At 44.1% G+C, this 144,179-nt stretch overlaps 2 protein-coding genes across 4 annotated transcripts in view; one reads left to right on the top strand and one right to left on the bottom strand.

The window, feature by feature from the left end:
* Positions 1-38,258: 38,258 nt before the first annotated feature.
* On the top strand, positions 38,259-129,948 carry FBXL7 (F-box and leucine rich repeat protein 7). 2 transcript variants are annotated; one of them, XM_064161199.1, is made up of 5 exons: positions 38,259-38,310; positions 38,473-38,994; positions 67,851-67,940; positions 126,038-126,649; positions 128,973-129,948. In XM_064161199.1, the coding sequence occupies exons 2-5, from the start codon at positions 38,958-38,960 to the stop codon at positions 129,707-129,709; spliced, it is 1,476 nt and encodes a 491-aa protein (XP_064017269.1). In that variant the 5' UTR covers positions 38,259-38,310; positions 38,473-38,957; the 3' UTR covers positions 129,710-129,948. The 2 variants fall into 2 exon arrangements, with proteins under 2 accessions (XP_064017269.1, XP_064017270.1); XM_064161200.1 differs by lacking the exons at positions 38,259-38,310; positions 38,473-38,994 and adding an exon at positions 65,257-65,327.
* Positions 129,949-138,224: 8,276 nt separating this feature from the next.
* The window catches only part of MARCHF11 (membrane associated ring-CH-type finger 11), a 17,010-nt gene continuing 11,055 nt past the window's right edge, over positions 138,225-144,179 (bottom strand). For both annotated transcript variants that reach the window (XM_064161197.1, XM_064161198.1), the window contains exon 4: positions 138,225-138,982. In XM_064161197.1, coding sequence (XP_064017267.1) covers positions 138,660-138,982 — 323 coding nt within the window. In that variant the 3' untranslated portion in view covers positions 138,225-138,659. The remainder of the gene's footprint in view (positions 138,983-144,179) is intronic.

Raw genomic sequence — 144,179 nt, 5'->3', positions numbered from 1 at the left:
ACAATAATGTGGATATTGCATATTAGTTCCTGGTTTAGTCTAATAATGTGAAAAACAGAACAAGATGTGGTTTGCCAGCAGTGCAAAACTATAAGCTGCTCTTGGGCAACACTGGCAAATCCCTCCTGTAAGGACAGCAAGTAAAGTGTGAACAAACCATTACCTGTGGGCTAATGATGTTTGCCATTTTTATTTAGATGTCTCAGTCTTGGGCTGAAATGCAACAAATGAAACCAAAAGCCATAGTTACATTGACCTTTGTTAAAGGAAGTAGCTTGTCCCAGGCCAAATTTTATGTTATTTCTTTTTTTTCAGCTCTGTTTTTCACCTGTATGGCTTAGGTAGCACTTGAACACTTGAACTTTAACAAGAGGACTTGAACTTTAACAAAGGGACTTGAACTTTAAGAAGGGGACACAGTCTCAAGTTGTGCTGGGGGAAGTCTAGGCTGGATGTTAGGAAGAAGTTCTTCCCAGAGAGAGTGACTGGCATTGGAATAGGCTGCCCAGGGAGGTGGTGGAGTTGCTGTCCCTGGAGGTGTTGAAGCAAAGCCTGGCTGAGGCACTTAGTGCCATGGTCTGGTTGACTGGCTAGGGCTGGGTGCTAGGTTGGACTGGCTGATCTTGGAGGTCTCTTCCAACATGGTTGATTCTATGAAGGGAGTTCTGTTGGTGTCTTGAAAGTTGTTGCAGGCAAAGCTGAGCATAATGTGGCAAAAGCCTATTTATTGTTGGCTCAAATGTAGTGGCCCTCTCGGCCACAGAGATTCACCAATTTGCCAAACCTGACCATAGTCCCTAATTTAGGAAGAACAATCCTGGGCAAGTCTTGGACCCTCAAAGTGGGTACGTCCAAGCCTTTTGTCTTCTCCCTGTGCTCTGCTTCACCACCTCCACAGAGAGAAGGGGACCAGGGGATCATGCCTGGGCAAGCCAGGACATGTGTTTTCCATGATAGAGTTTCTACCCACCACTCCTTCAATCCTGGTGTTTACCTGTGCTATTTTCCTCATACTTTGTGACTTGGGCTTTCACCTCTGCAAACACTCTGTGGAAATCCTGTCAGTGTCTTGTGCCACACAACATGGTGCTTTTTGGATGCATATTGGTTTGACCTCAGCTGGAGGGTACAAAGAGCACCGAAAAGACAGTGCTAGTCACCAGAACCATTGTAAGAGTCATTGCTGCATGGAGTGAGAAAAACAAAGAAGTAAAGCTAAAAAAGCCTAAAAGCACAAATCAAACCCTTAGGGGTTCGAAAGACTGGAAATGTGTGAGTGTACCATGTACACAAAATGTGTAACTTAATGAAATGATTTTCACAGTATCACCAAGGTTGGAAGAGACCTCACAGATCATCAAGTCCAACCCTTTACCACAGAGCTCAAGGCTGGACCATGGCACCAAGTGCCACGTCCAGTCCTGCCTTGAACAGCTCCAGGGACAGCGACTCCACCACCTCCCCGGGAGCTTATTGGTAGGTAGCTTCCACCATCACAGAATGGCATTAACAGGCAGTTCTGGGGAACCAAATCATCCCACTGCGTTTGCTTTCGGATTGCAGAGCTGTCTTTTCACACCACCTATAAAGACAAGTCACCTCTGCAGAATGCAGCCGCTCAGAATTCACTCGAATGGCCACTGGATGCCACTCGTGCTCTGCAGAAACTTCTAGTGGAAAGCTTGCTTCTGTGATTAACATTGCAAGGGCTGTGCTGGCGTTTAGGCTTCCCCTGAGCCCGCAGACCAAACGGAACAGAGCTTAGGATGCTTCTCCTCTCTCCCTTCTCCCCATATGGAAAAAAGCCAGGCAGGAGAGTAAAAAGGGTAAAACAAGCAAAAGAACAGCCTTGTACTCATCTGGAAGTTTAAAAGAAGTAAATTTAAACAAATTGTAGATAGATAGGAAGATGGATAGATAGATAGATAGATAGATAGATAGATAGATAGATAGATAGATAGATAGATAGACAGACAGATAGACAGATGGACAGACAGACAGACACAAAACCAGGTTGGATGGCAGTGGATTATCTGGATTGAAATGGATTCTTTTTGGATGCAGGCCCCAGCACAAGGTAGCAGGTCTGGCCATGTGGAGCAGGTCCAAGCCACATGGTTAACAGCAGCAGCAGCAGGAGCTGTTGCAGACACAAAGGCAGGAGCAAGGGAGCAAGCAGGAGCCTGACTGCCTCTTAAGTGGGGTTGTGGACAGCAAGTGGGAGTGGAATAAACTTTGACCCGGGGGGGGTAGGCCTCCCTGGTCATGTAGGGTCAGGTTTCTAGTCCACTTCTGTAGCTCAGGATGGGTTTAACCCAACATGAGCTGCTCTAATGTCGGATGTATTGCATCACTTATTTTCTAAACTGGAATAAAGAGTCATTGAAGTGCTAGAATGAAACAAACTTTATTTCACTTTCTTGTGAGGCTGAACACAGAGGAATTCAGTTTGGGGCTCCCCAGTTTAAGAGGGACAGGGATCTGCTGGAGAGGGTCCAGTGGAGGGCTACGAGGATGATGAGGGGACTGGAGCACTGCCTGATGAGAAGAGGCTGAGGGGCTTGGGGCTTTTTAGTCTGGAAAAGAGAAGACTGAGGGAGGATTTAATAAATGTTTATAAATATCTGAGGGCTGGGGGTCAGGAGCAAGGGACAGGCTCTGCTAACTTGCTCCCTGTGATAGGAGAAGGAGCAATGGATGTGAGTTGCAGCACAGGAGAGAACTTTATTCATTGTCCTAATTGTGTTAAGATATTTGTCAAGGAGATGCTTCTAGTCTTCTAAGCTTCTATTGGAAACTGAAATGAGGGTTTGCATTGCTTGTTGGTTTTGTTTTGGTTTGGGTTTGGTGTTTTTTTTTTTTTAAGAGATCACAGAATCACAGAGGGTTAGGGGCTGGAAGGGACCTCAAAAGATGATCTAGTCCAACCTCCTTGCCAGAGCAGGACCACCTATATCAGATCACACAGCAACGCATCCAAGTGAGTCTTGAATATTTCCAGAGAGGCAGACTGCACAACCTCCCTGGGCAGCCTGTTCCAGTGTTCTGCCACCCTCACAGGGGAAAAAAATCCTCACGTTTACATGGAACTTCTGTGCCTCAGCTTTCACCATTGCCCCTTGTCCTCTCATTGGGCATCGCTGAGAAGAGCCTGGCTCCAGCCTCCTGGCACTCATTCTTCACGTGTTTATAAACATGAGTGAGGTCACCTCTCAGTCTCCTCTTCTCCAAGCTGAAGACCCACCTTTTCTTCATAAGGAACATGTTCCAATCCCTTAATATTTTGGGGGCTCGGGCTCTGCACTGGACTTTTTCAAGCTGTTCCTTTTCTTTCTTGAACTGAGTGGCCCAGAACTGGGCACAAAAATCCAGATGTGGCCTCACCAGGGTAGAGTAGAGGGGCAGGAGAACCTCTCTTGACCTATTAGCTACACCTCTTCTAAGACACCCTGGAATGGCATTGGCCCTCCTGGCCACAAAAGTACATCACTCGCTCATGGTCAACCTCCCATCCACTAAGACCCCCAGATCCTTTTCCCCTTTGCTGCTTTCCAACAGGTCACTCCCCAGCCTATAATGATCCCTGGGGTTGTTCTTTCCCAGGTGTAAGACTCTATGCTTGCCCTTGTTGTATTTCATTAAGTTTCTCCCTGTTCAACTCTCCAGTCTGTCTGATGACTTTTTACTGGTGAAGGCTCAGAAATGCTGAGGTGGCCAACTTGGTCACTATTGCTACAAAGAACAGAATGCAGAATACTCAAAGGATCATACCACTGTTCACCCTCTCTCAGACTCTATCAGTGGTCAACTTCCTGGCTGCCTCTCAGACTGGGGGACCCTTGAAATTTTGGCTCTCCCCTGCTCTTGTGAGGACAGCATCATCCCATGACCATCCCATTCAGGAAGAAGTACTGGAGATACTTCCAAGTTTGGCAGCTCTGTGACACATCTCAGACTTCTGCAGCATGGATCTCTATTATTGGATGTTGCCAGCAACGTCGGAAGGCTGCTCCTGCAGAGGAATCCAGCAAGGGATCATTGCTGAATGTCTATCTCAGATCTGTGAGTAAGCTTTTCCCTTAATCTTCTGCTCAGCCTGATTGGTAGCGGGGTAAAGCTGTGTTTATAGCTCAGCCTTTTCCATGTCCTGACTTCCTCAATATCTAAATTTATCTATAATATCCTTTTTGGGGAGATATTCCTGATCAAACTGAGTCTGCTAATTAACTAAACTAATTTTGTATATAGTTTTGGGGGGCAGGGCTTCAGGAAAATAAAATAATTACATTTTTTATATTTCCTGACTTGGCCACATTAATTCCCTGCCTCCACAACACTCCTGCTGTTTATTCAACAAGGAGACACTGAATTTGGCAAATGTAACTGCCATATTGAAACATTTGAGTGAGAAAATACCCTTTTTCTGTTTCATGTCAGTCCAATGTCTGGAGATAGCATGAAAAATCATTGCATTCCCTGAATAAATAACCAATGGATGAAATGGAAATGGTGATGACTTCATCATTCATCCCCTAACCTCACCATGCTTTTATTTTACTTTGTTCCTAGGAAAAGCAACATTCCTTAGAGATAATGTTAATCTGTAAGCAGCTAGGTTTAGTTCTGTAGGAGAGGAAAACAACTTCACTGAAGTTTTGTTAGCTGCTATGGAGGAATGAAAAAGAGAAGTTTCTATAAAATCCTTCTGTTGTAGGGGAAGTGAGAGGCTGTTTAACTGCAGGGTCCATTTGTTGCATTTTAAAGGCATTGTTATAAAAAGAAACTTGTGAAGCAGAAGCCTGACTTTAATTAGGATTAGTGTATTGCTTAGCTGCCTATCTAGATCACAGAGTGCTGTCAGGGATTAAGAGGTTGAAGTAACTGGATGGCTTATAGTCAGAGGCCAAAAACATTGACCTGCTCAGTAGCTAAGTACTCTGACTTCTTTTCTTGGTAGTCTTGATGTGTAGTGTTGTAGTGGTTTGGGTGTTACCTGCCCCCCACCCTGCCACCTCACTTTGGAAATCACCCAGACTAGACTCAGCCAGCTCTGGAAATTGAATGAAGTTTATATTTACATCTGGCACAATATACAAGCAGAGATTTACAGTATATACAGATATATACAAGGTAAAAGGTAATACAGAAACACAGCAGCCCTCCCAGAAACCTGAGTCCCCAGGAGGGGCTCCCAACCACCCTTCTACCTTCTCCCACTCCCCTACTTTACCCCAGACATTGCCTTGTGCCCCAAGGAAGAATGGAGGTCAGCCAGAGGGGTTAGGAAACAAAGTGGATTATCAGAGAGAAGGAGGCTGAGGTTAGAGAGAAATGCAGCCCAGAGCCTGGACAGAGAGCAACTCAGGCTGGAAGAGGAGACCTCCAAGATCATCCAGTCCAACCTAGCACCCAGCCCTAGCCAGTCAACTAAACCATGGCACTAAGTGCCTCAGCCAGGCTTTGCTTGAACACCTCCAGGGATGGTGCCTCCACCACCTCCCTGGGCAGCCCATTCCAATGCCAATCACTCTCTCTGGCAACAACTTCCCCCTAACATCCAGCCTATACATCCTCCAGTACTTGAGACTGTGTCCTTTTGTTCTGTTGCTGGTTGCCCAGGAGAAAACATTGACCCCCACCTGGCTACAACCTCCCTTCAGGTAGCTGTGGAGAGCAATGAGGTCACCACTTTGCCTCCTTCAAGCTAAACAACCCCAGCCCTCTCAGTCTCTCCTCACAGGGCTGTGTTCCACCAGCTTCCTTGCCCTTCTCTGGACACCTTCCATTACCTCAACATCTCTCTTGAATTGCAGAGTTGTAATATTCTAAGCATTTACAACCCCTCAGCATTTCTTCCTTGAAAGGCAGAAAATTCAGTACAAACTTATGCTCATCTTTGTTTTGTTCTATTGTCTATTTACTAAGAGCTGCACCCATCAGCTCCTGCTTTTCAGATGCTAGAGTTGGTTTTTTTAGGAACAATAGACAATGAGGCTGCCTTTCTTCTTTCCTTGAGTCAATTTAATTGCACACTTCCCAGGCAGTACCACTGCTAATTCACCAAGGCACATGTGCATGTTGCTAGAACTCTTGTAAAAGAGTGATTGAGATTTCACATTCCTGCAGAAGGCAAACACAGTATGATCCTTGCAATTGGCCCATGTTTGCTCTGCTCTTCTAGAACTATAGATGTTTTATGGAAACACTGGGATTTTATGTACATTCATCCTTTAAAGAGAAGAACAGGTCTTAATGCACTGAGGGCTTGTCTTACTAGAATCATAGAATCATAGAATCAACCAGGTTGGAAGAGACCTCCAAGATCATCCAGTCCAACCTAGCACCCAGCCCTAACCAATCAACTAAACCATGGCACTAAGTGCCTCATCCAGGCTTTGCTTGAAGACCCCTAGGGACGGTGCCTCCACCACCTCCCTGGGCAGCCCATTCCAATGCCAATCACTCTCTCTGTGAAGAACTTCTTCCTAATATCCAGCCTATACCTACCCTGGCACAACTCACTAGAGTTGTGAATCCTCTGGCCTTTCTACTCCTGCTGTGTTTAGCTTTCTGGAATATGGGATGACACCCACAGCAGAGCTTCAATGCAGAGGGCACAGGATAGGTGATGACTTTGCCACAAATAGTGACATAGTTGCTGCAGTATGTTTCTGATTAAAAAAAATAAAAGCTCATTTTGCCTTCCTCATTCCCCAGGCACATTCAGCAGTGCCAAGAGAAGCAGTGAAGTGATCTTCCTTACTTAGTGAAAACACAAGAAAACCTGCTAGTGCTGAGAGGTTAGCGTCCAACTGTGACCCATAAACACTACGATCAGTCACCTCATTCCTGAAGCACCCTCTGATAAGGGGGAAATCTATGCCATTGTTTAAGTGGTCTAATCAGATTATGCCTTCTGGCTTGAAAAGATTACTGTGGTTTGGCTTTTGGGGGGAGAGATTTTTCCTTTTGCTTTTTTGTTTTTGTTGTTTGTTTGTTGCTCTCTGATGAAACTGATGCCCTCGAAATGCCTCATTGCTGTCTTCAACTACCTGAGGGGAGGTTGTGGCCAGGAGGAGGTTGCTCTCTTCTCTCAGGTGGCCAGCACCAGAACGAGAGGACACAGCCTCAGGCTGCACCAGGGGAGATTTAGGCTGGAGGTGAGGAGAAAGTTCTTCACTGAGAGAGTCATTGGACACTGGAATGGGCTGCCCGGGGAGGTGGTGGAGTCGCCGTCCCTGGGGCAGTTCAAGGCAGGATTGGATGTGGCACTTGGTGCCATGGTCTGGCCTTGAGCTCTGTGGTAAAGGGTTGGACTTGATGATCTGTGAGGTCTCTTCCAACCTTGGTGATACTGGGATACTGTGAAACAGCTATTAAATAAAAGCAAACATCCAACAGTCCTTTTCTTCCATGAAAGCATGGAAAAGTGAGTCTGCCTTTCTGTGAACTGTAAGGGAAGGAGGGGAAAATTATGCTGAATATCTGAGGAATGATGAAGTAAGGCAAGTTGTGCACTCTGATTTTCTGTATCAGCTGCATAACTCATTGATTACTGTTCCAGTTTGCACAGTTTGCAGCTGGGGATATTGCAGGGCTCTAATAAGAACTGCAGTGGGAGATGGAAACATCCTGGTGAGTTTTCTGGCCAGTGTAGTTATGAGGCCTCTGTTATTATTCATAAATGCTTGTAAATGCCTCTTTGTTGCTGTTAAGCAAACCAGTATAGTTTTAAACAAAAAGCTTGAGTGACTTCTGACTCCTGGAAAGGTCTAGACCTGCAGCTCCACTTTTGGTTGGGTTTGATTTTTAAAATACTTGGCAGTGGCATCAACACTGAAACCTTCCTTGTGTTTTCCTGACCATTTCCTTTGCTCCACAAACAGGAAAGCTGTAAGTAGAATCTGATTTTGAGAGGAAAGTAATTATGTGTTGTTGTCCTCTCACTAAACTGACAGCCAGTGGTTCAAATAATGAAACGTTTTTGTTTCTGCCTTGCTCTTCCCTTTTCTTTTGTCTGTACCCACTGCTTTGACTATTTTTCTCCCTACCTTCTTTTCTTCCTCTTTGCTTAGTTCTCTGTCCTGCCTGAACATTTAACTTTCAGTTTTGAATTCCAGCCTCTCCCAGTTTTAACAGTCCTTATGTCCTGGCAGTTCTCCCTGCTGTTAGCCTTCCAGATACTGTTAGAAGAAGAGCCCAAGCTCTGGGACCTTGGAAGTGGGATGACATTAGTAGAAGTAAATTAATATCTCCTGGGAAAAATAGAATGACTGAAATGTGGCAATGTCCTTCCAAGCTGCAAGTGCTCAGCAGTTGCATTGGAATGCAAGAGCAGCATTTAGAATATATGATGTATGGTTTTAGTAAAGAGAGATACCCTGAATCAAGAGAGGTTTTGGAAACCTTTCAAGCTAAGTTTTGAATTTCAGGGGTTTAGAAAAGTTCACAAATCCCTTCCCTGGATATTTAACATTTTAGTTACAGTTTGCATAGTATATATTAGGTTTCAGTAGCTGTGTCTTTCTGAGAAGTCTGCTGTTCTGCTTTTTAAGGGATTCTATTCCTGTTACTGTAAATAACTGCTGTCTGTACCAGATTTCTCTGCTGGCTTTTCTCATTACTTTCAAAAGATTCTGAGTAGGCTTCAATGCAGTAATATTATAGTCTATGGGAGAAGCTATTAGTGCTGTTTTCAGCACAACAGTATCCTACTTTAATTGAGGGACTGGCATAATTCTAACAGTCCTCTTGTATTTTTCATTTAACCTTTGAATACTCGAAAAGACAATTTATCTAGCTTCTGTTAATTTAAATATGGGAAGAGTTTAGTGGAACGACAGCTCTGTAATAGCTAGTGGAAAAGGAAGAGGATTTTCTTTCCTTCATGAACATGAGGTAGGTGCTGCACTAAATAACTTGTACATGTACTGAGTAGTTTCACAGAATCTTGCAGAAACAGGATCACCAAGCCCAATCAACAATCCTACTCTACAAGATTCACTCTAAACCATGTCCCCAAGCATCACACCCAAACAACCTCTAAACACATCCAGGATTGGTGACTCAACCACCTCCCTAGGCAGCCTGTTCCAATGCCTGACCAATCTTTCCCCAAGCTGCGACACTATAAAACACAACCTGATAGGGAAAGGGTTGAGCAGAGGGTTCAGTTAAGGCTTGAAGCTTGTTAAGAAAGCTTTGTGTAAGTTTTCTTTCCTTCTTTTCCCACTTTTCTGTGGAGTGTTGTATTTGCCCTCTGGGGGCTGCTGTGCTCGTGGTGGTGCAAGGAAAAAGAAGCAGTTTGTCCTGCAAATGATAAGGATGAACTAAGGAGCAAGAGAGAGCTGTTTGCTCACACAGCACATATCAGGCTTTGGAAAATGGCCAAGGTCTACAGATGGAACTAGCAAAGGCCTGAGGGAGCTGAGGAAAGTCTTTTCTTCCCTGTCCAGGTCTGTGTTTCAGCCATGAGGTGCAGGTGCTCCCTTTCTGAGGGAGAGAAGCTGGGAGGTACACACCATGGTGTACCCTGTGGCTTTACTTGCTTGACCATGGGGAGGACTTGAAGAAGTGGGATGGAAAACCCACTTCAGTCCTGGCTGCACAAGTACACAAATTACAGGGGAATTCACTCTCCAAGAATGCTGCCTCAATTTCCAGTTTAATGATTTAATGACTGTCAACATTATTATTACTGCTTTATAAAGTTTTCTGACAGATGGTTAATCCATGCCAGCATGTTGAAATGCCTACATCCTGATGCAGTCAGGTTAGAGGGCTCATTGTGGAGACAGTAACCTGGAAATTGGTAGCTAGTCTAGACTTGGGGTTACAAATTGCTTTTATTCATGAATATTCATTGTTTAGTGCTCCTGCCCTGGAATAGTAGTGTGCTTTAAAAAACAGTCTGACCTTGCTTGATGAATTGCACACTGATTATTCCAGTGAGAATAAGTGAGAAGAGTCTTTCAAGCCTGCAGTAGGTCTCTCTAGATCTACCTATGAAACAAAACTGAGATGATGAGCTGCATACTTATTTGTATCTGTGTTTCGAGAAGCTACTACTCAGCAGTATAAAGGTCAGAGCAATCAAGTTTCCATATGTCTCCTTTTGGCTGCTATTATTCCATTCCTGTTAGCATTCTCTTGTGATTCTGTGACACCTCCTTCTTGGCAACAGGCAGCGTGATGAGCCTGCGTTCCTTGGCAGACAGTTTCATATAGAGGGTGGTATGCAACAAAAGCCTTATCTAAGAGAAAGTGATGGGGTTTGTCTCAACATTTCAAACCACCTGCATCCCAGGAGAAGATAGAGTCTGGACAGTCATGAGAGGGTGTGTGGAGTTTTTTCTGTGGGGTTTGAGAGCATGAGTATTGAACTTGCCTTGTATTGAGGGAACTGAGTTCAAGCCTTCCATCTGCTGGTGGACACCCTATGCTGCATGTCATTTTGTTAAGAAATGTCTGCCTTTGGAGCAGTATTTCAAAGGCAGGGAGCAAACTTGTTGGAAGAGAGTTAACCTATTGCCACAACTCTGCAAGGAACTGCTTCTGTCTCTACTCGTTGCCACCACCGCCACTAAGCTAATGCTAATGGCAGCTAATGCTGCAACCACCAAGCTGATGTCAACCAATCCACAAAGAGAGGAGCCTTCCTGTTTCTGAAGGTGACCCAACTGCAAGACTGGTGGCTTCCCATTTTTTGACCGCGGAGTGACTTCCAAGAAACCAACCCTGGCAGGGGAGCTTGACCCCTGAAGTGACCACCAGCGACCCACAAGTGATGGTACTGAACATGCACACCACCACTGAGTGGTGGATGTAGTTAATAAAATCACTCTTGCAATATGCTCAGTGGTTCCCAGAAGAAAATGAATACATGATGAGGCAGTAAGATAAAAGAAGAGACACCACCGACTCTTGATGGAATGTATCCCCACTGACCTGGGCAACAACACAGACTTCAGGAGGTGCCCTAGGCCCACAGTGGTAGCTACCTCCCTTTTTCCTTGTCTTTCTTGCTTTTCCTTCTTTCTGATGTTGCTAATCCCTTTCCCTCACAAACAAGATTGAAGTGGCTTTCTGAACCAAGTACTTGGTGCTGTCTTGGTTGTATTTGGGAAATCTCTAAAAGAACTCTCTCCTGCCACACTGGGTTAAGCCCAGGTGTTGGGCACAGAAAACATTTTGGGCATGTGAACATAAGTGGTATATGTAAGCACAAGACTTGAGGCTCTGAGGAGTCTGGTCTAGTTGGGGATGCTCCTGCTTACTGCACAGGATTTGGATTAGATGGCCTCTAGAGGTGACTTCCAACCCAGCACATTCTATGATTACAAGAGATTTTGCATGTAGAGCAGCCAACTAAAAATGCAAATCAAGCTGAGCAATCCTCTGACTTCCTTTGCCACGTGAGTTGTGCTGTGAACTTCTTTCCAAGGCATGTGAGACATATTGCTGCTCTGGGTTTCAGTTACTTCAAAGGCACGATGATACTCAGTACAGCTTGTCACAGTATCACAGTATCACAGCATCACAGTATCACTAAGGTTGGAAGAGACCTCACAGATCATCAAGTCCAACCCTTCACCACAGAGCTCAAGGCCAGACCATGGCACCAAGTGCCACGTCCAGTCCTGCCTTGAACAGCTCCAGGGACGGCGACTCCACCACCTCCCCGGGCAGCCCATTCCAGTGTCCAATGACTCTCTCAGGGAAGAACTTTCTCCTCACCTCCAGCCTAAATCTCCCCTGGCACAGCCTGAGGCTGTGTCCTCTTGTTCTGGTGCTGGCCACCTGAGAGAAGAGAGCAACCTCCTCCTGGCCACAACCTCCCCTCAGGTAGTTGTAGACAGCAATAAGGTCACCCCTGAGCCTCCTCTTCTCCAGGCTAACCAATCCCAGCTCCCTCAGCCTCTCCTTGTAGGGCTGTGCTCAAGGCCTCTCACCAGCCTCGTTGCCCTTCTCTGGACATGCTCAAGCATCTCAATGTCCCTCCTAAACTGGGGGGCCCAGAACTGAACACAGTACTCAAGGTGAGGTCTAACCAGTGCAGAGTACAGGGGCAGAATGACCTCCCTGCTTCTGCTGACCACACCATTCCTGATGCAGGCCAGGATGCCACTGGCTGGTAATGCTAGGTCCCTTCTCTTTCTTTCTCTCCTGTCTTAGAACTGACAACAATCATAAAGTTGAACAGTTTTCAAGGCAAGATGTAGTAAGTTTCCTTTCAGTAAGTTTCCTTTTACTCAGCACACTGTAACTAATAATGTACTTATTTGCATCTGCTGACTGTACCTTGTACCTAATGCACTTTGCAAGGCATACTGGGATTCACAGAGGGTAGTCTCAGTAGATGGTGCTGTGGGGTCTTAAATTAATTCCTAGGATGAGATGCAAACCCTGCCCTAAGCAAAAGAGGCACTGTGATAGTTTGTGTGTTACCTGCCCCCCACTTAAGAAAATCACCCAGACTAGACTCAGCAGCTCTGGAAATGGAATGAAGCTTTATATTTACAGCTTAGCACAAGATACAAGCAGATATTTACAATAGATACAGCTACAGACAGGAATACATGAGTTAAAAAGTAATACAGAAACACAACAGCCCTCCCAGAAACCTGAGTCCCCAGGAGGGGCTCCCAACCACCCTTACACCTTCCTCTCACCTCTCTACCTTACCCATGATTTTGCCTTATGCTCAAGGTAGCTTTGAGGGTCAGCCAGGGGAGTTAGGAAGCAGATGGATTAGTCACACAAATAGCAAGTTAGGGTAGAGGGAGAGGTTCAGCCCCAGAGAGACAGACTCAGCAAGCCCATGAGTGAAGTAGACATCACCACTGTTTCCTTTTCACAGCCCATAATCTAGTTCTTCTCACCAAAACATTCTAGCTCGGCTCAAACTAGCACAGGCACAGTAAAGGTTCTTCCTCTGAGATGATTACAGACAGCCTTGATAAGGGAGTTTGTAAAACTGAGAATGGACAGGAATGATTTGGAGAGGGTTTATGTGTCTGCAGGTAGGGCACTGGCTTCTGCTGTTTCTTCTTCTTCATTATGCTGCACTTTTCTGCAAGCAGGCCAGGTAGTTTTGCATTGTATTATCTCATTTTCAGTAAAACTTCTACCTCAAAGTTGTTGGGTTTTTCTGTGTTACTTTCCTTCCTCTCTGTGTGGTGTTTGCAGATGGGAGGTTTTCTTCTGAGTGACTGAGGACAGTAAGAAATACAGAGTCTCTCAGCATAGTGGGAGGTAAGGCAACCTAAGACAGTGGAAAAGTAGGGCAACATTAGCTTATGGTCCAGGTCTGGGCCAGTCTTAGCCATTTAAGTAGCCTACATGGTGGATAAACTGAAAGGATTTGATCTGTTTAATGAGCAGCATTGCTTTCTTTAACCAAATAGATGTCACTAAGTTATCAGACTGCTGCCTGCCACAATGCTCCCAGATGGCAGCATCTTAAGGCCAAGGTTTCCTTCTGGGTTTTGTAGACAATCCCTGCATTAAAAAAAGTCAAGTTACTGTGGTGACTTTGTGAAGGACGAGTGGAGATCACAGACACAAAAGCATCCCTTTTGTCAAGTGCCTGCTGGACATATCTCTTCATCCTGAGCCTAGCTGAGCCAAACTGCTAAAAGCATAAAATAGCTATTTTTATACTACATGTGGCTCACCTGCCATGAAATCCTCACTTTGCTGTGTGCTATCAGGCATACTCAATGTCTTAAATACATGTTTTTTTAAGGCCAGAGAAGATGATTGTGATTCAGAGAACACTTCACTAAAAACCATGCTTGTAGCTGGTACTCTCAAACTGTAAGGAAAATTTTCTGCTATGAGGCATAAGAATTTGCACTGGGCAAGTGATGACATGAGATGATGCTTTGCTCTTATTACGTGTTTAGTACATCATTGACTCTTACAGAGCCATGAAGAAGTGTGCATATCAGGACAGGAGAGTATGTGGACATGTAGACAAAGTATTAACTTGAATGCTTTATTTTGTAAGTAGCTTATATTGTTATGGAGAAAAGCTGCTTTGCAATCCATTTAGATAAAGGTTAAGTTGTGTAATGTTTAGCTTCATTCCTAGCAGAGCAGTGATTAAAATCTATTTAGTCTGAGAGGAAAGCAAGAGAGCTGTGTTTTGACTTAATTTGAATATTGCTAATGATAAGGGGTGGGCTCTTTTAAATGAGTCCAAGCAGTCAGTTGTTTACATAAGATTTGAGTCCCTTGATTGGCCTGCCACCTCCTTGTCTTTGCATACATGAGACTATTCCAGCACTCTCAGAAGTGGCCTGGATCCCAGCCTCTCAGCTCTATAAAAAACTGACCAGGCTTAATTGATTGCTGAAATGAGACTAGCCACAAACATTACAGAACTTATAAATAGATGGTTCAATTGGAGTCTGAGTGTAGCAAATCCCAAAACCTCAGAGCAGACCCTGGGTTGGGTGACATCCACAGTCTGACATGAAACCTGGTGTCATCAAGCACAGTTTGCAAGTAAACCAAGTTTGCAGTCTTAGATGGCATTGGCTCTCTTGGCCACAAGGGTACATTGATGGCCCATGCAGAACTTGCTGTCCACCAGGACTCCAAGGTCTTTCTCCACGGAGCTGCTTTCCAGCAGGACAGCCTCCAGCCTGTACTGGTGCCTGTTGTTATTCCTTCCCAGATGGAGGACCCTGCACTTGTCCTTATTGAAATTCCTAAGATTGCCTTCACCCAGCTCTCCAGCCTGTACAGATCTCATTGGATGGCAGCACAGTCTGACAGGCTGTCACCCTCCCCCTCCCCAGGTTTGTACCATCAGCAAACTTGATGAGGGTACACTCAATGCCCTCATCCAGATCATTGATATACTGAACAAAACTGACCCAGTACTGATCCTCGGGGAACACCACTGGCTACAGGCCTCCAACTTGATTCTGTGCCATTGATGACAACTCTCTGAACTCCCCCACTTCCCTGAATTTTTTATGCTGACAGAGATTTCATGTTACAGTCTGAACTGCAAGCCCCATGGTGCTCCAGCCAGCACTTTCATTTTAGAGCTGGCATGACATTAGCATGGTAACAAATACTCAGCAGTGGATTCAACTGGCTAAATCCATGATATTCTCCACCCCTTATTCCACACCATGCCCAGCAGGAATTAGCATCAAACAGTAAGCATCATTCATCATTCACTGTCCTTTTTCACCCAAAATGAGATTGCTTTGGGGTACACAACAGACATCTCACTGCAGATGTTCCAGAGCTCCACTCTGTGCCAATACAGGTCTGCGCCAGTCCATGAGCAGTCCAAATGGTGGAGCTGTGTTTTGACCCCTAGGGCAGTTGATTACAGCTATTTCTTCCACCTCTGCAAATGAAAGCAAACTGTGGCTTGCATTCTTGTGATCTGCTTCCAACACATCCAGCTGTTGAGATCCCTCTGTCACACCAGCAACACAGATGGTTTCCACCTCTCATAGTTTTATAGCATGAGATTAAACTGTGCACCAGTATCTACTAAAGCTTTATCGTCTTAGGTGTTCAACTTGCCAAGTCATTGCATCTCAACAGTCCAGTAAACCCAGACATCCCTCTTCTCCATCTGGTTGGAGGCAGGGCCCCTCTAATTCTGACTGGAATTAATTGTGTCTTGTGAAGGTGCATTGCAAGTTGCTCCAGGAGGATCAGAAGCAGTATCAGTTCTGCTGCTATTTGCTATTTTTTGGGATGATTTTTCCACTGGAAACTGAGGCAGCAAGGAGAATTTCCTTGTAAGTCACAGACTTGCACAGCTAGAACTGAAGTGGGTTTTCTGTCCCACTCCCTTGTGTTCTCCCCATGCTCACATACGTAAAACCACAGGCTGCACTGTGGTGCGCACCTCCCAGATTCAGTCTGTTGGGCAAGGAAATGCCTGATCCTAATAGCTGAAACATGAGACCATACAGATGAGGAATAGGACATGTCCTTTTTGAGTCCATGGACCTCTTGGGACAGTTCCTTCACAGCTGAAACACAGGCTTGTATAGAAGAAGAAAGGCTTCCCTTGCCTTGCTGGAGCCTGCTACCTGTTTCATCCTCTCTTTGTCCTTGCCCATCTTCCAAGCCCAGGGATAACGACAGAGTGACCACCTCTGGCTCTTCCTTTTGTTCCCATGATGACCCTGATTCATTCTCTTCCTTTGCAGGAGGAGCTGCTGTCCTTGTATGTTTCCTTTTACATACAGGGGTGATTGATATGGGCACAGGCTGGCTCTCTAGTGCAGCTGCTATGCCTGCTGTTGGGGTCTGAGTAACTACAGTGCCTGGCAGTCTGCCTGTAGGTCCAGAGACCTTCTCTTGCCCCTGCACACTCTGAACAGTGATGAGAAGGGCTTGATAGGCACCAGCCAGCCCCAACAGCTTGCTGTGATTTCTGTCTCTTGGAAATTTCCAGGCTGACAACACACTTTTTCCAAACATATCACCAGCTTGTCAGGATTTTGCCCTTGTTCAGGGGTGAAATTCCAGGAAATCAAAGGTGAAAATCGACCACTTGCCCATACTCTCCCACATACCCTGCTGCTCATAACCATCCAGCCTTGGGAAAGATCTCCATAGGGTGTTCGTGGGAAAGCTTTGTATTACTATGGTCAAGAACAGACACTTATTTACAAAGCTCAACAAATCCTCTGTTCCACCTGTCAGTTAGGTGATAGAACAAGGGGACACAGTCTCAAGTTGTGCTAGGCGAAGTATAGGATGGATGTTAGGAGGAAGTTCTTCACAGGGAGAGTGATTGGCATTGTTATGGGCTGCCCAGGGAGGTGGTGGAGTCACCATCCCTGGGGGTGTTCAAGCAAAGCCTGGCTGAGGCACTTAGTGCCATGGTCTGGTTGACTGGCTAGGGCTGGGTGCTAGGTTGGACTGGATGATCTTGGAGGTCTCTTCCAACCTGGTTGATTCAATTTGATTTAATTTGATTTAATTCTATTCTATTCTATTCAGCCTTTTTTATAGCACCATGTGCTGCTTTCTTCTTTCTCCCATCTTGACAGCAAACCCTGCGATCTTTTTGCTGCCCCTGCCTTCCTCCCCTGCTGTCAGTTGAGAAAATGCCAGGGGAAAGTCTTAGATAACCAGCCAAGCAAAGCATATTAACTTGATCTCTCATCTCTAATGCTGATATTCAAGCCAGAGAGATTATTTTAATTGGAATGAAGTACTAGAGATAGGTTCTTTTTATTTTTTTTCCTGGAAAGCAATTGTGTTAAATTTGAGATTAACACTAAGATTGACTAAATTTAATCTGGACCCAGATTTAACTTTCTAGTACTTCACAGTGGCTTCCACAACACTGAAGGAAGAAAAAAAATGCAGCAGACAGAGCATGGGATGTGGCAACGTCAGCTACTAATTTTTAGGACATTACAAGAAGCCAATGTGTTTGAACTGTGAAAGGAGAACAGAACAGATTCAAAAGTGCTAATTCAGAGAATTCATAGAATTGTAGAATCAGCCAGGTTGGAAGAGACCTCCAAGATCATCCAGTCCAACCTAGCACCCAGCCCTATCCAATTGACTAGACCATAGCACTAATTGCCTCATCCAGTCTCTTCTTGAATATCTCCAGGGATGGCAACTCCACCACCTCCCTGGACAGCCCATTCCAATGCCAATCACTCTATCTGGGAAGAACTTCCTCCTAACATCCAGCCTAGACCTCCCCTGGCACAACTTGAGACTGTGTCCCCTTGTGCTATTGGTGGTTGCCTGGGAAAAGAGCCCAACCCCACCTGGCTACAACCTCCCTTCAGGTAGTTGTAGACAGCAATGAGCTCTGCCCTGAGCCTCCTCTTCTGCAGGCTGCACACCCCCAGCTTCCTCAGCCTCTCCTCACAGAGTTTGTGTTCCAGGCCCCTCACCAGCTTTGTTGCCCTTCTCTGGACACTCAGGTTATTAGTTTAGACTTTAGGGTTTCCTCCTGTTAAAGTCTCTGTATCTGCAGTAGTGCCAGAGTTTTATCCCATAAGCATCTGACGTACGGAGTTAGTTCTCAGCCTAGTGCATCAAGTTTGAGAATTCAAGCCTTTTTTTGATGGTTTGGGTGTTACTTACCCCCCCTACACTTAAGAAAAATCACTCAGACTAGACTCAGTGGCCCCGGAAAATTGAATGAAGCTTTGTATTTACAGCTTAGCACAAGATGCAAGCAGAGATTTACAATATATATGGAAATACATAAGGTAAAAGGCAACACAGAAACACAACAGCCCTCCCAGAAACCAGAGTCCCCAGGAGGGGCTCCCAACCACCCTTCCACCTTCTCCAACCCCTCTACCTTACCCCAGACTTTGCCTTATGTTTAAGGTAGTTTGGAGGCTCAGCCAGGGGGGTTAGGAAGCAGAAGGATTAGTCACACAGACAGCAGGTTAGGTCAGAGAGAAGTGCAGCCCCAAAGGCAGAGAGCAAACAACTGCATTATCTGTGTTTGTGTTCTTGTTCTTCCGCATCTCAGCAAGCCTATGAGTGAAGTAAACATCACCACTGTTTCCTTTTCACAGCCTGTAATCTAACTCTTCTCACCAAAATATCCCAGCTAGGCTCAAACCAGCACACTTTGTAAAGAAATTTCTACTGGAAGAAGAATGGCCTCTCTGATTTGTGAACACCATGAGAGCATTAAACATTGAAGAATTCAGCTACCTACAAAACCGGAGACCATTCTAAACCTCACCTCTCCCAGCCATTGCAAACTTCTGTTTCAAGATATCAAGTGATAATGGCTTTGCATACAAGGCAAGGCCATGCAGTTATTGTCAAAGACAGGTGCAAAGTTTTATGGCATGAGATGATGATTTTCACTTACACAGTGCTCTTGGTGCCAAAAATTCTCTACCAAAATAAAATTAAGACACTGCTGTTGGGCAGTTCCATCTGTTAAAAGATGTTCCCTCTACAGTGATGTTTTCAATGCCAAAAAGCAGTGACTGCATATGTCATTAACTTACACTAATCATGTACAGCCTAAGAAAGCCAGCACAAGGTGGTTGTTATGATCCATGACTTACTGCACTGATTTACATTTTGGTCTGTTGCACACAGTGCCTAACAAGAGATCCCTCGGGGAAATGATGTTCTGAATAATAATGAGTCAGGCTCTTTTGCTTCATAGGTCATAGCCTCTTGTGTTCTACTTTATACCCATTGCCCCTTGTCCTATCACTGGCCACCCAGTGAGCCCAGCCCCATCCTCATCACCTCTACCCTGTGAATATTTAGATGCATCTATAAGGTCCCCTCTCAGTCTTCTCTTATTGAGGCTAAACAGTCACAGATCTCTCAGCCTCTCCTCATAAGAGAAATGCTCCAATCCCCTGACGATCTTCATGGCCCTCTGTTGGACACTCTCCAGTAGTTCCCTGGAAGCATGACTGTTTGATTATCATCATTGTCCCTCTCTGGACTCCTCCATAAAAATCTGTAACTGCAGTTACTGTAACTGGGCACCTTTCTCAGGCTTTTTCCCTCTGAAGATGAAGAGCATTGTCCAAGGATGCCAAGGTGAACTGACAAAAAAGGAAAGATTGTGTGATTGTGTACTCTAAGACTTATTAAAGTCTTGATTAATGGATGCTCGTGTTAAATCTTTGGTTGCAAACTTTGCTGCCACTTCACCTGAGCCTTATTTGCCTGGCTTTGTTGTCATCTTAATGTGCAATTTATGCTTTTTTGGCAAACACATGCAAAGATTAGATTCATAAAACTCTTGGCTATTTCAGGATCTAAAGATCTTGTATTACCTTATCTTGTATAGAAATAGTCCAAGAGATGGACTACTTCATCTTGTACTGGCCTTCCATGTGACAGGAGTCTCCTGGACATGTAAAGGGAACAAACACCAGTGGAAATGCTAATCAAATGCAGTACCCATAGCATGCCTGGCTATTCCATATGCCCATGCATACTCCTTTCTTTTGAGTAGCATACCCATAGCATGCCTGGCTATTCCATATGCCCATGCATACTCCTTTCTTTTGAGTAGCATACCCACAGCATGCCTGGCTATTCCATATGCCCATGCATACTCCTTTCTTTTGAGTAGCATACCCACAGCATGCCTGGCTATTCCATATGCCCATGCATACTCCTTTCTTTTGAGTAGCATACCCATAGCATGCCTGGCTATTTCATATGCCCATGCATACTCCTTTCTTTTGAGTAGCATACCCACAGCATGCCTGGCTATTCCATATGCCCATGCATACTCCTTTCTTTTGAGTAGCATACCCACAGCATGCCTGGCTATTCCATATGCCCATTCATACTCCTTTCTTTTGAGTAGCATACCCATAGCATGCCTGGCTATTCCATATGCCCATGCATACTCCTTTCTTTTGAGTAGCATACCCATAGCATGCCTGGCTATTCCATATGCCCATGCATACTCCTTTCTTTTGAGTAGCATACCCATAGCATGCCTGGCTATTTCATATGCCCATGCATACTCCTTTCTTTTGAGTAGCATACCCACAGCATGCCTGGCTATTCCATATGCCCATGCATACTCCTTTCTTTTGAGTAGCATACCCACAGCATGCCTGGCTATTCCATATGCCCATGCATACTCCTTTCTTTTGAGTAGCATACCCATAGCATGCCTGGCTATTCCATATGCCCATGCATACTCCTTTCTTTTGAGTAGCATACCCATAGCATGCCTGGCTATTTCATATGCCCATGCATACTCCTTTCTTTTGAGTAGCATACCCATAGCATGCCTGGCTATTCCATATGCCCATGCATACTCCTTTCTTTTGAGTAGCATACCCATAGCATGCCTGGCTATTCCATATGCCCATGCATACTCCTTTCTTTTGAGTAGCATACCCATAGCATGCCTGGCTATTCCATATGCCCATGCATACTCCTTTCTTCAACATTTTGAGTAGCAGCATTCTTTTTTAAAGGTTATTAATAACTCTTTTTTTAACCAGATTGCTCTATCTCTTGTACCCCCTGTACCATATTGGTCTACAACAGACAAGGAGAAGACTGAGGTACTCACTAACTTTTTTTGCCTCAGTCTTCACTGGCAGTCTTGCCTTGTCCCTCTCTTGAGCTGATGGACCAGTAGGTACAGACCAGCAGGGTAAAGTCTCTCCCACCATAAGGGATTAGTAAGTTCAGGACCACTTATATATATCACTTTAGTAATACACTGTGGTGGTTTGGATGTTCCCCACCCTCCCACACTTTGGAAATCACCCAGACTAGACTCAGCAGCTCTGGAAATTGAATGAAGCTTTATATTTACAGCTTAGCAGAATAAACAAGCAGGTGTTTACAGTATATACAGTTATATACAGAAATATACAAGGGAAAAGGTAATACAGAAACACAACAGCCCTCCCAGAAACCTGAGTCCCCAAGAGGAGCTCCCAACCACCCTTCCACCTTCTCCCACTCCACTACCTTACCCCTGATGATGCCTTGTGCCCCAAGGAATAATGGAGGGTCAGCCAGGGGGGTTAGGAGGCAAAGTGGATTAGTCAAAGAGAGACGGAGGGTGAGGTTAGAGAGAAAAATGCAGCCCAGAGCCCAGATGAAGAGAGACTCCCTTATGTTTGGATTCTTGTTCTTATACATCTCAGCAAGCCTATGAGTGAAGTAGACATCACCATTGGCAAAGATCAAAACTAGCAATTTATTGCAGCGTTCTTACTTTTCCTACATTTATGTAAGAGATGTTCATGAAATGGAGGAACTTGCTTCATCAGCAACTGATATAGGCCAATACATCCACAGCTAGACAGGGTTAATGCTATGGTTCCCTCAATAGAGAGGCAATGTCAGTTCACAGAGAGCAGGGCAGGAAGACATCAGCATGGAACTACCCTAGCAGAAAATGGCTATGTTTCTGAGCACAAAGCCATTTGTAACTTTTAATATTGTGGTCACCAAATACAGTGGGAAGTTAGCTGCTTTTGATGCAGCAGTCAAAGGGTCAAATTCTTTCCCCTGCTGCTTGAGTGCAGCTCTGTGGCGGTCTGCTGGGTTCCGCCAGTGAAACTGAAGCAAAGGATTTGGCTTGCAGCCTAGTTTTAATCTGCATGTATGGTATCAATTTTGGAAGCATTTTCTGGTTGTCCTCACAGTTATAAAAAGGTGGAAAAATATACTTAGTCTCTTCTGTTAAAACCCAGACTTTTGTTAACTCACTTGTATTGATTCTTTACCTGAAAAGTGCAATCTTAGCTTCACCTTCATTTTTGCCACAGGATTGGCGTTGCTATTAATAAGTCTCTGCTGTTCATCCTAAAGGAAAGACTGCTCTGGAGAAATCATCTTGCCCTGTCAGATCTCCAATCTTTCCTACATGTGTTACAATGAGTCCATTGGGACAACAAGCTACAGGTCCCCCCTCCAATTTTAAGCACTGGATTTTCCTGCCCATCAGTCTTCTCCCTCCTCCTTCTCAGTATGTTCGTCCCATTGTTTGCTTGGAAATGAGGAGCATCATGGAGTATGGGATGCTGGCAATAATTGTCTGTGGCTGGATAGGGCTGGGTGCTAGGTTGGACTGGATGATTTTGGAGGTCTCTTCCAATCTGGTTGATTCTATGATTCTAAGTAGTATGGCTATCAGGAAGTGGCAGACAGTACTAATGCTCAGTTGCTTGCCTAAGCAAGGTTATTATTGTGATTAATGGTTCTAGTACCTCATTAAACATAACCAAAGGAGAATCTGGCATGTCAGTGTTAATTATCTGCAGGGGAAAAAATACAGTTTGAATAAAATAATAACAATTGCAACTGCAATGGCAGGGATAGGCCACAAAATGACAACAATAGATAAGCCAATATCATTCCCCTGGTGCATTGAAAACTTTGTCTCTTGCAGCACAGCTTGGAACTCCCTCTTGCTGCTGCCTCTGCGCTTGGCTCTTTGGCTTTGCTTCTGGGGTATGAGCTGTGCTGCCTCTTGCTGCTTCTTCTGACCTTGGTGGCTGCTTTGTCTTGACTCTCTCTAAGATACAGGAGGGCCCTTGTGCTGCTGCTACTGCCATATGCATACGCACACAGGCACACATATAGACTCTGTGACAGTTTATTGCTTTTGTTTCTACTGTCATGTTTAGGGTTTTTTGTAAATAAAATCTCACTCTCTCGTTTCCCAGATCCTAAGTTGTGGTGCATTTGCTCTCTGGGGCAGATTTACATAAAGTTATCTGTGGGGAGGGGGGATCCAATCCAACTCTGAACATGCATTCAAGTTATCTGGTTCCTATTTCAGTTTTCAAAAGCCAAGTTCAACAAAAGCTATCAATGAAGCATCGTGATGGGCCTAAGCTGGCCAAAATAGGCTTATCCATGTCCTGGCTTGCCCAAACATGTTTTTCTGCTCTCCTTCTATCTGTTTTGGGGAGAAGCGACTAGGGGAGAGAGGACAAAGAACCTGGAGCCATTGAGTCTAAGGACTCTGGCTTTCCCAGACGTGTTTACATCCTGTAGTAAACAAGGTACACAGGCTTAGCTAGTGCCTGCCTGGTGCAAGGCACCAAATTTGGGTAAAGCAAGCCTGTGGCTTCACCTAGTATGGTCAAGCTCAGTTGACTGCCGTTCTGATTGCCTATTCTGTGTCCAAAGGCCCATTGATAAAAGGAGTTGAGCAGGTACCACAATGTGCTCTGCTGTTGTATTTGTGCTTGCTTGCCTGCTGCCATTGTTTACTATATCCTAAACTGCCTGGCTCAAGTCTACCAGGAACAGGCTCTAAATGCCTTCATGCAGTCGGCCAACATCGTGCTAAGACTGCACATGGCAAGACACCCTGCCTACACCTGAGAGTCTCCTGCCAAGGCAGCAACTCCTGGAGATGCTCAGATCTTCCAGAGCTGAGGTGACTCTGTCACTTTACTCTGCTCTGGTGAGACCACACCTGGAGTACTGCATCCAGATTCTGGAGCCCTCAGTACTGGAAGGACACAAACTTGATGGAGCGGGTCTGGAGGAGGGCTAAGAAAATGATCAGGGGGTTGGAGCACCTTTGTTACAAAGACAGGCTGAGGGAGCTGGGGTTGTTCAGCCTGGAGAAAAGAAGGCTCTAGGGAGTACTGGAGGGGCCTGCAAGAAGGATGTAGAGAGACTGTAGTGATAGGACAAGGAGCAATGGCTTCAAACTAGAGAAGAGTAGATTTAGATTGGATGTTACAGGAACACTGTGGAACACTGGAACAGGTTGCCCAGGGAGGCGATTGCAGCCCCATCTCTGGAGACATTCAAAGGGAGGCTCAACAGGACTCTGGGCAGCCTGATCTAGTTGAGGACATCCCTGCTTACTGCAGGGGGTTGTTGGACTAGATGACCTTCAGAGGTCCCTTTCAATCCAAACCATTCTATGATTCTACATTCAGTTATCATAAAATACTCTACCACAGACTCAATTTGCTTAAAATTGGCATGGTAGTAATCAAACCATCCAGAGGGGCTGTCACAAGGGGCATTTTAAGATGTGTGAACTGTTAATGAATAGATAACTTAAATGATTGGCAAAATGTGATTTTGGAAATGTATCACTTTGAGCAATTTTTTTCCCCTTTCTTCTCTTTTTTTAAGCCCAGTTCTCTGGGTTTGTTCTGTAAGGCATAAAAGGCCCATCTGCAGCCTCTAAAGAATCACCTAATGTGAAAGAACAGCAACCCCTGCTCTGGGTGGGTTTTCTTTTTTGTGAGTGCTGTTTAAAGCCCTACATAAATCAAGAGGAGGCCCACAAAGGGAAGACTGTTTGGTTTCAGGGACTGGTCTTGATTTTCTGCTCAGAGTAATCACGATCAGGAATCCATCTCTAATTAAAGGCAAACAGAAAGTATGTAGGATTTTCACTTACATTCTTTTCATATTCATAGTTTAACATGTGATTTATGCAATATTCTTTTCCTTGAATTCAGCTTTCTCAGGTTATGTGCAGACAGCTTCAGCTGCAGGGAAAGGTGGGAGTGTTTAATATAGCTAGACTTTAACTGTTTCGTTCCTACTAGCTTCTTTATCAGAGGTATCCAACAGAAATGTGGTTTCTATTTTCAACCAAAGACCTCAGTGATTCTGCTGAATGGGGAATTTGGGTGGGTTTTTTTAACCTTTTTGTTATTCATAGAACCACAGAATCAGTCAGGGTCAGAAGGGACCACAAGGATCACCTAGTTCCAACCCCCTTGCCACGGGCAGGGGCACCCTACCCTAGAGCAGGGTTGTCATTGTTTGGTTGGGGCGAGGAGTAGGTTCATTTGGGGTTTTGTTAGGTTTTTTAATCAATGGATCTTCCTGAAGATGTTGATTTGGCTTGTTTAAAGAGAGACAAGCTTTCAGTTTTAACAAGCACAGTGCCTTTTCCTTGCCTGCTTCTGTTGTAGCTATGGGGGGGGGGTGGGGGGTTGCAGTGATTTTCTGTGTATCATTCAAGTGAGTGAAGCTTAATCAGGATGTAGGTTTTGTGACTTTGATGGTGATGTGGCTTCCCAGATGTAAGTGTTTTTTTGGTCAAGAAATTAATATTGGCAGATTGGGTATTGCAGTAAACCGAACAAATGAGTATGTATTAGGACCATATCATTTTGCATGGGGATGTTCAAATTCCTCTCTCCACAAAGTGAAGTCTGAGGTTGATTTACATAAATTCTGAGATTCCAACAGCAGCACTCTGCAAGCTGAACTATTCCTCATGCTTTTGGCTCCCCTTCTGAGGCATATTGCTGACACTTTCATCTCTGTGTCAGTATAGCCAAATGAATCAATGTCTGATATCTAATTTTTCATAGAGGGAACGTTTTCCAATGATATACTGTTGCAATTAATTCTGTGGCAATAAGATGGGTGAAGATTAAAGTATAGCTCTGACCATTCTATCTTGCTGTCCTCTTCACCTAATGTTCACACAACACTTACTCACACAACTTGACACTGCCCATTAAATGTGCTTTCCATACATAATGAAGCTATCTGTGTTGAACTGAATGCTGAGAGCCAGCACAGCCTTTCACTAGGCCACTTGTTCAGGGTGGTTTCAATTATAAGACCTCCAGAGAGGCAATACTGTGGTAACTTTCAATCAAGCCAAGTATCTCCAGAAAAAAACAACCCCAAAACATTTTCCAAGGGAAAAACAAACAAACATACAAACATCAATCCCAAAACTTAATAAGACCAAATGTACTCAAATAAAAGAGTGGATGTTCTTCTTTCCTAATGTAAGATTAGTACTGGCTGTGCAAGGAATACTGGAATAGGTTTTTTTGTAATGGCTATTTATTTCTGTGGGCTGATGTATAATAGTTAGAGGCCTCCAGTAAATAATGTATATTGAAGTGGGTATTTCTGAGATGTGTATTTTTAACAAGCTTGCTTAAAATCATAAAAGAAGACATGCATTGCTCAGTTGCCAGAACCAGTGCATCCTTGGTTCTGACTTTCCTTCTCTTCTGCTCATATAGACTCCACCATTTACTCCTCTAAAAAAAGGGGGAATTCTAAGAGAAGGCTGAAATTGCAAAGCAGGCAGGTAGATTTAAAATAGCCCATAAGAACACAAGTGCAGAGGGAAGCTTAGCTTCACCAAAATACAGCTGAACTCCCATTCTTCCTGCATTGCTATAGTATTGCATCCCCTCCAGAAGACCAAGTACCTTTTGCTTTCTGATTATTTTCAGCCCTGCAGCTGTTGCAGCACACACCTATTCTTGCTCAGATTTGGTGAGTTACTGTGACTTTCATGATCTGCTTTCTACTCTATTCTGATAGCCTGTGGGTCATCCTTGTGGCTATGACTTTACTGCAACTCTTTCTCTCATTCTGCTCTACCATAATCTGCTCTTTTTTTTGGGCATGATGGAGTCTTTGTAGCCTTTGGCTAGAGGCACCAACAAGGGATGACTTCAGCTGAAGTATAACTAGTGAACAAGAGAGAAAGTCCTCAAGCTGTACCAGAGAGATTCAGACTAGGACAAAAAGAGTTCACTGAAAGGATTGTCAGGCTTTGGAACAGGCTTCCCAGGGAGGTGGTTGAGTCACTATGTCTGGGTGGGTTTAAAAGCTGCATAGAGGCGGTGCCTGGGGATATGGCTTAGGGATGGACTTGTCAGAGTAGGGTTAATGGTTGGACTTGATGATATTCCCCTTCCCTCTCCCTTGTTTTTTCTTCATAATGTTTGACTCTGAGAGCATTTCCAAGATTCTTAAAAAGAGCTTCTTAAAACCATTTCTTCCATGCTCAGGGGGGACCTCATTGCTATCTACAACTACCTGAAGGGAGGCTGTAGCCAGGTGGGGGTTGGTCTCTTCCCTCAGGCAACCAGCAACAGAACAAGGGGACACAGTCTCAAGTTGTACTGGGGCAAGCCTAAGCTGGATGTTAGGAGGAAGTTCTTTCCAGAGAGAGTGATTGGCATTGGAATGGGCTGCCCAGGGAGGTGGTGGAGTCACCATCCCTGGAGGTGTTGAAGAAAAGCCTGGATGAGGCACTTGGTGCCATGGTCTGGTTGACTGGATAGGGCTGGGTGCTAGGTTGGGCTGGGTGATCTTGGAGGTCTCTTCCAACCTGGTTGATTCTAGGATTCTACGATTCATTCCTAACTGCCAAACAATTGTCAAAAGCTTCCTAGAAAGGCTGTGCTCCCATTGCCTTGGTTGTGCTAAGTGTTTGGCTGAGGAATTTAAGCTTTCTGCATGCTAATCTAACGTCATTTAATTTGATGGAGCAGCTTTTCTTTGCAGTCTGGAGTCTCCTTCTACTGCATGTTGCCTGATGCAGCCAATTTACTTATGCAACTGGTATTGTTTGGTCTTGAGTAGATGAACTCCTCATGAAATATAAGACTACTGAGTATTAAAAAAAAAAAAAACAGAAAGAAAAGAAAGAAAGAGGTAGTTAAGTATGAACTGTATACTCCCGAGGGCATGCTGGCTGTTGCTTTGAGTAAGAAAACACACTTAGGGTTAAGCATTGTCCTGTATAACGAACCCCCACTGCCTGACCTGCACTTTTACTAGTCCAAGAAAGAATGAAAACTTTGTGGAATTTACATGCCCTGTTGGCTTTAAGTCTGTCAATAAAGAAGAAGTAAAAGTGAAGTGCATGCAACTTTGAGTCATCTGCTGACTGACTATAAATCTGCAGCAGTCTATTTATCACTTCCACCAAGGCTATGGCAATTCAAACAGGAAAGGGAATACAGCTGCCTGGGCTTGCATGCAGAGCTTATCGATGGGTCAGCAGCAGAAAGTAAGTATCAAGCTGCTGCATAAAAGGCAAAGCCCAAAGTCCAAGGGAGAAATGGAGCTGTGGTTGCATGTGGAGTAGCCCTCGGTACTGCACAGGACAGTCAAGTTCTGATAAGGTTTTAATTTGAATGGTGAAGTGATATAGCTTAAGTTGTGCCTAGTTTTGGGTGCTGCACTTAGAGACTCTTACAGACTATGGAGAGAGAATCCAAGACCAATTGTGAGGATAATCAAAACTCTTAACAACTTTTCTCTTAAGGAAGGACAAGATGAAATAATTATTTTCATCTTAGAGATGAGAATACTCTGGGGAAGGATTGATAACTCTGTTTACATACATGAGTATGTCCAAGGTGAGGAGAGCAAAATCACAGTATCACACAGTATCACAGTATTATTAGGATTGGAAGAGACCTCACAGATCATCAAGTCCAACCCTTTACCACAGAGCTCAAGGCTAGACCATGGCACCAAGTGCCACGTCCAATCCTGCCTTGAACAGCCCCAGGGACGGCGACTCCACCACCTCCCCGGGCAGCCCATTCCAGTGTCCAATGACTCTCTCAAGTGAAGAACTTTCTCCTCACCTCCAGCCTAAATTTCCCCTGGCACAGCCTGAGGCTGTGTCCTCTTGTTCTGGTGCTGGCCACCTGAGAGAAGAGAGCAACCTCCTCCTGGCCACAACCACCCCTCAGGTAGTTGTAGACAGCAATAAGGTCACCCCTGAGCCTCCTCTTCTCCAGGCTAAACAATCTGGCGAGGTGCAGCAAGGAAGTTTCAGGTTTGATATTAGGAAACAGAAGTAGTGGAGAAGTTGTCTTCATCACCAGAAAGTCTTTGCAACTGGATTAGGCCAGGAACAGTTTGTGTGCCTTCTAGGTGACCTTTTGAGACTCATACCAGCCTTGTGATTTCTGCCAGAAGACAAGCTAGGTTTCTCCTTTCAATGTGCTTGAAAAATACACTGTTTTCCCCCAAAAAACTTCCAGTGACCAAGCCTAAAAGTAGTGGTATCTACTTAAGCACCCACTCCTAATGTTATTTGTTAACTGTTACAGGCTGGGGTTTGTGAGAGCTTCTGGATTTCACAAGTATTTTATAGATGTCTTAACTAAAGATATATACAATTATTAAGGTTTTAGCCACATCTTCAGAAATTCTTGAAACAGAGGTCACCATCCTGAATAAGAAGAAATGTGTCCCTAGGCATAGAATGGAATCACAGAATCATAGAATCAACCAGGTTGGAAGAGACCTCCAAGATCATCCAGTCCAACCTAGCACCCAGCCCTAGCCAGTCAACCAGACCATGGCACTAAGTGCCTCATCCAGGCTTTTTCTGAACACCTCCAGGGCTGGTGACTCCACCACCTCCCTGGGCAGCCCAGAGGAATGCATATCTTGAAACTCAAACAGAAAAATTATAAAGGGTGGGTTTGCATCTGCCAAATACATCCAGATATGCATGCAAACCACTTACATTTCATTTAAACTTCTTGTTATAGTTGCCAAAGGCCAAACCAGTAAAAGCTTGATTTCTTGCACCTCAGAAAACAACATCCTCCTTTCAGATGCCTTTGGCAGGAAGGAGCAGAGTTAGTGAAACAGAGCACTGCTGGCTGTCTTGAAAATGCTGTCAATGCAGGCAACAGCAGCACTGTGTCTCAGTGGAAATGCCTTGTAGCCTGAGTCGTGCCTAGTCCCTTTAGAGATCTTCAGTATAGCTCCTCCTGTTGTCCACTCACCTCAGGCAGCCTTCCTGAAATGCATTTCCCTCGACAGGGGGGATCTTATGTTGAGGGTAAACAGACAGATCCATCTATTTCCCTTTTTGTTTGCCTTAAGTTCAGGTTTTCAATGTTTTTTTGAGAGTGAAAAACAGCACATTGAAGAATGGAAATTCATCCAACACTCCCTAAAACCTGAAAATGTTCAGAGGCAAAGGTAATGCTTCCTTTCGCCCGTATTCCTACTGCACAAGTCTACACTGGATGCAGTTACTGGTAGCTGTTGGTATACCCAAGTATGTTAATAAGATAATTCCAGAGGATTCTTTCTCTCCATCGAATGCTTCAACTTATTAGGAGTATCAGAGAAAATTATGAGCTGTGTGGTATCAGTTACTGTGATGGTTTGGGTGTTACCTGCCCCCCCACGCTTGTGAAAGTCACCCAGACTATGCTCAGCTGAGCTGGAAATTGAATGAAGCTTTATATTTACAGCTCAGCACAGTAGACAAGCAGGTATTTGCAATATATACAGCTCTAGACAGAAATATCCAAGTTGAAAAGGTAACACAGAAACACAACAGCCCTCTCAAAAACCAGAGTCCCCAGGAGGACCTCCCAACCATCCCTCCACCCCATTTCCACCCCTCTACCCTATTCCAGACTTAGACTTATGTTCAAGGTGAGTTTGGAGAATCAGCCAGGGTGGTTAGGAGGCAGATGGATTAGTTACACAGACAGCAGGTTAGAGAGAAGGGAGGCAGCTCAAACCCAGAGAGCAACTCTGTTATCTATGTTTGTGTTTTTGTTTTTATCCATCTCAGCAAGCCTATGAGCAAAGCAGACATCACCACTGTTTCCTTTTCACAGCCTATCATCTAATTCCTCTCACTAAAATACCCCAGCTAGGCTCAAAGTAGCACAGTTACACTGCTTACTTATGGGCTCACCTGGGTTTGCTTTTAAAGTGTTTTCATTTTCACTTGCTCCCTTCTAACTCCTTGCTGAAACAGCAGAAACATCTTCCTCCTTTCATTGAAGGGCGTCATTTACGAGTTCCAGATTTACCAACAGTATCAGTTACAGCCAGCAAACCTCACTCTTGGTCTTATTAGTTACTTTCCATCTGCTTTTCCCTCAGGCATCTTGGTTAGCAGAAGAATGCTGGCAGTCAACAGCAGTGGCTTCTTAACTCAGTTATTTAAGTCAAGCCTTCTGCAGGCTGCAGTTTCAAGAAATACATTACTTTGTTGGTTGTTGCCTTTTTAGAGTCATCTTGACACTGGACCTGGTTGAAGAACAAAACCAGAACAATTCCAGGATCTGTGGACAGTGTGGAAGGGGAGAATGGTTTGGGGGTTAAAAAAATTATCTTAAGCTGACTATTGGTTTTAGCCTCTACGTTGAACTTTAAAGCTGGAAGAGGCAATATCTGCATTGTGTAGTTATATGCTCGACTCAGAGAAAAAGTAAATCTCCAGAAGCTGCTGTTAGAATCATTTACCATGGGCAGAAGGGAACAGTCAGACTAGGGTTTGGAGTTTTGCTTTTGCCTTTTTGGGGGTTTGTTTGGTTTTGCTTAAGTGGACTTTTTCTTCTTTTTTCCCCCATGATTTTTTCCTCTTTTCACTAGATTGCTCCCTCCCACTGGAAAAGCAGCATCCAACTTACAGTGCTGAAAAGATGATTAATGACAGACAGAACTGCATAGAACATGCAGTTTATTTGAGAGGAAGAGCACACAGTGAAATGCTGCATTGGAGTATTCTAGGCAAATGGTGTGTGAAATTGTTGACAAACTGCCCTTATTAAGCTTACTAAATGAATGCTTTCATGAGAACATTGGCTTGATATCACCACGTATAATGTAACTTCTACTTGAGATTGCTGTGCTGCTCTTCTTATCTTTTAAAATTGTAACAGCTTTAATGTCCTGATAAAGCCAACCACTGTAGCTGTCTTCACTGCTTATTGAAAGAAAATTGCTGAGGGTGATTTTCAGGAGTGGTTCTGAATTATTCATTAATTCATTCATTATAATGAACCATTTTAAGCCTGGTCACCAGAGTTCATAAATGCCAAGGAATTAATTTTTAAATGCCTTAAGTTCCTCAGGCTCTTTAACTTGATCCCTATCCATGTCCAGAGAAGGGCAACAAAGCTGGTGAGAGGCCTGGAGCACAGCCCTGTGAGGAGAGGCTGAGGGAGCTGGGGGTGTGCAGCTGGAGAAGAGGAGGCTCAGGGCAGAGGTCATTGCTGTCTACAACTACCTGAAGGGAGGCTGTAGCCAGGTGGTTGTTGGTCTCTTCTGCCAGGCAACCAGCAACAGAACAAGGGGACACAGTCTCAAGTTGTGCCAGGGGAGGTCTAGGCTGGATGTTAGGAGGAAGTTGTTGTCAGAGAGAGTGATTGGCATTGGAATGGGCTGCCCAGGGAGGTGGTGGAGTTATCATCCCTGGCGGTGTTGAAGCCAAGGCTGGATGAGGCACTTAGTGCCATGGTCTGGTTGATTGAATAAGGCTGGGTGCTAGGCTGGACTGGATGATCTTGGAGGTTTCTTCCAACCTGGTTGATTCTATGATTCTATGTCTCAAATATGAAAACTCAAATTTTCCTACACCAAATAGGACACTAGTCTTAGTTTTGTTGCTAGAGTTTGAAGAGATGAGTTCCAAGTGGCTTTTAAGCTGAAGCTTGACATAAAGCTAGTTAGAAGTGGTTTGAAGATTTTGATTTTTGGTGTTTTTTTTTGTTATCTCAAAGAGCAAAGTTTGGACTAGAACTGAAGGAAAGAATAAAAATCAAAACCAAACACATAAACAAAAAAAACCAACAACAACAACCAAAACAAACGACAACCAAAAAAAGAACACCAAAAAATCCCAAACCTCCAAAAAAAAACCCAAAACTGTGGCAAAAATTCCAGAGCCAGAATATGTAGTCTTGGAATTGCTGAGTATTGCCTTATGGAAACCATTAATTTACTTTGAGTTTTATTTCATTCTTACTCTCTATCCAGAACCCTTTGTTAGGACACTTCTTTCAAAATCACTGTGGTTTTGTTCATGGAATAGAAAAATGGTGCAGCATGGAACAAGTAATGCACCACACATGAACAGAGATGTAATACAAACACTCCCAGGAACAACTGTAGCAACACATCCAAGTAGAACTATTTTGGCCCATAGCTTTCTTGTTCTTCCTGAGCTCTAACATTCTGTGTGTTCCTCTCACTGGGACAGGAGATAAGCCTGAGAAAAGTGCACTGATGTCTCCCCATGAGGAAGGAAAATGGCAACACAGAAAGGCATGTCTCATAACAATACATCTTTCTCAGTCTTGCAAAAGCAGTAGTTGAGAATACTCCATCTCCTCTTAAGTGGGCTCATACTGCTTCTATTTAGAGAAACAAACCTGGGAGTTATCCTTGTCCATACAGAAAGCACTTCATCTCCTTTGGGTTGTTGAAAAGATGGCAAAATGGATGTGATGTGCTTTCAGATTCTTTGCATAATTTCAAAGGTAAGGTAACTTCAAGGCTCATCGTAAACAGCTTCACAAAGAGTTATATGCTGTGGTTCAGGCAGTTTAACTCTGTCCCAGCCAAGAGGCTCCTACCAATCCTTCATATTTATGTGTAAAGATAGCGTGGTTGTAGTTCAAGCTGACAAATCTCAATGTATGTGGCAATGATCAACTGGAAGACAAGGAGGGAAAAGGAAAAAGAAACAGAAAAATATCCCCAGAAGACTGATGCATAACTGACTGTGAAACTATCTTCTTAGATCTCATCCACATGCACCATAATGTTACCAAGTGCCAAACCATGCATCTAGTCATAATAGACCTCAACATTCATAGAATCATAGAATCAACCAGGTTGGAAGAGACCTCCAAGATCATCCAGTCCGACCTAGCACCCAGCCCTGTCCAGTCATCTAAACCATGGCTCTAAGTGCCTCAGCCAGGCTTTGCTTGAAGACCTCCAGGGACGGTGCCTCCACCACCTCCCTGGGCAGCCCATTCCAATGGCAAATCACTCTCTCTGGGAAGAACCTCCTGAACTCTCACAATGAGTCAAGTATTTGGTAAATACTGAAGGGCTCTAAGATGACTCAGTCCTAGTTGAAACTTGTAGGCCCTCTTTGAACTACCATTTCCCAAATCTTGCATTCATGCCAATGGTTTTGGGCTTAAGAAGCTCCAAGATTGCCTGTCCTAAATGCTTTGCACAGAACAGATGCCTATTGTGGTAGTATCAGCTGCAATGAATACACTTTGGCTGAGAGTTTTATGTCTTAATACCAAACTTAATTTGGTAATTTACTACTTCTTCATGTGCTCTCCTTCTCATCTGATCTGATCTCACCTCCTTCTCTTCTAGAAAGACTGTAAAAGGATATGTAGCAGAAATACTCAATCCTTCATCTGAAAGCTGAATTTGGATCTCCTAAACAGATGTTTTCCTCTGTAGGCATTTTTTGTGTTTGTTTTGTTCATATTTTAATTTTCTTGTTGTTGATTTGATTTCTTTTTTTTGGTAGGATTTTTTTCCCCCTCTTTTGATTCTGATCATGTCAGAATAGTTGTGTGATTTATGCCATAGAACTGATGGAGTGGCAGCTTGTTCATCCAACGTTGCCTTTGATGGCTGAACTTCTTGTCTCACAAAGAACCAGCCTATGCAAAAATGCTCCTTGACAAAGATTCATTTCAGTGGTGGTGCAGCACATTTTGAGTTTGGTGGGAAACTGCTACATGTTCACACAGGAGCTCTGTTCCTTCTGAGTCCCAGAAAATTATTTACTTGGGTCTATGTTATATTATCTTTCCAATTAGTCTAAAAAACGATAGACAAGAAAGGTTGCTACAACAAATGCACAGCTTTTGGGGTGCTAGAATTCTGATCAGAAGTGTGTCTTTTCCTGATCAAGACAGAAAAACTTTCAGGCAATTGGCCATCATGGACTACACAGAACACAACAACACATGAAGAGCTGAGAGGTTGCCTAGGGAGTTGTTTGCAGTGACTACTCCCATCGCTGTATTCAAGCTAAGACTAAGCCCAGCTGGGCTGCACATGGAGCAGGAACATATGTTGGTTTCAGGCTGCATGTGCTCTCTCACAGCTGGGGACTATCATTACCCAGCAATACCCACTGAGAGGGAGGATGGTATGGCTGGGCAAGCTAGCCACAGCTGCCCACCCCTAGGTTGGAGGTGGGGACTTGAGTGACAGAAGTTGTGCCATAGAAAGCACAGGGTTTCATTTAACATCATATGCTTTCTAAGTGAGTTCCTAGCAAGTGTTTGGGCTGGGGTTTTCAAACCCTACAAGCCACGTTACCGTTAAAAAACCACTTGGTTGTGTGTCTTTATTGGCATTCTGTGGGCCTGTATGTGAGGCAAACATTCAGCTCACACCACAGCTTTTTGCCCTTTTACAGAAGGCAGATTGCTTCTTCCCCACTCTCTGGACAGGCAAGTCTCAAAAATAATATAGATGTTAGAAGCAGATACTTGTGTCAAAGCTTACTTGCCTTGGTGCAATATAAAGTTTGTTTCATATTAGCAGCTCAAAACTAACCTTTGGTTGCAGAAAACTGAAATTTTAGACTAACTCACATTCTATTTTGAAAATGCAAACAATCATCCTAGGATGACTATTTGATGAGTCTGACCCCAGAAAGCAGCATTTTCTTAGGCTCACTGACTTTTGAGAGTTGAAGGATGTGTGGTAGTCATCCTCAATTTTCAGGAGAAACATTAATGACAAGTAAGTGACAGAATTAGAGCCTAATTACTGTTGTCATCTGTGTTGCTGATACTCACTTCAACTTCAGCTATTAGCCCAGCTCTTAATGAACAAGCTTTTTCCTTTTCTAAGTTATCTTTCCATCCCCAAAACTGCAGGTCTGTGCTGGTTTGAGCCCAGCTAGACTGTTTTGGTGAGAAGAATTAGATTACAGGCTGTGAAGAGGAGACAGTGGTGATGTCTGCTTCACTCATAGGCTTGCTGAGATGTATAAAAACAAGAACATAAACACAGATAACAGAGTAGCTCTCTGTCTGGGCTTTGGGCAGAACTTCTCTCTCTAACCTAACCTGCCATCTGTGTGACTAATCCATCTGCTTCCTAACCCCCCTGGCCAACCCTCTAAACTACCTTAAACATAAGGCAAGGTCTTGGGTGAGGTAGAGGGGTGGGAGGAAGGTGGAAGGGTGGTTGGGAGCCCCTCCTCAGGGGACTCAGGTTTCTGGATTACTTTTTAACGTGTATATTTCTGTATATATTGTAAATATCTGCTTGTCTATTGTGCTAAGCTGTAACTATGAAGCTTCATTCCACTTCCAGAGCTGCTGAGACTAGTCTGGGTGATATTCCAAAGTGGGGGGGTGGGAGGTTGGGGGGGGGAGGATGGGTAACACCCAAACCACCACAAGGTCTTAGAAGCTCTCTCTGTAATGCTGTCAGTATTGACGCTTTTGCCTCTGGAGTTTCATATGCCATTTGCATATGTTGACAAAGATGTAATTTGCTCAGAATTATCTGTACATGCTGTGAATGTCTTGTGTGTGTGGTAATACATTTCGAAAGACAGGCTTTCCATACATAAGATCATAGTGTGGCGCAGGGAAAACTGCTCAGCTCATGGTTTAAATCAAATCAGGATTGAAGCGGTTTTGTCTTTTCAATAAGGACATGTAATGACCTGGTAATAGTGAGCTGTATGCTGAGGACCAGTATCAGCAATGGAACAGATAAACCACAATAGTAGATACTTGCAAAATGTTAGTAAACAGCCATAAACTCCTAAAAACTCTTCTATAACTAATCCTAAAGTGTCCTAGTCTCACACAGGCAAGGCTGTGAGCATGTCACTCCCCAGGCTGTGTGGGTTGCAAGCACACACCCCTCTTCCAGATGTGTGGGCCTCCTGTTTGCACATATCTCCTGCAGGTATCTGTGTAATCCACATGTTAGGTGTAGTTACATGTACCTGTGCTTCTTCCTGTGCTAAAGTGCGTGCCACAAGCGTTCCCACGCTCCTGGGGTGTGCATCCCAGCTCATTGCACCCTGCCCTGTCATCAGAGAGCCAGCGCCACCAGGCTGAGGCAAACTTTCATCCCTCTGGTTTACTTCGCAATCCGACTCTTCCAAAAGTACTTTGGTAACCTCCGATTACTACTTAATCCTGCTAAGAGTCGTTTTAAGCAAGCTTTGTTACCTTGTGTGTGTGTGTTATTTTAATGTCAGCTCTTTGAGGGCAAGCATCCATTCAGGAGTGGCAGTTTCGGGTATTAACTTGATCTCACACAGAGTTTACCCTCACTCGCATTTGGCAGTGTCTTTGTTACTCAGCCCGGTTTGCTGGGCAGAGGAGAGTGGACTTCCTTACAGTAGCGAAAGCTTGAATACCCAATTCTGTCACTAAGAGAGGGCTGCCCTCGGGAAAGAGCTTTACCCCATCGTTGCTGTACCTTACACCACTTACACCACTGAGCATAGTCCACGATTTCAGGTACGCGTCTGTTCGAAAGATAGCAGTGATGGCAGATGAGTCTCTTGTCAGAGCTCGTAATAACAGCCCCGACGTTTGTGCTGAGCGGACGCATATTGCTTCCCTGTGGTCTTGAGTTACCGAGTCTGTCTTTTGGGGTGAAAGAAAAGGCTGAATTAAACAGAAACGTATTATCTTAAAGCACTATCCTCATAAGATACCTGAAGAACTAATCTGGGGATGTTAAAGACGTGACTGTTTCTCCTCGATGTGGTGACAAAGCCCAGGAGTGAGTCCCTGTAGCCGAGCGCTGGGGGAATGACTGTCGGCAGAGGAGAGAACAGATCGAAAACCGGAGAAGACAGAAACGACAGGGGAACACGGGGACCGCCTGTGCCTACAATCTGTGTACACACGGTGATTTCCTGACACCTCCTGAGAGCTGCACAGCGTTGGATGGTGCCACGAAGGTGCCCGATACGCAGTGTCGAACCCATCGGTGGAGCACACTGGCAAACGCGCTCCCTTGCCCCGCCGCAGACAGACGTTCCCCTGCGGGCTGTGCCGCTCAGCGCCGCTCCGCAGCGGGCTTCGTGCGGCCGAGCAGCCCAGGGAGGGCCCGGCAAGCCCCCCGCGGGGCGCGGCCGGGAGCAGCCGCGGACGGCCGGGGAGCGGCGGGGCTGGGGCGGGTCCCTGCTGGAAGGCGAGCGGGAACGCTGGGTCCGTGGTGGGTATTGTCGTCGTCGTCGTCGGCAGCAGCAGCAGCAGCAGCAGCAACAGCAGCGACCGGGAAAACACCAGGGGAGGCAGGACGGCAGGCGTAAGTGGAACCTCGGGTCCGGGAACTGCGGCTTTAAAGGCAGGGGCCGGCCCTAGTTTCCATCCCTTCCTCCCCTTGTCCCGGCGGTGCTGGGCGCCGGGAGGAGGCGCCTGCCGCCGACAAAAGTGTGAGGTGGCGGCTCTGCTTTTCCTCTCTCCCCAGGCAACAAGTGGCTGGCAGCAGTTTCCCGGGGCAGGCGGCGGAGCGGCGCTAAAGTGCAGCTGGAGCGCCAGTGCCGTCCGTGGGGCGGCAGAGCCTGCGCCCGGAGGCCGTCCCGCCCGTCCTGCTTGTGGATTACAACTGGAGCCGCCTCCCCCAACGCTGACACCCGGGCTGGAAACCGGGGCGGGGAAGAGGCGTCTCGATAAACCCCATTTTAAAAGTTCTTTCTTTGCTTTTTAAAACAATTTTTAAATTATTTTTGAAGAGGAGGGGAGGAGGGAGGGAGGGTGTCGACCCCCCGAGAAGAAAGAGGAGGAAGTCGCAAGGCTGCTTTGGGCATGTCGCCGTGAAAACTCCCTGGAATTCCCCCCTACCCCACGCCCACCCTCTCTGCTCCCCTCCATCATCTGCGGTCGCTCGGCACCCCGCGGTAGAGATGCTGCGCGGCAGCGTGGGGAGGAGGCGGCGAGCATGAAGTCGGCAGGATGGGCGCGAACAATGGCAAGCAGTACGGCAGCGAGGGTGAGTCGAGGGGGGGGAAAGGAATGCGGGGGCGCTGGCGGGGGTCGCCCCGGGCCGGAAGGAGGTGGGGGGTGCACGGGTAGAGGGTCCGTGCGTGGGTCCCCTGCCGAGGTGCCTCTCGCCTAGACACCCCTCCCTCGACTCGGGGCAGCCACCACTGGGAAGGACGCAGCACTCGGGCTCTTGCTGTGCTGAAATCCCTTGAAATAACCTGAGTTGCTCGGTGTGGTTTGTTTTGGGTTGGGTTTTTTTGCGATTATTTGTTTTGTTTTAAATGTTGTGTGCGTTGTGTTTAGTCGATGGGAAGTAACTGCCATCTTGATTCAGCCGTGTCTTAAAATGTGGAGGCAGCTCAAGGGCTGTGGCAGCCTTAACTTTGCTCTAAAAAAAACCCCCTAAAGCCAAACAATCAAAACTTTTCGAGCTCTCTTTGTAATCCTTTTCTACTCGTCTTTCTATCCCAGGATCCTTATATTATGCAGTATGGTATATGACTGCTTCCTGTCTGAACAGAAAAAAACCCCAACCCCAGGAAAGGGAGGGGGAAGAGTTAATGTTCTCCAGCTGTTATCCATAGATTGTAGTCCTGCAATTTCGCTTCGGTGGAACTTCAGTGAGTTTGGTTTTAGATACACAGGGCCTGATTCATTCTTGTGGAAACGTATTAGTCTCTCTGGAGTTGCATCAAAGGATGAGTTTCATCCGCTTTGCTGCTAGCGTGAAGGACTACTGGAGCAATCATCTGGTATGAGGCAAAGCAAGGGCGAGTGCAGAAAGTCTGTCTTCCTGCCGACTAGTTTTAAGCTTTCTTAAGCTTCTAGCTGTCTTATGTATGACCTGCCCTCATGGTGTTTAGGTAACTATACAGGATCACAACATATATCCCATCCCCTGCTGGTTGTTTTTGTTGTTGAGGTTTTGTGGGTGGAGGAAGAATGTCCTATGGTCTGTCCTTGGGAGTGCAGAAGAGCAATTGCCGAAGAATAGACTTCTCTCACACTCAGAATATGCACGAAAATTGTGCAGAGCAAAGGGGGTGACCCCTACTTCTCGGACAGACGCTGCAGTTCCTTCCATCTATTGCCAAATAAGCTATGCTTTCAGGAGAGTGGGAGTCAAGCTTTAAGCTATTCTCATGGTTGTGAGGTTTAACTCGCTTGATACCATCACTAGAACAACTTCTGCATGAATCGGGTGAACCCAGAAGTTGTGACCAAAGCCTCTTTGGATTCCCTCTGAAAAGGGAAATCCCAGTTTGTCGCCAGAGTTGAAAAGACTGGTGTTTAAAGTTCTGGTCACATGCAAAAAGTCCTGTTTCCAGGGGTGATAGAAAGGCGTGGCTGCATGTCTGAGCTTTCCTGTGAGTTCTCTTCAGTTCATCGACAGCTCTGGGGGAGAAATGTGATGACACTGTCTGCTGCAAACCTCAGTGAAGTGCAGGAGAGCTTTGCTGTTCCACAGCTACCTTGCAGGAGGTGTGAGGAAGACGAGGACTGGTGCAATTAGGATGCTCTCATTTTTCTCCTGTTCTTCACTGGGAGTGGCAGTTGGATCCTAGAAATGCAGACTACATGTGGCAAATTAATCTCTGCCGTGCAGATCATTACCAGGGTTGAAAATTAGGTAGAATATTTGTTTAAAAAACGAAAAGAATTTAAAAAAGTTCCCCACCCCTATGGTCCAGACTCTGATCTTTCATTTTAGGTAACTTGCCAATGTACCAGTAGTGTGCTTATAGATCTGGATTTCCTACCAACTTGTGTGCACTGCTGTGAACGTCTTCTTTGCTACTTGCTTTCTGGGTGATGCAGAGGACAAGAAGTAGAAATGTGTTAAATGGAGGCCTTGCTTTCCTGAACTGCTGGGGGCTTTGGTGCCCTTGGTAAATGACCTGCTGAACTGTCATAAAAAAGCTGTTTTGCGCTAGAGCGATTTGAATCGGTGGTGGAAGTAGGCAGCACTCTGAGGAAACAACTGCTGTGTGCTTTCAGTGTAACCTGAATATCCATGTTGAAGTCTACAGAGTGGCATTTGTGGTTAGGTGTGTGGCACATAGTTTTCAGCACAGTGGGTTTTGTGTTGTACTGCAGTATGCCACTTTATGGATAGAGAAAAGAGCTTTTGTTAGCTGAACTTCCTGAATGCTGTTTTCTGATTTGCTACTTCGTAACATCCTAGGTGAGATGTCAGAAAGAATACTGCAAGTGATGTTTAAAATGGCTGTTGTGGCCTTCCCATCTGCTGTAAAATTGCAGATCACTGGGGATTTGCCCAAATTGCTTCTCTTCAATTTTGAGATGCAGTGCATTAGGGAAAGGATCACTGTTCCTCAAAAGGGAGCTGAGGTTGTTTAGCCTGGAGAAGAGGAGGCTCAGGGGGGACCTCATTGCTGTCTACAACTACCTGAAGGGAGGCTGTAGCCAGGTGGGGTTGGGCTCTTCTGCCAGGCAAGCAGCAATAGAGCAAGGGGACACAGTCTCAAGTTGTGCAGGGGGAGGTCTAGGCTTGATGTTAGGAGGAAGTCGTCGTCAGAGAGAGTGATTGGCATTGGAATGGGCTGCCCAGGGAGGTGGTGGAGTCACCACCCCTGGAGGTGTTCAAGCAAAGCCTGGCTGAGGCACTTAGTGCCATGGTCTGGTTGACTGGCCAGGGCTGGGTGCTAGGTCAGACTGGCTGATCTTGGAGGTCTCTTCCAACCTGGCTGATTCTATGATATCACTTCTAAAACACCAGATAACCTTTGTTACAAGGATATTAGGTTTTACCTGGATTGCTACATTGTTACACTGATCAGTTGTAGAGAGTGCTTTGAAATTGACCTGTGTGTGCTCTCAGGCAGCTAAGTGTTTCTGAGTAATCACAAACTGCACTGTGCTGCCTTTATTTGCTTGATAAGGATTTATTGTGTATAATTTGTGGCACTTCAGAGTTTTGTTTGTTTTCCATAAATTTAACTTTTTAAGACAGGCTAAACCTTGCTCTGGTTGCAGCTTTGACGCAACTCTATCTGAAAAATCATCTCCTGCAGATGGTTTATGAGCACAGCACTAATTATTAATAGAATTATATCATACCAAAGTTTGTTTGTAGCAGTTTGCTTCTTTTTGAAAGCCAATTGTGAAATACAAGTTTATCATCTCAGTTTTCATTTGACTTTTAATGGCAGGGTAGTAGACGTGGGTTTTGAGAACTTGCCTACTCAGAAACGTTGGAGCATTGAGATTACAGACTTAGTGTGCTGTAGATTCTGACCTAAGTGTTAAAGCTTGAAGTTAGTCTTCCTGAATGTGTTCCAGCAGTTGTGTTTGAGTGGCATGACTGAAGCTAATAGATTACTGGAGCAATAAATCCATCTGATCGTGGATCCAGTGAGTACTGATTTTGTGTTCCTTGCTTTAGCTGTCAGTGGCTACCCAGAAGTACATGTACAGGGGGGGTTCAGTGAGCCATCAAAGGTGAATCCAGTGCGGCTAACTTCATGGGGATGGGCTTATGCTGACTTAACCCCATTGTGAGGGGATGTTAGCAGCAATTTTCTTTCCTCCAAATCTTTATCTCTGGTCTCTTCTACATCCTCATGAATAACTGCAAATTAGAAAGGGAAAGGCTGTCTATCACCTCTTGTGCTATCCCCTTTCCAATGCAGTCCCTCCAGAGATGGCCCCAGGCCAACGAATTTTTTAGGAGGTTTTCTAACCCTTCCTTCCATTTTTGCTCCCCTAATTGTAGCCTTAGTTTTCAAGTCTCCCATCGGGACCAGCACAGACAATTATTGTGGGTTAACTCTTGGGCAGCCCCCAGCCAGGTGAGAAAAGAATCAGAAATCATTGCTGCTGTAGAGGAACCTCTCAGCCTGAGGGCCAGACCTAAGGGTGCAGCCCTCAAGTGATCCTGGATTTGGGTGGTGTGCCCTTTCAGAGAGACAGGAGGGCCCCTTATCAGCAGTGTCATTCGATCTGGGCTAGCCTTTAGGAGCAGCAGGAGGGGCTGCTGTGGAATCAGCTGCTGTGTGTGCATTAGTTGAAGGCAAGCTACTTTCTGCACACTTTCAGTTAACCGATTTAAACCTGAAGTGGGCATGGCTGTCTGCACTCCCCTTTGCAAGGAGTCCAACCCTCCAGTATGTTGCTTGCTGAGTCATAGACCGTGGTGCATGCTAATCCTCCACTGTCAGAAACACACCTGGACCGCAACACCCCTGGCCTTCATCCTCCATCATCTTTATCCTGTCTTCCCTGGTAAGAGAGACTCTCCACACACTCACTCTCAGACTTCCAGAGGAGCCAGCTGTGTTTCTCTTGTAATCTTGCCAGTCCAGTTGCACTATAGGGTATCTCCTTAGTTGTGGCTTCTGGCCTGCCCTCATTGCTCTGATCATACTGGATCTCAGTTTTAAGAAACGGACAAAGCTGAGGAGTTAGGTTATCTCTCTGCTTTTGCTTTGCTTCTTCCATCCCAGACCAGGGATGATGACTGTTACATCCACAATCACTCCCAAGGCTCGCCTGTCACAACTCAGTTCTACCTGCAGCTCTTGTTCCCTAGCAAAAGCACTGCACAGCTGGCTCTGTAGGCCATCTGCAGTCATCTCAGCCTGCTGCCGTTTCTCTTGCTCAGCCCTCAATTCAGTTTCAGCTCCCAGACATTTTTCTCACTCAGTCCCCAATTCTGTTTCTGTTCATAGCCCTTGATCTCACTCAACTTCCCGTTTGGTTTCAGCCTGTAGATGTTTTTCCTGCTCAGCTTCCAGCATCATCTGAAAGACCTCAGCCAATGCCTGTAGCACTCTTGTCTTTTCTGTCCATTTGAAACATTTATGTCTCTGTGCTGCCATCAACACTTCTAACAGGAGGGGGAAATTGAAATCACTTTGGTCCAGTAGCTATACTCAACAGGCAGGGAAACTCAGATTTAGATCAAACTTCCTTTCTCAAGTCACCACAACAGAGCCACACGTAAAGCTGTCAAGCCCCACTCTGTTGGGCTTGGAAGCCAAAACTGCCAAACTCCAGTCTATGGGGCTGCAAATAAGACAAAAAGTGCAGGGGACTTTTCCCCCTCTCCCCCGGTGTCATTTTTCTTGTGAGAAACCTCAGAGGCACAGTCTGAACAGCTGCTTTACTCATCCTGGCTACAGCCTCCCTTCAGGTAGTTGTACACAACCCCTGAGCCTCCTCTTCTCCAGGCTGAACACCCCCAGCTCCTTCAGCCTCATAAGGTTTGTGTTCCAGGCCTTTCATCAGCTTCATCACCCATCTCTGGACACCTTCCATCACCTCAACATCTCTCTTGAATTGAGGAGCCCAGAACTGGACACAGCACTCAAGGTGTGGCCTGAGCAGTGCTGAGTACAGGGGCAGAATAACCTCCCTTGTCCTACTGGCCACACTGTTCCTGATGCAGGCCAGGATGCCATTGGCTCTCTTGGCCACCTGGGCACACTGCTGGCTCATCTTCAGCCTACTATATACCAGCACCCCCAGGTCCCTTTCCTCCTGTCTGCTCTCAGCCACTCAGTCCCCAGCCTGTAGTGCTGCTTGGGGTTATTGTGGCCAAAGTACAGAACCCTGCACTTGGCCTTGTTAAATCTCATCCCATTGGCCTCTGCCCACCCATTCTGCCTGTCTATGTCCCTCTGCAGGGCTTTGGCTTGTCTTCTCTTACACACCTCCTCACTGTGTAATAGTTGCAGTCAAACCATGACACCCTCCATAGGACTCCTGTAAATAATAATAGTGTTTCTTAATGCAACACTGCATGTTGCACTGCTTATGTGATGCTGTTCTGCTTTCTGGTGCTCCACCAGGGCTGGTTCTTGCATTTCATCTGTAGCTGGGTTTCACTCTGCTGTATGCAAGGGCTTGAGACTTGGCTCTTACAGCAGGACTGGAACAGGAAATAAAACAATATTCAAAATGTCAGCCCTTCAAGCAGTTTCGAAAGTGAATTTGGTTTTGAAAGTGAATTTGGCTTTGAACGTGAATTTGCACTCTGACAATGGCTAATTGCTGCTAACCAGAGTTACTGTTCATAAATGCTGTATAAATACTCCTTCTCCTTTTTTTTTTTGCTTTCTTTTTAATGTAACTTTAAACTGAGCATTGAAAAGGGATTGTGTGTGTTTACTCAGTTTGTCTCCAAAAAGTCAATTTACTTTAAGCTCAGCACTTATGTTGCTTGTTGTTGCCCAGATCACATGGTGAGGGCAGGAGGAGGATGGGACACAGCACTTAAGTGAGTTGCTGTGCTGCTTTCAGCTTCCCCTAATACAGTATTTTCTCTTATTAAAAATGAAGTGCCTCTCTGCATCAGCAATGGTGTGGTCAGCAGGAGCAGGGAGGTCATTCTGCCCCTGTACTCTGCACTGGTTAGACCACACCTTGAGTACTGTGTTCAGTTCTGGGCCCCCCAGTTTAGGAGGGACATTGAGATGCTTGAGCATGTCCAGAGAAGGGCAACGAGGCTGGGGAGAGGCCTTGAGCACAGCCCTACGAGGAGAGGCTGAGGGAGCTGGGATTGGTTAGCCTGGAGAAGAGGAGGCTCAGGGGAGACCTTATTGCTGTCTACAGCTACCTGAAGGGTGGTTGTGGCCAGGAGGAGGTTGCTCTCTTCTCTCAGGTGGCCAGCACCAGAACAAGAGCACACAGCCTCAGGCTGCACCAGGGGAGATTTAGGCTGGAGGTGAGGAGAAAGTTCTTCCCTGAGAGAGTCATTGGACACTGGAATGGGCTGCCCGGGGAGGTGGTGGAGTCGCCGTCCCTGGAGCTGTTCAAGGCAGGACTGGACGTGGCACTTGGTGCCATGGTCTGGCCTTGAGCTCTGTGGTAAAGGGTTGGACTTGATGATCTGTGAGGTCTCTTCCAGCCCTGATGATACTGTGTGTGTGTGTGTGATAACAGGGTGTGAAGTAACAGATAGGAGGTGGATTTAGGCTTTAAAAAGGTTGTTAATGTTCTCTGTAGCATACTGGACTTAGTGGCTCACATGCATGCTTCTTCATAAAATGTGACTTGGACTGGATGATCTTGGAGGTCTCTTTCAATCTGGTTGATTCTCTGAGTCTTTAAATGTTTCTGCAGGAAGGTAGGGCATTCTCTGTTTTAGTACTAACATATATAAGCTAGCAAACTGTACTCCAGGGAGTTATCTTTGACTTGATTTGCTGCTTCAGTCTGGTGCAAAATTAACTGGATGCTCTCTCTTTTGTACATTCAAAAAACCAAATAACTTGCATGCCAGCTGGAGGCCAGAATAAACTTTGGTGCTGGTGATGCATGGCATGGAAAGCTTCCAGGAGATCTTTCTCAGCTAAGGTAGTAGGACTCTAGTACTTGCATGCCCTAGACCTTCTTTTACCCACTCTTCTTAGACAGGGAAGGAAATGAGATTGCTCTGATAACTTTCCTAAATTGAAATGCTTTTTTTTATTTTCTTGAAAGGAAATCTTACCAATCTGGACTTCATAAAACTCTAGCTGAGGTTGATATTGTATCATTTCCCTGTGGAAAAACACTAACATGTATTCAGAATTGGGTCTGGAGCTTTAAGTCTGTTTTGCTAACTGCAAAAACCTCATCAAAGTTAATTTTCTGGCATTTTCAGTCCTTTGGCTACTTCTAGATTCCTCACGTCTGCAAACAATTCCTAACTAGGAATTGGTTTGCTTCTTTGTGGGTCTTGTTTGTGTTAGGAAAGTGATTGGCAGAAGGCAGTGGGTGATATTTGAAGGCTGAAAAACACAAGTGGTTTGTTTCTGCTCTTTGTTTTGTAGTTAGCTATGTCTGTATTGTTTAATACAGGACAAATGCTTTGCTAAATTAGGGCAGCCCTTTTCCTAAGGAGTAAAAAAACTTCAAAACTTGAAAAATGGGTGATGGGCTGCCAGGAGAAGCTGTTTGTACTTTCAAGTAGTTCCTTTAAGGAAAGGCTTGGGTTGGCTGTGTTTGAACAATTCATTAAGGAAAAGACTGCAGCTCTGTGCCAGTATTCAGACACAACCAGAGTCATTTCTTGGCGAAGTAGTTCTCTTCACTATACATATTCTGGTCACCTCTGCCATAAGTAAGGTTGATAAAATTGTTGGGGGATATTTGTGTATTTTTTTATCATTTACTATGTTTTCCAGAAAGTGTTTCCTACACAAGTTGAAATCCCTGTTGTAAAAATGCCTGTCCATGAAAACGGACGTTTAATACTGGTATCTGTATTTAACTGAACTGGTTAATTACCTTAGGGAGCTGTGCTCAACAGCATGTTCACTGGGCCACCTGGGCACACTGCTGGCTCATCTTCAGCCTACTATCTACCAGTACCCCCAGGGCCCTCTCTGCCTGGCTGCTCTCAGCCTGTAGTGCTGCTTGGGGTTGCTGTGGCCAAAGTGCAGAACCCTGCACTTGGCCTTGTTAAATCTCATCCCATTGGCCTCTGCCCACCCATCCAGCCTGTCAGGGTCCTTCTGCAGGGCTCTGCTACCCTCCAACAGATCCACACCTGCTCCTAGCTTGGTGTCGCCTGCAAACTTACTGATGCTGGACTCAGTCCCCTCATGCAGATCATCAATAAAGATATTGAACAGACAGGCTGTGCTATTAAACCCTTACTAAGATACTTAGAGCAAAGAGAGCAACAGGAAGTTCTTTCATGCCCATGCTTTGAATCAGGAAATTCCTATCTACCATGCATTAATTTGTCATATCAGTGTTTTAAATCACGTGGCACTTCTCTTTCTCAGGGACTAGTGTACAATGGTGTGTAGTAGCTGAAACAACACTAGACTGGAGTCTTCTCAAACAATATACTAACTTGGAGGGAGATGTTTTAATACTCTTTTCAGTGAATCTGTTTTAAAAATTATCTTCCTCAATTTCCTTCTTTGTTCCTGTGAGAAAACTAATGAAATTTTCAGGTGATATTGTTAGAAGAGGAGCAGTTATGAGATCAGATGTCTTTCCCCCTCCCCTTCATAAACAGAAGAATAAGGAGAAACCAGAAACACTGGCATAATATCACTGGTCCTTAACTGGGCAGAATGACTTTTGCTCATGTTACACAGTGTTTTTTGACAGTGAGAGGAGAATTTGGATCAAGTCTAGTTCTTACATGACAAGTGTAATCTTGCCAGCTTGTGGGGAACCCAGACTTTTATTGTGTGTATGACTGCATGCGTTGTTGAGAAGCATCTATCTAAGGCTCTACTTTGCTGCCAGATTGCACACAATTCTTTTTCTGTGTTAACTTTGACTGCATGGGATGGAGGACCTTAGAGGTATTTGTGTGCATGTTTTTTCCCTTTAAAATGTGTAATAACTACTTAACTAGTATTTAAATCCTACCTCTGGAGCTACTGAATCTGTTATGGGAACTAATGCCCTCAATTTAAATTACAGTGCAGAGGTAGGGCACTATTCCAGTTTTATCAGGAACAGCTCATTTTTCACAGGTGAAATAATGAAATATAATTGTCTTCATTTCTCTTCTGACAATGGAAAACAATCATTACTGGATGGCATGGTTGGTTTTGAGTGCTCTAAAGTGTTAGTAGATCCATCACAAGTTAGAATCTTCTGTTCAAAGGCATGGAAAATAACCACAGTGTGTTTCAGTTATTACTATGTGTTATGCTGCTTGGCAGTGCTTTTAGTACTGAAAAGCTAGTTTAATTCACCTGCTCTGTTCTCAGGATGTTTGTTCTGTGTGGGAGAGGGGTCACTTTCTAGCAAGATGGAAGGTTAAATGCCTTGTGACATGATCAGGTCTGTGAAAGTTCTGTGGGTCAGAACTCTCCTTGTGACATCATTAGGTCTATGAAAGCTATTTGGATCAGAACTCTCCTTGTGATGTCATCAGGTCTGTGAAAGTTCTGTGGATCAGAACTCTCCTTGTGACATCATTAGGTCTATGAAAGCTATTTGGATCAGAGCTCTCCTTGTGACATCATTAGGTCTATGAAAGCTATTTGGATCAGAGCTCTCCTTGTGATGTAATCAGGTCTGTGAAAGTTCTGTGGGTCAGAACTCTCCTTGTGATGTAATTAGGTCTATGAAAGCTATTTGGGTCAGAACTCTCCTTGTGATGTAATCAGGTCTGTGAAAGTTCTGTGGTCAGAGCTCTCCTTGTGATGTAATTAGGTCTGTGAAAGTTCTGTGGTCAGAGCTCTCCTTGTGATGTAATTAGGTCTATGAAAGCTATTTGGATCAGAACTCTCCTTGTGATGTAATCAGGTCTGTGAAAGTTCTGAGGGTCAGAACTCTCCTTGTGACACAATCAGGTCTGTGAAAGTTCTGTGGGTCAGAACTCTCCTTGTGACATAATCAGCTCTATGAAAGCTATTTGGATCAGAACTCTCCTTGTGATGTATTCAAGTCTGTGAAAGTTCTGTGGGTCAGAACTCCCCTTGTGACATAATCAGGACTATGAAAGCTATTTGGATCAGAACTCTCCTTGTGACATAATCAGGTCTATGAAAGCTATTTGGATCAGAGCTCTCTACAGCATGTGAATTAAAAAAGTTCAAACATAGAAGTTTTTTTTTTCACTCTATTTTTCTTTCCATTTGTGTGTATGAACCACACAGCATAGTCCAGAATTAAGTTTTCCTTGGCCCTTGCTAGGCATAAGCAGAGTATTTTGCTTGTGTCTTAATTTCTCTTGGGAAAGAATTGCTCTTTAATCCCTATGGGTGTAACTTTTCTTGCCCTGTGTGCTTGTCTTTATGGCAAAACAAATGCTTGTTATGGGCATTTATTTCTCTCGCCAAGAGCTGCTGGGACAAAGGTGAATGTGAGGCTTCCTCTCCCTCAACCAATTACAAACTTCCCTCATCTTGTCTCTGACTTCTAGAGGCAATATGAGAAGAGCTTTTCTCATATCTGAGAAATTACCAACTGTAAATGGGCTTACAGCTTCTCAAGAGGTAACGCAGGAATTGTAAGGGGAAGGGTTAGTTCAGTTCAGTTTTCCAGGCATTTATTTATTGAAGTATTGTATTTTTATTTAGGTCTTTGTTAATGAGGTGCTTTGCTTCTCACTGTAAAAGTACATAGTATGGCAAGCTGCATTTCTCTCTCTGAGAACTGGACTGGAATGACTGATGGGCATCTTAAAAGTTATATGTTTTCCCAGCTGTGGGTAAGGAAATAAAGTACAATTGAACCACCTTACCAATTAATATAGAGCATATATGTATATATAGAGAGAGCAGATATATATATATATATAGAGAGAGAGAGCAGATATATATATATAGAGAGAGAGAGAGCAGATATATATATATAGAGAGAGAGCAGATATATATATATATATAGAGAGAGAGAGCAGATATATATATAGAGAGCAGATATATATATATAGAGAGAGAGCAGATATATATCTATAGAGAGAGAGCAGATATATATAGAGAGAGAGCAGATATATATAGAGAGAGAGCAGATATATATATAGAGAGCAGATATATATATAGAGAGAGCAGATATATATATATAGAGAGAGAGCAGATATATATATATAGAGAGCAGATATATATATAGAGAGAGAGAGCAGATATATATATATAGAGAGAGAGCAGATATATATAGAGAGAGCAGATATATATATAGAGAGAGAGAGAGCAGATATATATATATAGAGAGAGAGAGAGCAGATATATATATATATAGAGAGAGAGAGCAGATATATATATAGAGAGAGAGAGAGCAGATATATATATATATATAGAGAGAGAGCAGATATATATATATATAGAGAGAGAGAGCAGATATATATATATATATAGAGAGAGAGCAGATATATATAGAGAGAGCAGATATATATATATAGAGAGAGAGAGCAGATATATATATATATAGAGAGAGAGAGCAGATATATATATATAGAGAGAGAGCAGATATATATATATAGAGAGAGAGAGCAGATATATATATATAGAGAGAGAGAGAGCAGATATATATATATAGAGAGAGAGAGAGAGCAGATATATATATATAGAGAGAGAGAGCAGATATATATAGAGAGAGAGAGAGAGCAGATATATATAGAGAGAGAGAGAGAGCAGATATATATATATATAGAGAGAGAGAGAGAGCAGATATATATATATATAGAGAGAGAGAGAGAGCAGATATATATATATAGAGAGAGAGCAGATATATATATATATATAGAGAGAGAGAGCAGATAGATAGATATATATAGAGAGAGCAGATAGATATATATATATATGGAGATACATGGAGGGAGAGAGAGAGAGAGCTTAATATAGCTGAAGTTGGACACAAGTGAATGCTACAGACTTATTCCTTTCTGTGTTTCCTGCTTTTATTTTGCCAGGCCTCATTTTCTATAGAAAATAAACTTATGCCTTCTGTGGATAAGAATTCCTCCTGCCCTTCCCTCTCCTGTGTCCCTCACTGAAGTGTAAGGTTTCTTCATTAAATCCCTACATGAGCAAAAACATTCCTAGAAAGTGAAGTTTGGCTTCCAGAGGATTAAAATCTAAACCAGAATAAGTCTAGTCAGACACAGGAGCCTTTCATGCAGTAGTGTTGGCTGTCAGTGAATGTGTGGTTTGTCTGTTTGTACGTTCTAAGCACCAATTAATCCTACCCCATGTTTTCCTCAATTTTCTTCCTAATTGAAGTTATCAGGGCTTGGTTGAAAGGAGGTAAGGCACAGAGCCTGGTCTTCTGGTAAAATGATTCATCCTGCTCAGTGCCTTGTTAATACTGCTGGCCATCCATGGTCTGGATGGTAAGGATTCTGAAGATTCAGGTGGCATTTTTGACCAAAGGCCAGGTATAAGAATCCTCTCACAGTCTTGCCCCCAGGTCCCTTTCTTCCTGGCTGCTTTAGATAAGTGACACAAGGGCTTTCAGAAGTTTTTTCAAGGAAAGCTTTCCAATTCAATTCCCTCCTATGCTATCATAGTGTCAACTGCTATAAAACTTTGCCACTGTGTTGGAACAGTAAAGATTAGGTGTGAAACTAATAAGTTGGACTGGATGATCTTGGAGGTCTCTTCCAACCTGGTTGATTCTATGATTCTATGAACCTGGTTGATTCTATGATAGGTGTCCTCATTTTTTCAGGTAGGGCTTTGAGTATTTTAATGACGTTGGAAATGGATCAGGTAAGGAATGTGTGTAGAAGCTGTCAAAAGAACTGAAGCTTGGAATTTTGGGTAAAATTTTGTGTTGCTGCTTCAAGAGCTGCCTTTCTCTCTGCATCTAAAAGCAAGCTTCCACCTCAGTTTTGTTTTAGGTGGGTAGGATTCTGGAAATTCAGTTTAGTCACAGGTATAGTACATCCCTAACCATGGCATTTATGCACCATAGGAAATAAAACTGCCTTTTCCTGAAGTTTTAATTTTTCCTGCACAAGCATTTTTATTGTTCATCTGTTTTCAATTGTTCTCAATGAGGGATGGGTCTTATAAAACATTTTTATGGTAAAAAGCTTTGAAGCATATTGTTGCTTGATTTCATCTTATCCTAAAACAGCTTTTCTGAAATCCTCTTCTTGTACCCCATGCAACTGCTGTAGATCCAAAGCCTGGCTTGAGCTTAATAGGTCTGACTAGGACAGCTTTCATTGCAAGTGCCTCTGCAAGTCTAAGCTTCTGTTTGCACACAGAGGATACATGCTTGTTCTTCTGGAAGGCTCTGTTTCAGAACAGTGAGACTACCTTTAAAACTGTGCTAGTTTGGAGCAAGCTGGAATGTTTTGGTGAGAAGAATTAGATGACAGGCTGTGAAAAGGAGACAATGGTGATGTCTGCTGCACTCATAGGCTTGCTGAGATGTATGAGAACAAGAGCATAAATATAGATAACAGAGTCTTTCTCTCTCTCTGGGATTTTTGAGCTGCACTTCTCTATGTCTAACCTGCCTGAGTAATCTGTCTGCTTCCTAACCCCTCTGGCCGACTCTCCAAACTACATTAAACATAAGGCAAAGTCTGGGGTAAGGTAAAGGGGGAGGGGGGAGTAGGGAGGGAAGAAGGTGGAAGGGTGATTGAGAGCCTCTCCTGGGGACTCAGGTTTCTGGGAGGGCTGTTGTGCTTCTATATTGCTTTTTAACTTGTATATTTCTGTCTATGGCTGTATATATTGTAAATATCTGCTTGTCTATTGTACTAAGCTGTATTTAAGCTAAGCTTCATTGTCCAGTTTCCAGATTGACTGAGTCTAGTCTGGGTGATTTTCCAAAGTAGGGGGGGGCAGGTAACACCCAAACTATCACAGGGTTCACAGAGTGAACACACAGTGAAAGCTAACCTACAAGGTAGGTGTAGCTGTAAGACCTCTTAGTTTCAGTTTGACTTTTATGGGGGGGAAAAAGCATTTTCAAACATAGTCTGAAATAGTTTCCTCAGATCTAGTAAAATGGCAGCAATAAATGGATTGTCCAATGGTACAGTTGTCTAAACTGAGATCCCCATCCATGTAAAAGCTTTGTGTGGGAAGAAATGCTGTATCCTATGGACATCAGCAGAAAAATAATGTTGATCTGTCCTGTGATTTTTAAATTTGTGCAAAATTCCTTTATGGACTTGAAGCCATTCCAAGGAGTTAAGAATAATAGGGTTGCACTGTCTGTTTCCTCCTTGGTAAGGATAGAAGACAGGCAAGCAGACACATTTACTATCTGTGATTATTGGCTGAGTGCTGCAGAAAGCAGATTTTGTAACTTGATAACTGTTCTGACTCAAAGCTGCATAACTTGCATGCCTCTCTGTTTGCAATTATCTAATCCTGCTTAGGCTTGCTTTTCCAGAATGCTGGGTTTTGAGATGAGCATTTCCTGCAATAAAGTGCTGAAGTTCTTTCCCATCACATAGAAGGTTGCTCCGGATTTAAACAGATGTCTGATAGTAATGGCTTGTTTCTTTTCTGACCTGTTCTGTAGATCATATTTCTCATGGCTGGGCAGAGGCCAATGGGATGAGATTTAACAAGGCCAAGTGCAGGGTTCTGCACTTTGGCCACAACAACCCCAAGCAGCACTACAGGCTGGGGACAGAGTGGCTGAGAGCAGACAGGAAGAAAGGGACCTGGGGGTGCTGGGACAGAGTAGGCTGAAGATGAGCCAGCAGTGTGCCCAGGTGGCCAAGAGAGCCAATGGCATCCTGGCCTGCATCAGGAACAGTGTGGCCAGCAGGACAAGGGAGGTTATTCTGCCCCTGTACTCGGCACTGGTCAGGCCACACCTGGAGTGCTGTGTCCAGTTCTGTGCCCCTCAATTCAAGAGAGATGTTGAGGTGCTGGAAGGTGTCCAGAGATGGGCGATGAAGCTGATGAAGGGCCTGGAACACAAACCCTATGAGGAGAGGCTGAAGGAGCTGGGGGTGTGCAGCCTGCAGAAGAGGAGGCTCAGGGGTGACCTCTTTGTTGTGTACAACTACCTGAAGGGAGGCTGTAGCCAGGATGAGTAAAGCAGCATGTCTCCCAAAGGACAGTGTCTTTTTTCACTGCTTGCAGCATCACTGCAACTTAGTGCTGTCTCATTTCATTGCAGAGCTGTCTCCTGGGGTAAGGCATTAGCCTCTGTGCGAAGGGACATTGTAGCCAGGTGGGGATTGGCCTCTTCTCCCAGGCAACCAGCAATAGAACAAGGGGACACAGTCTCAAGTTGTGCTGGGGGAAGTCTAGGCTGAATGTTAGGAGGAAGTTGTTGCCAGAGAGAGTGATTGGCATTGGAATGGGCTGCCCAGGGAGGTGGTGGAGTCACCATCCCTGGAGGTGTTCAAGTAAATCCTGGATGAGGCACTCAGTGTCATGGTCTGGTTGACTGGCTAGGGCTGGGTGCTAGGTTGGACTGGCTGATCTTGGAGGTGTCTTCCAACCTGCTTGATTCTATGATACTCTCATAGTCCAAAATTTTTTTCAGTGAGGCCAGGTTTTTAGGCACCTAGTGGTAGAGTCACCATCCCTGGAGGTATTGAAGAAGAGCCTGGATGAGGCACTTAGTGCCATGGTCTAGTTAACTGGCTAGGGCTGGGTGATAAGTTGGACTGGATGATCTTGGAGGTGTCTTCCAAGCTGGTTGATTCCATGAAATGCTGCATTCCTAGTAGAACAGGACTGCTCCAGAAGTCAGTACTGGGCCATGGGGAAGGAGCTACCATAAGGCACATCATCAGGCTTCTTCTATGTCTCTTGGTCATCCCTACAGTGGGCTTTGCTTCAAAAAATAGCTGTTTAATGAATACTAGAACTCTTGCCAAATTCCAGTATGATATAATTAAAACATTCTCCACAGGCAAACTAAGCAGTCAGTGTTGATCAGAAACCTGATGCACTCTGGGGATCATGCCCTGTTGGAACAGACACCAAGGGGGGATGAACAGATGGGGAGCAAACAAGCAAGTTTTTAGTGAACTGAATCCCCTCCTCTTGCCTGTGCAGGAGTGGTAGCAAATAGCCATTTGCAAGCACATAGCAGTCTTTAATTAGTTACTGATACTTCTATGGGTTTTGACAATGCTGTCGTGCAAGTCAGTCTGGTTCAGTGCACTGTATCAGTGCAGACCCTTTGGATGAAGAGAGTGACACGGCCACCCTTTTGTTAAAGGAATGAATCACCGTGGAGGATAGTGCATGTCACAACCCTGCATTCCTTTGCAGTGATCCTGGTCTGTGTCTCTTGGCAGTTTGTTTTACCCACTGTGGTGGGTACTTGGATCGACTTGCAGAGAAGTTTTTATTCTCTGCTGTTCTTTTCAGTGAAAATTGGAAGATTAATTGGCAGCTCTTGCCAGAAACAGGAGAAAAATCTTTCCCTGGACTCTTCCAGAATTGAAATGCTGGTTGGGTTGTTTTTTCCTGCTGCTGGACTGCAGCAATAGTATAAAATTCTAGTCCTCCATAGCTTGTTGTCTTGTCTTGAGTAAGTTGAATAGGTACAGAAAAACAGATTTAAGCAAACAAATAGTACCTGATGCTAGTTGGCTTGATAGATATTCACCTACCTACTGGCAGACTGTTTAAGTCATGGAGAACTTCATCTGAGAGAAGGGAGAGGTTGCTTTGAAGAGATTTTATGACCTTGAGGGGCAATTTTGAGTAAGTACCTGTGGATGTTACTAGGGAGTAGACGGAGTTGAAGGCTTTAAAGGAACAGCAGTTTGGCCAGCTTGTTTCAGCTGTCTCACAGGCATAATGGCTGCAGCAAACAATACATATGTTTGAATTAACTGGTGGTGTGTCCTTTGTGTGAGGTAGTGCCTGGAGATAGGTTTTGTTGTGTCAGTTCTTTTTAGGTGAACAGTGCATGCCACCTGAGTCCTTGCCTTAAGATGTTTTTTCTTAGCTGTGCCTGTTGTGGAAAGGGAGACTACCAAAATGCTTGAAGGTTATTGTGCACCGTCACAAGCCAGTGGAGGGGGGGAATGAAAGCTGAAGTTGAGATTTATCTCTCTGAAATAGGGGAAGTTTAACATAGTGAAAGGTCACCCTGGTGACAGATCAAGCTTTACATTGTGGATCTCTCATAGAAGATTCTTTTCCCAACAGATATTTACTAATGGTTGTTACATGGTTTTAGGGTAAAGAAAGTGACAAGTGTGTGATAGTAGTCCTTTCTGAGAGGTGTGTTTTTCTTCAGAGTCAGATATAGCTGTGCCAAAAAGACATCTGCTCTCTGTCATTGTCAGCTGGAGCTCAGGGATGTATCAACCTTTCTATTTGATGCAGTCCAGTGCATGTGTGCCAAGTATCTATCTTTGTGTGCCAAAACACTTTGGCAAAGGATCTTCAGTAGTTATGTCTATTTCTAAACACTTTAGATATTATATTCAAAAGGTATTTGGTCACTTGTAAATGGACTTACTGAAGGTGTTTGCCATTAATAGATGCCTCTGTCTACAGCTTCAGGTTTTATAATGATGCTTTCTGAAGCTAAATTTTACTACTGTGGCTCAAATCAGATACTTCAATAGAAGGCATGCTGTATTGCAAAGGAAAAACTCAGGGAATATCACCTTCAGAATGGGTGAAATACAAGTTGTGATTCTCAAAGTAGGAATTCTGGTGCAGTTGTTGAACAGTACAACTTCCATTTCTGAAGTGATGTGAAAAGTGAAAGGCTCTTACATTTATCAGTTGCAGGCATCCGTGTGTATATGTTTCTGGGTGGAAATGAAGTCCCTCACTGAGCTCTCCAGTCAGCATGGATGTTCACAGGACATTTAATCTTTGGTTTACGTGTCAGTTACTAGTTACATCATGCTGACCAGTTGCAACACAGATCTTTATAGAAAAGGACTCATTGTATTTTACTGTCTAAAACTTAATTGTGTGCCCAGGTGGCCAAGAGAGCCAGTGGCATCCTGGCCTGCATCAGGAATGGTGTGGTCAGCAGAAGCAGGGAGGTCATTCTGCCCCTGTACTCTGCACTGGTTAGACCACACCTTGAGTACTGTGTCCAGTTCTGGGCCCCCCAGTTTAGGAGGAACATTGAGATGCTTGAGCATGTCCAGAGAAGGGCAATGAGGCTGGGGAGAGGCCTTGAGCACAGCCCTACGAGGAGAGGCTGAGGGAGCTGGGATTGGTTAGCCTGGGGAAGAGGAGGCTCAGGGGTGACCTTATTGCTGTCTACAGCTACCTGAGGGGAGGTTGTGGCCAGGAGGAGGTTGCTCTCTTCTCTCAGGTGGCCAGCACCAGAACAAGAGCACACAGCCTCAGGCTGCACCAGGGGAGATTTAGGCTGGAGGTGAGGAGAAAGTTCTTCCCTGAGAGAGTCATTGGACACTGGAATGGGCTGCCCGGGGAGGTGGTGGAGTCGCCGTCCCTGGAGCTGTTCAAGGCAGGATTGGACGTGGCACTTGGTGCCATGGTCTAGCCTTGAGCTCTGTGGTAAAGGGTTGGACTTGATGATCTATGAGGTCTCTTCCAACCTTGGTGATACTGGGATTTTTATTTCAGAGGTGTAGTTCAATCATTCCATTAGTACAAACATCTATTCCACACTGTTGGAAGCATAGGAGGCTGCTGCCCAACACTTTGCATGTATTTCTACTTCCCTTTTGACATAGCCACAGGTTAGGTTTTTCTTTTGTTCTTTATTTCTTCCTTCCTCTACAGACTGCCACTGCTTTTGAGCAAGTAATATCTTAACAGACATTGTGGCTTCTTTTGGCGAAGGCTATGACAGACAGAGGAAAAACAAATGTGATGATGTTAAGTATTCTTGCCTTCTCTTAGATCCTCTGGTAGCACATATAAGATGAATGTGCAATTACTGCCACAAGTGGTAAAAAACATCCTGTTTGTTTTAAAATGCCTCTGGAACTGCCTTGAGCAGATTCTTGCATGGAGGCACATGCTGTGCAAAAATGGAGACTGCTGCTGTGCTGGGACCTGCTCTGAGTACTCAGTCTGCTCTCTCCAGAGTTTGTGGGCTTGATTGTTCCAGACTAGCATAGTTTTGTGATGGTCTTCCTGCTTCTGCAGGGCTTGTACCTATATATAGGAAAATATTAGCCTTTGGTTTCTTTTGCTGATGTTAAAGACTACCCAAGGAAATACTCAGATAACATTTAAGTGCTGAATTGCTGCTTCAGTATTAAAGAATGTTATGTAGTTTTGGAGATACTTGCTTTAGTAAATGAATGTGTTTCAACATCAACACATCTCCCCATTGGCTGTGATGCTCCAACAATATCCCAGTATCACCAAGGTTGGAAGAGACCTCACAGATCATCCAGTCCAACCCTTTACCACCGAGCTCAAGGCCAGACCATGGCACCAAGTGCCACGTCCAGTCCTGCCTTGAACAGCTCCAGGGACGGCGACTCCACCACCTCCCCGGGCAGCCCATTCCAGTGTCCAATGACTCTTTCAGTGAAGAACTTTCTCCTCACCTCAAGCCTAAATTTCCCCTGGTGCAGCTTGGGGCTGTGTCCTCTTGTTCTGGTGCTGGCCACCTGAGAGAAGAGAGCAACCTCCTCCTGGCCACAACCTCCCCTCAGGTAGTTGTAGACAGCAATAAGGTCTCCCCTGAGCCTCCTCTTCTCCAGGCTAACCAATCCCAGCTCCCTCAGCCTCTCCTCGTAGGGCTGTGCTCAAGGCCTCTCCCCAGCCTCGTTGCCCTTCTCTGGACATGCTCAAGCATCTCAATGTCCCTCCTAAACTGGGGGGCCCAGAATTGGACACACTCAAGGTGTGGTCTAACCAGTGCAGAGTCCAGGGGCAGAATGACCTACATATGTAGCACTACATTTCAATTCAATTGTATTTTGCATTGCATGCTAATGAATTCTGAAAGCCCTTGCTGTGTTAGGGCACTGATTTAGCCTTGGACTTTCCCCTGAATGCACTTAATAGCATAGTGGAGAATGAGAGGAATCATCAGAACTTACAACTAGGCTGGACAAGTAGTACTGCTGCTTGCTGTCAGGGTACAGATGGTTTCTGAAGACTAAATTTTGAGAGGAGTAAGTTGGGTTCTTGGCATAGCATGCAATATTCCTCACATTTTATGGTGGCATTTAGTTAAAACATATGTTAGAAAAAGAAAATCATATGAGCAGTTAACAACTCTCCTAAGCATAGTTAGCTGTGATGGTTTGGGTGTTCCCCACCCCCCATGCACTTTGGAAATCACCCAGACTAGACTCAGCAGCTCTGGAAATTAAATGAAGCTTATATTTATACCTTAGAACAAGATACAAGCAGATATTTATAATATATACAGGTATAGACAGAAATATAGAAGGTACAAGGTAATAGAGAAACACAGCAGCCCTCCTAGAAACCTGAGTCCCCAGGAGGGGCTCCCAACTGCCCTTCCACCTTTCCTCCCACCCCTCTCCCTAACACAAGACTTTGATTTATGCTCAAGGTAGCTCGAAAGGGTTGGCCAGGGGTGTTAGGAAGCAGATGGATCAGTCACACAGATGGCAGATTAGGTTAGAGAGAGACATGCAGCCCAAAGCCCAGAAAGTGACTTTGTTATCTATATTTATGTTCTTGTTCTTATATCTCAGCAAGCCTATGAGTGAAACAGACATCACCATTGTTTCATTTCACAGCCTGTAATCTAGTTCTTCTCACCAGAACATCCTAGCTAGGCTCAAACTAGGACATTAGCAAAGGATAAGCTGTCCTTTAAAAAGGTACTGTGGAAATGAGCACTGAAGCAAGTTTCCTGCACCTGTGTCTCTTTGACATCAGCTATGTTCTGATCTGATTTGTGGCCACAGTCATACCAAGACTGGAGAGATGCAGGTGTTTCCCTTTGACTCATGTCAAATATACACTTCCCTGGAAATATTGCATACTATTGCATACAACTGCAAAAGGAGGTGCTTACATGTTAAAGAAGTGCTTGGGTATGAAAGGAGCAAGTAGTGCTAGAGGGTAAAATGGAGGTAGTGGGGAGGAAATCATAGAATCATAGTACCTAGAATCGACCAGGTTGGAAGAGACCTCCAAGCTCATCCAGTCCAACCTAGCACCCAGCCCTAGCCAGTCAACCAGACCATGGCACTAAGTGCCTCAGCCAGGCTTTGCTTGAACACCTCCAGGGGTGGTGACTCCACCACCTCCCTGGGCAAACTGTTGTCAATTCCTGGGACATAGCTTCTCTGCTTTGCACTCTGCTTCTGCAGACTAAAGTCTAGACCTGCTCTGCTAGCAAAAACTTACTGGCATGGTTGTGAATTTTATTACATATAGTTGCTAGAGAAGATCAGAGATGAGTTGGAGCAAATGCAGTGTCCTAGTTTGAAGCTAGCTAGAATGTTTTGGTGGGAAGGACTGGATTACAGGCTGTGAAAGGAAAACAATGGTGATGTCTGCTTCACTCAAAGACTTGCTGAGATGTGTAAGAACAAGAAATAAAAACATAGATAATCTCTTCTGCTGTTGGTGAGCTTGGAGCTGCATCTCTCTTCTAACCTCACCCCTCTCTGCCATTTCTTTTCTAATCCACTTTGCTTCCTATCCCCCTGGCCAGTCCTCCATCCTTCCTTGGGACTGGGGTAAGGTTGAGAGGGGTAGGGGGAAGGTGGAAGGGTGGTTGGGAGCCCCTCCTGGGGACTCAGGTTTCTGGGAGGGGAGTTGTGTTTCTGTATTACCTTTTACCTTGTCTATTTCTGTCTATAACTGTATATACTGTAAATCTCTGCTTGTATATTGTGCTAAACTGTAAATATAAAGCTTCATTCAATTTCCAGAGCTGGCTGAGTCTAGTCTGGGTGATTTCCAAAGTGGGGGGGGGGGGGGGGGGGGGGGGAGAGGGGGGAAACGCGGGGAACACCCAAACCACCCAAACCATCACACGCAGGAAGATGCAAAATAAATGCCAAGTGGCTAAGTGGTCAGACATCTCTGCTCCACGATTGAAAGTCACTTTGGGAAGTGTTTGTCAGACAGGTTGTGGTCAAGGAGCTGGAATAGTTCTCACAGAAATGAGTTGGCAGTGATGACTGCACTCAATAGAGTTGAGCTAACGGGAGACTGAACGAACTGGGCAAAGTTGAGCTCACTTTTGTTATTGAACAAAGTATTTCACTTATATCTGGAGCCTCTGGTCTAACAGACCTGCCAGAAAGGCTGCTTTTCTGGAATGTGCTTAATTTGACTTGGTTCATCAGGTCACATCTTTCAAGGTCACTGGTAATAAGGTGCTAACCCTTAAGTAGCGCCGCTTGGATAACATCCTGTCATTGAACTGCATAGGCAGTGTAATCAATTTCAGTGTGATGCAAAACCCATTACACTGAAAACATGAGTGGAAGTTTATGCAAGGAGAGAACCAGAAAGAGCTTACAGATTGGCTTTAGCCTGTTGGCCACAAAGCCTGGTCTGTGTTTTCCATTTGCCTCACTCCAGTCCACATTTGGATTTCTAGTTCTATTCCCTTGTTACCAACCTGATTCTTGATAGTATTCTCTGGGGATAGTGAGCTGCTGCTTCTGTAGTCATTGCATTCTGTAGTTACACTGCCATAGATAATGCTACCCTTTAATGTGTCCTCTCAGAACCTTCAGCAACTCTCTTGGCTTAACAAAGCTTAGCAGTGTGTTCTGTTGGATCACTTCAGAGATTTTTTTTCTCATACTTCTTTGGTGTGGCCTCTGTTAGTTTTTACCAGTACTGTGTCATTTAGAAGTGTTAAAGTGGGATCAAGGAGCAGAGATGATTTACTGAGGTTACGTTGAGTGCTTCAGGGTACTGGCATGCCACTGTGGTAAGTGTGGTACATATCTGGTGTCAAACAACACAATCTTAATGCAAGCAGCATGTTTTATTGTGTCCCCTTTCCTGTGCAGGTGATGAGTTGGGTCTGAGGAAGAAACCATTGTTAAATGATGAACACTGCAAGAATCATTGTGGTATGGGGCAGGATGGTGAGGAACTGGAGGCCAGCCCTGCTGTGGCATTGCAGAGGCAGGGAGTGATGGCTCTGGCAGAGCTGAAATGTGGTCCTGAGCTGCGAGCAGCTGGGAGGAGGAGGCCCAAAGGAGAGGGTAGTGATCATGGATAGACAGGGCTAACAGTCACTACCAGGCCATAACGGTAGTGACTTCCCTCTGGTATGCTTCATGGCTCCCAGAAACCATCCAGACAAGCCCATCTTAGCAAGGGATTGTAATGGTCACCAGCATACTCACTGTACGTAATACGTGGCCAGCTCCTTTGGCTTCGAGTGTCCTGCACCGACTCAATCTATACCTTTGCCAAAGACCCTTGTGGTTTTACAGACCCAATCTACTTTGGTTATCTTTTCTGGTTTGGTCAGGTCTAGGCTGGTTAAAGCTGAACTGTGTGAACTACTCTAGATGTGTCAAACTATGGTGAAGTACTTGCTGTCCTTACCCTTTTTCCAGCAACTTATCTTGGTGCCCACTATTAATGTCTGTCCTGATTTTTTGTGACTCCTTCTGCTGCAAATGTACCCTAGTTTCAATATTTTGTTTCCCCTAATGAGGTGTTACTATTGAATACTGCAAGTACGATTTTTCATGGCCAAGAGTGGAGTTATTTCTTGTCAGTACTGCAGAAAAAGAGGATTGAAGTCTGTCTTTGTGTGCTTTTGTTTATATTTGATGGGACATCTTTGAAAGCAGTGCCATTCTGAAACAGTTTCAGAATTACCCAGTTCAATCTGAGCTTCACAGATCTAGGATCATGGAATCAGTCAGGGTTGGAACTCTTTTTCCATGCATTCTTTTCGTTTCAAAGGTGATTGTCGAATGTACGTTGTGAAGCCTTAGTTGAAGTCAGTCTTTTTTTGTAAGCATATATTTAATTGTTTTAATTTGGATACTTATGCTGATGAGTTTGGGGTCTGATCCTGCTGGTAGGTGACTTTGTAACTTTGACAAACTTAATCATCAATAGGAAAAACAAATGTGATTCTCAAGTGTACATCATCTTTTAATGTACTGTGAGATACCACTTTGTATCCCTTTGTGCCTCGTTCACAAACCTGTTAAGTTTTGTAATACCACATTTTTTCCCCCTAAGTCTTCTTTTGCTTGCATCCTTGATTGGGTCACTTCCCTTTCCCGCCCTCCCCCTCCCTGTATCCATCAGTGAAGAAAAGCTGGAAGTGACTGTGCTTATCTAAAGGATTAAAGTGATCTTTGACTGTTTTTCCTTAGCTGTCAGCTTCCTTTGTTCTTCCATAGTTAAAGTTGTCTTAGGCTTTCAGATAGGTATTGTCATGTGAAAGATTTTTGCATGGCTTTCCACGGTGTGTATTGATACCAGAGTGCTTTGTACACTGCCTGTATAAAGGTATTTCAATGCTAACATAGTATCAGACTAGGAAAATTAAACACATGTAGTAAACTTGTGTGCATGTTTTCTGGATGCTACCTAAACTTCTTTAAGTTGCATCAAAAATAGGCTGTGGGAATACTGTTACCGTGGGAGAGGTGTTAGAGATCTGTTATCTGACTTAAGCACACAGAAGTTCTTGTTTGGATGGAGAGACTAAAAATCTAGACTTAAGCTTGACAGATTTCATGCCAATTGCCTTCACACAGTGCTGCTGTGTTTGTTGGTGAGTTGGAGAACTTGCCTTCATTTGTTAAGCTTTCCTAAATGGTGCTCTGCAAAACAGTCATGCTAAGAATCAAGTCCAACAGGGAGGCAAAGAGCAGGGACCAATGAAAGCTTAGCCAGACAAGAAAAGGTCTGGTAAAGTTAACAGCAGTCATGTGTAGTAAGATTTCAATACAAGAGATAGAAGTCAGCTATTGAAAGCTGAAAGAAAAAAGCTGGATAGTGAGCTGGGACTGAGACTTGCTTTGGATCCTTGTAGATAAGCAAGTAAGGTGGTGCAGCCAGACTGACTGGCCAGTTTTGATTCTAGACACTTCTGGGTGGAGACATGAGGCATGACTGAGGACTGAACATTCTATTCAAGGAGAGGCTCTGTGTGCCCTGAAGTTGTATCTTGGAGTGCTGATTGAAACTCCATTGGTGAAAGTGATACCAGACTCTTCACAACTACTTTTGGCTGTGAACACAGGGCATCCCTTCATGCAGCAGTAACAGGCACTTCGTGTTTGGCTGCATGTCTTGGATGCAGCTCTAATAAATGGATGAAAATGATCATTGAGAATGCAGCAACTTCTGTGCTTTAAGTGAAATGAGCAATAAAAGCAATGCTGCAAGTTTAGTATGAAACATCTGTGTTCAGATGCTGCCATCATTTGGTTTGAAAATCTAAATACTGATTTTTAAGTGTCAGTGGTATTGTTGTGGAAGACAAACATACATTTGGTGATTTTTGATTTTGGGTTTCTGAATGGTATGTTACTGTCTAATGAAATTCAGACATGTACAAAATGCCTGTTGAGTTCCAGAGCAATGGTAGCTTCTGCAGCCACTTCAGGGTCCATACTGGGGATCCTCTCAGGCTGCCTCCACTCATTGGCATGCCTTGGATGGTAACATGCAAATGAAGTCTCCATTAATGCTCAGCCTTTTAGGATTGTTTCACTGGCTAATCTGTAGCATTTCTTTTATTAATGCAGGGATTTATTCTCTTGAGAAGCAGGCCAGTGCAAACTGTGTGATGTTCAACAGGTCAAAGCTTCTTTACCTTGCCTTGAAACACACTTCCTGAAAGTACTGTGTGAGCATCCAGTATGGCATGGCAAAAGGTTTCTCTAATGAGTTGGGTGTCTTCTGATTTGAGGATTGGATGGAGTCTCCTTTAACACAGAATTTCTGCTTCAAGCTTTTTTTCTTTTTAATTGCAGATGCTGGTGAGCTTGGAGCTGCATCTCTCTTCTAACCTCACCCCTCTCTGCCATTTCTTTTCTAATCCACTTTGCTTCCTATCCCCCTGGCCAGTCCTCCATCCTTCCTTGGGACTGGGGTAAGGTTGAGAGGGGTATGGGGAAGGTGGAAAGGTGGTTGGGAGCCCCTCCTGGGGACTCAGGTTTCTGGGAGGGCTGTTGTGTTTCTGTATTACCTTTTGCCTTGTCTATTTCTGTCTATAACTGTATGTACTGTAAATATCTGCTTGTATGTTGTGCCAGCTGTAAATATAAACTTCATTCAAATTTCCAGAGCTGGCTGAGTCTAGTCTGGGTGATTTCCTAAGTGTGTGGGGGGGCAGAGAACACCCAAACCATCACAAGTAGAAAGTATCTCCTGCTTCCCTTCCACCTGAATGGAGACTTTCAGAGTAGAAAGTGAGGATGAAGGCTTATTTTAGAGCTGTACGCTCGAAGAGAAGATTCTATACTTTAAAATTTCCATACTGTCAAATTGCAGGAAGAACTTTTAGCCATCCAAAGCAGTAACTACTATGAATTTCTTTTCCTTGATTTTTAGTTTTCACTCATCTCAAGAAATGACTGTTTTCAAGTTTAAGTAAATTTAAATGGTGACTATTTAGACTTGTGTCTGGTGTTTCAGACTTTCTGCAGAAGCATGGAGTAGTAAGTATGAGACTATGCTATCAGATGTGCTGGCAGTCTGCACCCTACAATGAGTAAAATATTTCTGTTGTGATTTTGTAGGCTTGCTTGTATGTGCTGTAAACAAGTTCTATTGATGTTACTGGGGGAGGCATGTAGCTGCAGGAAGCATTCGCTTTGTGCAAACAACCTATGGAACAGACGAGCAGTTCTGTGCTCTGCTGTGCTTCTCTTTCCACCCCAAAAAATGTTTGGTTTTTTTTCTTGTCCTTGTTCTGGGATTGCTTTTGTTTGGGTTTTCTGTTGGTTTGGTTTGGTTTTTTGGTGATGATTGTGCTCATTTTGGTTTTGTCTCATTTAGCCTTCTCTTTTCTCATCTGCCTTTTCCTTTTATCTTTTTTTTTTTCCCTTCCTTTTATTTTTTTCCCCAATCCATAAATGTGTTTGCTTGATCTGGAGAGCTATTTTGAGGCAGTTCTTTCTGTGAAGACCACAGTCCATTGCTCCTAACTCATGTCTCAGCTTAAAGGCAATAAAGCAATTGAGGTGATATTCTAGAGGCACCACTTCTTGGGTTTGCTTAACTTCTTAAAGGAATGCAAAAAGCAGTTAGTGAATCACTGAAAAGTATTCTTTTTTGTTGCTGTTGTTCACCTCATTCAGCTACTAACCTCAGCCATTTGCTTTTAACTTCCTTCTGGCCTTTTTAGTATGCATTCATTCTAAATTCATCTCTCAAATCGGAGCATGTTAACTTCAGCAGCTTCACATGGAGAATGATTCTCTAGGGCTGGCTGACGGATTAAGTGGCAGAAGCTTGCTTGTGAAGCAACCTTCGTTTGCACATTCTCCAGTTGTTTCCCATTAAAACTGAAATCTTTGTTATGCTGTGGCACCTTTTAAAAAGCAGACCTCCTCCTTATGTCTAAATGTTATGAAAACCAGGAGTACTGTAACCCAGAACCCCAAGGAACGCTTGATTGAAATAACAGATCTGAGAAGGCTCTTGCTAACATTCCTATGGTTATAGTTTTACTCAAGTGACAGAAACGTGGTGTCAGCTAGCTTATTTTGGTGCAAAACCCGATGTTGCTTTAAAGGCTTCACTGCCCCAGTGTTTGTGGGAATAGGTGATTTCTTAAAGTGTGACAGTATTCATGGCTTTTCCTCTCTGGAATTGATTTCATGTATTGATGATTAGGTGGTTGGTCTGGTTCCTGCTGTTAGTAGTTATTGAGATAAAGCAAACAGAAGTGACTCACTGTTAGATCTTCACAAGTGAACAAAAAGACAGCTTTGGTTTAGGCTCCTTTGCTCATCCCTGTCGTCTCTCTCAGTTAATGTTTTCTTTCTATTTGCACTTCCTTCCTTAACTTGTATGTGGCTTGACATCCTGCATGTAGTCTGAGGTCTTGAAGATAAGAAAAGAAATATCCACTGGTTCCATTTTGAGGTTATGAAGTCAAAGGTTAGAACAGCAAATACAGAAGTTGATTTTAAACTGACATATTGCACCAAGGAGTGAGCATGGTATAGGAGGAAACAGCAGATACCTGACTTTCATTTTCACTTGACCAAGTGACCTGAATAACCCTGCATGCTGATGAGAGTCAGTGCCCCATTGTTCTGACCTTTGTCAGAGATACCTGAATGTGAAAAGTGATCATGAAACATCTCCTGATAGTATTAATCACAAACTTCTAATTTCCAGTGGAGCTTAGCAAATGCATGATGATAGCTCCTATGTCACAGTAGGCTGGTTTGCAGCCATAGCATGTGTAAAGATAGACCTTCTGTAAGTTAGAATGTGGTTAACTCTTATCCCAGCATGCTGCAGCACATCAGGTGCTTTAAGTTTGGTTTAAAGCTTCCTGAAATCATTCCGTATTGTGATGTGGAGTATCTTCCTCTTTTTCTGTTGGTAATCATATTTGTTCTTTCTTTCCCACTCTTTACATTTCGTTTTTCCTTTGCAGGCAAAGGCAGCTCAAGCATCTCATCCGACGTGAGTTCAAGTACAGATCACACACCCACCAAAGCCCAGAAGAATGCAGCTACCAGCGAAGGTAAGCAGCTGGTACTCATTTCCCAGGTCAGGTCCCCCATAATAACCCTAGCAGTGTTCAAGAATGGAAGCCCTCCTGCTCGTTTCTTCTGTTCGCAGTACCATCAAATTACTAGACAGTGAAAAGTAGTTCCCCTTCCTGTTACAGTTTCCATTCCTACCTGATGTAGTTTCTGATTTAAGCTGTTGAAAAAGTATTTAAGATACTTCTGCTACAGAAAAAGAGGGTTTCAGTAATTTTGCATGTTACTCTGTAAGCAAAGGCTTTTATATGTAAGGTTTGATGTGATCTGATTTTGAACTTATTTTCAAGGAATATAATTCCTGGAAACATTTTTGGCATACATTATAGGCTAAATCTCAGCTGCCTCTTTTCACACTGTGAACACCTTGAAAATGAGAGTTGTTCTTGCCAGTCTTTCGAAAGTATAGCTATGGACATGAAGGATTTGATTAGATCAGCAGACTTAACCTACAGTTACTGGAGTATGTGATCATCCAGTACTAGATTTTTGATATCTGAGGAGGTAGATATCTTATGTGTCACTCGCTGGCCTATGGACAGAGAGATGTTGATCCTTCTCTGCTGCCACCTTGTATGTGAGGAGGTCAGCGCTCGGTAGGAGTGGCATCAGGAGCTGGAGGATGGACGGTGTGGAGCTGGCAGACAGCGTGGGCAGTACGTAGCAGGTGGCTGTGTGGGCATCCTGAGTGAAGCCCTCAAATGTGCTGCTAGCACTTAGTCTCCTGGAAGCTGCTGTTTGCCCATTACCAGGGGCCGTGCCTCCAAAGCTGTGCAGAGTGTGGTGTGCAGGTTGGCCTTTTAGTAACGGTCTTGCAGTGCTTTTAAGACACACTGTCACACCCATTTTGAGACACTAAAGCAGTTGGCATCTCAAAGATAGTTGGCACAATGACCCATCGGTGAGATGGCTACAAGAAATGGGACAAGCTGTTTGAAGTGGCTTACATGCTGTTCCAGTCCTAGACGTGCTATTAAGACAACTTCAGTTAAATCTCTTGATGGGAATGACAGGTACAGTTATGGCCCTAATATGGTGCCCTCCCTCACATTGTATGTTATGACCATCTGTGAAGTTGCAGAAGGAGATTTTATGTTTCGAAGAAACGAAATGCTTGTCATGTTATATTAAATGTGTCTGGGTGAACTCTTCTTCTTCTAGTGAAAAACAGTGATCATAGAATTAGGTTGGAAGAGACCTCCAAGATCATCCAGTCTAATCCATCCCCCAGCCCTATCCAATCAACCAGACCATGGCACTTAGTGCCTCATTCAGGCTTTTCTTGAACAGCTCCAGGTATGGTGACTCCACCACCTCCCTGGGCAGCCCATTCCAATGCCAATCACTCTCTCTGACAACAACGTCCTCCTAACATCCAGTCTAGATCTCCCCTGGCACAACTTGAGACTGTGTCCCCTTGTTCTATTGCTGGTTGTCTGGGAGAAGAGACTAACCCCCACCTGGCTACAGCCTCCCTGCAGGTAGTTGTAGACAGCAATGAGGTCACCTCCTCTTCTCCAGGTTGCACACCTCCAGCTCCCTCAGCCTCTCCTCATAGAGTTTGTGTTCCAGGCCCCTCACCATCTTTGTTACCCTTCTCTGGACACCTTCCAGCACCTCAACATCTCTCTTGAATTGAGGAGCCCAGAACTGGACACAGCACTCAAGGTGTGGCCTGACCAGTGCTGAGTACAGGGGCAGAATAACCTCCCTTGTCCTGCTGCCCACACTGCTCCTGATGCAGTCCAGGATGCTATTGGCTCTCTTGGCCAATGTTACTTTCCTTAGCCAAACCACCTTCACTTACTGATGCACTGGAGAGGTAACTACTGCTCTGCTTCTGTTGTGTAGAGGAATGCAGGTAATAGCTGGCAGATCATACAACTTTCTAAATTCCAACTCAAAATCTTAACAATGCACTTGAGGGATGCAAGTGAGGCTGTACTGGTGCAGAAACTGGAGTCCAGTTGCTCTCAATGTGGCTTTCACTTTCTGTATAGTGAAGGGCAGGTGGCCAAAAACAAAGGTCAGGTTGTCTCTGTGAATCACAGACTGTGCTGTAGGGACTGTTTGGACGCAGCGTGGCTCAGAAGGAAGTATGATAGAATGTGTGGGTGTGCACTGCCTCCTATCCTAAAGATGCAGTTTTCTTTAGCTTGGAATATATGCTGCCTTTTCCAACTGTTCAAATCTCAGGCACTGCAATTCTGTGCTCCATCAATCAATTACAGTTAAATGCCTTGGGGTTTGCAGCCTCCCATTGCTCTTCTGGCAAACAGAAGACTAAATGGATTTTTGTGGACTGTTTAAATGCAATTAGCTAGGCACAATCTCAGCTGGAATATTATTGACTAAAACTTGGTTTAGATGATTAGCCCAAATGTTTTGATGTGATTTACCTTGGTCAGAGAGCTTGCTTCTAACACTTGCCTGCAGAGCATGGCATGTTATTTCAAAGTGGTATGCTTCTTAATGACCTGACTCTTTCTCAAATTAAAAAATCAATGTTTGCATTTCATAAGCAGCCTTCCACAGGCAGCTCTGAAGTGTGTACAAGTTCCATGTATGAATTCCAATTTATTTTTTAGCCTCTATAAAATCCAATTGAAGGATCAGGCCAGAAGTCTCATCTGCCCCTTTAGCAGAGGGGCTCAGTGCTGAAATACCTCTGAATATATTCTGTTAAATGTTTGAATTTTGAATTTTGCAGCAATACAGTGAAGTCAGTTACTGAATTCTGCAGAAGTTAAAGTTGTGTCTGCTTTTAGTGATGCTGACTTTTAGGGACCTTTAAAAAGTATTTAACTTCTTTTGTTATGTATGAGTTTTGAAATAGTTGGTCTTATTCTCAGTATTTGAGCATTGCCTGTGGTATTTAGACCTGGGTGAAAGACTGTGTAGGAAACTTTTAAACATTTATTTGTAATGGTTTTTATTTTCCCACCTCTTAGTTAAGTGTGAACATTTGACTGTGGAGTTGTCTGTGTGGTGGTTTGGCCCAGGTTCCCTTAACAAAGCCACAGAGTTCTCCAGGAGGTGGACCCCAGAAATCATAATTTTGTTATTCAAACCCATAATTCTGCTATCATAGAATCATAGAATCAACCAGGTTGGAAGAGACCTCCAAGATCATCCAGTCCAACCTAGCACCCAGCCCTAGCCAGTCAACCAGACCATGGCACTGAGTGCCTCATCCAGTCTTCTCTTGACCACCTCCAGGGACAGTGACTCCACCACCTCCCTGGGCAGCCCAGTGGGCAGCAAAGCCAAATCTTCCTCTTTTCTCTCTCTTCCTTTGGCTCTCCTTATCTGGTGAAACAATGGGGGAGGAACCTGCCTTTAGCCTTCAAGGCTGCAGTGAATTTCTTGCTGTGCAATCAAGCCTGTTTGTGTCTAATGGGAGACATGGAGGGGAATGAACCCAGAGGTTTTGTGGTTTAGCTCGGTCAGGGGAAAGGTTTTGGGGGAGTGCTCATGCATCCTGTATCTGTATTAGGTGTTAAACTTTCATGTATTCCATATTTTCCTCTACATCTTTAAATGCACTTTTCTGTATTCCTGTCCAATTCAGTAAGAGTGTTTTTATTTTACTGCCTTTTGGAGTAAAATAATCTATTCCTGTCTGCTCTTCAAACTATGACAGTCTGGTAACATTCATTGTTTTGTGTCTAACTTTTTCACTCAAACAGTCCTAAGCAGCCCTGATACTGAGCTTGTGAATGACAAATCTGAATGGGCTAAGATAGTTTTACTGTTTTCCATTCTTGCCACAGTTTTGTTTGGTTCCATATGATGGAAGTTCCAAACAAAAGAGACTGAATTTAGATTGGGAAAAGCAAGCAATGATGGCAAAAGATAGCAAAGGTAGTAAACTGTAAGTTGAAAATAAAGCTGCTGCACTGTGCAATACTAAAAAGGTAGATGTAGTTTTAGGTTTCTTATGTAGGGACAACATGCTGGTATGTGTCCAGAGAAGGGCCATGAGGATGATCAGAGGCCTGGAGCACCTCTTCTGGAGACAGGCTGAGAGTTGGGGCTGTTCAGTCTGGAGAAGAGAAAGCTCTAAGGAAACCTTATTGTGGCTTTCCAGTATCTGAAGGGGACCTACAAGAAAGCTGACGAGGGACTTTTTAGGATGTCAGATAGTGATAGGATTAGGGGGAATGGAGCAAAACAAGTGGGTAGATTAAGATTGGATGTTAGGAAAAGGTTCTTCACCATGAGGGTGGTGAGACACTGAAACAGGTTGCCCAGAGAGGTGGTAGAAGCCTCATCCCAGGTTTTTAAGGCCAGGCTGGATGGGCCTCTGAGCATGGCAGGGTGGTTGGAACTAGATCCACCCGTGGCAGGGTGGTTGGAACTAGATAATCCTTGAGGTCACTTCCAGCCCTGACCATTCTATGATTCTATTTTATGGTTCTATGCTGCTAAGCAGTGATATCAGGCATTAAAGCAAATATAGGCCATTGCATACCAGTGGTTATGTCCCTTCACAGAAAACTTTTGGTGGAAGCAACAAAGTAGTCTTGATTAATACTGAGGTCCAATAAAGAAAACTTTGCCAGTTCTAGGTGGATGGAAGTCTGGTAATGTTAGATGGCTGGTGCCCTATTGAAACAGTATTAGCTTGTGATATTGGATAACCTTGAGTTTATGCTCACTAAAGACAATCCTTGAAACAAAGTTCACATCAGGATGGTTGGATTGTCTTCCTCCAGGCAGTGTTGCCTTCTTGCATTTGTTGCAGCTTACAGCTGTAGGTTTGTACCACTGAACTCAGCTGAGCAAATCCATTTCAGCTATAAAAAAAGGGCATGAAACGAGCTAAGATGAAAGTCATTGTTTACTTGGAATGCAGTAGAAGCTACTTTGTGTTGTTCCTAGAACACTGCTCATTCAATATTACAATCATATTCACACAGAATGCCTACGTAGGAGAGCTAATTATATATGCTTCTAACTCCTTCAAGAAGGACAGCAATGGAATAAAGACAGAGACAGGAATTTCTAGTGTTTAACTGAAGTTTAGGCTGGCAATGGTACAGTTGAGAGTTCAGTTTTCTCATGATGCTCAGATATGCAAGTCAGACCAGCAAAATCTCTTTCTTTTTGTCTGCTTTTCTGTGGCAAAAGGATAGGTCTTTTCTTTGTGTGGCCCTGGGTTTGCCATTGCTTTGGCAAGTTTTGATAGATACCAGTAACCAATATACCAGAAACCCACTGGATGATGGGAACATCGTGGGTTTAAAGATGTTTATGCCTGCTGCTGCCTCCTCTGTCATGAGCAAAGCTTGTTTTGCTGGGTACTGTGTTCCCTTGGTTATGTGGCTGGTATCAGACTGCATCCATGTTAAGTTCACCTCCTGGAAATATGTTGCCATTTCTCATTTCTACACCAGTTTTCTACTTTCTGAATGCAAGATGAAGCTGTCCTCACTGCCAGCTTATTGTTTTCCTGAACATGCTAGCCAGGTTGAAGTGATAACACATCATATTACAGGCTGCTTGCTGCCAAATTTTAGTCATACATATATTGCTTAAGCTGAAAGCCTCCAAAACAAACACAGACAGGAAATAAACATTAAATTAATCCATCTCCAAGGATGTATAAAGTATGGTTGCACTAAGATTTACAAGTTGAGAGCGAGAGGGACTATGGGTGGTGTGAGAGACAGAAGCCACTGGTATGCACATCTCTTTTCTGTTGCATTGGGCTGGAGTTGCTTAGCATGAAGGCCTTAAGGTGTGTTTTAATGATAGCTGCATAAATGACTTTGCAGAACCATGGTTAGCTGCTGGAATTGGAGGGAATTTCTGGCAGATTGCATTCACAGGATTAAAGGCAAATGAATCACCAGTTTCTCTGGAGCCCTCAGGGCTGTGCATTTGCTTCATGTGATGTAGTCAAAGCATCTCATCTGAGATTGAGAAAAGCTCTGGGGTTCTCACTTTTGGACATGGTGTAAAGGTTAGGTTGAAGACCTACTTTCTGGTCTTGGCTGAGAGGACTGTTTTAGGGACAGTGCTTAATTCCATTGTACAGTTGCTTTCCTTCTTAGTGCTGGATTTGGGCTTACTGGTGGGGGAAAATTAGTGCCTCTTGAAGGCTTTGGTGCCCTCTCTTTGCACCTCCATGCCTCACACTAAGCTAAGTAGCAGCTGATAGCTTTCTTGACACACCTAATGGCACCTAGTCCACTTTCATGTGGAAAACAGAGTACTACCTGAAGCAGAATTAAATGGCATTTTGTGGCAGAATTTTGTGCCATTGCCAAGGAAATCTGAATGCTGTTTCATACAGAAAAATACTTAGAATCATAGAATCAACCAGGTTGGAAGAGACCTCCAAGATCAGCCAGTCCAACCTAGCACCCAGCCCTAGCCAGTCAACCAGACCATGGCACTAAGTGCCTCATCCAGGCTTTGCTTGAACACCTTCATGGATGGTGCCTCCACCACCTCCCTGAGTGGTTGTATTTTGTTTTGTTGCTTGTTTGGTGGCTGTTGTTTTCCTTTGTGTGTGTGTGGTGAGGTTTTTTGACTGTGGTTTTATCTGTGTATTTCTATTTTTTATGTGTGGGTTTTGTTGGTATGTGATTTTGTTTGGTTTGTTTCTTTTTTCACCTTTTCTCTGGTGGTGCAGGCATTGGATTTTGATAATCACATTTGGAATGAAATTCTATCCTGTGTTGTGTAGTTATTGAGGAAAAAAATGCCTCAACAAGCCATGGCAGTCATAAAGGAGTTGATCTCCTTCCACAAACAGAAGAATAAGCTTGATTGCTGAAGGGACAGTCACAGAATCATAGAATCAACCAGGTTGGAAGAGACCTCCAAGATCATCCAGTCCAACCTAGCACCCAGCCCTAGACAGTCAACTAGACCATGGCACTAAGTGCCTCATCCAGTCTTTTCCTGAACACCCCCAGGGATGGTGACTCCACCACCTCCCTGGGCAGCCCATTCCAATGCCAATCACTCTCTCTGCCAACAACTTCCTCCTAACATCCAGCCTATACCTCCCCCAGCACAACTTGAGACTGTGTCCCCTTGTTCTGTTGCGGATTCTTTACCTAATACTGTGCAGGGGAAGAAGAAGATTGGAGCTTTGCTTAATTAATTTTCTTTGTGTTTGGCTGCTGCTGCAGGGCTTGCTTTTCCTCTAAGCTTCAGAGGACTTCTGGATTGTAAATGAGATATAGAACATGAACAGTGGTCAGCATGATCTTCCTGCTGCTTGCTCAGAGGATTACTGAACAAACAGTTAACTGTCTTGGATAATTTTAAATGCCTGGCTAAATTCGTCTGAGACAAAGCTGTAACTGAGTAGCTTAACCTTGAGTTGTTCTTTGAAAATGACACACTTAAAGTAGATGAGTTCATGGGTTGAAAATGTGTCCTGTTTATCCTGCTAATACAGAGGAAATCATCTGCTTGCAGTCTTGCAATATTATCTGCACTGGGGCTTTGCTATTACTCCCTGTTGTTCAAGATGAGACCTGCAGAGAATAGTAAAGCTTTTCCAGAAGGACTCTCATGGTGGTGAGTTACTGGTATGCTGTCCTGCTGCAAATTACCTGTCTGGTCTTTTGTAAGCTCAGTCTTTGTACAAGTCCCGTTTGATTCATTTCTACTGATAGGCAAACGATTTTCCATGGCTGCCTTGCTAAATATGTCACTTTACCTTACTGGTGAAACTCACATGTCACTGATGAAGCACATAATGTAGACCTAGGAGGGACAATAAGAATTACTGTCTATAGTCATAGAATCAACCAGGTTGGAAGAGACCTCCAAGATCATCCAGTCCAACCTATACCCCAGCCCTATCCAGTCAACCAGACCATGGCATTAAATGTAGATCTAGAAAGGAGAGTAAGAGGCACTAAATGTAGATCTAGAGAGGAGAGTAAGAATTATTGTCTATATTTCTTGATGACTGTACAAGAATTGACTGCTTGGTGTAACAGTTAAGGGTTGAAGCACCATACAGTCACTGTCGGATTGCTGATTTGCAGACCTGAAGACTTTTCCATGGAGTACAGAGCCCAAGAGCCCAGCACAAACTTACACTTACTGACAATAGGCTGGCTTTACTTTATAGAGATATATAAAGTTGACAGGAAAAGTTCTGAACCCTTAAGGAGAAACTTCTGACATAAGGAAGAGAGGAGATTTAAACTAGATGTCAGGAAGAAGTTCTTTACAGTGAGGGTGTTGAAACATTGGAACGGATTTCCCAGGGAGGTTGTGGATGCTCCTTCCCTGAAGGTGTTAAAGATAAGACTGGATGAGACATTTAGTGCCATGGTCTAGTTGACTGGACAGGGCTGGGTGCTAGGTTGGACTGGATGATCTTGGAGGTCTCTTCCAGCCTGGTTGATTCTATGATTCTAAGGCTAGGCTGGATGAGGCCTTGAGTGACCTGTTTTAGTGAGAGGTGTCCCTACCTACAGTAGGAGATTGAAACTAGATGATCTTGGAGGTCCCTTCCAACCTAAACCATTCATCCATTCATTCAAAAGGAGATCTCTCCTGAAAGAGGAGCTGGAGAGGAGCTTGCATGTCTTAGGACCTGTCACTTGGAACTGTCATTTAACATTTCAGTCCATTTCCTCACCCATGCATGAAGCAGGGCAGCTATCTGCCATCAAAGATAGTAAAGCACTCAAACTTTGGAAAGTATGCATACTTCACCTTTCTAGCTTAACTAAAAACTATTTTGAGATATTCTTTATGTATGATGACTTTTCATAAAAGAATATGTTTAGGTAGCATTGTCTTAAAATCATAGAATCAACCAGGTTGGAAGAGACCTCCAAGATCAGCCAGTCCAACCTAGCACCCAGCCCTAGCCAGTCAACCAGACCATGGCACTAAGTGCCTCATCCAGGCTTTTCTTGAACACCTCCAGGGATGGTGACTCCACCACCTCCCTGGGCAGCCCATTCCAATGCCAATCACTCTCTCTGCCAACAACTTCCTCCTAACACCCAGCCTAATCTTCCCCTGGCACAACTTGAGACTGTGTCCCCTTGTTCTATTGCTGGTTATCTGGGAGAAGAGCCCAACCCCACCTGGCTACAACCTCCCTTCAGGTAGTTGTAGAGAGCAATGAGGTCCCCCCTGAGCCTCCTCTTCTCCAGGCTGCACACCCCCAGCTCCCTCAGCCTCTCCTCACAGGGTTTGTGTTCCAGGCCTCTTCACCAGCCTTGTTGCCCTTCTGTAGACAGCTTCCAGCACCTCAACATCTCTCTTGAATTGAGTGGCCCAGAACTGGACACAGGCCTCAAGGTGTGGCCTGAAGGGGATTGATTTAAAGCAGGAGCTTTATAAGTGACCTGGAGAAGATGCCAGGATTCTCTTCACCTCCTGATGGTGCAAAAATAATGCCAGAAAACCTCCCTCTCCTAATTACCCAACTGTTTTTTTTTTTTTCTTCCTTTTGCTGTTAACTTAACACAGACTCAATTTTCTTATTCAAGTAGCCTGACTTCAGAAGCTGTCTTCTAGTCTTCAGTTTTCAAATATGTTGGGTATTTCCCCCCATCTACCTTCCCCTTTTGTTCTGCACACAGAACTGCAGTGAGAGAATGAACGGTGTTGAATTGCCTGAGCTTTTCCTTGTCTTTCTTTAGAGGCCAACTGAATGCTCCATTTCAGTAGACTCGATAAATGGAATTGTTCCAAGTCCTGTGTGCGAAAACAAGGCAAGGATAGAGTGGAGAGCTGAAAACCTGCCAAAACAAACTTGAGTGGAGTAACTTGTTTCGTCCAGCGCTGCACTTTCTAGCACCGTGGGGCTTGTGGAAGGTATTTCCGTTTGCAGATGTGTCCTGCCGGGTGTCACGGGAGGCAAGCGTCTTGGCCATGAATGAGCTCCCTGTGCTGCAGCAATTAGCTGGGGCTTCAGCCAGCTTGAGAAGGAAGATGAGCTCGGCCCAGGCATATCATCTGACAGCATAAAGGCTTGTAGTAGCCACAGGCAAAACTGCTTTTATGTACTGTGATGGTTTGGGTGTTACCCACCCCCACGCACTTTAGAAGCACCCCACTAGTCTCAGCCGGCTCTGGAAATGTAAATGAAGCTATTTATTTACAGCTGGCACAATATCCAAGCAGATAGTTACAGTATATACAGTTATAGACAGAAATAGACAAGGTAAAAGGTAATACAGAAACACAGCAGCCCTCCCAGAAACCTGAGTCCCCAGGAGGGGCTCCCAACCACCCCTGCACCTTCCCCCTGCCCCTCTCAACCTTACCCCAGTCCTAAGGAAGAATGGAGGTTCAGCCAAGAGGTTAAGAAGCAAAGTTAGTGGAAGGTGAGGTTAGGGAGATGCAGCTCAGTCCGAAGCCAGAAGCAGAGTGAAGAAAATGGCGAAAGTGTTATCTAATGTTTTCCTTTCCTGTTCCCATACATCTCAGCGAGACTGGGAGGGGAGGTGACATCACCACTGTTTTCCTTTCACAGCCTATAATCTACTTTTTCTCACCAAAACATTCTACCCTGCTTCAAACTAGCACATGTACATAGGTGGCAACAAGCACTTACGGAGTCTTAAGAAGACAAGATGTTGCCATTTGAGCTTTCCTGGAGCCCACAAGCCCAATGGAACACATTTTAGGATGCCTCCCCTCTCCCTGTATGAAGAAATTAGGCAGAGTGAAAAAGGTAAAACAGACAAAGAACAACCTTGCAGTGAGCTGGAAATGAAAAAGTCATTTTAACAAAAAAGAAAAGGTGTTTAAGGGAAAGGAATGTTACAGAGATGGAAGGGAAGAGGTACAGAGATATATACACACAAAAGCAGGTTGGGTGGCAATGGATTGTCTGGATTGAAATGGATTCTCATTGGATGCAGGCCCCAGCACAAGGTAGCAGGTCTGGCCATGTGGAGCAAGCCCAAGTCACAATGTCAGCAGGAGGTGTTGCAGAGGTGAAGACAGGAGCAAGAGAGCCAGCAGGAGGTTGACTGCCTCTTAAATAGGGTTGTGGCTAGGAAGTGGGAGTGGAATAAACATTGACCTGGGAATTCCTTCCCCCAGGAGGGGTCAGGTTTCCCTGTCCAGCTGGGATCAGGTTTGTGGTCCATGTCCCCACCTCAGATGGGCTTAACCCAGTGCAGATATTTATGCAAATTAAGTTCCCACAAAGTTCTTTCAGGGTGGCATTTCAGCTGTCTTCCTTCAGTTTGGAAGGCACTAAATCAGTGTATGCCAGCTTCTCTAGATTGTATTTTAAGTGTTTTGCATTTTAAGCTGTAGGATCATGGGATGTTAGGGGTTGGAAGGGACCCTAAGAGATCATCAAGGCCAACCCCTCTGCCAGAGCAGGGCAATCTTGTCTAACACAGATCACAGAGGAACACGTCCAGAGAGACCTTGAAAGGCTCCAGAGAAGGAGACTCCACAGCCTCTCTGGGGATCCCATTCCAGTGCTCCGGGACCCTTGCAGTCAAGAAGTTGCCCCTTGTGTTGAGGCAGAACCTCTTTTGCTGCAATTTACACCTGTTGCTTCTTGTCCTATCCCAGGGAGCAGTGAGCAGAGCCTGCCCCACCTCCTGGCCAGCCCTCAGATGCTTATAAACATTGATCAAATTCCCTCTAAGTCTTCTCTTTTCCAGACTAAAAAGCCCCAGGTCCCTCAGCCTCTCCTCATAAACCATGCCCTCCTGTCCCTCTCCAGCAGATCCCTGTCCCTCTTCAACTGGGGAGACCAAAACTGAACATAGTATTCAAGATGAGGTCTCAGCAGGGCAGAGTAGAGGGGGGAGGAGAACCTCCCTTGATCTGCTGGACACACTCCTCCTAATACACCCCAGGACCCCATTGGCATTCTTGGCCACAAGGGCACATTGCTGTGCCATGGATGTTATCCGCCGGGACTCCCAGGTCCCTCTCCACAGGGCTGCTCTCCAGCAGATCACCTCCCAGCCTGTACTGGTGGAGTTAATTATTCCTCCCCAGATGCAGGACTCTGCACTTATCCTTGTTGAACTTCATCTGGTTCCTCTGTGCCCAGCTCTCAGTCTGTCTCTGGATGACTGCACAGCCTTCAACTGTATCAGCCAAGCCTCCTGGCTTGGTGTTGTCATTGATGAAGATGTTGAACTTTTAAGAAGCATTTTGGTAGTTGATTTTGAGAGTTTAAGTGTATTGTATTAGAAGTATAACTGAAGTCCAAGAGAAAACAAGAATGAACAGAAGTCCAGAAACCTTTTTGAACTTCCTTACCAGAAAAGGCAAGGAAATTTTGCAGGCAAGCACATTGGTAAAATACTTCTGTTTCAGTGCATGTTCTTCTGTCGTCTCTTCATGGTAGGAAGGTAAAGGTAACAGCTGTGAGGACCTCTCTGTCTGCCAGTGAGCAGGAGGTGGTCATAGTTGCTTTAATTGTCATTAGCAGAAGTGTTAGTTACATGAAAATATATTGAAAAAGAGACTGCAAGTGGTCTTCATAGTCTTCACTGTTTGCAAAGCTCTTCCCCAGAGGCTCCTTTTTTGGGTGAAAGGAAACTCTCCTCTTTGGTACCTTGCTCTTCTGGGCCTGGGAGAGTGAGTAGCAGCTTCTTCAGACAAAGGAGGGGTTTGCATGGCTCCTCTCCTTCCCTCTTGTTATGTACAAGTGTTTTCCTAATGTCCAGCACCAGCTGCTGCCACATACACTTCTGTTTCCTCATCCTGCACCCAAGAGTTCAGGATGTTGAGATACTCTAGAGCACCTTGTGCAGGTAGTCTGTGCGTTAAGACCTTATGACCTTAAAAATTGGCTTGCTTTCAAAATTCTCTGTTCTGTTATTCAGGAGATAAGCTTAACTACAAGGGATGAAGTCAAGAATGATGTAATCATCATGCAGCCACTAATCACTGTGCTTTTCCAGGTGGAAAATACTAACATCAGTCGTGCTGACATCTGCATGGCATATGTACAATAAATTATGCACAAAATCAAACATCTTCTAAGGGCATGCTTACTTAGGGCATGCTTCCAGAAATACAAAACCCCAAATCCACTTGGTAAGTAGGTAGTTGCATCAATTCTACTGATGGCTTGCAGATTTCGGTTGAGAGAAAAGACTGGAGCACTGTCAGTTCACAAACCAGTTTGTTGTCTTGAGCCACCCAATTAATGTGAGAATGATTTTCTTGGGCAGCCTTTTCTCTGTGTATGTGTACATCATGATCTTGTTGGTTTGACCTGTATGATTCAGATGCTAAGCTTATGTGATTCAGATGTTAAGCTTAAAGGTCAGTAACTTTTCACTGCTGATTTTTCTTGTGCTGAGGTGAATGTAGGAATTAAATGCAAGAGTGAGCTATTGTGGCTGTTTGAGCTAGTTGCCTTTAAGAACACCAAAAACAGACCTCCAGAAGCTAGAAAGGTCCAGGAGGTGCATTGAAAAGTGTAATCTTTGTATTTTGTACCCATAAGTCCTGCATCCATATAAATTTGGGTGAGAAATCAGTTTTCTTGCTTTTTCTCATTCTCTCTCCTCCCAGGAAGGATGAGAAGGTTCTTGTCTCCTGTGGAGGAGATAAGGCCTGGTTGACCTTAGTGATGCTGCCAATTAGACTTGGAGCTGCCTAATCAAGGACTGGAGTTGCCTACTTGAACTTTGTGTTGTGTCCAGAGAAGGGCAACAAAGCTGGTGAAAGGCCTGGAACACAAACCCTATAGGGAGAGCCTGAAGGAGCTGAGGTTGTTTAGCCTGGAGAAGAGGAGGCTCAGGGCAGACCTCATTGCTGTTTACAACTACCTGAAGGGAGGCTGTAGCCAGGTAGGGGTTGGGCTCTTCTCCCAGGCAACCAGCAACAGAACAAGGGGACACAGTCTCAAGTTGTGCTGGGGGAAGTATAGGCTGGGTGTTAGGAGGAAGTTGTTGGCAGAGAGAGTGATTGGCATTGGAATGGGCTGTCGATGGAGGTGGTGGAGGCACTGTCCCTGGAGGTGTTCAAGAAAGGACTGGATGAGGCACTTAGTGCCATGGTCTGGTTGAGTGGCTAGGGCTGGGTGCTAGGTTGGACTGGATGATCTTGGAGGTCTCTTCCAACCTGGTTGATTCTATGATTCTATGAAGAGGTAGAAGAGCTATCTCTCCTACTTAAAACCATGACAGCTATGCTCAAATTTCTTTTGAACATCAAGTTTTAAAACAGTAGGTTGACACTTTTAAAGGGCCAGTTTAGATCAAAAAGAGGCTGTTCTTGATGCTCTGATAAATCAGATTGTCCATGTAATCTACCTGTATCTCAGTTGTCTAGATTTACATCCATTGGAAAAAGCATTATAACATTTAAACGTCCTTCCTAAACAACAGGAGTTGCTTTGCTTTTTTAACTGGATGTATGTTTCCTGTAAGGATTTGTGTGCTGAACACTCCTATAAACAATGTGAGCTAGGATCCTTACTGTCTGAAAATTCAGGAGTCTCCAGTGTGCGTAGTTGTTTCTCCATGAAACATAGAATCTTCTTAGGAGCTACCAGCAATAGGACAAGGGGACACAGTCTCAAGTTGTGCCAGGGGAAGTACAGGCTGGATGTTAGGAGGAAGTTGTTGGCAGAGAGAGTGATTGGCATTGGAATGGGCTGCCCAGGGAGGTGATGGAGTCACCATCCCTGGAGGTGTTGAAGCAAAGCCTGGATGAGGCACTTAGTGCCATGGTCTGGTTGACTGGCTAGGGCTGGGTGCTAGGTTGGACTGGATGATCTTGGAGGTCTCTTCCAACCTGGTTGATTCTATGGCCTGCACAGGCTTGTGGAAGGGCTGAGACAGTCCTTTCAGGTTGCTGTTTCTGCAGCAGGGTGATCCAGCTCTGAGCTGCAGAGTGGAATAACATAACCAGACCTGGCAAAAATGGAATTTGGTGTTTCAGTTTGCAGTTGTAAATAGGGGCTGCTTCAGTTTAATACCTCATATGCCAGGATGGTGCATGGTATTGAATAGTATATCTGAAAGTGGCAAATTTGTTATTTATTTTTAAGAGTACTTTTGTTTGTTCCAGAACATGTCTGTTGATAGGTGGTCTACTTGTAAGATTGAACTGTGCTGCTGCTTTGTTCCATGTGAACACAAGGAAAAGCTTTTTCACTGTGAGGGTGACAAAACACTGAAATGTGCTACCCAGAGGGGCTGTGGAGTCTCCTTCTCTGGACACATTCAAAACCATCTGGACACATTCCTATGTGATCTACACTAGGTGATCCAGCTCTGGTAGAGGGGTTGGACTGGATGATCTTTTGAGTTCCCTTCTGATCCCTAACATTCTGTGACTCTCTGATTCCTCCTCTTACATTGGAGGAAGACTCCAGTGTACGAGTTAAGATTGTTAAACTGTGATTCCAAGCACCTCCAGTCTCATCTGGGCCTTATTTTATGAGCTGGCATATGTATGGGCCACATTGTGATAACTTAGTGTAAAGAGCCTTTGAGCTGCTGCTGCTGTTCTTATGTGGCTTTGGTTTGTTTCATGTTATTTGAGGTGGGAATGAGGGTCTTGACCTAAATGCTATATTAATCTTTCATTTGTCTTCTTGTTAGATGTTTTCATGAGGTTGTAAGCATACTGAAAGACAAGAAGCTTAAAGAGGAGTCCTGAAGTTGTTTAGCTGAACTTAGAATATCTTTCTTGGAGCAAAACAGAGAAAGAAAGAATAGTGGAAAAAAGGCAGCAACTGAAGCGGAGGGGGGGGGGGGGGGGCAGGGAAACTGGATGAGTTTTACAACCATAAATGGTAAAAGTAACCTTACTCTGCTGCCAGTAAGCAGAACGATGGAATAAGGTTTTGATTTACAGGAACAGCTCAGCATGAGCCTTGTAGAGTGCTTCATGCCTGCTATAAAATTGTGATTAGCTATAAAATGGGAGAGATTTAACAAGAGAATGTAAGCATCAGCAACAGCTCTGTTTCACGTGGAATATGGATGTCTGCTTTTAAAGTCCTGGGAACACAAGCTAGTTTGGAAAACATGAAGTTTTCTGAGAGGGAATGTGGATTATTTTGATTTACTGCTTGAACATGTTAAAATTTGATTCTTTGCCCATTCGTTGTGAGGTCTCTAAAATTAAGCAAAGTTTATCCTTGTGATTATTTCTTCAGGTAATTCTCCCGGGAGTTAGGTTTACATTAAGCTGCCTGAAGACATAGAGGTAGATGTGAAATGCTTTCCCTTAATTTCAGTATCCTGTCTTGGTGTTATATAGCCCTGTATAGTCACCCCCTACCTGCATATTACAGCTTTATTCAGGAAGATAATTTGCAAGCTTTCGTGTCATCAGTTGACCAGTAAAACTCTGCAATTGTGGACTGCAAAACCCTCCCTCCACTTTTCTATTCCCTAACCTCCAGACCTGCAGTGACAGAAGCTTGATGCTTAAGTTTTCATAAGTCATTTGCTCAAGAGCTCCCTTTTATCACCAGATGGGCCAATAAATGTCTAGGGAGTGGCAGAGAGGGGATGGTATCAATTTTTGATGCCTAGTATCCTTCCTTCAGAGGATTCCACTGGAGGGGAGCATAAGAGAAGAAATGAGAGGTTCTTTCTGAGAATCAAAGAATTCTCTGTCCCTGTTAAAATCTAAAGCCAAGTGTTTCCTTTAAAGGACTTGCTCTTAGTCAAAACCAGAAGGTAGGACTGCATTGCATAGCACTGTATGAATTTAGCTGAATGTTGAGGTTATCACTCTTACTCAGGTGAAATCAAGCCTTAATTTGTGTAAATTGTATCTCTGCAGTTACTTGGTATGTCAAATAGCTCAGAAACAATTGGTTCAAGAGGAAACACATCCCTCAAAATGTGAAAGAAGCAGGATTAAATTATTAATGCAATTTATTCTCTTTAAATTGGGAAGAAGCTGAAAGATTGTGGGACACATCTTTTTTTCCTGTAAACCTGTGGGCATCTGTTGTGGGACACTCCAAATCCCTTCTTCCCCTACTTCCACCTCCAAAGGTTTGAGTGGGAGAAGAAGAAGGCACAAAACTGTTTCCCCTCTGCCCTTGTAGGCTTGAAAGGGGGACAGCAAAAGGTGCTCTTTTCCACACAAGTACTGACTCATGGGAAAGCCCATGCTGCAGTTGGTTGGTGATTGGTTGGATTCTTCGTGCCCAAGATATACATGGCATGGACACATTGTCCAGACAAGCTTATAAACAGAGTGAGGAAAAAGCATGTGGTTCCAGCTTGTGCACAGTTCCCACTTTCACGCTGTTCTGTGCAGTTCTGCTCTACTTCCACTCTTGCACAGTTTGTTCTGCTCCCCCAGAAGTCTGCAAGTTCAGAAAGTCTTTAGGTTCATTCCAGAGAGAGAGAACTGCCAGGGGCACCCGGACCTGGCTTCTCTTGGGTCACCGTGTCTTGACTTACTGCTCACTACCCTGAGCTGGAGAACATGGCAGCAGTTTGGCTTTTTTCTCTGCCCTGCTAAGACAGTGTCTCTCCACCATCTTTGCCTCATGGAAGCTGTGTCTACAGATGCTTTGACTTTGGCAGGTTTTACTCACGTTGGACTTAGCTGTGTGGATCTGCAACTGAGATGCAGCTTGCAGTTTCAGAGGCTACCACAGAAAAATTCAGCAGTGATCATGGCTAAATTCCTATTACATCTTTGTGAGTAGAATCATAGAACCAACCAGGTTGGAAGAGACCTCCAAGATCAGCCAGTCCAACCTAGCACCCAGCCCTAGCCAGTCAACCAGACCATGGCACTAAGTGCCTCATCCAGTCCTTTCTTGAACACCTCCAGGGATGGTGACTCCACCACCTCCCTGGGCAGCCCTCCAATGTCAATCATTCTCTCAGCCAACAACTTCCTCCTAACATCCAGCCTATACTTTCCCCCAGCACAACTTGAGACTGTGTCCCCTTGTTCTGTTGCTGGTTGTCTGGGAGAAGAGCCCAACCCCTACCTGGCTACAACCTCCCTTCAGGTAGTTGTAAACAGCAATGAGGTCTGTCCTGAGCCTCCAGGCTAAACAACCCCAGCTCCCTCAGGCTCTCCTCATAGGGATTGTGTTATCTTTTCAAGCCTAAAACATAACCTATCCTATTTCCTGATGCTAGTGTGTAGTCAAACTTGTCCTAGTCTTTGCATCTTTGCAGGTGTGTTGCCGGATGTTTTGGGGCTGTTTTTCAGCTGTAAATTGTTGCCAGATTGAGTATTGGTGCAAAGAGTTGCTGGTTCAGAGTTCACTGTGAGACGGTGTCAAATGCCTTGCACAAGACCAGCTAAATGGCATCAGTTGCTTTTCTCATGTCAACTAGGACTGAAACTCTATCATCGAAGGCCACCAATGATTTGCCCTGAAAAGGCTGAATTTGTTTAATTGGTTTTCTGGCACAGTGGCATACTCTTGATGATGCTGTTTATGAATGCCCATTGCCAGAAATAACATTTGTGTCAAATTACACTTTATGGTTGACCAAAAAATGTCCCTCCAGCATCTTACCATGTTTAAGCCATTTGTTCACACTCTGCTATTATAGAATCACAGAACGGTTTAGGTTGGAAGGGACCTCAAAGATCATCTAGTTCCAACCCCCTGCCATATGCAGGAACACCTCCCACTAGAACAGCTCTATTTGTTGTTTCAAATCCTTTCACATTGTTTAAAGCCTTCTGCTGTTCTGTATCTCCATTTTCTCTTTAGAAAAGAGATCTGTAGTTCAGTAGTGGAAAGTTGGTTCTGGCAAATGTAAAAAACAAAAAAAAAAAGAAAAAGAAGTTTTACAGCAATTTTGCAGCTGTTTGTTTTCTGTATCTAAACTGCTTCCTCAGACATGAGCAACTATAACTCTCCACTAGTCAGCTACCGTTCCTTTTATTATATACAGAAAGTTCTTCTGGGTAGTAGCAGGCACTTTTCATGGGAAGAAGAGAGTTGTTCTTTGCTGCCCAAGACAAATGCAGTGTCCAAGTCTTAAAACACAGCTTTTTATCTGAATTCACAAGTTTATTGTCTGGTGGCAGTATTCAGCTGGCATCTGTGTTGAGCTGCAGGTTCTGTGCTGTGTGAGTGGCCAGTATCTACTCCCAAGATGCTGTGAAGTACACGTAGTTAGTAGGTTTTCATTCAAATATTTGTGTTCAGTTTTGATGGGAACTCAGTGTTGGTTTAGAGTGGTTTGGTTTGGTTGGTTTTCTTCTGAAAAATAAGCATCTGTTACAGATCATAGAATCATAGAATCAACCAGGTTGGAAGAGACCTCCAAGATCATCCAGTCCAACCTAGCACCCAGCCCTAGCCAGTCAACCAGACCATGGCACTACATGCCTCATCCAGGCTTTTCTTGAACACCTCCAGGGATGGTGACTCCTCCACCACCTCCCTGGGCAGCCCATTCCAATGCCAATCACTCTCTCTGTGAAGAACTTCCTCCTAAAATCCAGCCTATACTTTCCCCAGCACAACTTGAGACTGTGTCCCCTTGTTCTATTGGTGGTTGCCTGGGAGAAGGCTGAATCACAATGGAATTCTGTTTTTTAAGGGAATTAAGATTCCTGTGTAATTTCCTGGAGATACCTATTGCAAATATGTATGCTTGTAAGGCAAATACTAACAACTACAAGCAGCTTTCTCTCTTTTTTTTCCTGTGTCTGCCCATCTTGGGTAACCTGGTAATCTCACCTGTGTGCACATTTAGAAGTTCTGGCTGCTATGCCTATTCCAGCTTTATTCCCTCAGAGTTTACCCATAGGTTGTCATCATAGAATCATAGAATCAACCAGGTTGGAAGAGACCTCCCAGATCATCCAGTCCAACCTTTCACCCAGTCCTATCCAATCAACTAGACCATAGTATCATAGAATCAACCAGGTTGGAAGAGACCTCCAAGATCAAATCATATTGGTCAGCTGCTGAGACTAATTAAGTAATTTAGCAGTTCAGGACTGAAAGGAATTAAGCAGCACAAAGGCAAGCAAATCTCCCCTGCACAAATGTCAGACTGGCATTTCTTTCCAGAAGACAGACATCTTACTTGCTTACATAGTACATCAAATGACAAGTATGCTTGGGTTCTTTTGCTTGCCTTGGAACAGCTGAAGTCTTGGAAGGAATGGAAGAGCAGTGGGAGATAAGTGAATTAACCAGAACTCCATCGGACTCTCTTTTGCATTTCATCTAGGAACTGGAAATCAGAGGCTGTAGCCAGGTGGGATTGGTCTCTTCTGCCAGGCAACCAGCAACAGAACAAGGGGACACAGTCTCAAGTTGTGCTGGGGGAAGTATAGGCTGGATGTTAGAAGGAAGATCTTCACAGAGAGAGTGATTGGCCTTGGAATGGGCTGCCCACGGAGGTGGTGGAGTCACCATCCCTGGAGGTGTTCAAGCAAAGCCTGGCTGAGGCACTTAGTGCCATGGTCTGGTTGACTGGCTAGGGCTGGGTGCTAGGTTGGACTGGATGATCTTAAAGGTCTCTTCCAATCTGGTTGATCCTATGATTCTAAGAGAAACTTGCAAGGCAAAGCTGTTAAAGAATAGTGCTATGACATGGCAATAAAGCTACTTGTAGCATATTTAAAGTAAGAATTTGTTTCTTAAGACTTTAGTTTGGCTTGATTTGTAGCTGGCTTGTTTGTTTGTGCATGTTTTTCATTCTCGGTTTTGCTGTGGATTTTTGGGTTGGTGTGGAGGAGTTGTGTTGTTTTGGGGGTTGTTTTTTAGTTTTGCTTTTTGGGTTTGGTTTTGTTTCATGTTTTAGATTAATAGGAGACACAATCCTACATCGTTAGGATATACAGAGATAGGTACTCCATGGTGATTAACCCTATCTAACAAAAAACATCAATCAAAAAGCTTTTGTATCCTCAGGCAGACTTTGCTTGTTTGAAACATAACAGCTGTCTGGAAATGTGCAGCTCATTGCATTCTGAAGTGAGGGAAAGACATTTTTGCTTCACTGTATGCCAGACCCTTTGTATGGTTTTCAGTCTCTGTCTAATTGAGATCCCTCTCCCTTCTGTGTGATGGAAGTAATGATTTTTGAATGTCTTTATGTATAGCATAAAGAGCATCTGTGAACTAAAGGCATCTTGTCACCTTATGGAATAGCTCAATGTTACTTCAGAGCTGCAGCTATGCAGTGTTGAGATTGAATGGGGTTGTGGAAAGAAAACTCAGATTTTGATGCTCACATTTGCATTTTGAATCATAGAATCAACCAGGTCAGAAGAGATGTCTAAGGTCATCCAGTCCAATCTAGCACCCAGCCCTAGCCAGTCAACTAGACCATGGCACTAAATGCCTCATCCAGTGTTTTCTCCAACACCTCCAGGGACTGTGATTCCACCACCTTCCTGGGCAGCCCATTCCACTGAAGTGCAATTTATGTCCTTTTGCAGAATAAAAATCTGGAACCTGGCTTCTGATTCCAAAAGCAGGTTTTGGGTTCCAGGAACCACCAGTGTGTATGTGCTGACTGTAATGTTTGAATTTCTATAGCTGCGCCAGGGGAAATTTAGGCTGGAGGTGAGGAGAAAGTTCTTCCCTGAGAGAGTCATTGGACACTGGAATGGGCTGCCCGGGGAGGTGGTGGAGTCGCCGTCCCTGGGGCTGTTCAAGGCAGGATTGGACGTGGCACTTGGTGCCATGGTCTAGCCTTGAGCTCTGTGGTAAAGGGTTGGACTTGATGATCTATGAGGTCTCTTCCAGCCCTGATGATACTGTGATACTGTGATGTATGGTAAGTAGCAGCCTTAAAAAATGAAACATGCTGATTCCTTGAACCAAGGGACAAAGTGTGTTTATATTTGCAGTATCTCAAGACTTAAACCTGAGTTGCTGCTGTGAGATTTTCTGGCTGCAGATATCAGACTCTTTCTGAAGTGTTTCAGTTGTTCAGATATCTTTCTGGGAGATCAGAGACAGATGAAGTATTCCAAAAGGGAGCCATGCAAATAAGGACAGTGGAAATTCCATGAGTCAAGAATCTTTTGCTGGTCCTTGGTCTGAGCCTTCTTTGCTTGCTACAGAGATTTAACTTGTGGGACCAAGACTTCGATATTCAGTAGTTGGCAGAATGAAGTACTACAGGTCCAGTGCTCCACGTGTGGAGTAGTGTTTTTCTTGGTCTTGACCTTGTTGTTCATAAAAGCAGACAGGAGGCATGCTTTTTAGTACATCTTGAAGCCTTTGGACAGCACAGAGTGTAATGCAGCGTAGAGGGTGAAATCCTGTGGATTGACCCATGCTGGGAAGAGCTGCTTTGGAAATGCTTGTGTGTGTGTAGTTAATGTAGTTCTGTGCTAGCAAATCTGTCTCATCTGTGAACGTATCATCTTATAGTAATGTTTTCCTGTAAAAATCAAATAGTGTTTTCCAAAATGAGAGAATAATTCAGGTTGGAAGACAACTTAAGTTGCACAAGTGCAAATGCTTGCTCAGAGCAAGATCAGTTATGTTATACCACGTTTCCTTGATCTTCATCCAGCTGGGTTTTGTAAACCTCCAGTGAGAGTGCACAAACTCTGAGCATCCTGTTTTACTGCTTGGCTCACCTTAGGGTAAAAAACACTTTCCCTTTTATAGTGTCTGAAGTCCTCATTTCAACTTGTGCTCATTGCCTTTTGTCCTCACACCATGCACCACAGCGAATGGCTTTGCTGTATGTAGTAGCAAACTGTTTTTAGCCCTCTCCTCACCACTGTTTCCCCAAGCTATCTGTTCTCCAGGCTGATGCCTAGGTTCCTTAGTCTGTCTTCACAGGGTAAGTAGTCCAGTCCACTGATCACTCTGGGTGCCTTCTGCTGGACTTGCTCCAGTTTTTCAATGTCTGGTGGATACCAAGGAATCCAAAATCCAGGGGATCCAATTTGATCTCTTGAATTTTGAGTAGAATGATCTTAACTGGGTGATCTCCAGCCTGTATTATTGTGTGGTGTTAGTCTTACTCAGTGCAAGACTTTCCATTTGTCCTTGACAAGTGTCATGAAGTTCTCATTCCTCCAGTCTAGGTCCCTAAGAATCTCAGCTGTGCCCCCAGATGTTCTCCCCAGTTCAGTGTGATCTGTGGACTTGGTGAGCCTGTGCTCTGTTGTGTGCTTCAGATCACTGATAAATATTAAAACAGGAGACATCTTAGAACTGTCACCTCTGGTGCTTGCTTAGTACTAGCCTTAATAGAGAACAACCAAGTAGTCACTACCCTCCAGGACCTATCATCCAAACACTTCTTTTGCCCATCTGGTTGTCCAGCCATCTGGGCCTTGATGTGCCAACTTAGTTGTGAGAATTAAAAGGCTTTAAAAAAAACCACTGATATCACTGAATCCCTGAAGGCAGTCAGATGGGTCAGACATGATTTCCTCTTGGGAAAGCTGTACTGACTGCTCCAAATTATTTCCTTATGCATGCCCAGAAATAGATTCCAGGAGGGAGACTCACTTGAACTCTGAAGTTTGAGTTACTTTTCAGATGGGAGAGGTAACTTGAATAGGATTCAGATGGGTCCAGTTGAAGTCATTGATTTCAGGATGATGATTCTGCTGCAGTCTCTCATACCAAAGACTTTGCCACATAAAGAATTTCCTATGCATTGACAGATTTGAAAACTCCATGAATTTCCTTGCTTCCTGTAGCTAATACAGATTAGCAGCACAGGAGGATTGAATACTGAGCAGGCAAATTCTTTTGACACAAAGCATCATTGCAATAGCAGACTGCAGGCTGATTGAGGCATTCAGTGGAGTGTTGCATTAGAAGATGCTTTGGCTGGTATGTGTTAAGTATTTGGCAGAGAAGTTCTTACTGCCTTTCAGAAGGCATGAAAAATTTCCTCAGCAGTCACTCTATTGCTATTGCTTGCAGACGGTGCTTGGCGTTGTCAGCTTTGTTCACCTCTTCTGGCTCTAGTCCTGGTGCTTGCTTGCATGGAGGCTGCTTCTCTGCAGTGCCTTACCTCAGCTTCTGCCAAATCCTCTTTCAATGTGTCCCACTGGCTTTGATCCAGTAGCACTAGAAAGGGGCACTATTCATCCTCCTCTTCTGTTGGTACCCTTGGTTTTTAAATGCAAGTCCTGGAAAGAAAGGCTTTCTGGCTGTTCCTTCATCGCAGCCCCTCTCTCCAGCTGCCCTACATCAACTGCGTGCCCTAGTGGAGATGTCATTCCCATTCAGCTGTGGCATCTGGAAGCCCTCCAAACAATGATCACAGTATCAGCAGGGTTGGAAGAGACCTCATAGATCATCAAGTCCAACCCTTTACCACAGAGCTCAAGGCCAGACCATGGCACCAAGTGCCACGTCCAATCCTGCCTTGAACAGCTCCAGGGACGGCGACTCCACCACCTCCCCAGGCAGCCCATTCCAGTGCCCAATGACTCTCTCAGTGAAGAACTTTCTCCTCACCTCCAGCCTAAATTTCTCCTGGCACAGCCTGAGGCTGTGTCCTCTTGTTCTGGTGCTGGCCACCTGAGAGAAGAGAGCAACCTCCTCCTGGCCACAACCTCCCTTTGATATGTTCCTTTTTAAAAAGCTATAGTGTAGTGATTATTAATTTTGCCAGAAATTGCTATCTGGTGTGTAACAGAAGTGTAATTCCTCATTAACCATCAAAAAACCACTAACAATTAAGTTGACAAATTCTACTTTGTTACTCCACTGCAGTTACAGGGTTCGATTGCCTTGACATAGCTGAGAAGAGAAGCTGGGTAACAGAAATTGCTGGCACTGCTTAAAGGCAGAGTTTTCCTGTATTTCCAGTAGCACTTCTCTTTGCAGAACATTTTGGAAAGGTTAGTGAGCAATCTAGGGGGAAGAAGTTAGCAAACTTAAGTTATGAGACAAGTATGTATTAATGAGAGCTGCATTTGAGATTTTGGTTGAAATTTTCTTCAGTGTCACTAAAAGCAGGCAAGAGTGCTCGTGGACTAATGTAAAAATAAGCAGAAGTCAAGTGACCAGGGCATGAAAATGCTAAAGGCCTGCTGATAGAGACCTGCTGAAGCCTTTGGGCTGGCAAAGTTGTGGAGCACTCCTAGCCTCACACTAAAGACATCAGCAAAATGGACATCTTTAGTAATGGAGTCTTTTCCCTCCCACCAATTTTTAGTTTTGCTTTATGCTGCAGAACTGATTTATTTCTCCTCCCCCCTCCCCTTCAGTTGTGGCTTATCTACTAAAGGTATTGTAATTTCATTAAGTCTAGAATATACTTTCTTTTAGCCAAGGTGCCATGACATTCCTTTGCTAGTAGGCAGTGCCTTTTAATTGAGTCTCAATAGACTCAGGATCTGGAATGATGGAAATTCTGTTGCTGATTCTTGTTTATCATGGCCTGAAGTGATGGACTGAGTGTGAAGAGCCAACGAGCAGAGGTTGTTGGGATGTAGGTTTTTCTAGTTACTAGTTGGGATGAAGGTTTTTCTAGTTACTAGTTGGGATGTAGGTTTTTCTAGTTAATAGTTGGGATGAAGGTTTTTCTAGTTACTAGTTGGGAGGAAGGTTTTTCTAGTTACTAGTTGGGAGGAAGGTTTTTCTAGTTAATAGTTTGGAGGAAGGTTTTTCTAGTTACTAGTTTGGAGGAAGGTTTTTCTAGTTACTAGTTTGGATGAAGGTTTTTCTAGTTACTAGTTTGGAGGAAGGTTTTTCTAGTTAATAGTTGGGATGTAGGTTTTTCTAGTTAATAGTTAGGATGAAGGTTTTTCTAGTTACAAGTTTGGATGAAGGTTTTTCTAGTTAATAGCCTGGATGAAGGTTTTTCTAGTTAATAGCCTGGATGAAGGTTTTTCTAGTTACTAGTTGGGATGAAGGTTTTTCTAGTTACTAGTTGGGAGGAAGGTTTTTCTAGTTACTAGTTGGGAGGAAGGTTTTTCTAGTTACTAATTGGGAGGAAGGTTTTTCTAGTTACTAGTTGGGAGGAAGGTTTTTCTAGTTACTAGTTGGGAGGAAGGTTTTTCTAGTTACTAGTTGGGAGGAAGGTTTTTCTAGTTACTAGTTGGGAGGAAGGTTTTTCTAGTTAATAGTTGGGATGTAGGTTTTTCTAGTTAATAGTTAGGATGTAGGTTTTTCTAGTTACAAGTTTGGATGAAGGTTTTTCTAGTTAATAGCCTGGATGAAGGTTTTTCTAGTTAATAGCCTGGATGAAGGTTTTTCTAGTTACTAGTTGGGATGAAGGTTTTTCTAGTTACTAGTTGGGATGAAGGTTTTTCTAGTTAATAGTTTGGAGGAAGGTTTTTCTAGTTAATAGTTGGGAGGAAGGTTTTTCTAGTTACTAGTTGGGAGGAAGGTTTTTCTAGTTACTAGTTGGGAGGAAGGTTTTTCTAGTTACTAGTTAGGATGAAGGTTTTTCTAGTTAATGGTTGGGATGAAGGTTTTTCTAGTTAATGGTTGGGATGAAGGTTTTTCTAGTTAATGGTTGGGATGAAGGTTTTTCTAGTTACTAGTTGGGAGGAAGGTTTTTCTAGTTACTAGTTGGGAGGAAGGTTTTTCTAGTTACTAGTTGGGAGGAAGGTTTTTCTAGTTACTAGTTTGGAGGAAGGTTTTTCTAGTTACTAGTTGGGATGAAGGTTTTTCTAGTTACTAGTTTGGAGGAAGGTTTTTCTAGTTAATAGTTGGGATGTAGGTTTTTCTAGTTAATAGGTGTAAGATTTTTCTTCATTGCCAATGACTGGATGCACCTAAATGAAGTCTTAACATTTGTTCAGCGGTAACTCCTTGGCAGCATCAGTGGCAGCCCTGGTTTGCCCTGTGCTGTTAAAGTGTTACATGTTGTGCAAATTTTCACTGTTGTTAAGAACTCTTCCCATTGTAGTAGTATTCACTCTCTTGGTTTTCTCATGGTGCACTTTGTGCTATGTTTTTTTTATGGAGCAGTAGTGTGTCTTCTAGTTGGTTTCCACAGAAACACTCAATTAGAGTAATCTGAAAGAGGCTGAGACACAAATGCCAAAACTCCTAAAGAGAGGAAGAGAGGAACAGAAAAGGGGAGAAGATTTGGGCTGGCAAAATGTGAACAACATTGCCTGTCTTCTGCCAGCTATTTCTTTACACTCGCCTCTAAACTCATATCTGACTGCACATCTTGCATCCATCTGTGATACATTAAAAAATGTAATTGAGTCTGATGGTCACCATATGTGAAGTTAGAACTTGGAATGTGAGAATTTTTTGTTGTTCATTACTTCTTTCATATATATGTGCTTGTGTGTGTGTGTATATATATATACACACACTTCTTTTTTATGAGGCAGTGGCCAAGGCATCGAGATCAAAAGGGGAGGGAAAGAAAATTAAGGTATCTCCTTCTTGCCAAAGTCTCACTTACATGCATGTATTGAAAAACATTTTCCTGTCCTTTCTTTGACACAGAGCAGGATAACAGTATCAGTATCATCATCATAACCCAAGTAGCTGTGATTCTGTGGTTCCTAAATCAATTCTAAGGCAAAAAAAACCCCAATTGTGGTACATTCTTCTGGTAGTTGAATGATTAGATGATCTGCCTGTTGTCTTCTGGCCAGCTGAAGGCAATCAGGAATTGAATCCCACTAGAAAAGCAGAGTGGAAATCAAAATGAATGAAGCAAAAATAGAGTAGTATGCATCTTTTCCCATAGGTGTAAAATCTCTTGCATAAAATCATATCTCTGCACCTAGAATCATCTCTGTTTAGAAGTGCAGCTTTGCTATTGAATTTCATGTAGAAAAAAAAATGACCATTTTTCTCTGTTATGTGATGTTTAGCTCTGCTCATATGTGTAGAAAACCACTTTACTATGATCATGGCTTGCACACATCATTCACTTTCTGTTTTCTCACACTTAAATGGGGCTTTCAGTATTTTCTTTACTATGTGTCATCTAGAGTGACCAGAAGACTCTTTGCTTTCCATCTTGACTCTAAGTCTGCCTTCCACCACTCAACAACAACAAAAAAACAACAAATCACCTAAACAAACCCAAAGCAAATAAGCAAAAAAGCTTCCCCTCACTACTCCCCCAAAAAGGGAGGGGAGGGGAAAAACCCATACAAAGAACCACCTCAAAATAAACCAACATCCTCATATAGCCCACCTCAAACACCCACATTCAGCAGGAATGCTTTGGCACAGGAACATGTTAGAAATATGGACTTCTTTAGGTAAGGCAGTTTCAAAGCCAAGGTCGATTCGTACTCAGATCTTCATCCAAATATCCAGCATGGACAGTGGAAGCTTTTTGGCTGGCAGATGTCTCTGGAGGCAGCAGCTGCTTCAAGTACCTTCAAATTTGCTCTGCCTCTGCTGTTCTTTGTGTAGCTGAGTGTGATGGTTTGGGTGTTACCTGCCCCTCCACCCCCTTCCCCACTTTGGAAAGTCACCCAGACTAGACTCAACGGCTCTGGAATTTGAATGAGCTTTATATTTACAGCTTAGCAGAATAGACAAGCAGAGATTTACAATAGATACAGAAATACACAAGTTAAAAGGTAATACAGAAACACAACAGCCCTCCCAGAAACCTGAGTCCCCAGGAGGGGCTCTCAACCACCCTTCCACCTTCCTCCCACTCCTCAACCTTACCCAAGATCTTGCCTTATGTTTAAGGTAGTGTGGAGGGTTAGGAAGCAGGTGGATTAGTCACAAAGACGGCAGGTTAGGTTAGAGAGAGACGTGCAGCCCAAAGCCCAGACAGCAACTGTGGTATCTGTGTTTGTGTTCTTGTTCTTATACATCTCAGCAAGTCTATGAGTGAAGCAGACATCACCATTGCTTCCTTTTCACAGCCTGTAATCTAATTCTTCTCACCAAATCATTCTAGCTAGCTTCGAACTAGCACACTGAGTGATTTTATCTTTTGCTCACTAGTAGCTTTCCTTCCTCTTCCTTGTCTCAGAAGCTGTGTACAGCTTGATTGTCAAAAGTTTCCACAGTGGTTGATATATCAATATATCTGAGGAAATGGATCTGGGGGTACCTGATACAAGGATCCCAACCCAAATAGGCAGCAGAGGTGCCACCAAGTGATTCCACAGGTTTTGGTAGCACCATTTAGTGAAGCATTGTATGGTCAGGTTGAAAGGGTCTGGTTTGCATTCCCTTTATTGTCCAGCTACCTGCTCAGTGGCAGGTCTGGTTTGCATTCCCTTTATTGTCCAAGTACCTACTCAGTGGCAGAGGGGCTGCACTTGAATCATGAAGTTTGCAGTCCATTAATCACAGCACCTATAGATGCATAAACAAGAGAGAGAAAGCTTCATGACCTGTATGTTCTTGGGTGCTTTTCTTCCCTCGTCCTACCTCTAAACCTTCACAAGAATAAGATTATTAAATATTATATATATGATAATAATATTCAATATTATAAAAAACTGTTTACAACTTGTTTCTGACTGTTCAGAGAATTCTGAGTCTCATGAGGGAGAAAGGCCTTCAGGTAGGAGACAGTGGTTTTGTGGTCCTTCTTAGCCTGGTTGTTGAGGTACTGAATGTTAAAGAATTTATTTGCAATTTGTTTTGTTCAGTTGGTGGGGAATCTGGATGGCTCCTGCGTTAACACTGAGTGAAGGGAACAATGTAGAAGCCTCAGTTCCCGACTGATATGTCCTGTGTTTATGTCCTCACAGCAACCATGGGCACTAAGCTGCTTAAGAGCATAGAGAGTGATTTGCCATTGGAATGGGCTGCCCAGGGAGGTGGTGGAGTCACCATCCCCGGAGGTGTTCAAGCAAAGCCTGGCTGAGGCACTTAGTGCCATGGTTTAGTTGCCTGGCTAGGGCTGGGTGCTAGGTTGGACTGGATGAGCTTGGAGGTCTCTTCCAAGGTGGTTGATTTTATTCTATGTCCTGTTCCCTGGAGTGCCTTTTAAATACATCTTGTGCTGGTTTTCCTTTATTGCCATTTACATGACTGAGAATACCCTGAAGTCTGCCCTGAATCCTGAGTGGTATGGGGGAATAAGTTATATGAATAAGACTTGTAAGACAGGAGTCTTGAACTTGCTGCACCTATTTTTATGCTATGCATACAGTGGATTTATCTCTAGGATGATCTTATCTAGCACACTGGAAAAACAAAGAAATAGCAGAATGTGTGACTGGCAGAAACAGTCCTACATGCCAACAATAAACCAGATTCATAATGGTGAAAAGCATGAAGTTTGAAACAGGCTAGAATAGTTTCCTGAAAGGAATGCTGTAGGTTGTAATTTCTTGAGGGTCTATGCTTTGTCCTCAAAGCATTTTGTTGCAGGTGCTGGAAAAGACACTGAGTTTATCTGCTGAGTGACAGTAGTTATGTAAAAAAAGGCATGTGTTAGAAAAGCAGGCGCCACTAAACAAGAAGACTTAACAGTTCCATCTGTAATGTTTTTGCTGGCAAAGTAAATCAGATATTGTTCCAAGGTCTGTACAATGCATGCTGCAAACCTCTAACACTGGAAAGAACTTGAGGGTTTAATGTGTTCTGGCCTCACGTTGCATAAACAGGGGTCCCCATGGTCCTATATTAATTCAGCTTGTGTTCCACCACTGGTTTTGTGGGTATATGCTAGCTCATAAAATCACATTTTTGTTTTTACCTGCCAACTCTCTTCTCTTGCTTTGTCTGTTATGCTGTAGTGGTAAGTGCTGCAGCTGGTGTGCTGTCGGATCCAGTGCACAACAGTCAAACTGCTCCATTTCAGGCAGATGGGTCTGGGAGAAACCATTGGAATTTGATAGTGCAATGAAATGTATGTCAGGAATTAGCAGAGTGACTTTATGCTGTTTGGAGGGTGAGTGTGTATCCCTTGTTATCTGCACAGACTAACATTGGAAGCACCTCGAATACTTCCCAGCACGTTCCTAGCAGACACAGTGTAATGAAACAGCTGTTGTTTGTAGCCCAGGGTAGTCAGATGGGGAGAAGACCAGAGAAAGATCATGCTTCATATACTCCAGTTATTTCATCTGTTCCCTCTTCTAGCCTTTGGCTTTTGGGGGTTTAGTAAAACTTTGTCATCCTTGCCTGTGAGCTTAAAACATGAAGTTTTGCTGGGATCAGGAAGCCTTCCTAGCTTTCTTGACTGGTTGATATTTGACTGCAGTATAGAATTGAGGAAGTCATCTGTGCTGATTTGAGCCTAGCTGGAATGTTTTGGTGAGAAGAACTAGATTACAGGCTGTGAAAGGAAAACAATGGTGATGTCTGCTTCACTCATAGGCTTGCTGAGAGGTACAAGAAGAAGAATCAAAACATAGATAAGGCATAACTACTCCTGCTGGGGAGCTCAGAGCTGCATCTCTCTAACCTCACCCTCCATTTCTCTGACTAATCCACTTTGCTTCCTAACTCCCTGGCTGAACCTCCATTCTTCCTTGGGACTGGGGTAAGGTTGAGAGGGGTAGGGGGAAGGTGAAGGGGTGGTTGGGAGCCCCTCCTGGGGACCCAGGTTTCTGGGAGGGCTGTTGTGTTTCTGTATATAACTGTATATACTGTCCAGGTAGACAAACCCAGTGTATCAGGGCCTGTTATTATGTAGCAAGCAGAATGTTGCAGAGCGTGGCAGGATGCAAGGGCAGAGAGCAATGAGGCAGAGCCATGTTAAGGCAGAGCACATTGTCTGCAACTGCTCTTCCCATTTTCTCAATGTAGCCAGCCCAAGACTAATGGCTCCTTGACCACAGACAGACTAGCCAATCAGAATGGCAATTTGCCAAACTTGACCATACTAGGTAAAGTCAAGGCTTGCTTTTACCTTTTTAGGGCAGAACATAAACAAGTGTATAAACACCTGTGGGTGCCCTGTTTACAAGTTTGGAAGGAGAGGACACTCAAAGGCATCAGGCCTTCATTTTCCTTTTGTGCCCTTGTTTCCCCCATCAGCAGAAGAGAGGGGGAGCAGGGAACATGTCTGGACAAGACAGATCATGTTTTGACCTGTTTTGGCCTTCTGTGACATCTAAAAAACTCTCTTCCAACCTAAACTGTTCTAGAATTCTGTCATCTCAAGAAGAGTAGTGTAAAACCTTTGCTTAGTTGTGCACTGGCTTGTAGTGCCTCTTTGACACCACGGTGGTGTTTTCATCAGTGTCTCCCTCTTGAACATTTTGGCATCAGGTATCCTGTGATCTGTTGTGCCTTAGCTGTGTTAGCAGCAGTTTCCACTAGCTTGTGTGAATCAGACTACATGTGTAGGGGTTGGGGAGCTGGGATTGTTTAGCCTAGAGAAGAGGAGGCTCAGGGGTGACCTCATTGCTGTCTACAACTACCTGAAGGGAGGCTGCAGCCAGGTGGGGTTGGTCTCTTCTGCCAGGCAACCACCAATAGAACAAGGGGACACAGTCTCAAGTTGTGCCGGGGGGAAGTACAGGCTGGATGTTAGGAGGAAGTTGTTGGCAGAGAGAGTGATTGGCATTGGAATGGGCTGCCCAGGGAGGTGGTGGAGTTGCTGGCCCTGAAGGTATTCAACGAAGGACTGAATGAGGCACTTAGTGCCATGATCTAGTTGATCAGATAGGGCTGGATGATAGGTTGGACTGGGCGATAGGTTGGACTGGATGATCTTGGAGGTCTCTTCCAACCTAGTTGATTCTATGATTCTAAGGTTTAGGTGGGAGTGACAGTGTGAAGAAAAAGAGCATCTTTTTATTATACCTTCTTGACTGTCTCCCAGGACCATGTAGGGTACTGCTTAGTAGTTTTATTGCCGTGGAGTAAATGACAGTGTCCTTATTTCTCCTAAGCAATGATGTCATCCTCTCACCTTCATTTGTTGTTGATATAAAAGTTGTTAGGGCTAGCATGCTTATTACTCTGTGGATTTGTCTGAGTGGCCTCATCAGGAATTTATCCCAAAATAGATGCCCCAGTCAGCAGATGCGTGTGTGTATGTGTGTGTTTGTTTTCCTGACTGCAACTTCCACCCTTGTGATCTCTTCCCTTTCATCTGTTCTCACAACGTTCCCATATGCTGTGCCATGAGGAGGTAGTGATTACTTGACAGAATTGGATCAAAATTCAACATGCTATTCTGCCACAAGTTAGGCAAAGATTCACCACAGCTGTTCCTGTGGAGGTTATGAACAGTGCATCTCAGCACTGCATCATCTGCCATCCCATAAGGCCAGATCTTTCTTAAACTCTCTTTTACAGAAAGGGAATGCCACTGACTTCACTGCAGAGTTAGTGCAACCATGCTAAATGAGATGATGCCTATGCAAAACTGCTGAGTCTTGAGACATTGATAAAACAGCTGCTCATGTAAGCTGTAGAAACAAATACTGGAATAGTTCAAGATTAAACTAGAGGGAATGTTTCCATCAGACTTTTACACTCTGGACTTCTAGGGGAATGATCTTGCAACAAAAAGGCTTTCACTCAGCGACTGTCATCAGTGATACAGAAACATAGAATCAGTCAGAGTTGGGAGGGGCCACAAGGATCATCTGGTTCCAACCCCCCAGCCATGGGCAGGAACACCCTACCCTAGAGCAGGCTGCCCACAGCCTCATCCAGCCTGGCTTCAAACATGTCCAGGGATGGAGCCACAACCACCTCCCTGGGCAACCCATTCCAGGTTCTCACCACTCTCATGCTGAACAACTTCCTCCTCACACCCAGTCTGAACCTACCCATCTCCAGCTTTGCTCCATTCCCCCTTGTCCTGTCACTCCCTGATATCCTAAAAAGTCCTTCCCCATCTTTTTTGGAGGCTCCCTTCAGATACTGAGAGGCCACAATAAGGTCACCTGGGAGCCTCCTCTTCTCCAGACTGAACAGTCCCAACTCTGTCAGTCTGTTCTCATAGGAGAAGTGCTCCAGACCTCTGAGCATCCTCGTGGCCCTTCTCTGTACATGCTCCAGCATCTCCACATCCTCCAGGACTGGATATAGTACTCCAGGTGGAGTCTCAGCAGAGCAGAGTAGAGGGGGAGAATCCCCTCCCTCGACCTGCTGGCCACACTTCTCCTGCTGCAGCCCAGGCTCTGGTTGGCCCTGCGGGCTGCAAGTGCACACTGCTGGCTCATGTTGAGCTTCTTGTCCACCAGCACCTTCACGTCCCTCTTCTCAGAGATGCTCTCCAGCCACTCACTGCTCTACTTGGATTTGCTTGGGATTGCCTCAACCCAGTTGCAGGACTTTGTACTTGGTCTTGTTGAAACTCATGAGATTGGCTTGTGCCCACCTCTGCAGCCTGTCCAGATCCCTCAGGATGGCATCCCTTCCTCCCAGTGTGTCTGCTGCACCACACAGCTTTGTGTCATCAGCAAACTTGCTGAGGCTACACTCAATGCCTCTGTCCATGGCACGGACAAAGATGTTGAACAGGACTGGTCCCAGAACTGATCCCTGAGGGACTCCACTTGTCACTGGCCTCCAATTTGACATGGAGCCATTGATAGCCACCCTTTGGGTGCGGCCATCAAGCCAGACCCTCTTCATGTTCAAGGACATAGCTATGAAATCATTACAAGTAAATATTCTACCTGCAGGTCAGTGTTCTCATTTCTTCTCAGAATATTTACAGCCAGAGTAATTTTTGAAGCAGTCAAAGCTGCCAGTAGTTATATGACAAAGGAAATGGCACAAGGAAGGAAAAGTTGGCACGAGATTGTGGGAACGCAGAAGTGGCCTTCTGCATTGTTGAAAGTGACAGTTTTGTTCATTGTTTTCCTTGGGCTGTCCTTTATCTTCCCACTAGTCAGCTGTATAGCTTTGTGCCTGCTGTGTTTTGGAACCGTTGGGACACGGGACTGTGCGATGATCACACAATTGTGCACAGGGCTTTGGCTCCTGTGTTCTTGCCATAGAACAAAGAGCCTATTGTTTCCAGGCTAATAATGAAGCAGGAAAAAAAACCCACAAAGGCCTTTCCTCTAGATAGAAGGCTGGCTAAGCAACAGACAGGAGAGAGTTAGCAAGCAGGTCATCTGCTGGAAGTGGCTGCTCCAGTTTGCGTTGTCTTTTCATCTTGTTTAACTGATGGCTGGAGAAGATACTTAATAACACAACTGCAAAATTAGGTAGGGTAGGTTTTTGACTCTGAGCTGATGATACCAAGCACTCTAGCACTGGAAACTGGGAATTTTCAGACTGTGTTACAGTTTGGAGTTTAGAATCACCAAATCCTGTTGGAGGAGTAGCCATGCTTTTGTTGGTGTGTATTCCCCAGCCAGATTGAGGGGACTTTCTACACTTGTTTAGGAGCAGCATGCATCAGCATGAAAATACTTACCAACTTGCCAAAGTAAGATAAATAGTAGCCCTGAGTCCTGAGAGGCAAGTTTTCCAAAGCAAAGCAGGATAGGAAGCTTCTTCTAGGAAAGTCCACTCCCAAAAGGTATCCATAGAACAAAACACTTTAAGTGGAAAATCTAATTTTTGTGGGTTAGCACAACTTTGAAAGAGTACTGGGACACCTCCCTCCCTTTCTTTTGTTTTCTTTCTCATGTGATGTCAGACTTAGCATACTCTCCCTCATCCCCAGCTCAGTTCAAAGGGACTGTGTGTCAGGCTAGGGTAGCGCTACACGCGGACAGTCGTGATTTGTGGTATGATCACTTCTAGGGTCACCTCCAGGCAATGGGGCTGTGGCTTTCAGTACTAATCCACATGTTTCAGGAAGCAGATACAGAAACTACTTTCCTACATTTGGCCTACTGCCATTGTCAGTTTGGATTCCTGTTGTGTCTCGTTCCGCTGTCAATAGCACTGCCTGGTGCTGACTCAATGCTTCTGCTAGCAAAATGTACACCTATTTTATGGTTTGCTTTTAAAGTATGTGTGTGTCTATCTATATCATAGAACCATAGAATCAACCAGGTTGGAAGAGACCTCCAAGATCATCCAGTCCAACCTAGCACCCAGCCCTAGCCACTCAACTAGACCATGGCACTGAGTGCCTCATCCAGGCTTTTCTTGAATACCCCCAGGGACGGTGCCTCCACCACCTCCCTGGGCAGTCCATTCCAATGCCAATCACTCTCTCTGCCAACAACTTCCTCCTAACATCCAGCCTATACTTCCCCCAACACAACTTGAGACTGTGTCCCCTTGTTCTATTGCTGGTTGCCTGGGAGAAGAGACCAACCCCACCTGGCTACAATGCCCCTTCAGGTAGTTGTAGACAGTAATAAGATCACCCCTGAGCCTCCTCTTCTCCAGGCTGCACACCCCCAGCTCCCTCAACCTCTCCTCATAGGATTTATGCTCCAGGCCCCTCACCAGCTTTGTTGCCCTTCTCTGGACATGTTCCAGCACCTCAACATCTTTCTTGAATTGAGGGGCCCAGAACTGGACACAGTACTCAAGGTATATATATATATATATATATATATATACTGAAACAGTTATTCTGTAACCTCTTTTACAAACACTTGCATGTAGACATTTCCCTTTCACTTGTGGCTTTAACCAGCTTCTCAATAAGTAGCACCATCTTCAGAAATGCCTGTATTTAACAGCTGTCTTCCAGTACAAGCTAAATTTTGTTGAACAGCATGCATTAACATGGGAAATGGTGACTTGGTCCTAGAGGTGTTCACTATTGAAAGCACAATAAAAGTACTACTTCATAAGTAACATTCATAAGCAGTAACAACTTTAAAGGAAAACTGCAGTCAAAAATGGCTTTCTGAAACTGAGCTTCTCTACCTCTGGAGTGAGGAAAAAATATGAATGTTTAATTTTCAGGATGAAAATATTGATTGGTAGGTTTAGGAAATAAGTGTGACTTTGTTTCTCTTTTAAATGCTATCAAACATATGGAATCATAGCAAATGATCTTGCATTGTCAAGAACGCTGGGAACATGTTAGGGTTTGTTTCAGTGGGATCAGAACAAGTTAAGACCTCTTCTGGAAAACAAATGAATGATCTCAATAAAGTATACCTTGATTTCTGTGGGCAGCTAGTTATTTTTTTGTTTGGAAGGCTAAACCTGCTGCAGATTATAAATTGTGACTTTAGAAAGAGTTGATCCTCTGAGAAGATTTGAAAACTGCTTGGCTGAACTTAGAGCACCTCAAGGACTACTGCAGACTTGCTGAAGCTGGAAGGGGAAACTTGTCAACTGAGCAGGCTTCCAACAGCCAAGAATCTAGCTTTAACTTTTAGTTGAATACTGATTTCTACTACTAGTTTAGTAGTTCTTTAGACAGTCTTCCCTTTCATTAGTCCAGGAGAGACTTGTTGCTATATTAACTAATTCTTTTAGGACCCTCTTTTGTTATTTAACACAGGCTTGGCAGAGCATCAGACAAAACAGTTCTGTTCTCCCTGAGCTGTTGTACTTTCCCTCTAATGTTTCCCAAAGTCTGTTACAGGATCCAACTTCTGTCAATCATTTCTCAAAAAAAAACCACCATAACAACCCAAACCAATGTAAAACCCAAAACACCCTGTCCCCTAGACTGCCACATCTCATCATGGGTGAGTGTGGTGCTCTATTCCACTGCTGCATTCTCTGCAATTAATTTAGCTCTAAATATGCTTGTAATTTAGTCATCTACTTTGTTTCGTGACTGTTTGATCTCAGAGAGCAGTAGAAGTGTGTATTTGCTGTGGCTGTAATTTGCACCAGTGTGTGCACTCCTGTAGCAAAGCTATGCATAGCTGGCATAACACCTTTCTGTTAGTGGTGCTGGATGTGCCCTTTGCATTCTTAGACACTCACAGGGTCTTTTCCCCACCTCCCATAGAATCAGCCAGGTTGGAAGAGACCTCCAAGATCAGCCAGTCCAACCTAGCACCCAGCCCTAGCCAATCAACTAGACCATGGCACTAAGTGCCTCATCCAGGCTTTGCTTGAACACCTCTGGGGATGGTGACTCCACCACACTGACTTTGCCACAGTGTCAAACTGCAGTGTTAGTGACTATTTTAGATATGACAGATATTTCATGACTGGTAAGGCTGCAATAGTTTAGGCCTTCAGGAAGTGCTTTGCAGCCTACAGAAGCTTTCTAGACACTTTTATTAAGGAAGGTAAAGGCAATATAGTATAACTCTTGAACACCTCCAGGGATGGTGCCTCTACCACCTCCCTGGGCAGCCCATTCCAATGCCAATCACTCTCTCTAGGAAGAACTTCCTCCTAACATCCAGCCTGTACTTCCCCCAGCACAACTTGAGACTGTGTCCCCTTGTTCTGTTACTTGAGACTGTGTCCCCTTGTTCTGTTTGTTGGACTGTATTGTGGACCTGGAGATGGGAGAGAGCAGATGGCTTGTACTAAATGCTTCTTGTCTTCTGGGTGAGCTTAACAATACCAGATTTAGATGCAGAGTTATGGCACCTGATCTCAGAGCGAGCATGTCTTTGTGTTACTGGACCAGACCTCTCTTTCTCTGTTCCCTTTAATCATTTAAAATATAGCAAGGGAAGATAAAATACTTAAGTAGCCTTAATATTTTCAGAGATGAATGTCAAAAGGACAATTCAGTCTATTGACACTGAGAATGTTTCTGATAAGAGAATTGTTTTTCTTTGGAAAATGCTGACTTGTTGGAAGTGAGTGAAAATTGAGTTAAACAACAACAACAACAACAACAACAACCAACTCTTGCCTTTGTGTATTTGTGGTGTGAAAGGGTAGTTCTAATGCAAAATCCTGATTCAAAACAGAAATCTGAAAGCACTGAATTTACAATTGATTGGTCCTTATTTTTCAGGTTAGGTCAGATTTCATAGGGGAAGGTATTTAGTCTATTTGCATACAGCTTGCATTCTTGGAGCTGTGTTGAAGCCAGCAGATCTGCCAAAACGTGAAGTGATACTATTTTGTTAATGAAAGGGGAAGAGAAAGTCTTATCCAGCAATGCACTGAGTGCACAGAGTCTGTTTAGGAAAAATCTAACATCCTTCATTACTTTGCAGAATGGATTTAGCACCTCATTGCTCGTGCTGTTCAGTGAGCTCAGTGACCATGTAATTTGAGGTCTTTGAATCTCTGGTAGCAATAGTATGACCCTTGGGGTACTTGTATATCAGGCTTCACAAAATGGGGCATACAAAGAGAAGGGTTCTGGCTAAAATTTAATCCACAAACTGGCTTGTCTCTGCTGTTGTTCAGCTCTCTAAATTTCCTTGTGAAATACTTGCTATTATTGATTCTTATTTTGGTGCTCACTTGGATCCATTCTAGAGTTTTGGCTAAGAATTCCTGTCACTGAGAGTTTATGTGCTTTGATTCTGATTCAGTGTTCATTGTAGTGACTACTGGGAGTGTGGGCAGGGAAGAGGATTTTTGGTTTGTGTGGATTTCTTCTTAGAAGTTCTGGAGTAATTGTTAGTATAAATAGTATAGAAAGCTGACTTAGGAAAGGTCTATAGTTTTCACTTCAGTAAGAAATCCTGTCACTCCCTCAGCTGACTGGAACCCTAATCACCCTTTCATTCACTTTTCTACTTAACATCTTCCTTTGGAGTGATGGAATGGACTGGAATGAGCATGCAGGTAGAGCAGGTAACAAACATAGAGTTTGAACGTGCATTTTCTACCAGAAGTTGTCTGAAGTTTAACATATCTTCATTAGCTGCTTTCTGGAATACTAATTTTTTTCAAAGCTTGCTTATTTTAAGTGCTGACTATCATCCATGAGTGGACACCTTCTATTCCCACTTAGCAACTAACATGTGCAAAATTAATCCCTCTTCTCTGTCTATGTTCTCTGTGTCACTTCCAAGCCTTTACATGTGTATTATGCAAAGCATAATCCCAGATTTTGTCTGGCAGTTGTTTTCATCTGAGATACTTACAATTGGTGCATTTTTGATGAATTGAATTATTTTCCCTTGCCTGTTGTCATTAAGGTTGTATACCTCAGTTGCCTGCAGTGGGCTATAACACAAATTGAGAGGACGTGAGTCAGCTACTGAATGGCATGAAGAAACAGAAAGAGCTTTTGGTTGTGTAGCCTCTACTGACTTGGGGAAAATGTAGCTTGCTCCTGGCTGTCTCATTTTCAGTGTTGCCAAATCCTTGCCAAGGCTTGTTCTGTTCTAGACAACCATTGTGTGACCAGTGCTCTTTTGCTGCCACTATCCAAATGCAGTTACTATAGTAGAGGAGTACTAGCCATAGAAACTGTAAAGCCAGCTACAAACTCACTGAAGTTCAGGTTTCTTGACTGAGCTTTTGGTTCAGGTTTGCTACTTTACTAAAGTCTACTTCTATTTTAGGGGAAAAAAAAAAACCCAGAACATACAAAGACACATTGCACCAGAAATAATAGCAGCAATAAGAATTTTCCACTCACAAACTGGCCTGTTGGCTACTCTTGTCATACACATGGGTTTAAATACAAAGCAGCTTGAAGTTGCACTAATTCTCTCTCTCTATATGAAGTATAATGAAATCTAAGTGAAAACCAAACCCTGCTGCTGTTTGCTTTGTTTGGATATTGGCAAAGTTTGAAGAAGGCTTTTTCTCCTCCCTATCACAACTATTTCAATGAAGTGCAAACAAAATTAACTAAGAATGACTCTATCCCTGTTTGTAAATGAAAACATGCATCTCTGAAAGCTCTGTATGTTGCTAAGGTATGCACAGTATTAGCATAGCATAGAATATTTTGGTCCTTCTGTGGAACTACTTGGTGCAACTTCATTGTGAGAGAATAGTTTGTCTTCTTGTTGGGAGAAAAAACAATTTCTTTAGAAAGAATAAGGAAAGGAAGTGTGAACAAACCTTTTTAAGTAGCAATAGGCATGGTCTGATGTGTGGAGAGCTCCAAAGAAAGAAGGTTCTTTTTTCAGTACCATCCACTATTTTTCTTCTGTGTCCTCCCTCTGCCCTGCTGAATCCTTACCTGTTCATCACTGCTCTAACTGAAAGGCACAACACAGTCTACACCACATGCTGAGAGCCTGTCAAGCCTGCCAACCTGAAAAAACTTCAGGTGCTGAAAATACTTCCTTCATTGTTTAGCCTGTGACATGATGTCTTCACGGTACTTTGCCTTTGCCTTCATACTCTCAATGCTTAGTTGCTCCGAGCCCCCTGCGGGGGGCCCTTGCTGCTTCAGCAGCACCTTAGAAGTGTTGCCTTGCATTACCACTTGCCTCGGAAATGTTTCTTTGAGCTTTTTCCAGAGCTGTGGATTGGCAGATGAGGTCTGTCCTTGCTTGAACTTTTTGAGGGTGAAGCTCTCAGTTAAATGAGAAACCATTAAGTTGAGCCTTACCTTAATGGCATGTCTTCATATGTGTCTTAAGGTGGTGACTCAACTCAGGAGCTTGAAGATGCTGTCTTTTTAAACCACAGACTCTTGTTTCACTGCTTCTGGTGTATTTTGAATTTCTGATGTTTTTTTTAACTCATTTTCCTCTTAGTATTTCATTTCTTTATTCATGACCCTTATGTCTGCCACCTTATGCTTTTGATTCTCTTGAATTTGCAAGCACATTCTTCCACAAATGTTTTGTTTTCATTATTGTAAGAGGATATAAATCCAAGGTACATTCACTGCAACTGCAGGAGCCTTGTCTTAAACCAGATGCTGTGCTGGAATGGTGCAGGAGAGAATCAGACACAAAATAATGATTGATTTTAATTTATTGTAAACATGGGATTTTATTTTTTTTTCCAAGCAGCAAATTTTTTGGGATGAAAAGTACCCAGAATGTCTGAATTGACTCTAACATTACAGCCATCCAAAACATTCATAATAAAATCCAAAGCAGCTCAAACATACTTGATTTTTAGTGTTTCATTATAAACCCTTAACTCAGCCAAGGTTAGCAACCCTCTGAAAACCTGGCCAGAACCATGAGGGAATCTAAGAATGAGTGAATCTAGGTCAGTTTATTCTTTGTGGATGGAAACATGTAAAACTCAGTGGCTTTATGTGGTTCCAGCTTTGTAGCCAGGCAAAAATTCAAAGTTGCATTAAGCTCCAAGCGAGCTGTACAACTGAAATGAGTGGCTTGCCTCCTACGTTTTCTCCTCCCCTTGCCTGAGCTGATTCAGGTTCTGGTGCCTTGCATTGGGTCTGTGAAGAAGAGAGCCATACTCATCACTGGTTTTGCATGTGGCATGAAAGAAGTCTGTGTGTTACCTTTATGTAGCACAGGATAAGCAAGAGAGAGAATGAAGGACTGATTTTTCTATCAAAGGACAGTGGGTTTGACTCTCCCACATGCAGTGCTGGCTGTTGCAATATGTGTCCTCCAGCATCACAGGACATGTGATGCAGCATCAGTAAGTTTGCAGATGACACCAAGCTAGGAGCAGGTGTGGAGCTGTTGGAAGGTAGGAGAGCCCTGCAGAGGGACCTGGCCAGGCTGGATGGGTGGGCAGAGGCCAAGGGGATGAGATTGAACAAGGCCAAGTGCAGAGCTCTGCACTTCGGCCACAACAACCCCAAGCCGCACTACAGGCTAGGGACTGAGTGGCTGGAAAGCAGCCAAGAGGAGAGGGACCTGGGGGTACTAATAGATAGTAGGCTGAAGATGAGCCAGCAGTGTGCCCAGGTGGCCAAGAGAGCCAATGGCATCCTGGCCTGGATCAGGAACAGTGTGGCCAGTAGGACAAGGGAGGTTATTCTGCCCCTGTACTCAGCACTGCTCAGGCCACACCTGGGGAGAGACTGAGGGAGCTGAGGTTGTTCAGCCTGGAGAAGAGGAGGCTAAGGGCAGACCTTATTGCTGTCTACAACTACCTGAAGGGAGGTTGTAGCAAGATGGGCTTGGTCTCTTCTCCCAGGCAACCAGCAACAGAACAAGGGGACACAGTTCAAGCTGTGCCAGGGGAGGTCTAGGCTGGATGTTAGGAGGAAGTTGTTGGCAGAGATAGTGATTAGCATTGGAATGGGCTGCCCAGGGAGGTGGTGGAGTCACCATCCCTGGAGGTGCTCAAGCAAAGCCTGGATGAGGCACTTAGTGCCATGGTCTGGTTGACTGGCTAGGGCTGGGTGCTAGGTTGGACTGGATGAGCTTGGAGGTCTCTTCCAACCTGGTTGATTCTATGATCCTCTGAATTCAGTTTAGGCATCAGGCTGGTGATACCACTCAGACATGAGATTGGTAATGCCATTACTGAGGGCTGTGCATGTGGGACCGTGTCCTGGGATGAATGAAACTTTGCTGAAGATGCCTCCTGTGCTGTCTGTGTTGTGAGGCATTGTCAACATGTTCTCGCCATCACATTCACAGGTAATGAAATTAACGTGAATTCACACATTAAAAAAAAAGAATTTTCGCTTTGCTGGTGATCCTAGTTTTCCTGTAATACCTATAAAAAATGCCAGTGGGAGCTTGAGAATATTTGTTCTTGTTTAAGCTGCAGGTTTTCACTCCCAGTCTCACTGGAGGGACCGGATGGTGTCGGCATTCGGATGCTGTCGGCTCCCTCTTGTGGCTAACGGGAGACAAAAAACGGGTGGGGAAGAAAGTAAAGAAAAAACACCTTGCTATTGGTCCTAAACTCTACTGTGCAGGCTTTAAAACCTCTTAGAAACAGTTATTTTCCTCTACCTAAAACCTTTCTAAATCCTTTCCCTCTGTGTCCTTTTAACACTGGGAGGGGAGGCAGAATATACTAAAGGGCTACAGTTAAGTGTTGGCATTTGTCTCAGATACAGGTGGTCAGTTGTGTTTAGAACGGGCTGCCCGGGGAGGTGGTGGAGTCACTGTCCCTGGAGGTGTTCAAGCAAAGCCTGGATGAGGCACTTAGTGCCATGGTCTGGTTGATTGGCTAGGGCTGGGTGCTAGGTTGGACTGGATGAGCTTGGAGGTCTCTTCCAACTTGGTTGATTCTATAATTCTATGATTCTATTGCATTAGGCAGTTGAATAGTGGGCTAATATATTGCTTTTTATCCCCTCTCCATCATTCCTCTTTCATTCTTTGTAGTTACTCAAGGATATTGCTTAAGTGGTTTCAAAGATAGTGGCAGAGGAATTTTTCTTTAAAAGCTGAAACCAAATTCCAGCAGAATGGTAATTATTTCCAGAACTAGCTGGAGGTGGTTCTAAAAGAATAATAGTCTCCAAAAAGATGTTTCAAAATACCTTTCAAATTTCTGTGAATTTAGTAGTTTCTCACCCCGGGAGGTTCTGTCATGAGTGCATTTTAACTCCTGCATAGTCAGGAGCCACAGACCTTTGCATCCTTATGTGGAGTTGCTGTCCCTGGAAGAGTTAAAGAAAAGCCTGGATGAGGCACTTAGTGCCATGGTCTAGTTGACTGGATAGGGCTGGGTGCTAGGTTGGACTTGGAGGTCTCTTCCAACCTGGTTGATTCTATCATTCTATGATTCTGAGCTTAATTGTTAACAAGTGAAAATCACACAGTATCACAGTATCACCAAGGTTGGAAGAGACCTCATAGATCATCAAGTCCAACCCTTTACCACAGAGCTCAAGGCTAGACCATGGCAGTGCAATAGAATAAGGAAATGGATGAATAAGGGGGAGAGAATATGTCAATATTGGCAGAAGATGTCTGTGTTTTATTTTTTAATCTACCAAACTGTTGGAGTTTTTTAGAAGGTTGAATGAAGCAAAGCAACCACATAGCACAGGGTTTAAAAATAAAAGTATATCTGTTGTGTTTTTTGGATAAGCTGCTTCTCCCTGAGGGATTTTCATTTTTTCCTGCTGCAGACTTATTTGACAGTTCAGTCAGGGTTTGAGCACAGTCTGACCAGTGTGGTTAGCCAAGAGCATCACCAGCCTGGAGGACATTGTTGCTATTTGATGCCTTAATAAACAGTCTAGGGGCTGAGAAAGGACATATAAACAATAGATATGTTTTTAGTGTAAATACAAGCACAGTGAATAACCCACATTCCTGAGGGACCTTCTGCAGGATGAATCATGAACAGTGCTAAAGTAAATCACATGGAGTTGAGGAGGGCCTGCATTTAGGGATGGAGAACAACTGGAAATGACTGTTAGCAGAGGAAGGTAAGGATGCAGCTGGGGCAGCACTCCATCGTGGGCAGGATACTTCAAGATTTATAGGTGGGGTTTGTGAGGAGAGGTAATTGAGGTTTTGGACTAAATATATTAATGAGTGGGAGGGAATACAAGCTTTTGGATGCACAAGCTGTTCTGTAGATCCAAATTTGCTTCATTAGTCTTCACAGCTTATTAACAGTTTTAAGAACAATTTGGAGTGTAGGTAGACTATATTGGTCCAGCCACTTGACAGCAGAAGTGATGGGTGACTATGAAGCAGGAGGGAAGGTAGCCAAGTGCTGGCCTCTTATGGAACTCAGTATGACCTGAAACTTTTATTGCCTGTGGACTGTGGAGAGGCTGGAAATGCTCTAAGATCAGTATTCCTGATGAGTCTGCAATTTTGGTATAGTTTTGATGGTTTTGGTGTCAAGTAGAACCAATATGAATTTTTGTTTCCAGATTCTCTTCCAAAGGGATCTTATACATTTCCTTAAAGTATCCAGACTGAGCAAACAAAGGGTTTTTCCTTGCCTGTGGTAGCTGGATATTTCTGATCTTTATCAACTATAAGTTCATTCAGTCATCTACTGGCTGTGATTTCTTACCCACAGTTTCCCCAGGGGTTTTTTGTCTACCAGATGATACATTCTGGGAGGAACTCTTGTGTCTGGCAGTCGTGTTGCTGAATGTGTTGCAAAAGGGATTTACCACTGTGCTTGTGGAAACGTCTTGGGAAAATGTCTGACTCCAAGAATGGCTTAGTTCTTTTTAGCACATACAGTTTGAAGGCATTAATACATTTCTGACATCGTATTCATTTAGCAAATTGAAGGCTTGTTTTCAAATGTCATTAGAGAGGGGAGAAAGTTTCTAGGGAAACGTTTCTGTGAGGCCAGTATGGGTTCTGATTGCAGCTCAACCCAGCTGAAGCAAACTGGCAGTACACCACCACTTTGCCAGTCACAGTTGAAATGTTCAGTCTGTTTCTTCTTGGCCATCACCCCCTTTGAGTTATCCAGCAGACTGCACAGGGACTCTACCTGTACTTTGGTGAGTAAAACATTTAAACTCTGTCATTTGCTCGTGTTACATTCATGTGAATAGGACCAGAAACTTGTTCTGGTGTTCTGAGTTTTTTTTTTTTTAATGTAAGGTGAGATCCAAACCTTTGTCTTGTGAACAAAATCTTCCAGCTCTCCTTGTTCATTATGCCTCTGTTTTCATAGGTCTAAAAGGATGTCTTCTAACTAACTTGGCTAATCCAAAGTTATACTCTAGAGCTGAAAAACAAAGGCAATAATCACAGTATCACAGTATCACCAAGGTTGGAAGAGACCTCACAGATCATCAAGTCCAACCCTTTACCACAGAGCTCAAGGCCAGACCATGGCACCAAGTGCCACATCCAGTCCTGCCTTGAACAGCTCCAGGGACAGCGACTCCACCACCTCCCCGGGCAGCCCATTCCAGTGTCCAATGACTCTCTCAGGGGAGAACTTTCTCCTCACCTCAAGCCTAAATTTCCCCTGTCGCAGCTTGAGGCTGTGTCCTCATGCTCTGGCGCTCACCACAACACAGACTTCTTTTGGAAAGTCAGGGAAAGATGAAATTGTAGTTCTTATAGTGTAACTATAACAATATAAGGAGAAATGAACCACTAGAGAAATACAGTAACCGGAACGGAGACGGGGAAGGGGTCAAGCAGCAGCAAAGCAGCAGCAGCCAGAACAGCAGTGGGGGAAGATAGCAGCAGGCACAGCTGAAGCAGCAGAAGCCAGCAAGGGGAAGGCACAAGCTGTGCTTCTAGACATAAAGCTCTTGATGCTCCAATGAAATTATGTTAACTTATCCACTGTTGCCATTCTATGGCCTATCCCTAGAATATTCACCTCTCCCCTATGTCTGAGCTAGAAACCTAGCTCCAGCAGCCACACTCATTTGCTCATTAACACTGGCCAAAGTGCTTGGCAATCCTTTACCTCGGAGTAATCTTTTTACTGAATAATGCCTAGTTCCAATGGCAGCATTGAATAGATGTCTCTGTGTTATCTACTTATGTGCCCAGTAGAAAAATTGCATGCAATTGACCCATTTCTAGGGCAGTAAAGATTATTTGGAATTAATGTGAATCTTCATTCTAGAATGCATCCAGCAGTGTAGAACGTGTGCTTGCTAAATAACACTAGATTTTAGGCATTTTTGTGCTTGGCTTTTGATGCACTTTTTCTCTGGTACTTCTACTGAATCATTTGGGAGTTTATAGAACTCCCAATATTGGCTAACAAGTTACCCATGGCACAGCAATGTGCTCTTGTGGCATCCTGGGGTGTATTAGGAAGAGTGTGTCCAGCAGATCAAGGGAGGTTCTCCTCTCCCTCTACTCTGCCCTGCTGAGACCTCATCTTGAATGCTGTGTTCAGTTTGGGGCTCCCCAGTTGAAGAGGGACAGGGATCTGCTGGAGAGGGTCCACTGGAGGGCTACGAAGATGATGAGGGGACAGGAGGGCATGGCTGATGAGGAGAGGCTGAGGGACCTGGGGCTGCTTAGTCTGGAGAAGAGAAGACTGAGAGGGGATTTGATAAATGTTTATAAGTATCTGAGGGCTGTCAGGAGGCAGGGGACAGGCTCTGCTCACTGCTCCCTGGGATAGGACAAGCAGCAATGGGTGTAAGTTGCAGCACAGGAGGTTCCAGCTCAACACAAGGGGGAACTTCTTTACTGTAAGGGTCCCAGAGCACTGGCACAGGCTCACCAGAGAAGTTGTGGGGTCTCCTTCTCTGGAGACTTTCAAGGCCTGTCTGGATGTGTTCCTTTGTGATCTGTGTTAGATAGGATTGTCCTGCTCTGGCAGGGGGGTTGGACTCGATGATCTCCCTGGGTCCCTTCCAACCCCTAACATCCTGTGATATACCACGTTTCAAGGAACACAATTAGAAACTATGAAGATAATTTTAATTCCATTGCAAACCTTGTAATTATCTCTGCAGTGACATTCAACATGGGAGCATATTTTGTACTAAAATGAGAGGAAGGTGTGAGAAGACTTTTTAGAGGTTTTTTTTAAGTAGCAGAAATGGTTACTTCTAACAGCCACTAAACAATTGAATTCATCTGTGAGCAGCAAGGAGTAGTCTCTGGAGTAGCTATGTGGCAACAATATAAGTACTTAGGCGTTTCTCCCTGTGGATGCTCTGCAGTGTTTCTGTACTATTAATTTAAAAGACATTAGCTTGGGAACAAATGTATATTATTTCATATATCTTACTGGCCTGCAGAGGCTAGGAGTGGTTCAGAACCAATACCTTCATCTCTTTCCCAGTGTCTGCATGTTCTGTTTTCGAAAGCAAAGGTTAAGCAGTGGAAATCCTTTGCCAGATGTCCATAAGTAACTTCATGTTACAGTTTTATTCTCATGAAGTTAGCTTTCCATGGGTCTTGTCCCCGTTGAGGCCGAAGTTTGAGTACTGTGTTCAGTTCTGGGTACCACAGTGTACAAAAGATGTTGAAGTCCTGGGGTGTGAAACTAACGATTGGACTCGATGATCTTGAAGGCCTTTTCCAATCTAAGAAATTCTGTGATTCTGTGAGTGTGTCTAGAGAAGAGCAACAAGGTTGGAGAGGGGTTTAAAGGGCCTGCCATATGAGAAACAGCAAAGGGAGCTGGGACTGTGTAGTCTGGAGAGGAGAAGGCTGAAGGGAGATCTTATTGCTCTCTACAACTACCTGAAGTGAGGTTGTACTGAGGCTGATGTGGTCTCTTCTCCCAGGTAACTAGTGCTAGGATGAGAGAAGTGTGTTTAAGTTGTACCAGGGGAGGTTTAGATTTGACATCAGGAAAAGCTTCTTTACTGAGAGAGTGCTGAGGCATTAGAACAGGCTGCCCAGGGAATTGGTGGAGTCACCATCCCTGGAAGCGTTACAGAAGCATGCAGATATGATGCATCAGGGCATGGCTTAGTGATCATGGTAGCTGGGTTATGGTTGGATTCAGTGATCTTAAAGGTCTTTTGCAGTCTTGGTGCTTCAATTCTATGATTCTAAAATGAGTCAATGTATGGATCTTGTATGGGACCCTTTTAATTCTTGCTGCATACATCCCAGCGGCAACATGCCTCACTAGTGGTGAAAGCATGGTGCCTGTCACACCTTGATTGAGCTCATGACAGCAGAGATCATTTCTCTCTGCAGCAAACCTTGGGTTTCATTGTAACACCTGTGAGGTGATGTGGAGCATTACATTTATTGACATTTCAAAGAGATGTTTTTGGCCTCTTAAAACCGCTGCAGCATTTTGGCTGCAGCACAGCACATCCTACCTGGGACTCACTGATCCACTTCTTTTGGCATGACTGTGGTTCTGCCTTCCTAAAAAGTGAGCTAGAGCTAAACTTCTGAGCAGCAGGATTCAGCTGTGTGAGTCATGAAGTGCTGTAACCCAACAGGATGCTCTTACAACTAGAGCATTTCAGCAGCCCAGTGAATGATGCAGCTCCACTTAGAGTCGCATCAATCCAGTTGATAGGGTGAAGCCTCCTGTGTCTGGCTTGGCACTGAAGAAGATCTATCTTGCAACTTTGTCCCATGGTGTGTCAGGTTTGCAGTATCCAGAAGAGCAGAAACAAGCTGTTAATCAAGGGCAGCTGCTGTTTTGCTCCTTAAACTAAGAAATTGTTCTGTGACTAGTGGGAAATCCCTTGGAACATTTCATCTTGTCTGTCCCTCTGGAGCTTGTGTTAAATGCTGCAGAGTTGTGTTCTGTAAGAATAATTGCTTGCTGTTCCTTCATGCTTCTGCTTTTAGAGAGCTTTTACGTCCCTGTGTGCCAAAGTAGTGCCAAAGTAGAGCCACTGTGGTTCTTTCAGCATGTAGTTTCTCTAGTATGAGTAATCTGAAGAGAATGCAGAAACCTGGGAGCCTGTTAAATTAGTGGAAGCACTGGAAACTTATGTCTGAGTTGTCCAGAATCTCAGGTAATAGAGGTGAGGAATTTCTCAAGAACCAGCCGTGTTTTTCTTTCCAGAGAGCATGAAAGGGTTGATTTGTGCCCACAGATGATGTAGTATACTTCAGAGATAAGCACACCAATGCCTTACTTTGTGTGCAAGCTTTGTCTGCTTTAGAGCTACAGTAGCTTTTAGAGAAGAAGGCAGCTAGTTTGGGGGCTTTGCCACTTTAGAAGTACAACATAAATGACAACTAATTAAAAGATTAATTAATTTTCAATAGCTGCTATAGCTGTGTGCTGAAAAGTACATGAAAGGACAATTTTATGGCATAACAAAAATGTACATATTTTACAGACACCTCACATCTTTGCAAATAAATGAAATTAGAATTTCCATAGGATAGGCTCTTGGTTGCAGCTAGTCAACAGTGTGCCCAGGTGGCCAAGAGAGCCAGTGGCATCCTGGCCTGCATCAGGAATGGTGTGGCCAGCAGGAGCAGGGAGGTCATTCTGCTCCTGTGCTCTGCACTGGTTAGACCACACCTTGAGTGCTGTGTTCAGTTCTGGGCCCCCCAGTTTAGGAGGGACATTGAGATGCTTGAGCGTGTCCAGAGAAGGGCGACGAGGCTGGTGAGGGGCCTTGAGCACAGCCCTACGAGGAGAGGCTGAGGGAGCTGGGATTGGTTAGCCTGGAGAAGAGGAGGCTCAGGGGTGACCTTATTGCTGTCTACAACTACCTGAGGGGAGGTTGTAGCCAGGTGGGGTTGGTCTCTTCTGCCAGGCAACCAGCAACAGAACAAGGGGACACAGTCTCAAGTTGTGCCAGGGGAGGTCTCGGTTGGATGTTAGGAGGAAGTTGTTGGCAGAGAGAGTGATTGGCATTGGAATGGGCTGCCCAGGGAGGTGGTGGAGTCACTGTCCCTGGAGGTGTTCAAGAGAAGCCTGGCTGAGGCACTTAGTGCCATGGTCTGGTTGCCTGGCTAGGGCTGGGTGCTAGGTTGGACTGGATGATCTTGGAGGTCTCTTCCAGCCTGGTTGATTCTATGATTCTATGACTGTGAAATTGCTGCTAACACAGGTTTCAGAATGTCCTTCTGAACACATTCTAATCTTACACTTCCTATGTTAGAAGCTCCACTTCTCAGGTATGGAATCTTGCAGCAATGAAAGAGGAATACTTTTCTTAGTCAAGAAAACATTTCCTGAAACTGAGGAGAATGAAGGCATCAGTCCAGTTTCCAGCAGAATTTGACCCTTTATTTGGCTTTCCTGATCTTATTTATGGCCCAGATATTTCAAGAAGCAATTGGACAAACTGCTTAAAAATTGAAAATGAAACACCTGATTTTGGTGCTAGAATCTGATTAAATGGTACTGGTCTTGCAATAAATGTTACTGTCTGAGAGATGCTATTAAAGGTAAAATTGAATTTTCACCATAAAGTGTATATGATCTGGTTTATTGATGTTACTTTCCCTAGAGTTGCTTACATTTTAAGCAAAATACATTAAAAGTTAAATACTGGTCTGGCTAGGTTAGGACAATTATGTTAGGATACTTTTTCATTTCATTTTTACAAAGATCAAAGTGTTTTTGTTGGAGTAAAGGCCTACATTCAGGAAAACTTTGTAGTCACATCAAACCAGACTGAAAATGGAATCATTTTGCCTCTCTTTAATAAGAGTGATTGTGATGGTTTGGGTGTTCCCTGCCCCCCCACACTTTGGAAATCACCCAGACTAGACTCAGCCAGCTCTGGAAATTGAATGAAGCTTTATATTTACAGCTTAGCAGAATATGCAAGCAGATATCTACAATATATAGAGTTATAGACAGAAATAGACAAGGTAAAAGGTAATACAGAAACACAACAGCCCTCCCAGAAACCTGAGTCCCCAGGAGGGGCTCCCAACTGCCCTTCCACCTTCCCCCTACCCCTCTCAACCTTACCCCAGTCCCAAGGAAGAATGGCCAAGGGGTTAGGAAGCAAAGTGGATTAATCAGAGAGGCTAGAGAGAAAGATGCAGCTTGGAGCTCCCCAGCAGGAGAAGTGAGTTATCTATGTTTGCATTCTTCTTCTTGTATCTCTCAGCAAGCCTATGAGTGAAGTAGACATCATTCTGTTTCCCTTTCACAGCCTGTAATCTAGTTCTTCTCACCAAAGCATTCCAGCTAGCTTCAAACTAGCACAGCACTGCTTTGAGAATGCCCTGCAGTACGAATGTGAACTTCAGGAATTTGGCAGGAGAGGCTAGATTAAATACAGAGATCCAGGTTAAAGCACATTTTGCTTGGCACCCATTAGGCTAGAATTATTTAGATACATGTGTCACAAAGACTGGGTCTGAATTACTTGGCAACAAATCCTGTCAACCAACACAGTAATATGTACACTGCAGCTTCTCCTTCTAAGTGTCCAATTCTTTAGTTTTAAAAAAATATTAAGGGGAATTCAATAAATTTTACATTTATTGCTGTACTTGTGCAACCTGATCTGGGCATACCCAAGTTAGCAGGGAGGGTTGGACTAAATGATCTCCAGAGGTCCCTTCCAACTCCTACCCTTTCATGATTCTATTTTAGCCACATTTACTAATTATTATAGTTTCTTTATTAACAGTTTTCATTACCACCATAGATTTCATGTTCTTTTTCTTAAGCTCATGATTTTACAGCTTGTACTATTACATTCTGCCATTGGAATGGGCTGCCCAGGAAGGTGGGGAAGTCCCTGGAAGTGTTCAAGAAGGGACTGGCTGAGGCACTTAGTGAAATGGTCTTGATTGATTGATTGGCTAGGGCTGGGTGCTAGGTTGGACTGGATGATCTTGGAGGTCTCTTCCAACCTGCTTGATTCTATGAATCGTTAAGTAAAACACCTTTGTCTTATTTTCCCATAGACAAGATCAAATGCATTTTGTTTTATGCTTGTAGTGGTTTAGAACTAATCTTCTATCCTGATTTTTTAATTATAAACACAGAATAGGAAAATAGTAGAAAGAATAGAATAGAGAAAAAGTAGAAAGTAAATAAAATAGGGCATTGGATGTTCAAGAAAAGCCTGGATGAGGCACTTGGTGCCATGGTCTGGTTGACTGGCTAGGGCTGGGTGCTAGGTTGGACTGGATGATCTTGGAGGTCTCTTCCAACCTGGTTGATTCTATGATTCTATGCACTCCTTGCCAATACAGATAGAGGTCAGTGGGAGGAGTTCCTTGGCATACGACAAGAAGTTGGGGAGGATCTGACCTGAAGTGACTTAAGAAGAGCTTGTACTTAAGCACGTATGGAATTAATTTGGGGGTTAGATATTTACTGGATATGGGAAAAAATCCCATTTATCTCTAAGTGATTTCCCAGAAATGACACATTGAGAAACCCTTGTCTCAGAACTGATGTGGTACCAAAGACAAAATGAAGACACTTTGACTTCAAAAATGAACAGATGGGTTATTTTTTTCTTTTTCTTATCCCTCAGTCTTCATATTTTAGCTCTGTTCAAAACTATGGGGATAAAAAGAATTGCCATGTTGCAGTCGACAAAGTCAGGACAGGGGAAATTAGTTCCAGCTTTTGACAAATAAATTGCTTAATAAAATTATAACAATTGCTTCACTTGCAGTGTTGTTTGACTTGAAGCATCCAGTGTGAATATGCCAGGAATGCAAGATTAGGTCTCCAAAAATACATGGAGAAGTTTATAGACTAAAGAAAACTGGAGCTTAACACCACAGGGAAGTTAAACCAGTACAATACAAGGTGTGAAATGTCACACAGAAACCAGTATGAAATGGCTTTAAATTTAGGTTAATGTATTCCTCTTCCACACGGCCTCGTAACGGTGCAGTCTTGTACATAGAATCATAGAAACAATCAGGTTGGAAGAGACCTCCAAGATCATCCAGTCCAACCTATCCCCCAGCTTTAGCCAGTCAACCACACCATGGCACTAAGTGCCTCATCCAGGCTTTGCTTGAACACCTCCAGGGATGGTGACTCCACCACCTCCCTGGGCAGCCCATTCCAATGCCAATCACTCTCTCTGGGAAGAACTTCCTCCTAACATCCAGCCTATACTTTCCCCAGCACAGCTTGAGACTGTGTCCCTTGTTCTATTGCTGGTTGCCTGGCAGAAGAGGCCACCCTCCACCTGGCTACAATGTCCCTTCAGGTAGTTGTAGACAGCAAACAGTACAGTACTGTACAGTGGTACAGTTTCTTATTACATTCTATGGGAGGTTCTTATGAGCTATGAAAGGTTAAGTTCTGTGGAACTCTTCTTTCCAGGAGCATGTGGATGTGATTACTTCATGAGCTGTATTCAAGGCTGCTAATTCTTGCACTGAAAAATTGAGCTGCATTGCAGTTCCTTGCTCTCAACAAGAGAGTTGCACAACTTAACAGGATCTCACAAAACAAGAAATGTGTTTTCATCTTCACTAACAATGGCTTTGTTCCTTTGATATTACCTTTCAATCTAACTTTCTGTGTTGGTAAGAATGATTTTTTTGGTGAGAGGGAGACAATAGGTGTAACCTTACTCAGGTTTTGTAGAATTTTGTCTTGGAAACAAGCTGGTGAAATAGAAACTAAATGAAATCATCTTAAAGTGCCCACTGAAGGGGTTAGTGTATTGCACAACTTATGACTGTGTCCCCTTGTTCTGTTGCTGCTTGCCTGGGAGAAGAGACCAATCCCCACCTGGCTGCAACCTCCCTTCAGGTAGTTGTAGACAGCAATGAGGTCACCCTTGAGCCTCCTCTTCTGCAGGCTGCACACCCCCAGCTCCCTCAGCCTCTCCTCATAGGGTTTGTGTTCCAGGCCCCTCACCAGCTTTGTTGCCCTTCTCTGGACACCTTCCAGTATCACAACATCTCTCTTGAATTGAGGAGCCCAGAACTGGACACAGTACTCAAGAGGTGGCCTGACCAGTGCTCAGTACAGGGGAAGAATAACCTCCTTTGTGATCTCCATGAAATATAGATGAGAAGGTCTTCAGTTTAGGCACTGCTAGTGAGGTGTGGTGCATAGTTTGGAGTGTTGTGCTGTTAGAGAAATGCACACCAATTGGAGAATTATAAAGGAAAAACTAGGAGAAACTGAGTATTAGTAATGTGACTAGGAAGAAATGACTGAAATCTGGGCAAATGCATGTGAGAATTTCACACAGGAACAGGGAGAGGGACCAGAAAGAGCTTCTTATATGAGTTGAGTAAGAGGAAAAAGTTAGAAATTTGATAAGGTGACAGCACTGGAACAGGCATCTCAGAAAGCTGAGTCATAGCTGTCCCTGGAAGTTAATAGCCAGGCAGACTATTAGGAGTGATTTAAGTGTACATGGTGTACTTGGAGAGAGAGGAGAGAGCTCATCCAACTCCATTTCTCATGCTGTACATTCTTGATTGTAAACGTTATGAAATCATGTGGGTATGTCCCCTGAACAGCCCTTTCCTCTGGCATACTGCAATGCTGCAGCCCTGTGCAAGTGCATACACTGAATTTTATTCCATCTGGCTTTCAGCTATCACAGGCTTTCTGATTCCTCTCAGCCTCCTGGAGCTGGGAGGCACTGAGGTTCAGTAGAGCAACAGCTTGAGAGAAACACCGGAGGATGATGATGTGGAAGATGCTGTTTTGTAGGGGTATTCCTTTCCAGGACCTCATCCTTGCCCAGGGCCTTAGAAAGCAAATTTCCCTGTTGCAGCCTGATGCCCTAGCTAACTCCTTTACCAAATATGCCACACAGCCAGATTTCACAGTGTCACAGTATCATCAGGGTTGGAAGAGACCTCACAGATCATCAAGTCCAACCCTTTACCACAGAGCTCAAGGCCAGACCATGGCACCAAGTGCCACGTCCAATCCTGCCTTGAACAGCTCCAGGGACGGCGACTCCACCACCTCCCCGGGCAGCCCATTCCAGTGTCCAATGACTCTCTCAGTGAAGAACTTTCTCCTCACCTCCAGCCTAAAATTCCCCTGGCTTAGCCTGAGGCTGTGTCCTCTTGTTCTGGCGCTGGCCACCTGAGAGAAGATTTGCCATCTGCCTATCAGATTGACTAGGCTCTTTTGGAATCAGCCCCCAGCATTACCAGTGTGGAAGTCTGTTAGCTGCTTCTGTTCCCCTTTGCATCGTCAGCTGCAGCTGCTGCAACCTTTAAGCTCCCATTTTTGCCAGTCTCTGTAAAAGGAGCACTTCCTTGGCATGCACAATGCTGATGCTGCTGTGGTAAAAATGTAACATCCCTACCCATGCTGCACTTAATAAAATACACAGTATCTATGAGATATTGTTAGAGGTGCCAAGTGACGTTTCTATACTATCCATAACTGCTTCTCACACACACATTATTTTGCATGTAACATTTTGACCAAAATGCCAATTGCTCTTCATTTTTCTCAGCTGCATTGACTTTTCAGAGCCTGAACATGGTTTGAATCATAGAATAACCAGGTTGGAAGAGACCTCCAAGATCATCCAGTCCAACCTAGCACCCAGCCCTAGCCACTCAACCAGACCATGGCACTAAGTGCCTCAGCCAGGCTTTGCTTGAACACCTCCAGGGATGGTGCCTCCACCACCTCCCTGGGCAGCCCATTCCAAGGGCAAATCACTCTCTCTGGGAAGAACTTCCTGATTTAGTTTTGCTGAAAATGGCAGTGATGGCAGCAGATCAGCACGAAAGATTCTTTTTAGTTGTCAGATAAGGATATGAAGGTTGATTCATATTTACCAATATTTTAATTTTGGTAACTTGAGGAGATCAGTATGGGACTGGCTCTGAAAAAAAACCAACCCACACGTGCAATACTGTAGTGAAAGATGCAGTTGAATGGAATCACACTTCAAGCATGGATTATGTTTTAGGATTAAAAAGTCCATGCTGGGGCCTGGACATTAAGTGTCCTGTGTTTTGTGTTATAGCAAAAATGCAGCTGCTTCTTTTTTCTCTCTGGTTCTCAAATCAGAAACTGCATACTGTTGTCAGGAACAGAGACTAGATCTTAGCTTAAATCATATACATTTAAAGGCTTCTTTTCCTCAGATGTATATTAATTGAGAAACAAAATGGGGACAAAACCCCAAAGCCCTTAAACCAGATTCCTAATGGAATAAGAGAACTCCCTCCAGTGCATTTTCTCTCTCTGTGTCAGCTTTGATAGTTCTATTTCTGGCATGCATCTTTTAAGATTTCTTTAAAGATTGTTGAAGAAATCCTCTCTTACATCAACAAACACTTCTCAGAGCCTGAGCAAAGACTAATAAAAAACAGCTTGCACAAAGGATTGGTCATTGAGGAGGAAAAGGGGCAAAGAACATTGAAGGAAAGGAAACAGAGGGCTGCTTTGGAATTTGTTTGGGTTTTTTTGACTTTCTAAGATCATCCAAATGTAAAGCTGCATTTCAGGATTGTAAACAACTGGATTTGTCAGGTAAATAAACGCTTGCCTAGAGCATGTGTGTGTAAAGATGTGTATTAAAACCTGCAAACAGTGACTTCATTTGCACTTGCAGGGTTGTATTTCTTAATGCCGCACTGTCGTCAAGTTGTCGTGTCTGAGGTCAGCTCAGCCTCTTAGCCAGCACTCAGTAAACGGTGAAGAACAAAGTCCAAAGGAAAACTCAGAGATTGGAATAATGCTATAGGAAGCCCCTGCATCAATACTTTAAAAAGACTGGGAAACACGCAGTAGATCAGGTGTTCTGCTGGAGCTTTGGATGCTTTGCAAGTTTTTAGAATGAAACATTAACTTCTTTAATGGCATATAAAAATATGTGTACAGGGTTGTGCCTTTCACAGGTGCGGTGAAAGAAGAAGCATTTGCCTTGTGAGCTCTTCTTTGGCCTCCTGCTCAGTGGCTGAAGGAGCTGAGGGGTGAATGACCACCATATTCCTACCCTAACAGCTCACAGCTGCATAGATAATGCAGAGGTTGTGAGCAATTACTCTGTCCAAAAAAAACCTGTGACTCAAATGTACTCATTTCTTGCAGTGTTTAGTTGAGGATCTGAAGTATTTAAATTCCAGGACTTCTGCTGCCATCTCTGTCACAGGACTCAGAGCTTTGCTGGCATAGGTTTGATAGCACAGATAGGGGTGCATCTTTGCCATGTACCCAACACTAAGGTGAATGGTGCTGGCAGAGTTTACTCTAAGATAAATACTTAACATAGATATTCCTCTCTCTTTCTGGTACAAATGGCTTCTTAACCCCCAGCAGATTCCAAAGACCATCATGCTCTGCTAACGAGTGGGCTGGAAGGGTGCTGCAAAGATCTGCATCTGCCCACCGCATCCTGACACCGTGTGTTTTGTCTTTCAGACTCCGACCTGAGCATGCGGACGCTCAGCACACCCAGTCCAGCACTAATATTTCCACCAAACTCCCCGGGCTTCCAGAATGGCAGAGGGTCTTCAACATCTTCATCCTCAGTCACTGGGGAAACTGTTGCCATGGTCCACTCGCCGCCGCCAACCCGACTCACTCATCCTCTTATCCGGCTGGCATCCAAGCACCAGAAGGAGCAGGCCAACATAGACCGGCTGCCTGACCACTCGGTGATCCAGATATTCTCCTTCCTGCCTACCAACCAGCTGTGCCGCTGTGCCCACGTGTGCCGCCGCTGGTACAACCTTGCCTGGGACCCCCGCCTCTGGAGGACTATTCGCCTGACCAGCGAGACAATCAATGTAGACAGGGCTCTGAAAGTGCTGACACGGAGGCTGTGTCAGGATACACCCAACGTATGTCTCATGTTGGAGACAGTAATTGTTAGTGGCTGCCGGCGGCTCACAGACAGAGGACTCTACACCATTGCCCAGTGCTGTCCAGAACTGAGGAGGCTGGAGGTGTCTGGCTGTTACAACATCTCCAACGAGGCAATCTTCGATGTCGTGTCACTGTGCCCAAACCTGGAACATCTGGATGTGTCAGGTAACAGGACATATTTCAGTATAGATGCCTTTAATTCTAAAAGCCTTGTGTTTGTCAAACCCATGGCCCCACAGCTGCACATGCTTGACAAACCCATGGCCCTACACTGACAAACCCATGGCCCCACAGCTGCACATGCTTGACAAACCCATGGCCCTACACTGACAAACCCATGGCCCCACAGCTGCACATGCTTGACAAACCCATGGCCCTACACTAACAAACCCATGGCCCCACAGCTGCACATGCTTGACAAACCCATGGCCCTACACTGACAAACCCATGGCCCAACAGCTGCACATGCTTGACAAACCCATGGCCCTACACTGACAAACCCATGGCCCCACAGCTGCACATGCTTGACAAACCCATGGCCCTACACTGACAAACCCATGGCCCCACAGCTGCACATGCTTGACAAACCCATGGCCCCACACTGACAAACCCATGGCCCCACAGCTGCACATGCTTGACAAACCCATGGCCCTACACTGACAAACCCATGGCCCCACAGCTGCACATGCTTGACAAACCCATGGCCCCACACTGACAAACCCATGGCCCCACAGCTGCACATGCTTGACAAACCCATGGCCCCACACTGACAAACCCATGGCCCCACAGCTGCATGTGCTTGACAAACCCATGGCCCCACACTGGGCATGTGTATAGCACTTATTTGAAGGCAAATGTATCTCCAAAGATTGCACCATCTTTGCATGGATGGATCTGCACCACAGTCTGAAGAAGAAGGTGCAGCATTCAGTTTTATGAAGATCTTGTTCTTTGAACAAAGTACTTAGTTTCAAGCTCCCAGAGGTTCTGCATGACCTGTGGACAATTTGCCTGTTTCACTTGTGAGGACTGGGATGAATTTTGAATCTGTTCAAATAAATTTGAAGCCTAAATTAAAGATCCATCTGCAGAATCAGATTATGAATGTAGAAATCTAATTGCAGGGGGTAAACTGCTTTGAGTCCGTATCTCATGCTCCTTAACAGCAGATTTGTGATCCCTCTGGGCTATCTACAGATTGTTTTTAAGATCTGAAGTATCTTCCACTAAGCCTTTGAATGAGAAGCTGTTGTATCAAGTGGTATGGGTTTGGGTCATTCACTTTTGACACAGTCTCATTTTTGAGGCAGTCTCCACACATTGTCAGGCTCTTTATTTCCAGGCTACAAGATCCATCAGTGTTTCTGATACATGGAGCACTAAGGCCGTCATCCTAACTTTTCTGGCTTTTCATGGGGCACTTGGTCCCTGTTGGCCAGGGTTTTACCAACACAGAAAAGCTTTTTTCTCCTTATCTGAGGGTGTCTCTTTAGGCATAAACTGCAGAAATTGTCTGAGTAGACATTTATGGCTATAATTGTTGGACCTTGATCACTAACAGGTAAATCCTCCCTTACTCCTTGCAGCTGTTCCTAGCTATGCCAGTGTAATGTGCCTAGCTGAACATGGCAGAGATAAGAATTTCCCTTCAGGAGCCTGAGGCTGCCAGTTTGCAGTAGAGCAGAAACAGCACTTTCCAATGAAAGCTTTCATTCACCACCATGCAGAGTGGAAGTTAAAAATAGGGGAATCCTGTGAACATGTTTTTCCCTTTAATCTGCTCTTAATCTTTCCTTGCAAGGTCTGGTGTTTCTCTTCTAGTCTACTTATGTCCATTTATGGCCAGACTTTCTCACTTGAAACAACTCTTTTCTGCATCTCTCCATGTCTACCCACACCCTTGCCAGTCTGTTGGCTCCTGATGACTCTCCTCATTCTCCTTAGGTTTTGTGTCCTTCTCACATTGCAGGCTTGGGGCTGGATTCACATCTGCTCTCCAAATGCTTCTTGGAGGCTGGGTGGAGTTTGTCTCTTCAATGGTGGGGTTGGATGTAAAAAAGCCTCTGATGTTTGTTTACAAACTCAGCCAGTCAGCCATGAGACTGCCCCCGATTAAAACGCTGCTTTGGTTGCCATGCAGTACCAGTTTCTGAGGCTGTCACTGGACTTAGGTTGTAGTTACAGGTTGTAGGCTGTCCCTAGGTAAACCTAGGACCATCGCTTTACATTTTGGACATGGACAAAATTGGTCTGCTGCTTTGCTGCTGCTCAAAATCTCAAATCAACCTCTCTGACTTCAGTGTAGTTCGTTGTTTCCTCTGGTGTAGAGATGCATCAAAACAAATCCAGACTAATCAGGGCGACTCTGCGCTTGTAGCGTGAAGATGTCTACATCACACTCAGCACACAATTCCACGCCTGCCTTTCTAGTCTTGCAGTGTGATCTGTGTTTACTGCTTGCTGAAATTCACTGTGTTTTCCCACGTAGGCTGCTCCAAGGTAACATGCATCAGTTTGACTCGTGAAGCCTCCATCAAGCTGTCTCCCTTACACGGGAAGCAAATCTCCATTCGCTACTTGGACATGACAGACTGCTTCGTCCTGGAGGACGAAGGACTGCACACCATTGCCGCTCACTGCACTCAACTGACCCACCTGTACCTGCGCCGCTGCGTCCGCATCACCGACGAGGGTCTCCGCTACCTGATGATTTACTGCACGTCCATTAAGGAATTGAGTGTGAGCGACTGTCGCTTTGTCAGTGACTTTGGCATGCGGGAGATTGCCAAGCTGGAGTCGCGTCTCCGATACCTTAGCATCGCTCACTGTGGCCGTATCACGGATGTGGGCATCCGTTACATCGCCAAGTACTGCAGCAAGCTGCGCTACCTCAACGCGCGGGGCTGCGAGGGCATCACGGACCACGGCGTGGAGTACCTCGCCAAAAATTGCACAAAACTCAAGTCGCTGGATATTGGCAAGTGCCCTCTGGTCTCAGACACCGGCCTGGAGTTCCTAGCCCTCAACTGCTTCAACCTGAAGCGCCTGAGCCTGAAATCCTGTGAGAGCATCACTGGGCAGGGCCTGCAGATTGTAGCTGCCAACTGTTTTGACCTGCAGATGTTGAACGTGCAGGACTGTGATGTCTCTGTGGACGCTCTGCGATTCGTTAAGCGGCATTGCAAACGCTGTATTATAGAGCACACCAACCCTGCCTTCTTCTGAAAGGACGCCCTGCACCTATCATTACAATGCAGTATTAAAACCACTGATGTATAAACATGTGCTCCCATACTCAGTAGTGCTGTCTTTTCTATAGCTCACAGGAGTCAGCTTTCCTTTTATGTTGTGGGTGAAGTGGGTTTCTAGAGGACTGATTTGTTTGCTTTCTGTATGGTCACTTTTTAAGGTGCAGTAGGTCTCCATGGAGAGGCTACCTTAATGCAAAAGCAATGAGTGCTCAATATCCCCTGTGGGGTGCATTTTCATAACAGCCACGACCTTGTCCCAGGCTACAGTAGCTGCCTCCAAAGGAAATAGCACATAATCCCTCCTTTGGAAATGCTGCTAAGCTGTGTCCAATGCATCTGAATTCCAGTTGTGTCCCTGAAGCTGACTGACTGAGTCACAGACAAGGTCACTTGCTCCTCTTCCCTTATATATTGACTACATAAGAATTATCCTTAAAGATAATTAAAGCAAAAAGCAGGACACAAAAATGAGGAAATGCCCATGTTCAGGTGTAACCCTAATGGTAGGTCTGTCCTTGCCTTCAGTGAGAGGCTGTGCAATTCCATGATTACATGCTGGTTACTGTACAACTCACCTCAATTACTAGGCTGCATGGATGATCCACAGCCCACTTAACAAGTGGTCTTATAGAATGCTTCAGGTTCGAATCAACATAGGTCTAGGCTGGATGTTAGGAGGAAGTTCTTCACAGAGAGAGTGATTTCCCATTGGAGTGGACTACCCAGGGAGGTGGTGGAGTCACTGTCCCTTGAGGTCTTCAAGAAAAGACTGGATGAGGCACTTAGTGCCTGGTCTGGTTGACTGGACAGGGATGGGGAATGGGTTGGACTGGATGATCTTGGAGGTCTCTTCCAACCTGGTGGATTCTATGATTCTATGCAGTATGTGTCTGTGTTCTCCAACTTCTTCCAGTGCAGCTGATATAGCATCTCCTTGTCTCCAAGTGTTTTTTCTTCCATAGCCATCCATTGTAGTCCCTCGGGAAATACTGGGTAATGTTCTTAAGTGTACCTGACTGAGGCGGAATAAGACCTACTGGCTACTGCCAAGCACTCTGTGGAATGAATCTGGAGACTCTGCTCATGCATGAATTCTCTCAGAAAGCCCACCTCCAGGTCATCACCACTTGCCTTCATTTAGAAGTCCACCCTCTCCTGAATGTGTAGTACCACTCTCTGCTAGTAGATAGGGGCTTCTACTATGCAACAACGTATTCACCTGAGTGAAGGGAAACAGGTGAGATATTGGTGAGCTGGCAAAGGGAAAAGCCAGCAAATCATCCCAAGAAGCTACTGTACTCCTGAAACAAGCTGAGATAGCACTATAGTACACTGGGGACTCTATTGAGGCGTAGTGAAGCAGCTTGCACAGAGCAGTCCCAGCTGCTGTGCTGTTGGGACTGTTGCCAGAAACTCTGTCTTTGTTCCTTCACTGTATGTCACCACTGCAGCTGACCCTCCTCGAGCAAACCAGACATGTGCATTGAGGTAAATTCAGTATGTGCTTTCATACCCTTTTCTGTGGCCTTCCTGTTCAAGGGCTGATCTTGAGACTTCAGAGATCTCAGGCTGGTGCTCAATAACTCTCCTGGGGACAGAGGGCCTTAGAGTGTTATTCACATTAAATTTAGACTTTGTGAAACCTTGTCTGCTTGTGTTCCCTTAGGCTGGAGAAACAGCTGCTGTTCAACAGGAATTAAAAAGTCAGTGTTGCCCTATGACACTGGGAGCCCTCTACTCTCATAGTCACCCAGTGGTTTGGAGGTTCTCCTATCTCACTACCTCCTTTCCTAGGGCATGTGGCCACTTCATGTTTTCTGGCAGCTGTTCCTCTGCGTTTTCGCATGTAGTGCTCAGATCCTGAAGCCAGACACATTAGGGATGATGATATTTTCAGGCATACCCCCTGCACCTGACTGAGGTTCAGCTCAAAAAGTATTGGTAGAGAACATAAGAAGGGAAGTCTGGTTTTCATAAGCATCCATCCACCATCTCCAGACAGCACTAATGAAATCACTGATATGAATTGAAAATCCATATGCTTGGGGAAAATACACAATGGCTGAGGAAACAATGGTTTGGATTGGACATGTCCCTTCAGAGGGAACTCATCCTGCTGCTGCAAAAATTCCTGTGACTTTGTGTTCTCTGATTTTGAGCTGCATAACATACAGGATGTCATCAGCTCTGAGTTTTAAGTCAGCTTGTGTTACAGCAAAGAGGGCCATGGGAAATGAATCTGCCATTGCTACTATTACTGGTCAGTGACTAGTAGGGGTTGACACCATCCTTGGGCCAGTTAATATCACGTTCCTGTGTTTTTAAAACTGGAGATTCTTCTCCAGCAAGTAAGACAGTATATTTCATCTGAGGCAGCTATGCTCTCTGCTTATCCTTTATCTCAAATGGCCCCAAAAATAGTCACAAGTTAAGCCCTTTCCTGAGGATGGTGGAATTTTGAGCCATTTGCACTCATGAAATATAAGGCCTCAGTAGTTACATTTATCTGTTTATTACCAAAAAAAAAAAAGAATAGAAAGAAAGATTCTTTCCTGGTTATGCTAAATTGAGTGAATAGTGCTACATGGTTTTTAAAGGTTCCTAATGTTTAAATTGGTCTGTACTGTACAAATCTCACTATAAAGCCTTAATTTGCTACCAAGAAATAAAGCAATATATTGGTAACTAACGAGCATGCAATCATCATTTGCACTAATTGGTTAACTCCTGGTTTAAAAAAAATAAAAGGAAAGATTACATAATTGTAAATCTTCTCTTGAAAGGTAGGGCAGTGGAGGAGCCCATCAGCAGATCAGGTAGGTAGATAACAGTATTGAAAAAAGGGGAAAAATGTAATAGATTATGACCTTGCCTATCTGTCTCCTTAAAATTTTCTCTTCCTCATATGGTTCCCCTTCACCCTGAAACATAATCAGTAACTGGAATTTGCTCAATGCCAGAGAAGGACATGGAGCAGTTAATTATTGGTGACATTATGTTTCACACGTGGGACAAGAAGATGATTTGGCCCAGTCAGCATGGGTTTATGAAAGACATGTCTTGTTTGACCAGTTTGATCTCCTCCTGTGACAAGGTGACCCAGTTGGTGGATGAGGGAAAGGCTGTCAGTGTTATCTACCCTGACTTTAGAAAGCCTTCAACAGTCTCCCACAGCATCCTGCTGGAGAAGCTGGCTGGCTGTGGCTTGGAGAGGCAGATGCTGTGTTGCCTAAAGAATTGGCTGAGTGGATGGGCCCAGAGACTTGTGGTGAATGGAGTGAAATCCAGCTGGCAGCAAGTTACAAGTGGTGTTCTGCAGGGCTCAGTGCTGGGCTGGTTCTGATTAATGTCTCCATCAGTGATTTGCATGAGAGGATCGAGTGCATGCAGTGGTGCACCCCAAACTCCCTTCCCCTCCACTCTGTCAGCAGAGGTTTGAATGGGGGAAGATGAAGGTGTGAAGCTGCTTTCCACCCCAACCCGGTGGGCTTGAACGGGGAATGGCATTAGGTCCACTTTGACTCACTCACCTGGACCCAGCTTCTCCTTGGACTGGCATGCCCTGGCTTCCTGCTCCCTACCCCGCGCTGGAGCAACCCTGCCTCTGCCCTAAGCTGTTGGCAGCAATGCAGCTGTCCCTGCGCTGCTAAGGCAGTGATGGTCTATGAGATCTGCCTTGTGGAAGCTTGTCTGGAGACACTTTGGCAGGTTCCATTCGCATTGGACTTATGCTGCATGATTCCACAACTGGATTATAGCTTGCCAATGACTTAACATGAGCCCAAGATTCAGTGACTCTGGGTGACGTTTGAAACGCTGCTGTAAATCTGCTCTGTGTAATCCTTCTGCAGAAAAACAAGCCCCTCATGGCAGTAAGAGTTCCTACGGCCACAGGCAGTAAAATCCAGGGCTAGCATGACTGAATGCATGCAGGATCCTCAGTCTTTAAACCTCTTCTGGCCAGCAGTGTGCCAGGTGAGTAAAGCCAGCCTTAAAAAGCCCAGGCAGGCTCCTTGCCCTTTTCTAGGAGGCTGTGCCGCTCCTCTTCTGCGGTCAGCTCTTCGCTGTCTGTCCTGGTAATGCTGCATGCATCCCCCTGCCAGCTGCTGGCCAGTCAGGGGACAGTCCCGCATGCACACTGAGGCACCAGGGCGTTGTTTGCCTTCAGGGTGTGCACAAAGGGTTGCATTGCAATACAGATGTTTCTCTGAGCACACTGGTAACTTGCCCAGGAATTTGATGCTGAACCAAGGCTTCCCAGATCATTGTTTCCAAAAGATTTTTCTTCCTTTAAGTAATTGATGTATTTCTACAAACAAAAAACTCTAAGCAGCATAAGGTTAAGGCATAAAAGTGGTAGCTTTTTACCCAAAGCATTACGAGGAAGCTCTTGAGCTTTAACAAGACTCTTTTTAACTTCACGGATTAAAAGGGCTGACTAAAAGATATCTTCTAATTACCAGTCACATACAATTCCAACAGGAAAAGATCTCTTTCCTTTCTGCACAGTAGGTTAGGTTCTGAATTCCACTCTGCATTCATTTCTGATTTGTTTTCTTATGAGCCTCATCACAGAAGAAGTAGGAGATAACTTTACTGCTACTCCTCTGCGTAGATAGCTGCTTGCTTACCTTGTAAAACATGAAGGCCACAACCATTAGCAGTGCCACCACACCACTTCCCCCCACAAGTGTGACTTCCAAAACAAGTATTCCAAAAGCTCCCTAGGGAAGAAAAGTATGCATTGTAATTCAAGAAGATTTCCTCTGCTGGCTTGCAGCACTGTTAACACCATGTCCTTGCCTGCTCTGATTAATTGTGCTGCTTTTAATGTGATTAGCACATTAACCATTAGACAGGCCAGCTGTCAAGATAAGCTCAATCACAGCAGACAGGCACTAATTGCCTTTGTTATTTTGCTTTTCTAACTGATCATCCCAAGAAGATACAAAACCCTAATCTCACTGTTCTGCACGTTCCAGGCATTAAAACATTCCTCTCTGAACAACTGGTAATTGTACTGGCTTAATTAACCTAACTCGAAGAGGTCATCATGCAACAGCAGAATTGAATCAAATTTCTTCTTTTTAAGGAACAAATTGCATGCAGTTTAGATAGTGAGATTGCCTATGCACCCAATATTCAGTTGCATCTGCCTCCAGGTGAGAAAACACTTATCAGATAAATTGGATGTTACTTTGCCTGATTCTGAAACATGCACATTGAATCATAGAATCAGCCAGGTTGGAAGACACCTTCAAGATCATCCAGTCTGACCTAGCACACAGCCCTAGCCAATCAACTAGACCATGGCACTAAGTGCCCCATCCAGTCTTTTCTTGAACACCTCCAGGGATGACATCTGAGGGTATAGCTCTCAGCAGGTCCTCTTTTATACATACAGTTCATGGTTTCTGGTAAAATCTTCTTGGTTTGGTCATCTGAAGGAAAAAAATGGGAAAACAACAAAAAAGAAAAGTACTTCTGGGGGACTTTCAGAGCATCTGTTGGGTGCAGAGAAAATCTGCTGATTTTAAATCAAAACTAAAATCAAAACTTGAACACCTCCAGGCATGGTGACTCCACCACCTCCCTGGGCAGCCCATTCCAATGCCAATCACTCTCTCTGCCAACAACTTCCTCCTAACATCCAGCCTAGACCTCCCCTGGCACAACTTGAGACTGTGTCCCCTTGTTCTGTTGCTGGTTGCCTGGCAGAGGAGACCAACCCCACCTGGCTACAGCCTCCCTTCAGGTAGTTGTAGACAGCAATGAGCTCTGCCCTGAGCCTCCTCTGCTGCAGGCTGCACACTCCCAGCTCCCTCAGCCTCTCCTCACAGGGTTTGTGTTCCAGGCTCCTCAGCAGCTTTGGCGCCCTCCTGTGGACACCTTCCAGTACTGCAACATCTCTCTTGAATTGAGGAGCCCAGAACTGGACACAGCACTCAAGGTGTGGCCTGACCAGTGCTGAGTACAGGGGCAGAATAACCTCTCTTGTCCTACTGGCCACAGTGTTCCTGATTCGGGCCAGGATGCTATTGGCTCTCCTGACTGATATCGATGCACAACCCAAGATCCAGGGGACAGAGAAGCTGCTGTTCTTACAGGTCTCTGCATCACTACTTTTCACTCTTAATTAGAGAGAACGAATAGAGCCATTGTTCAGAAGCACAGTTTGAAAAACACAACAGCAAACCAAAGCAAACAAAAAACCCCAACCAATCACAACCCCCCAGAACACCAAACTTATCCTCCTCTTTTATTTATGGTGGCAAATGAATTCTGTGTCTTAACCAAAGCAATCCTGCTGTGGTTTGAGAAATTCCAAATCTGCAGCATTAGAGTCACAGAATCACAGCCTCTGTGTTATGCAGCAGCTGAGCACACAGTTTTTGTGTATGAACAGTTCCTCTGAAGCTGCTTCACTATGTTGCTCCTGTGGTTTTCATCCCTGCCAATGGTTATCTAATCTTTTCTTTTTCCAGGCAAAATGACTGAGGAATGTGTAAGATACTGTGGTTTATAAAGGCTAGATTTTTTCAGACTTCAGTCATAGAATCATAGAATGTCAGGGGCTGGAAGGGACTTCAAAATATCATCTGGTCCAGCCCCACTGCCAGAGTAAAGGACTTCCTCCAAACATCCAACCTAAACCTCCCCTGACGCAACTTGAGGCCATTTCCTCTTGTGCTATTGTTAGTAATTGGGGATTAATAATCACCTACTGCCTGTTCCTCTTTACCAAATGCTACTGAAAGCAATAGTGTACTTCCACAGCAATGAATTCCCCCCAACCCATCTGAAATTCTCTTTATCTGAGTATTTTTGGCTGTCTTCCACCTTGGCTGAGTAGAACAGTTTTGTCATTGTGAAACCACTTAAGAAGTGAATTGAACATGACAAAAGGAAAAAACAAAAAGCTGAAAGAGCAAATAGCAGCTCAGCTTGAAGGAGACCTCCTCACAGGGTCACAGGATGTCAGGGGTTGGAAGGGATCCAAAGAGACCATCAAGTCCAACCCCCCCTGCCAGAGCAGGATCATAATCTAGCTCAGGTCACAGAGGAATGCATCCAGATGAGCCTTGAAAGTATCCGGAGAAGAAGACTCCACAACTTCTCTGGGGAGCATGTTCCAGTGTTCTGAGACTCTTACAGTAAAGAAGTTCCCCCTCATGTGCTGCAGCTTATGTCCATTGTTCCTCATCCTAGCCCAAGGAGCAAGTGAGCAGAGCCTGTTCCCTCCCTCCTGCCTCCCAGCCCTCAGATATTTATAAAATCATTATTTCCATTTGATTAAATATTAGAAAATTTTCCATAAGAGCAAAACAGAGAAGCAAAATGCACAGGATTGATTAGCTGGCACAGAATTGTTTCAGCTTCACATTTGCCACTTTCCAGGCAAGTGGAGCTTCCCCACTTAGCCAGGACTGCTGATAAAATGATGGAAAATGGCTTGGTGAGCACTTTCACCAGCTCCCTCTTTACTCTTGGGTGTACTTCATCCTGACCCATGGGTTTGTGCCTGCTTTAGTGGTGCAGCAGGTCACTGACTGTCTCCTCTTGGAGTGCAAGGCTTCACTCTGATCCCCATCCCTGTCTCCCAGCTCAAAGGACTGGGTATCCAGCAAACAACTGGTCCTACTAGTAAAGACTGAGGCAAAGAAAGTATTGAGCACTTCAGCCTGTTCCTAATCCTTGACCTTATCCTTGCATCAAATAAAAGAGAGATTCTCCTTGGTCCTCTTTGGTTGTTAATATATTTGTAGAAGCATTTCTTGTTGACTTTAACAGCTGAAGCCAGAAAGATGAAGATTGGCTCAGTTTTAGTATGGTGATTTGTTACCTGGCAAAATTAGGGCTCTGAATTATTTATACTGCAGTTTCCATTAGGATTTGTTATTATTTCAGGGATTGTAATGTACCTTTCTTCTTTTTAAAACAAAACAAAACAAAACAGCATCTATGAGATACCAATACCCTATAGTTAGGATGGCACTAGAAATTCACAGGCTTTTAGCATCATGACTCACAAGGTCATGTCCTTTCTGCACACAGGCACAGCACCAGCACCCTGCAGATCTTAGGGACTCAAGATGGAGTGCAAGACTTTTCCTGTGTTACACTATTGTCTGACATCTTGCATGCCCATGTGAGAGGGAGAAAAGAGAAGATTTCACATCTCCCCTCATGTTTTGTAGAACACCCATTGGACTTTCTGCCCTTAAGGCAAGGAAGAATATATCCCTTACTTAGAATCATAGAATCAAGCAGGTTGGAAGAGACCTCCAAGATCATCCAGTCCAACCTAGCACCCAGCCCTAGCCACTCAACCAGACCATGGCACTAAGTGCCTCAGCCAGGCTTTTCTTGAACACCTCCAGGGATGGTGCCTCCACCACCTCCCTGGGCAGCCCATTCCCATACTTTCATATACCTGAACTGAGCCACAAGCAGCAACAAAATAAAGAGAGAAAAGAAAGAATACTTGATTTGTGTCAGCATTCCTTTTCTTTTTAGAAGAAGGCTTTTCATTTCAATCCTTCTGGAAGTGGGAAGAACAACAATAGTGTATTAAAGCCAGAGTTTATAAAAATACATTTACTTGGTTTTTTTCAACTTAAATCTGAATTTCCTCAGCACTCAAAGACTTAGAAGTTACACTCTATTGTATACACCTCAGGTACAAGTTAACAATAGATCTAATAAACCAAACTATATAAAAATCAAGACACTGGGGTGGTTTTTTTCCCCAGGAAAAAATGTGTTTGTGTTTTAGCTGATCTTATAAAAAGCATTCTTTAAAAAAAAAAAAGAAGTATGTCTGTTTTTTCAAGTGCTTATGGTTTCACCATTCACCACAACCACATTCCAAAGTCTGTTAACGTCTGAGCGTATGATCTGTGCAGCACAGTGAGCATCATCTTTTACACCGAGGTCACTCTCATCACTACTTCCCCAGAGCCATTATCCTCTGATGAATCTTCCTGAGGTCTCATGCGGTTGAACAGGTGTAAGAACACATAGCCACACTGGAATCTTGGTGAACTTAACTGTGTTGGATGAACTAAACTTCTGTTTCTAAATGCAGTCAGCGGTAGCCACAATGTCCTTCCTGCTGAAGAGTCTCCCCGGTTGCTCTCTTCTATGTCTGTGGCTTTATCGTAATTCAACACATCCCAGTGTAGATTCACAGCCCTCCAGCGCTTAAACACTCGATAAACAGCTGCACCTTCATGTACTATCAGGCCTAAAATGGAGAGAAGAAAACAAACAAACAGAAAAGAATTGGTACAGAATGCCAGTGGATACCAGTTTGAAAGCAAGCAGAGATGTAACACGTTGTAAGGAACACATCAACTGCCGGAGCCTGTTAAATGACTTGTAACTGTCCATATGCTACATAACTCTATCCATGTGGGTAAGACTGGGAGGCAGAAAGGTGTGGATGAAGCAAAACTGTTCTGGATGAAAACTGAACCAATTCTGCAATAAACTGAGCACACCTAAGTAAAATATTTAGATGTGAGTAAATCTATATCTAAGACCGTTACTGGTAGACTTGGCAATTGACTGTTTACGTTAGTGCTGGCCTTGTTCCTGGTAAGAACTACTTGTTTACTGAGATTTGGACTGGTTTAATTAAGATCTGTCCTGCAGGGGACAGGATGGTCTTCAATTTGTTTAAGAATGTGTTACAGAAGTCAGCACAGATGCAAACAAATGTCACTCTTTTTGCATTCTTGGTTCAATGGCAGCAGGGAAGATTCAGGAACATCTGAAGTGGCTTAAGTATAGTCACTTTCCTATCTTGCTTCAGTAGAGCAAGGAGAAATTAAATGTTAATACAAAGTACAATGAGCATGGCAAAGACAATAGGTTTTCTTCTTTTGCTTCAAAATTCAGTAGACAAAAGGTGAGAAACATGTATTTTTGTTGAGATCCAGAAAGTCTTTTGAAAGGCTTTTTAAGGAGAATTCAGACCAATCTGCTTATGAATGTCAGTGTAGCTAATATTTATGCTAATTGTATACATTAAAGCAATTCACTTAAGTGAAACTCTTGGGTTTTCACATGTATCTAGAAATGAACTCTCTTTATCTGTATTTCAAATGTGGATTTTCTGGGGAGTTGAATGAGACTTCAACCTTCTTGTTACATTTTTCCTCAAGTAGCCTGTAACTTACATGGTTCTGAGCAACACAGTTCTTTTTCCTCTGGTTTCCTGCCAAAAACATTTATACCCTTTTTATCCAGTGTGTTTCTTCCCTAAAATCTTACTACACATGGCCACATCTGTAATATGACCTGTTGTATCACAGGCTATGGTCCTTTGTCCCAAGAAATGGTACATCACCTGCTCCTACTCAACAAAATTGTGATGCAAGTGGCTGAGGTCTCTTAGCATGGTTAACTGACACCAGAAAGGAGCTGTTCAGAGAAAGATGACACAAGCAGAAAGGATGATAAAACCATTTACATGAACAGGAAGCCTCAGATTCAAGTGAGATGGTTTGCAGATAGCAATGCCTACACTGTTTAAAGATGATTATGCTGAAAGAGGGAGAAATACAAAGAGATTTCAGAAGGCCATGATAGCAAATGTAGCATCTCTGTAAGGCTTTCAAACTGCCTGGGACTCATTGACCATCTGATACAGAAAAAATTATATGAAACAAACTCAAGTGTTAAATATTTAAATATAGATTGGATCAGTATAGCATTTGAGTGGAAAACTTTCTTGATTGCAGGATGTCTGTCTTCATCCTTCAGACAGATGTAAAGGAACCCAGCCTAAAAAAATCAGAAGCCATGCAAATAGAAAAATGGACCTTCAGGACTGGCTCTATTGTCTTAAAAAGGATAAATGCATTTGATCACATGGAATGTACAACCCAAGTATGCCATGGGTTTATTGCAGTGGCAAAGATAGCTCACTCCCCTTTTTTTCCACTTGCATTTCCTATAGAATGGTAAGAGAGATGAGCATAATTTTCTCTCTACTTGACACTGAATCATTGTATTCTTTGGCCCAGCTTCCCTCAAGATAGCGCTGAAGCAAAACTCAGAGAATCTATCTACACCAACGAAAAGACTTTTGACACCTGCCTACATTCCACTGGGAGGGAAGAGCATATTTCAGAGTAGAGAAGGGAGCAGTTAAGAATGGATCACTGAGGTATATGAAGTATCTTGAAACAGTCATAGAATCATAGAATCAAACAGGTTGGAAGAGACCTCCAAGATCAGCCAGTCCAACCTAGCACCCAGCCCTAGCCAGTCAACCAGACCATGGCACTAAGTGCCTCATCCAGGCTTTGCTTCAACACCTCCAGGGATGGTGACTCCACCACCTCCCTGGGCAGCCCATTCCAATGCCAATCACTCTCTCTGCCAACAACTTCCTCCTAACATCCAGCCTATACTTCCCCCAGCACAACTTGAGACTGTGTCCCCTTGTTCTGTTGCTGGTTGTCTGAGAGAAGAGACCAACCCCACCTGGCTACAGCCTCCCTTCAGGTAGTTGTAGACAGCAATGAGGTCCCCCCTGAGCCTCCTTTTCTCTAGGCCAAACAACCCCAGCTTCCTCAGCCTCTCCTCATAGGGTATCCTCCCAAAATTATGACAGAAAAGTTGTAGAATGACTTTGTTTAGGGAACTCTGTTTTTTACTGATTTTGAGCTTTCAGGATTCACTGAAGTTATATCTTTAATGCCAAGAGAGATTACCTCTCAAATGGAATCTGATGGTTGCATTCTCTAAAAGAGCTACCAACCAAAGGACCAAATACTGCAAGACTTCAAATTAAGCTGTCAGATTTTGGCAGTGCTGAAGGGGAAAAGGAGCATTTTTGTATTCTTCCCATAAAAAAAAGCTTTAATTCCCAGCTAATAAAACTACAAAGATCTATATAGAAAAGACAACATAATTAAAACAGATTATTTGTCTTTCCAGGAGACAGGGGGAAAAGAGTTGTCAGCACCCACAGTTTCAAGATGATAAACAAGATGAAATCTGGGTAAGGATTAAATCATAGAATCATAGAACTGTTTCAGTTGGAAAAGACCTCTAAGATGAGTGAGTCCAACAGTCAACCTAACACCACCATGCCCATTAAACCATGTCCCAAAAATGTTATTGTTAGATCCAGACAAGTTCTGATGCTCAAAATGTAAGTAGTCACTGCTGTGAAGCTGCAATAAAATAGCAAGGAATCCCCTTTTTCTCATGAGTTCCATGGCAAGGGATGAGGATATGAATAGAAACCAAGGACAATTCCATGAATAATACTGACTTCTTCCAAATATCATGATTCCAACAGCACAGAGTTGCACAATCCTAGGAGGAAAAAAGAAATCTATTTGACTCAAGAATTAAGTGTTAGAATTCACTAATGTTAGATGTTCTGACATTCTGTCCAATTAATATAGAGTTTTGGGACTTGGAAAAATATCCTAAGGCTCTAAGAAGACCTCACTATCAGGATTTATTTCTAAGATGTGGGGATTGCAGTGGGATCCAGACAACAGGATTATGGAGACACCAACATTTTCTTTTACTGCCAAATACTATGAGATTCTTTCACTCTGTTTAAAGGAGTTTTCACCCTGAGTTACAAGAGCACTTGAAGTTTTCATACTGAATGTCTTTGCAAGCAGGCAACTCATCTCAGCTCATTCAGATTTTGTGGTATTATGTTCCTAGAAGGTTTCATTTATCACATTGTTTTGACTTCTAATCACTTAGGAATGGTCCTCCCAGTAAAATCAGAAGCTTTTACTAGGTAATAAAAGACCCTTTTCAGAAACAGCCTTTACTGCTGGACAAAATGCCATGTCTTCATACTGTTCTAGGGCTCACAGCACTAAAGCCAAACATGTTCACTCTAAAACCAGCACTAGAACTGCTCTCAACTGTTTAGAACTAATGTGAAGAAAGCAAGCAAAACAAAAAAGGGGGGAAAAAAAACCCTTTCTGCCTAGAGAAACATCAAGTGCAGCTAGTGTTCATTGTAAATAACTTGGGTGTGTAGAGTTGTGTTACAGCAACGTCACAAGAGCAGGGAAGAGTCTTTCAGGTAGCTGAAGGCAGCCTACAAAAAAGCTGGTGAAGGGCTTTTCAGGATGTCAGGGAGTCATAGGACCAGGGGGAATGGAGCAAAGCTGGAGGTAGGGAGGTTCAGGCTGGACATGAGGAGGAAGTTCTTCAGCATGAGAGTGGTGAGAGGCTGGCAGGGGTTGCCCAGGGAGGTGGTTGAGGCCCCATCCCTGGAGGTGTTTAAGGCCACTCTGGATGAGGCTGTGGCCAGCCTGATCTAGGGTAGGGTGTCCCTGGGCATGGCAGGGGGGTTGGAACTGGCTGATCTTTGTGGTCCCTTCCAACCCTGACCGATTCTAAGATTCTAAGTGATTACTCAGAGCTCATATTGACTCCTCCCAATCTCTTATTCCCTTACCAGGACTACTGGCACTACCTATGTTTCTAGAGCAATGTCACATTGCTCTGGTGTCCTGAGGTTGAAAGTGATCTCTTGCTATGTGTGAGAGATTTAGTTCATGTTGGAACCATTTATGACTATTAGTTGCAACTGTATTACAGTGATTTGGGTACATTTCTAGTGCAATGTCACACTCTAAAGGAGCTGCTCTGGTGTCCTGAGGTTGCAAGTGATCTCTTACTAAGTGTAAGAGATTTTGTTCATGTTAGAACCATTTATGACTATTAGTTGCAACTGTATTCCAGTGAAGACACATCACATTATATGACTTAACTGTTCCAAGAATTAATTGCTGTGTCTCCTAAGTGGAGTGGCAAGGGCTGGGTGTACTATCCTCCAGGGGCTAAATCAGGGGGTTATATTATTCACTGGCTGCATATTAACTCATTAACTGACTCCATCCCTTTGGTAATCTCTACGTGGATGATCTAATCCTAGCACTATCACTGTAATAGATTTGGGTTTCACATGCAATAGTTCTACTTGACTAAATTATTCAGGCAATAATTCTACTTAATGAAACTATTCAAGGTTTGCCTTAAGAAAATTTCCACCAAGAGCAAGTTTCAAAGAGAACAGCTTTACACCTCTTAGGTGCAGGAAAGTGCAGACTAGCAACTTGCAGTGTTGAAACTAAAACTGATATATAAAAATCATCCTGTTTGGAGGAATTCTGGAAAAGAAAAAGGAGTGGAACAAGATGAACAGTGGATTATCAATGAAACTATAACACTGGGATGAACAGAACATGTTATATTGCTCATCTGCAATCTTTGGGATATTTCTTTTGGTGACAAGTAAAACAAGACCAAGAATTAGTTGATATGGTATATAAACCAGTGATTGGGAAAGCAAATTACTATGTGTCAGTTTGTAAAGATGCCATATAAATATTCAGTACCTTCAGGCAAGCTGCTTTTAAAAATGTGGCCATACAGCTTTTCCAGAA

Source organism: Pogoniulus pusillus, chromosome 21, assembly GCF_015220805.1.
Source record: "Pogoniulus pusillus isolate bPogPus1 chromosome 21, bPogPus1.pri, whole genome shotgun sequence".
Classification (NCBI taxonomy): domain Eukaryota; kingdom Metazoa; phylum Chordata; class Aves; order Piciformes; family Lybiidae; genus Pogoniulus; species Pogoniulus pusillus.
This window is presented reverse-complemented; position numbering and strand designations above follow the sequence as displayed.

What these genes read in the sequence shown, in the direction of transcription:
- FBXL7 (XM_064161199.1), top strand. Translation starts at nt 38,958, where the DNA reads ATGGGCGCGAACAATGGCAAGCAGTACGGCAGCGAGG. An exon ending in GAATGCAGCTACCAGCGAAG is followed by an intron (nt 67,941 to 126,037) that starts GTAAGCAGCTGG and finishes TTTGTCTTTCAG; the next exon opens with ACTCCGACCTGAGCATGCGG. An exon ending in GGAACATCTGGATGTGTCAG is followed by an intron (nt 126,650 to 128,972) that starts GTAACAGGACAT and finishes TTTCCCACGTAG; the next exon opens with GCTGCTCCAAGGTAACATGC.